Here is a 125,375-nt window from a genome sequence, read left to right as displayed (position 1 = left end):
TTTGATGTTTTTAGCACTTGCCAGCTTTGTTGCTCTGCCAAAGGAGCTAAAGAGTTAGCCTATGCTAAAGAGTTAGCCTGTCTGAACAAGGACGACTAAGTTTGCAGAGGTGTGCACTTGTTTGCTCAATCTAACTTTTACTTCAAGTGCGTTTATTCTATATAAAAATTCCACATCTAATTAAATCAATTATTAGTATTCCACTAACTGCGTGGCACTGTACAACAATTAGATGAGGAGTCAATATGTTGGAGTGTTCTCGTAATGCAGGGGTGTCAAACTCGTTTTTTTCGCGGGCCGCATTGTCGTCAGAGCTTCTTTCAGAGGGCCATTATGACTGTCAACCCAAATAAATATATGAGCACCTCATATTATATACAGTAAAAGCTACAAAACAAACTGACAAATAACTAATTTTCAAATCAGACGAGTAAAAACTGGTCAAATATTTAACAAAAGAGATATTATTAAAAGTGAACACAATTTGCAATTCTAGTAATGACACGAATTTGATGCACAATTTGTCTTCGCAGGCCACATAAAATGATGTGGCGGGACTAAGCACCACAATTATGTTCTTGTACCATGGCTGGACGTGCAAATAGCTCGTTGTTGGAAATATTGTGACACATCCCTGGCTGCGGCTATCGTGAAAAGGATTACATGGCAAACAGAATGAGGAATGCCACCATCAGACAGAAAAGACCCATGGCCTCGGAGAGAGCAAAGCCCAGGATGGCGTAGGAGAACAGCGCCCCAGTCCAAATGGCAAAGTCCTAACCGCGGCCGGCGGCAACTCTGGGGACACGAACTGCAATCGGCGGCAACTCTGTGGGACACGAACCGCAATCGGCGGCAACACTAGGGACACGAACCGCAATCGGCGGCAACTCTAGGGACGCGAACCGCAATCGGCGGCAACTCTAGGGACACAAACCGCAATCGGCGGCATACGAACGCTGGGGTGGGGCCTGATGGCGGCCGCGAGTCCTGATGGCACCGGAAGGAACTCCGATGGCGGCTGCGGGTCCGGCGTCGCGGGTGCGAAGTCCGATGACCGTCGCGGAGCCGATGGCGCCGGGAGGAACTCCGAAGGCGGCCGCAAGTCTGGCGTCGCTGGAGCGAAGTCCGATGGCAGCCGCGGAGCCCATGGCGCTGGAACATGCTATTTATTATTTATGCTATTTCAGAATCATGGCTTAGAAAAAGTACTGTCAATTCTGTAATTTCTGTACCAGGTTACACTTTTTTCCGTCAGGACAGAGCCACCAAAGGGGGTGGTGTTGCTTTATATATAAAAGACCATCTGCAATGTACTGTTTCCCTATCAAGGTCTGTTCTTAAGCAATTGGAATTGTTAGTGGTAAAGATAAAACTGTCTAAACTTCTCCCTTTCTGTTGCTGTCTGCTACAGACCACCTTCTGCCCCTGTCTCATCTTTAACTACCCTCAGTGAACTCTTGGCCCCACATATCTCCTCTGAGTTCATTCTTTTAGGTGATCTAAATTGGGATATGACTAACCCACCAGAACTGGTTGTGCAACAATTTGATGCCCTAAACCTCTTTCAAATTATATCTGAACCTACTAGACATAACCTGAAATCTCCTTCTTCTGCCACACTGCTAGATGTTATCCTTACAAACGCTCCCTCTAATTATAAGTCTGGTGTTTTTAGCCAAGATCTGAGTGACCATTGTGCTATTGCTTGCATACGCTCTGGTTCTTCAGTTAAACGCCCACCCATGATGGTCTATAAACGCTCCCTGAAAAAGTTTAACCTAGATGCCTTTCTCCAGGACATTGCTGCAGTGTGCTGGGAAAAAATTAACACTTTTTCTACTGTAGATGCTGCCTGGTCCTACTTCAAATCGACTTTTGGACCGATCATCAATAAACATGATCCGCTCATTAAACCGTGAATCAAAGACCGCTGCAGTCCCTGTTTTTCCCGAGATCTGGCTGCGTTAACCCGTCAAAAGAACACCTTATGGCGGAAAGCCCGTTCCTCCCAGTCTCCAAGTGATTGGCTTGCTTTTCGGCAATGTAGAAACAAATGTACACAGGCAATCAGAAAAACCAAAATCACCTATTTTCTGGAGAAATTTGCAGCTTTTTAATATGTCCCTGGAGTTGTCTGTCTTTCCTCCAGACTGGAAATTCGCATTGATTACTCCACTCTTTAAAGGAGGTTCTGGCTCTGACCCCAACTTTTATAGACCTATTTCCATCCTGCCCTGCTTGGCTAAGGTCTTAGAAAAACTGGTCCACAAACAGCTCAGTCTTTTTTTGGCCTCAAATAACATCCTGTCCGAACTGCAGTCTGGGTTCCGGCCTGGCTATGAATGCACGACAGCTACTTTGAAGGTCCTAGACCAGGGGTGGGCAAACTTTTTGACTTGCGGGCCGAATTGGGTTCTAAACTTTGACCGGGGGGCCGTACCAGGAGCAGATGGATGTAGTGTTTGTGTGAAGTAATATAAATAACATGTAAAGGTCATTGCATAAAAGGTTTTTACTTTTAGTAGATACTAAAGCATGGATATTAAAAAAAGCTTTTTGAAAACAAATGCATTTATTAACAGCATTAAAAAAATATTTCACCAAAAAACTACTATCAGTGTTTCTTATTAAATACGACACTGTTATGATGAATAACATTTTCCATCACTTCAGCGCCTGCAGGTCAGATTTATGAAATATGTTTATCTAATGAGGCGAAATCACCTCCAACGGCAAACATTCTGACCAAATACATCATCTTGAAGAATCAGTGAAAGAATGCATCTAAATAAAGTAATAAAGAAATCCATAGTATTGTTGGTTTCCCTTTTTTGCTAGTGCATCATAGTCTGGAGTAAAATTCGTTGTGGTAATTCTTAGGATAGAGCCGAGGTGTCGGTCCGTTAACCTAGATCTGTGACGGGCTTTGTTGACGTTCATGAACGTCTTCCCACACACGTAGGTCGAGCCAAATTGTCCACTCTTTTTTAACATTCGGCACTCAGTGTCCACCTTTCTTTTCTTCGGGCCACGCATTTTAATGGAATGATTCCAGGGGAAGGTTTGTGGGTGGCATTAGCGTAAAACTGTATCTGAAAACTCAGCGCGCGAATTACGAGAATATTGACGTCACAGCCTACACTCGAAATTCGGCACTGATAGATGAAATTACTACGTACTACTGAGTACGCACACGCACTTGTGAGTGTGCACCGAGCTTTCTGACACGGCTCCCGGGAGTAAATGCGCGGGCGGGCGCTTCCCCATCTACTGGGGAAACATAGTAATTGCAGGGAAAATGACCCAAAAAAAATTAATAATACAATTTATTCAGGGAGGCGGCTCGGTGGGGCACTGGGTAGCACGTCCGCCTCACAGTTAGGAGGGTGCGGGTTCGATTCCGCCTCCGGCCCTCCCTGTGTGGAGTTTGCATGTTCTCCCCGGGCCCGCGTGGGTTTTCTCCGGGCACTCCGGTTTCCTCCCACGTCCCAAAAACATGCTTGGTAGGCCGATTGAAGACCCCAAATTGTCCCTAGGTGTGAGTGCGAGTGCAAATGGTTGTTTGTCTCTGTGTGCCCTGCGATTGGCTGGCAACCGGTTCAGGGTGTCCCCTGCCTAGTGCCCGATGACGGCTGGGATAGGCTCCAGCTCACCCGCGACCCCCGTGGGGATTAAGCGGTTCGGAAAATGGATGGATTTATTCAGGTTTGGCTGGCCGGATTAAACGGCCCCGTGGGCCGGATGTGGCCCGTGGGCCGTAGTTTGCCCATGTCTGGTGATAGTCCAAACTGAAATTGATTGGCATTTCTCGCACCTCTTTCTTTCAGAAATGCTAGAAAAGCATAGAATTATTAACACACCATTTACTGAATCCATTATTTAATTAATACATGAAACATTTAAGTAATAATACATCTATTTAGTGGTGCATTTATTTTCGGAATGGTGCATTTATTTTTGTTTGATTTATTTAATTCCATATTTATTAATAAATGACATGTTTAATAAAATATTTCTTGGTGTATTTATTCATTTGTTTTGGCACTTTCAGTAGAAGAACGGACGTCGACGGCTCGTCCATTGTATGCCAGGCTCATCAAAAGCCTGTCTTTTATGAGAACTAACCACGGAGCTACACTAGTGTGACATTTTGACAAAATATCTGGATATACATTATTCAAATTTCAATTGCCGTAAATATCGAGAATAGAAGCGAGAGCTAAACAACAGGTACCAACAATTATAGTCTAATAATTGACTATATGTTAGTATCATAATGAAAAAGAAAAGAAAAGACAACGTTGGACAGCACTCGAGTTTGGATTTTGGGTTGGGAGTGAGAAGAGGGATATCTGACTACGGCAAATTTCTGGAAGTAACCACTGTAATATGACGGTGCGTTCAAAGGGAACACAAGTCGCCACTCAAAATTTAAAAAAAAAAAAAAAAAAAAAAGGGGGGGGGGGGTAGGGCGCTCACGACTTGACGACTGAATGGACTCGATACTTGCGTTCTGGTACTAATTGTAAACACAAGTCACCACAACACCTAGCTTTAACATGTAAGGCTCTCAAATTAGCTCACTATGACAAAAAAATTCAGTCAAAACTATTGTATTAAAGCATACATATACGTACACGTACGATTACCTCAATGAGGGGAAAACATGAAGTTAAAAGAACACACTGGACATCGCCCGTGGTTTGAACCCAGGGAGGGTTTGAGAAGAGACGAATTCTGCAGAAGAATTGTAACTTGACGAAGTAACTACTGAGCTACACCAGTGCGAATGCGTAGTGTGGAAATTGGGTTTTTATTCGTCAAATTCTTTGTTGCATGCCATTTCGCTCCCCCAAACTACTGTATTAAAGCATACATATACGTTTACCTCAATGAGGGGAAAACATGACGTTAAAAAAAAATCACACTGGACATCGCCCGTGGTTTGAAACCGCGGTGGGTTTGAGAAGAGACGAATTCTACAGAAGAATTGTGACTTGACGAAGTAACCACTGAGCTAAACCAGTGCGAATGCGAAGTGTGGAAAATGGGGTTTTATTCGTCTGATTCTTGGTTGCATGCCTTAGCTTCCCAAATAAAATAAAGAAACGTCAACAATGGGACAGCAGATTAATGTACTCGGCGACGACGAGATTTGACGACTCATACACACAACGGAGGGCCCGCTCTTATAGCCAACACTAGAGGTCGCCACCCATACATATGTTTACCTTAATGAGGGGAAAACATGAAGTTAAAAGAACACACTGGACATCGCCCGTGGTTTGAACCCAGGGAGATTTTGAGAAGAGACGGATTCTGCAGTGGAATTGTAATTTGACGAGGCAACCACTGAGCTGAGTGTATAGTGGGTTTTTATTCAAGTCTGATTCTTTGTTGCAAGCCATTTAGCTCACCACCCCCCCACCCCCCAAAAAAATTAATACACCAGTGCAAATGCATAAAGAGGAAATTGGGTATTATTAAAGTTTAATTCTTTGTTGCATGCTGAAAATTAAGTTAAAAAACACACTGGACATCACCCGTGGTTCGAGCCCTGGTAGGGTTTGAGAAGAGACGAATTCTGCAGTAGAATTGTAACTTGATGAAGTAACCACTGAGCTACACCAGTGCGAATGAGTCAAGTGGAAATGGGTTATTATTCAAGTTTAGTTCTTTGTTGCATGAAAAAATAAAGTTAAAAAACACACTAGACATCGCTCGTAGTTCGAGCCCAGATAGGGTTTGAGAAGAGACGAATCCTGCAGCAGAATTGTTTAGCATTTAGCTCCCCAAATAAAATGAATACACCAGTGCAAATGCATAAAGAGGACGTTGGGTATTATTAAAGTTGAATTCTTTGTTGCATGCTGAAAATAAAGTTAAGAAACACACTGGACATCACCCGCGGTTCGAGCCCAAGTAGGGTTTGAGAAGAGACGAATTCTGTTGTAGAATTGCAACTTGATGAAGTAACCACTGAGCTACACCAGTGCAAAAGAATCAAGTGGAAATGGGTTATTATTCAAGTTTAGTTTTTTGTTGCATGCTGAAAAAAGAAAGTTAAAAAACACACAAGACATCGCTCGTAGTTCGACCCCAGATGGGGTTTGCGAAGAGACGAATCCTGCAGCAGAATTGTAATTTGACGAAGTAACCACTGAGCTACACCAATGGAAATGCAGCAAATGAAAATGGGTTATTATTCAAATGTAGTTATTTGGAGCATCCCGCCCCCCAAAAAAAGTTAAAAAACACACTGGACATTGCCCATGGTTCGATCTCAGGTAGGGTTTGAGAAGAGACAAATTTTACAGTAAAAGTATAACTTGATGAAGTAACCACTGAGCTACACCAGTGCGAATGCATAAAGTGGAAATGGGTTATTGCTTTGGTGCATTCCCATAAAGTTAAAAATTTAAACGGCCGGATGTGGCCCGCGGGCCGTAGTTTGCCCATGTCTGTCCTAGACGATATCATTACTTCCCTGGATTCCAAGCAGGTTTGTGTTGGTGCTTTCATTGACCTGACTAAAGCCTTTGACTCCGTCATCCATTCCATCCTCCTGCAGAGGCTCTCTATTATTGGCCTGTCATCACACGCATGTGATTGGTTTGCCAGCTACCTAAATAATCGACTCCAGCAAATTAGATTGGAAAATATTCTTTCTGACCCTCTCACCATCTCCTAAGGAGTTCCTCAAGGCTCGATCCTAGGCCCATTGCTGCTCCCCATTTACATTAATAATGTAGTCAAGTATGTCGGCAGTTCAAAGATCTACCTTTATGCTGATGATACTATCCTATAATCTGAAGGTCCTTCTCTCCATTCTGCAGCATCCTCATTACAATTTAGCTCCACCTCTGTTGACCCCACCTTGCCCCACCCCTTCCCACACAATCCCCAAACCATCCCACTCCCAATAAATTAAGTACCATCTGAACTTTTGACACTTTAAGCATGCGCGTTACACCACGCTAACTTGTTCGTTCACCATGCTGCGTAGCTAGCCTCCAATTTATTTAAATTAAATAGAACAAAGGGTATAAAAGGTTCAGGGCTCATGGACAGTTTTGGAGCTTACTAACAGAGGGGAAATACCCAAATGTGCCACTGCCCTGACTGCATTATCCGGTTCCACCTATTTATTTGAATCAGCCTTTTCCCACATGAAGATTATTAAGTCTAAATCCCATTCTACCATGACTGAAAGCATGCTTGAAGCAGGCTATCCTACTGTCCGGACTACGCTGCCTTGGCTGATGCCATTCAATGCAAGCCATCAATGTACGTTGTGAGTTGTATTGTACAATGTGGGTTCATGCAGGTATACAAGACACATCAATATGTACTGTAGATGAATTTCAAATTCAATTAAAAAAATACTTTATTTATCCTAAAAGGGAAAAAAGGAAAAGGACAGAAAGAAAACACAATATATAATAATAATAATAATAATAATAATAATAATAATAATATAGAAGAAATACATTTATGTTTTGCATTTTGATTGGAGGTAGATCATTTTGACTTTAGTCTGTTTGCCACAGAAAAAGTGAACGTCTACAACATTGACACACTATTAGAACAACCAATAGGAGTCGCTGTTGAGTCCTTTAAGTGAATGGTCTTGGTCTTATGTTAGTCCCGTAAATTCGTCTTATAATGATTATTAATGTGTACTACATGCACTCTGACAACGGTACATTTTTAAATACAACTGAAAGCAGAACATTCTATCTACAGTATAACTATAGATAGTCCCAGCGGAAATTAATTTGCATGCTTTGCACTTCTTTCTGTCAGAAATGTTAGAAAAACATAGTATTATTAGCCAACAGTTATAGTCTAATAATTAATTGATAAGGCAATCATAATGGCATAGGAATCGTAATGAGAAAAAAAAAGACTGAAATATGATGGTGCGTTCAAAGGTTTGGCACTTATCGGCAACACAAGAAGTCGCCACCCAAAATGGAAAAAAAAAAAAGGGGTGGGGGGGGGGTGACTGCTCACTACTGGACAACCGAATGGACCCGATACATAAAGAACTTTTATAATTTATAGCCAACACTAGTCACCATATCACCTAGGGGCAGAGCACTAACATGCCTCTCAAATCAACAAACTTATGATTGAAAAAATAAAATAAAATCAAGAATAGTAATAATTAAAGCATACATAAATGTTTGCCTAAAGGAGGGGGGAAAAATAGCCTCCAAAATGCACTGGACATCGCCCGTGGTTCGAACCCGTGCTGGGCTGGAGAAGAGGATTCTGTCAGAGAATGGTTTCTTATCGAAGTAACCACTGAGCTAAACCAGTGCGAGGGATACAGCCGGAAAGTCGGTTATTATTCAAGTCTAGTTCTTCTTTACAACTACGCTGCCCCAAAAAAATTAAACGAATGAAATAAAAAATAAAGTTCAAATTATTTTATACATCACCCGTGGTTCGAACACGAGCAGGGGCTGAGAAGAGACGAATTTTATGGTCTTTATTTAATTTTATAGTAGAATTGTAACTTGTCGAAGTAACCACTGAGCTGCACCAGTTCAAATGCATGAGGTGGAAATTGAGATATTATTCAAGTTTAGTTTTTCGTCAAAAAAACAAACAATGGGACTGCCGATGACTGTACTAGAAGTTGCCGTCCATATTTAAATTAAAAAAAACTAGTTAAAGAAAAGCTACTACCCAAATGTATTTTTTGTCAGGTTTTAAAAGACATTCTCATGATATTTCATGATTGTATATTTTCTTGTTGCTATAAAATTCGGAACACGTTCAAAATTTCTTCGTGATGAGAAAAACTGAGACCACTAAAATTGTTGTAAAAAAATAAGTCAAAAAGCAGCCTTTGCTCATCAGCAAAGGCCAGATTTAAAGGCAGTCGTTCTAATGATGGCAGTAGGTGAGATTTTTAATTGTTTTAATTTGACGTAGGGCCAGTTGTGAAAGCTTTAGATGCTGCGTGTGCGATGGGAAACAAACAAAACACATGTAACACCGCTGTTGATAAACATAAGGGAGACCAAAATCAGTTCACTAAAACCAATGTCTTCACTTAAGGAAGGACAAGGCAAGTTTATTCTTATAACACAATTCATGTACAAGACATATTCAAAGTGCTTTACATAAAACATTTGAAGCATTACAGAATGAGAAACAAAATTCGAAGACAGAAAATTCATTTAAAATAACTGTGATTATAGAACCAAGCATCAAACTAGATAAAAGACAGGGAAACGAGACATGAAGACTAAAGGAATTATTCACAAGAATGTTGCAGTAAATAACACTTTTCAATGAACTGACGGTTTGAGCAATAACTAAATGTTGCTTCACTTTGCTTCGGATTCAGGGGACACAGACTGGACCTGCCCTAGACAACCTGAGGTCTGGATGCTTCATAGGGTAGGCTACTAGTAAATTCTGCATTTATTTTGGTCCAGGACCGTTTAGAGCAGTGGTTCTTAACCTTGTTGGAGGTACCGAACCCCACCAGTTTCATATGCGCATTCACCGAACCCCTCGCTAGTGAAAAATACAATTATTTTTTTCAAATTCATGACATCGATGTTTTTTCCTGGTGCACAAAATGAGCAGTGCAAGAACATCACCTTGTTCAAAGAATAAAACCAACACTATACATGAACTCAACAAATGACATACCAGCAAATCAGTATGACTTCTGCTGGTGCCTTTACGAGACCAGTTCAGATATGCGCTATCACGAATTTACACGACATTCAGGTGTTCGGCCCTCCGCAGTGGAGGCTCTGCCGAACCCCTGAGACCGACTGACCGAACCCCTAGGGTTTGATCAAACCCAGGTTAAGAACCACTGGTTTAGAGATTTATTGACCAGCAGCAAGATTTTTCAAATCTAATGTTTGATTTACTGGAAGCCAGTGTAATGATTTGAGGACACGTATGATGCGGTCCAATTTCCTGGTGTTTGAAGTAGGGAATAAGTCAATGATTCCAAGCCAGTCTATTTGTTTCTGTTTATGCTGAAGCTTCATTACCTACACACTTGTGGATCTTAATGTGGTGCTGAAATGTGAAGCTTTTACAGCAGACACTGCAACTGAATGGTTTCTCACCTGTGTGCGTTCTTGCGTGCCGTATTAAATTCTCCTTTAAATAGAATTTTGCACCACAAATTGAGCATGCAAAAGGTTTTTGACCATGTTTTCTAACGTGTCTGGATAATTGCTTCTTTTCACCGAATCTCAGCCCACAAAGTGAGCATTCAAATGGTGTCTCTCCAGTGTGTGTTCTTATGTGTACTGTCAAATTGCCTTTTGCGGCGAATCTTCTTCCACAAATTAAGCAGGCAAAAGGTTGCTCCCCAGTATGGGTTTTATGGTGTTCTTTTAAATGGGACTTCATCAAAAAATTTCGACCACACTCTGAGCAGCCAAACAATTTCTCTCCAGTGTGAATTATTTCGTGTCTCGTCACATGCGACTTTCGAGAAAATCTTTTACCACAAACTGAGCAGGCATGAAGCTTTTCGCCAGTGTGTAATAATGTATGTCTTATTAAACATGCCTTTGAAGATACTATTTTTCCACAAATAGAGCAGACAAAATCTTTGTCCATCGTGTGGTTTCTTTTGTGTGCTCTTAAATCGGCCTTTTGAGAGAATATTTCAACGCAGATTGAGCAGGCATCAGGTTCTTCTTCAGTGTGCCTTTTCAAACATATTTTTTGAGAGACTCCTTCACCACAAACTGAGTAGGCGACCCGTTTTACACAAGTATGTGTTCTTGTGTGAACTTTTAAATTCCTCTTTGAAGCAAACGTATTCCCACACTGAGAACATTTCCAGCATTTGCTCGGGTGACCTCCCTTATCATATTTGGAGGGTTCCTCCTCCAACTCTTCACCCTCTTCTTCCAGCTCCTCCTCTTCCTCTGGGAAATGTGACAAACTACTGTCACTATCAACTTGTGATTCTCCACAGTCATCTCCATCATCTTCAAAACGTTTCACCCCAGTGTGTGTAACTGAGCAGGCAAAAAGTTTCTCTCCAGCGTGTTTTCTTCTGTGCTTTGTTAAACTTGCCTTTTTAGAGAAACATTTACCACAAACCAAACAGGTAAAAGATTTCTCTTCAGTATGTATTCTGAAGTGAACTTTCAAATGCCCCTTTGAACTAAATTTCTTACCGCAATCAGAACAACCCCAGAATTTACTGTCATTGGGAAATGTCATAAGATCATTGTCAAAGTGTGACGTGATGTCACAATCTGCTGGTGACTTTCCACAGTAGTCTCGATCCCATTCTGATGTCACGTGTGGACTTGAGCCGCTGCTTGGACGCACTGTCCCTCTGCTCTGCTCACTTTGAACATTGTCTTCTTCACTCAAGAACATTTCTTCGTCTTTGATGCGGAGCGGCTCTTCATACTCCTTTTTAATGAGAGGGCACTTTGGCTCCTGTTGCTCAAGACTAAGATTTTTTTTACTGACATCTGCAGGACAGAAGACAAAACCATTTCGTAAGGTTAACATTTTTCATACTGTGACTTTGATGTGCATCAGTCGCATCGTGGTACTTCTGACTTTAATTTGCTGCATGACCAAGTTTGTCACTGAAATTATAAATGCGTTCATGCATCCATTATCTGATCAAATGCCCGTTTAAAAAAATGTCTTTCCACACTCAGAACATAGCAAGAATTTACTCTCATTGGGAAATGTCATAAGATCATCATAATCAGGACAGCGTGACATCATCGTGTCACTATCTGCTGGTGATCTTCCACAGTGGACTCGACTCCATCACCTTCTGTTGTCATGTGATGACTTGAGCCGCTGCTTGGAGGCTGCGCCTTTTGGCTCTCCTCAGTTTGAACTTTGTCTTCTTCACTCTTGAAAGACACAAAGTTCGAGGACAAATTGGCAATATCATTGTTTTCTTCCTCTTTGAGCGGCTCTTCGTTCTCCTTTTTAATGTGAGGGTACTCTGGCTCCCGTTGTTCATGACGAAGATATTTTTCACTTACGTCTGCAGGACATACGAAGACAAACAATTTGGTTAGGGGAAGGGACACTAAAGCAGGCTGAACATTGATAGGTATGATAGGTCTATATGTAAAAATGATGTCAGATCTAAAATTCATCACTGTTAAAGAATCTGTAATGATTTAATGACTTTATTGGGGATAAGATTTGTGTCAAACTGGTCCATCTATTTATGGAGCTTGCATCTTGTATTTTTCTTCTTTCAGTTTATCTAAGCACAGATCGATTTCAGCTTCTTATCCCAGCCATCAATTGGCATCGAAAGCCAGCCGCACAGCGAGGAGACTGACATACTTCAATTTTCGGATAACTTCGACAACTCCGGGTGGTCGTTTTGTTGGAAATATTGGGATCACCAGACTTCAAGCGAGGAGGCCAACCATTCAACTGAGTGTGGTTGTTTAAAGCACCTTCTTTTTGAATAGGTGGCGGAAGTGGTACCCCATAAGTGGACTGCTGGGAAAATGTAAGTCAAATGAACCCTTACCAATTCCAATTGAATATATAATCAGTTATAAACAACTGAACTTTCAAAAAGCCTCTCAGGACGCCTTGTTTTTGTAGCTTGGTCACTTACGAGCAAAAATAAGCAGAGGGGACAGAAACTGCACTTTAGCCGCTCATTAATCCCTTTTTATAAGTCAGCCAGGGAAAAGCGAATCTTTGAGGTTTTCAGAGGTTGAAGTTAGCCTAAGAAAGTCAACATACATTTTGACGCTGGTTAAGCCCTGTTATTTTGACATCACAAGCTATGTCTGTACAATGATTTCCTATGGCTAAACTGTGCTTGTTCCCTCAAGCGACTCCCACCAAGACGTGAAGAGAATGGAGGGGGCTTGGCCCTATTGCTCATTAAAAGTGGGCATTACTTATTGCATTATTTCTCCAGAATGAACAGATCATATAGAAAATGCCAAACAAACTCAAAAGAAGTGAATGGCTTGATGCAGTTGCTGCAAATATATGCCAGCAAACATTAAATGTTATTCATCGTAAGTTAATTTTAACAACAGGAGTTGCAATACGTTTGGTCTCTTGAAAGGTTCAAAGCTCAAACTAAAGGTGGAACACGCGCACACACGTATGAAGGAAGACACGTTCAACTGTCATGTCTAGTGTCACGTGCGAGAGAGACCTGTCACAGATGTATGCAAAACTCAGAGGACATATTTTAGGCACAAATGGAATGCCACATTAAAGGAAATGTATACGCACACGTCAAATCCAATTTATATGAAGCTTCATGTTTCAAACTGGCACGTGTCAGGACGCTCCTGTAATAGTACAAACCTGCTCTGCGTAACACAACTCGAAGCTGCTTCCAAACAATGTCGTGGAGTTGATAACTTTGTCGCTCGTTCTCCTCTTTTGGCCCTGGACGTTTCCCGATATATATTGCTGTCGTTCTTGCACACATTTCTAGGCGAAAATCCTAACACGCTCTCTTTCGATCGTTGTTTAGGGTCTCTTTGATGTCTCTTTTATAACTCTGCTAAAACAAACTGGGCTGAGGTTCCGAACGACAATATGAATAAATGATGTTTTAGTTGTTTATATACGTACAGAAGTGCAGCGTAGAGGATTCCGTCAGTTAAGAACTAGTATAAAAAATATTTAGCGGAGGGTACGTGATGAGATGGGTACGTGATGAGATGGGTACGGAAGTAAAACCGCGTCGGAAGTTCTCCTTCTTCTTTGCTAAACAGCAGTTTGCATAGTGATTTTGTACATTACCGCCATCCACAGACTTGTATTGAGCACTGCTTTGCCTTAAGCATTGACCATAACATAAAAAAAAGAACATTGTTGCATGTACAAATTACATTTTTTATTACATTGATATTTATTCCTTTTTATATTAATATTTCCATATTTTCTATAATAATATTGTTTAATTGTTTACATTTTAATTAATAATTACATAGTGTGACGAAGGAAAGGAGTCGCAGGAAGACCATCGCAAAAAATATATTATGTCTTTTTTTCTGGGGGAAATATTTTGTTTTAGTTAACAAAAGCATATAGTTATTGACATGGGAAGTGGGTTTTCTTCAAAGCCAATTACTGCAGGCTCTCCAATTTACATTCTTCCCCACGTACTACTGTGACAGAAGTGAGGAACAAGTCTTTATTCCATGACTGACTGCCAACAAGTGAGTTGCCCACAGTTAGAGGCGTCGAGCAGGCGTGGGCGTACTTATTGCCCCCCGGCTGGGCGCCTGCACATTGGGGTTCACCCCGGTGAACGAGAGGGTAGCCTCCCTCCGCCTTCGAATGGGGGGGACGGGTCCTGACTGTTGTTTGTGTCTATGCACCGAAAAGCAACTCAGAGTACCCACCCTTTTTGGGGTCCTTAGAAGAAGTGCTATGAGCGCTCCTTCTGGGGACTCCATCGTTCTACTGGGTGACTTCAATGCTCACGTGGGCAATGACAGTGAGACCTGGAAGGGCGTGATCGGGAGGAACGGCCCTCCCGATCTGAACCCGAGTGGTGTTCTATAATTGGACTTCTGTGCTCGACGCGGATTTTCTATAATGAACACCATGTTCAAACATAAGGGTGTCCATGTGTGCACTTGGCACCAGGACACCCTAGGCCGCAGTTTGATGATCGACTTTGTAGTCTTGTCATCGGATTTGCGGCCGCATGTTTTGGACACTCGGGCGAAGAGAGGGGCAGAGCTGTCAACTGATCACCACCTGGTGGTGGGTTGACTCCGATGGTGGGGGAAGATACCGGTACGACCTGGCAGACCCAAGTCGGATTCGTTCCCAGTGAGGGTTGGACTCCACCAAGGCTGCCCTTTGTCACCGATTCTGTTCATAACTTTTATGGACAGAATTTCTAAGCGCAGCTGAGGCGTTGAGGGTGTCCGGTTTGGGGACCTCGGCATTGCGTCTCTGCTTTTTGCAGACGACGTGGTGCTGTTGGCTTCTTCAAGTCGTGATCTCCAGCTCTCATTGGAGCGGTTCGCAGCCAAGTGTGAAGCAGGTTGGGATGAGGGTCAGCACCTCGAAATCCAAGTCCACGGTCCTCGGTCGGAAAAAGGTGGAATGCCCTCTCCGGATTGGGGATGAGATCCTGCCCCAAGTGGAGGAGTTCAAGTATCTTGGGGTCTTGTTCACGAGTGAGGGCAGGATGGAGCGCGAGATCTAAAGGCGGATCGGTGCAGCGTCGGCAGTAATGCGGACTCTGTACCGGTCTGTCGTGGTGAAGAGAGAGCTGAGCCAAAGGGCAAAGCTCTCAATTTATCTATGCTCCTACCCTCACCTATGGTCACGAGCTATGGGTCGTGACCGAAAGAATGAGATCCAGGATACAAGCGGCCGAAATGAGTTTCCTCCGCAGGGTGTCCGGGCTCTCCCTCAGCGATAAGGTGAGAAGCTCAGTCATCCGGGAGAGACTCGGAGTAGAGCCGCTGTTCCTCCACGTTGAGAGGAGCCAGATGAGGTGGCTCGGGCATCTCATCAGGATGCATCGCGGACGCGTCCCTGGGGAGGTGTTCCGGGCATGTCCCATCGGTAGGAGACCCCGTGGACGACCCAGGACGCGCTGGAGAGACTATGTCTCTCAGCTGGCCTGGGAACGTCTTGGGATCCCCCGGGATGAGCTGGATGAAGTGGCTGGGGAGAGGGAAGTCTGGAAGTCTCTTCTAAAGCTGCTGCCCTCGTGACCCAACCAGGGCCGGTTCTAGGAATGCACATAAGAGGTGGCAGTTAGAAATGTGAAGGGGGCATGTTCTTTTTTTTTTTTTACACATTTTTAACACTGTTAGTGTTTTCTTCACGGCAGTTGTTAGCTGTGTGTCCAGATCTCAACCTGGAGAAGTGGATTGCACTCTGTCAGGCCTCTACACTAAGACCTGTCCAGCTTGGGTGTCCCACCTGAAGATTAAAGCTTCTGCTGGTATTGCTCTTAGGGTCACTGAGGCACGCAAACCCCCTGACCACAATAAGGTGGCAATCTCTCAGGGGGGGGAACATATAATATGAATGTTATATTAACTATTATTTGAGTTGTCGATAATCATTAGTTATATCACGGGTCATTACGACGAGTTTGGTGGAGTTTTTACTGCTTCTTCCAACTCCTACCGCGCTGACTGTAACTTGACACTCTCTGGCTGCGTCTTGCCTCATTTGCATACTCACAGTGATTGGATGTTTACGGAGGGGCGAGGAGTCCTGACAGCAGGCTGTGTGAGGACACACACTGCACCGAGATGAGAGAAGAGAGGGGGCTGATTAACGTGTGTTTCTATCAGCGGATTTTTCACTTCTAAAAGTTTGATTCGAGGGGGCAGGACATCTGTTTGAGGGGGCGTTGCCCCCTCTTGCCCCTGCGTAGAGCCGGCCCCGGACCCAACCCCGTATAAGCGGAAGAAGATGTATGGATGTATGGATGGATGGATGGTATACTCGCATCTTATGTAAATGTTTCAGATGTCTATGATTTCCAGAGGAATGCGCTTAGTGCTGATGCCTGTGTTTTATGTCCTTGTCGGAGTTTACCCCTAGAGGGCGTATGCACGTGTTACAGGTCCAGCGAGGTTCACTACCCTAACAGAAGGTGTTTAGACACGGTGCTTGTCTTAGATCATGTCTGTTTGTTTTAGGAAAACCATATCTGAGCGAGCCATACAAATGAAACTCGTCCTAATGGGAACGCACACATGAGCCAGCACTCATGATCGGTTGCGAGCATGTCTCCTCCATCCCTTCCCAGTTCACACGCACACAATTAAGTGTCCGTTTGCAAGATAATCAGTGACACAGACTCTTCCTCATTCAAGTGTCCACACACCAAGGACTCGGGCGACGCTAAAAACAGAGACCTTGCAATTGAGGTTGCACAGGGAAAGACAGAAAAAACCAAAAAAACGGACAACTGGTGAGAGTGTCTACTTCTTACTAACCACACGCTTCTACGCGTCCGCGGCGCCGACTCACAATGATTGCAAACAACAAAAAGACTATGGATTAATATTTTGTGATTATGAAGTAATTTGTTGCGTATGAAGTTTAAATAAAAAAGATAAAATGGAGAATTATTTCATTTGGATTAAAAATCTGACATGATACAACCTGGCATATTTACTGCAGTCACAATCACCAATATCACCCTTCTTATTAATACAACATTAACAATAATAAAACAAACTTAATACATCTAATAAAAAACATTTAACTTTCATAAAATTGTTCATTTGTATTTAGTTTATTTTTATTTTAATCTTTAAATTTCCCCTCCCCCGGGATCAATAAAGTTTCAATCAATCAATCAATCAATCAATCAATCAATCAATCAATCAATCAATCAATCAATCAATCAATCAATCAATCAATCAATCAATCAATCAACCAATCAATCAATCAATCAATCATCAACTTTTCCGGTAGTGCAATTAACAACAGATTCTCATATGCAATATCAATCTATCTGCAGACAGCAAAGGCTATAGTTACATATTTAGAAGTTAATTTACTATGGTACAATGGTACAATGGTACAAGGAATGTCGGTGCGAATTGTCGGCCCCTATACATTTTCATCTCACCAAATCTGGCCCGCTTTGCAAAAAGTTTGGACACCCGTGTTCTAAGTAAAACATCTGTTCTATTATCTCCTGAATGTTCTGTGCCTATGTCCATCCATCCATCCATCCATCCATCCATCCATCCATCCATCCATCCATCCATCCATCCATCCATCCATCCATCCATCCATCCATCCATCCGTCCGTCCGTCCGTCAATCTGTCCGTCCGTCCGTCCGTCCGTCCAGCCATCTATCATCTGAACCGCTTGTCCCCACGGGGGTCGCGAGCGGGCTGGAGCCAATCCCAGCCGTCATTGGGCAGGAGGCGGGGGACACCCTGAACTGGTTGACAGCCAATCACAGGGTACACAAAGATGAATAACCATCTGCACTCGCACTCAGGGTACAATTTGGAGTGCTCAATCGGCCTATACGAAGTGATGGGAGGGAACCTGAGTGCCCGGGGAAGACCCACGCGGACACGGGGAGAACATGCAAACTCCATACAGGAAGGGCCGGAGGTGGAAGCAAACCCACACCCTGCCAACTGTGAGGCCGACGTGCTAACAAGTCCTCCACCAAGCTACCTGGTTAAAATCACAGACAGACAGAGACAGACTGGTTGGTTTCAGGATGGGTACAACCGGACCAGCCCATTAAAAATATTTCACAGGTGTGATGATTTCCTCATTTATTAATCTGTCAATTACCTCATCCACTTGGCTTGGAAGGAAAATGCCAAGCCATATTTCTTTCATTCTAGGTCAGTTCCTTATGCCATGAGAGATAAGATAATAAATTCCTCAACTTTATTGTATGACAATAAAGGCTTTCTATCTCTTATGGCATAAGGAACTGACCTTATGAAAGTGTCCTACTTAGAATATTTAATACCTCGAGTAGATGACCTATTTTCAGCACTTACCAGTGGAAAACAGTTCTCCATATTGGACATGAGTCACGCTTATCAACAAATACTCATGGATGAAGACTGAAAGAAAGAACCAAGCTTTACATTGTTTTCAGACAAGGCCCCTGATGTTGATGTTTCAGCACCAGAGCCCAACAACCCAGAAGAAGTTGCGGCGTTACCACCACCCTCTCTAAACAGTCCGAGTGACAAAGACTTACCTCATGAGCCAGATAAGAGACGTTCAAGCTGGGAGAGATGTCCACTGGTTCACCTTAAGGACTTTGTTTATTAACGTACAACGATTTCGAGTTGACAGTAATGTGTACTTACCATATTTTCGGGACTATGAGCCGCACCAGCTAAAATTAGGGAGAAATCTTGTTTTGTGCATTTACGTATAAGCCACAGGTGTTTTATATTTAATTGTAATTTGTAAGAGAATATACACAAAGAGGATTTTCAAGAAACAGATGGTTCTTTGGGGACACATATCTTTTATTGACATAGCGTTTATTGACAGAGATGGAGGAGTTCTACAAACACACAAACATGCATAAATCTCAGCGATGACCGTTATAAACTTAATGTGCAGAGAACACTAGCAACACACAATAATAAATAAAATGGGACCACTTACAGGGGTGAATTTGGCAATGTGATACGAGCTACACGTAAAGCTCCGGAGGAGACATGACCCGGAAAAAAAGTATTGAAAAGGGTGCCGTAACAAGATGTCATCAACAATAGCCCAGTGTCCTCTAGTGGCCGGAGGAAACCTCTACAGTAAATGCAGCAGCTCTATTTCCATTTTCATTTTGTCAAGAGCCAAAACGACTGCCTTTAACGTAAAGCGGCATCATATGCATTTCTTTTGTCTCTCATAATTAGCATTTGTGTACCTTCCTTTCTCCAGTAATGTCCGTTTTGATCTCGTTCTGTCTCTTCTTCGTGTCAATTGTGCGGCACTATTTGCCTAGCGGACAAACTTGGGATCAGCACATCAGTGTTCTCCCCAGTGACCCTGTGTCTAGTCCTTCCGCCAAGCAAAGCGATGTCGCACAACAGCGGTCCACAACCTTTTTACAAACAAGTGTATGAGTTTATTAGATATCATAAAAATCACAAAAAATCCATAGATATGCCGCACCGGACTACAGGCCAAAGGGTCCGAAGCTTGTGCACAAAGTAGAGGCTTATAATCCTGAAAATATGGTAATTTGAGACAGTGCATCTTAATTTGTTACGTTATCTGTAGTGTCAGGTTGTTCGCTTGAAGGTGGGGGAGATGAGGTATACTTGCATCTTATATTCATGTTTCAGATGCAGTATATAATTTCCAGAGGCGGCTTGGTGACGCACTGGTTCCCTCGTTCGGCTCACAGCTAGGAGGTGTGGGTTTGATTCCACCTCCGGCCCTCTCTGTGTGGGGCTTGCATGTTCTCCCCATGCCCGCGTGGGTTTTTTCCGGGCATTCCGGTTTCCTTCTACATCTCAAAAACATGCTTGCTAGGTCGATTGAGCACTCCAAATTGTCCCCAGGTGTGAGTGCCAATGGTTGTTCGTCTCTGTGTACCCTGCAATTGGCTGGCAAACAGTTCAGGGTTTCCCCCGCCTACTCCAAATTGTCCCTAGATGTGAGTGAGTGAGTGAGTGAGTGAGTGAGTGAGTGAGTGAGTGAGTGAGTGAGTGAGTGTGAGTGAGTGAGTGAGTGAGTGAGTGAGTGAGTGAGTGAGTGAGTGAGTGAGTGAGTGAGTGAGTGAGTGAGTGAGTGAGTGAGTGAGTGAGTGCGAGTGCGGATGGTTCTTTGTCTCTGTGTGCCCTGGGATTGGCTTGGCCTACTGACAAGCGGTATAGGAAATGGATGAATGGATGGATGGATGGATAATTTCCAGAGGAATGCGCTTAGTGCTGATGCCTGTGTTTTATGTTGTTTTCGGAGTTTACCTCTAGAGCAGGGGTGTCAAACTCATTTTATTCGCGGGCCGCATTGTAGTCATAGCTTCTTTCGGAGGGCCATTTTAACCCAAATAAATGTACGAGCACCTCATACTGTATAAAGTAAAAGCTACAAAACAAACTGACAAATAACTCGTTTTCAAATCAGACGAGTAAAAACTGGTCAAATATTTAAAAAAAAAGATATTATTAAAAGTGAAAACAATCGCAATTCTAATAATGACATTGATGCACAATTTGTCTTCGCGGGCCACATGAAATGATGTGGCGGGCCGTATCTGGCCCCCGGGCCTTGAGTTTGACACTTGTGCTCTAGAGCTGTGGTCCCCAACCACCGGGCCGCGGACCGGTACCGGTCCGTGGGTCACTTGGTACCGGGCCGCCAAGCCGCACAGAAATTTTATTTATTTTTTTTTATCGACGATCAATTAATTCAGGTCAAGACGCTCGTCCCGGTCACGTGACATATTTCCCCAGTCGAGCCCGCAAAGTTAGCAAAAATGAGTAAGAATTTATTTTGAAAAATATAAAAAAATCTGGCGATTATTTCCTAATTACATCCGTCGGTGCATGTGTGTCTCTTGACAGGTTAATTCGGTCAAGACGTTCGTCCCGGTCACGTGACATGTCACCGCAGTAGAGCCCGCGAAGCTAGCAAAAATGAGCAATGTTTGGAAAGCTTCTTCGGAAAGGGAAAAAAGCCCACTAAGGAGACGGAAGAAGAAGAGGCTACGACTTCTAAGAAAAGGAAAGCTGCATTTAAAAGAAAATTTCAGGAGTCCTACTTAAAATATGGATTTATCGCCACAAGTGTCTTTGACGCGCCACGCCCAGTACGCACAATATGTGGCGACAGGCTAGCTAACGAGGCAATGAAGCCTTCAAAACTGCTTCGGCACATGGAGACCAAGCATCCCGCATTAAAAGACAAACATTTGGAATTATTTTAAAGAACAGAAACGTGAACAAGAAGGACATTGTCTCCAATTACGCCTCGATGGGACCGGCTCGTTTCTGAGAAACAAGCTCAGTGCTCCCACTAATTCAACGTAATGGTGAGTTTTATTTTTATGTGGTTTATATTTGTTTTTATGCCAGTCGTATCATTTTATTTCATCGTATTTATATATTTATTATAAATGTATTTATTTATATAAAGGCCGGTCCGCGAAAATATTTCTGACACGTAACCGGTCCGTGGCGCAAAATAGGTTGGGGACCACTGCTCTAGAGGACGGATACACGCTTTGTGTAAAAGTAGAGAAAGCAACAAGCAATACCGAAAGTGTGCTGTGTGAACGTGTGCCTGGAAGTTCAGTAAAATGTTAATTATATTCTGGTTAGTGTGCAGTTATTTCAGCCACGATGCAAGAGAGACTTTTTTGTAAACAATAGCCATCCTTCCGTTCACATTTATACACGTTTTGGACATTATTTTCGGAATTTCGGCAATGAGTCTTTCTGCCATAGTTCCCACGCATCTGCAAATTTAGTCGCGAATAGAAAACTAAATTTTGGACTGGTGAAAGGAAGTGATATTTTGCAACGAAAATTGTCTAACGCAATTTCGGTGTATTTAATTGAGGCACATGTACACAGATTCGGTGCTCCGTGGACGTATGTGGTGGACGTCACCAGATTTCATTCATAACGAATCATTACAAAAATCAATTCATTGAGCAGATTATAATTATTACCATCTCGAAAATATTTTAATAGCACCCACGTCACCTTTCCCTATTGCGGGGTCTTGGACTTAGACCAGTGCTTCTCAATCATTTTCTGTGGTGCCCCCCTAGGGAGAAGAAAACATTTCACGCCCTCCCATGCTTGTACCCTTATTAACAATAAAGAAAACAAAAAATAAATAAAAAATAAAGAAAAATCAACTTACACTGAAGAATAACTTTATTAATAACATTGTTTATTAGTCTGTAGCAGAAGTGATTCAATGTTCAACTGTTACAACTCATCCCAGATCGTTCTACTACGTGTCCATGTTGTCATAATTTCTGTCCGCGTCTGTGTACTTGCCCCTCTCCTCCTGTGTCTGCCCACGATCAGTGTAATCACAGTCACCTGCCTCTCGTTACCTGTCTTGTATTTAAGTCCTGTCTGCGTGTCACTCCCTCTTGGATTGTTCTCGTCTGTAGTCTTGTCTGATGTCTTCTTGTCTCTTGTGCCACGTCTTTGTCAGTCTGTTCCCCTTCATCCTCCACTCCAACTCCCCTTTTCTTTCAATAAACCCTGGTCCAAGCTGCATTTGGTCGCCCTGGCTCCATTCCGATCCTGACAGCATCACTTTGCCTGAAATTAAAAAAACAAATTATAATTATTTAAACAATAAACATTCTTGACCAACTGCCATTTTATGCTGAAAAAAAATACAATAAAATAATAACATACATAATATTAAATTAAATAACAGCAATAAATAATCTTCAAATATTCAAAGTAATCAGAAACATTAACTCAGGAGCACAATATATAAAACATTTTAACCTACAAAACAAAAATGAATAAAACAATTTGTGCTCAAAATGAGGCAGCATAACGGAGACCATGTAGAGCTGGGGTGGCCAACCAGTCAGAGACTAAGAGCCACATTTTTTACTGTTACCGCAAAGAGCCACATCATACATAGGAGCACACATGAACATCCCCTCATCCCTTCCTCTTATACACGCACACGTACGCACGCACGCACACACACACACACACACACGCACACGCACACACACATAAGATGTAAGTAAGTAAGATGGCGGCGCGTGCACACGCAGCGGCCTTTCTCTGTCCCGAACGGTGTTTTGTTTTGTCGTTTGATGTGGGTTTGTCCGACAGTTTTGTGTGTTCGTCTCGTCGTACCGGGTTGTGCTACAAGTGCGGCGGGCTGGTTCTGCTCGACATCGGCGAGAGCGAGTTTTGTGGCGATCTGGACTTTGAAGCGGGGACATTAAAGGCGCTCGGTCTGCTCCATCCTGGAGCGTCGCCGGACTCGCCTGCTATTCCTCCCCCGGTTGGGCGTCCGGGCCAGGCTGGCGGCCAACCCAGCTCGCCCGGCCGTGCCTTCCATTCTTCTGGCGAACGTTCGATCGCTGGACATCAACATGCCTGCTGAGTTCTACGGACCGGACAGTGCATGACTGCTGTGCATCTGGAGTGGATGGCGTGCTATCGGGCGGACCGGGCCATTGTACGAGGGGGAACATCGCGAGGAGGTGGACTGTGCGTCTACATCCGTGACGAATGGTGCCGGGACTCTGTTGTGGGATGCCAGCACTGCACCACTGGCGAAGTTTGTGATCTCCAGGCTGTTGGGGTCCTGAACTCTCTCCCCCGTTGTTTTACTTGTGTGTTGATCGTGTGCTGTGTCTCGTCACCGTGGGATAGGGGGAACGAAATTTCGGTTTCTTTGTGTGTCTTAGCATGAAGGAATTGACAATAAAGCTGACTCTGACTCTGACATACACACAGAATGATTGTGTGCATATGTGTTCGCAAAAATGCGTTTTGCTTGTGCCCATGCATTTAAGTGTGGGTGTGAACATGCACGTGTGGGCAAGGCCAGGGTGGCCTGGTTACATAACTGACTCCTGGCCTGAAAAAATTTCCCAGTCCCCGGCCCTGCATAGCATGATCCCCTCCCTCCGTAAACTGGGCAGTATTCCAACACAATAACGACCCCAAACACACCTCCAAGACGACCACTGCCTTCTTAAAGAAGCTGAGGGTAAAGGTGATGGACTGGCCAATCATGTCCCCAGACCTAAACCCTATTGAACATCTGTGGGGCATCCTCAAACGGAAGGTGGAGCGCAAGGTCTCCAACATCCACCAGCTCCGTGATGTCATCATGGAAGAGTGGAAGAGGATTCCAGCGGTGACCTGTGAAGCTCTGGTGAACTCCATGCCTGAAAGTTTACGGCGGTGCTGGAAAATAATGGTGGCCACACAAAATATTAATAATAATAGTAATAATTCATTAAATTTGTATAGCGCTTTTCAAAAACCCAAAGACGCTTACAGGGAACAAGGCAAAGACATACATGAGGGGAGGGGGACGGGGAGGAAACAATCGGGTAAACTTAAGAAGAGGAAACCAGTTATGGGTAGGGGAGGTCATGAGCTTGGGAGAAGAGGTACGTTTTTAGACGGGACTTAAATATGGGGAGTGTGGGTGAGTCACAGACAGACTGGGGGAGAGAGTTCCAGAGTCGGGGTGATGTGCAGGAAAAGGCTCTGTCACCGAAGGATTTGAGTTTGGATTTTGGGACTGTCAGACGTGAAGTATTGGAGGATTGGAGGGGACGGTTGGGGCAGTAGGGGACAAGGAGGTCGGATAGGTAAGTGGGAGCCAGGTGGTGAAGGGCTTTGAAGGTGAGGAGGAGTATCTTGAAGATGATACGCTCCTTCATGGGGAGCCAGTGAAGAGAGTGGAGAACAGGAGTGATGTGTTCACGGGACCGGGTGTGGGTAAGGAGGCGGGCAGCAGAGTTTTGGATTAGTTGAAGTCTATGGAGTGAGTGAGCAGTGATTCCAGTGAGAAGGGAGTTGCAGTAATCAAGCCGGGATGAGATGAAGGTGTGGATGAGAGATTCAGCGGCAGGGAGAGAAAGGCAGTGCCGGATTTTAGCGATGCGTCGGAGGTGGAAGTAGGAGGTCTTGACAACTGAGCTAACATGAGGTTGAAAGGACAGTGTGGGGTCAAAAATAACGCCAAGATTGCGTGCCAGAGGGGAGGGAGTGATGTTTGAGGAGTCAATGGTGAGTGTGATGGATCCAGTTTTGTTAAGGGAGGATTTAGTGCCTATGAGGAGGAGCTCTGTTTTGTCACTGTTGAGTTTGAGAAAGTTGTGGGTCAGCCATGCTTTTATTGTAGAGATGCAGGTTTCAAAATGGGTGAGGGAAGGGTTACGGGTTGGTGTCGTACGTATATAGATCTGGGTGTCATCAGCGTAGCAGTGGAAGTCCAGATTGAGTTTGCGGATGACAGTACCAAGGGGAAAGAGGTAACAGATGAATAGGAGGGGGCCAAGAACTGAGCCTTGGGGGACCCCCTTGTGTAACTGGGGAGAGGATGGATGTGTGACCGGAGAGAGAGATGAACTGGTTTCTGTTGGTGAGGTAGGAGGTGAGCCAGTCGAGTGCAGTGCCCTCAACACCTAGTTGGCGCAGCCTTTGGAGGAGGATGGAATGGTTCACAGTGTCAAAGGCTGCGCTAAGGTCAAGTAGTAGTAGGATGTTGAGGGCACCAGAGTCTGCAGAAATGAGGAGATCGTTGGTGACTTTGACTAGAGCTGTTTCAGTGCTGTGAAGTGGGCGGAATCCGGACTGGAAGGGTTCATAGAGGTTGTTGGACTGGAGATGGGTGTGGAGTTGGGCGGAGACAATGCATTCAAGGGTTTTGGAAAGGAATGAAAGGTTGGAGATGGGACGGTAGTTGGAGAGGTTGAGTGGGTCCAAGGTGGGCTTTTTGAGGATGGGGGTGATGGCTGCAAGTTTATAGACAGTGGGAAAGTGGCCAAGGGATAAAGACTGATTAAAAAGGGTGGTGAGGTGGGGGAGGAGGACAGGGAGGCAGGCCTTAGTTAAGGTCGTTGGAAGAGGGTCGAGAGAGCAGGTGGTTGTCTTGGATGAGGTAATGATGTCTAGGATAGTGGAGGAGTCGACAAGGGAGAAGGCAGTGAGAGAGGGGAAGGGCGGGAGGTCAGGAAGGGGGGGCAGGAGGGCAGGGGAGGTGGGGGAGGAGGAGTTATTGATGGTGTCGGTCAGAGAACTGTTGATTTGGGCGATTTTGTTGTTAAAGTTGACAAGGAAGGAATTACAGAGGGCGGGTGAGGAGGGTGGCTTGGTGACCGGTGGCTGGAGCAATTTGTTGACGGTGGAGAACAATATGCGGGGGTTTCGGTTGGTGTTATTAATGAGAGATGAGAAGTAAGCAGATTTGGCAGCAAGAAGAGCATCACGATAGGAGGAGATGTGTTGTTTAAAGGTTTCGGCATGGACGGTGAGGCGGGTTCTTTTGTAGAGGCGTTCGAGTTGACGGCCAGTTTGTTTCATGGTGCGGAGTTCCGGTGTGTACCAAGGGGCAGAGTTAGTGAATGTAACAGAGGAAGTTTTCCAGGGGGCTAGGGAATCAAGGGAGTCAGAAAGGATGTTGTTGAGCGTGGTGGCAAGGTCATCAGGGGAGGAAGAAGTGGGGTCGGAAGGAAGAGCAGAGGATAAGAGCTGGCAAAGCGTGATTGGGTTTACAGTCTTGATGTTGCGGTAGGAGATGGTGCGTTTTGTGGATTTATGAGGCGAGGGTAGAGGGGCAGAGAAGAGGATGCAGAGATGATCTGACAGTGGAAAGGTGAGAGGACGGGGGTTGGATGTGAGTGGAAAGGAGGAGCATACTATATCCAGGGTGTGGCCTTTGGTGTGGGTGGGGAAGGTGATGTGCTGGGTGAGATGAAAGCAGTCCAGAAGGGAGATGAAGTCAGACGTCAGTGGAGCAGTTGGCTGGTCGATGTGGATGTTGAAGTCACCGATTAGTAGGAGGCGATAGGAGACTGAGGATACGATGATGAGAAGTTCAGAAAGTTCAGAGAGAAAAGACGGATGAGACTTGGGGGGGCGGTAGATAAGAACAGCAGTAGTAGAGTTGGGGAGGGAAAAAGCGAGATATTCAAAGGATGAAATAGATGGGAGGTTGAGGTCCAATTCAGTGATGGATAGGGACCGCTTATGGAGGACAGCAATACCACCTCCTCGCCCAGAGAGGCGGGGTTTGGCGATGTAGCTGTAATTAGACGGAGTGGCTTGGTGGAGAGAAAAATAGTCCAGGGGCTGTTGCCATGTTTCACAGAGAAGGAGCAGATCCAAATTATTGTCCAATATTAGTTCGAAAATAACTAGTGATTTGTTGGAGAGGGAGCGACAGTTCAGCAGTGCGACGGAGATGGATGAAGGAGCGGGGGTGGGGGAGTGGAGATTGTTGAAGTTGACAGTACGGAAGGTGGGGGTGACGGGGGGGCGAGAGTTAGTCCAGAAAGAGGGGATGGGTGAGCCATCAGGGAAATGTCGTTTAAAAGATAGTCCGGAGCTACGGTGGATGTAGCGGCGACGGCGGAGGATCCCAGCCTTGCTGGCAGCTGAGGCAGCAGCAGCAGGGAGACGGTGATTATTGTTGAAATGATGAAGATCAGCAGCAGTGTAGACAAATGGACGAGAAGTTTGTGGAATGGAAGCCCGGAGTAGCAGAAGTGATAGTTCATGCAGGAGATGCGACGTCACAGCAGCAGGGAATAATCCAGATAAAATGGTAGAAATGGCTAGTAGCTGGTTAACTAGAAGTTGGTAGGCAGTGAAATGCATGGAAGCAGCAGTGGACCGAGTCGTGATGTTGGTGGAGTGGGTGGTGGTGTTGGTCAATCCCGACTGTACCCGTGCAAACGGCACGCCCCAGTGTGTCATGGCGGCACACAGCCGAGCCACGACCGGCGAGCTCGCAGCGAGCGGGTGCTCCCCCCGAGGACGCCGGCCAAGTGGCCAGCGAGTTGGGTTGGAGCCGTTTGCCGAGCCAAGAGCAAGCAGCTACAGGCTCAGAGCCGGGAGGTAGGAGGGTCCGGTTGTGGGTTGGCTAGCTGGCTAGCGTAGCTCGTAGTCAGAGGGAGCGGGATCGGAGAGGTGCGAGCAGAGCTCCAGAGATACGCGGTGGGCAGGAGAAAAGGCGAGAAAAAACAAACAAAAAAAAACGGGCACACTTAAAACGGGAAACACAAAACAGACAGGGGACAAACAAATAGCGGACACGGTTCGCTTTATTGACATTTGGGTCCAATTTTGACATTTTCAGTTGGGGTGTACTCACTTTTGTTGCTAGCATTATACACATTCATTGTTGTATTTTGAGTTACTTTGAAGTAACAATAAATTTACTTTGCTATCCAAGCTATACAGTGACTACTTAACATTGGCTCAAAGTGTCATTTCTTCAGTGTTGTCCCAGGACAAGATGTCATTAAAACATTGCAGAAATGTCAGGGGTGTACTCACTTTTGTGAGATACTGTAGACTGAGCTTTGTGCTCGACATGCACTCAGAATGAAAATAAGGCCCCAGCAGGTTGCGATGTATGTTGCATGTCAGTGACTTTTTTAATTTCTCTCACGATTCTGTGATTGTTTTTCTTTCTGTCATATTGTAGTTTACAGGAATGAGGCGAGGCAAAATCATATTGTAGTTTACAGGACTGAGGAGCGGCTAAAATGAAGAGCTGATAAGGAAAAAAAGAGTGTGGACATAAAACCCATGCACAAACACTTGACAATAAACGTTCATGGGTTATTCTAGGTCAAAACATCAAGCAACATGTTCAGTACGGTATGTAACATTTATATAATTTTCAAAGTTACATGTTACAATAAACATATAACGAATAAACAATTTTAGTAAATCTTTGAACATATTGGTATAATGTAGGCTAAATACTTTTAAAAAATTTCTTTTTTCTTTTTTTTTTTTTTACTCATGGGTGAGCAAGCCAATACTTTTGCTTCCTCTGCAGCTGGTCAATCAGTTCAAAGGATCTTAGCACTTTGTTCGACTACTTTGTTAAGACAGGACAAGTTTGGTTAATTATTACAGGTTACATTCCAACATAAACATAGGATCAAACTAATCTATCAACCCTAACAATTTAAATGCAGTATAACGTTTAATTAATTTCAAGAGCGTCTGAGTCACTATCACAAAGGCATCGTCCCCCAGCGTCCCCTTGCTGTATGTGTCCCCAAACTTCAGTACCATAAAGCAAATGAGGTTCTATTTGTGCCGAATATACAATTTTCAAAGTTGACTTATTTACTTTGTTTTGTAGTCTGATTGCACAGATATTGTTTTTGATAATTTAATTTGGAGTTTTTTGAAGTGTGGTTTCCATCCCAAGAGGTTGTCAATAGTAATTCCCAACATGTTGTACTATGTACTCTTTTGATAGGAGAAACATCTATTGTTTGATGTACTTCCTTGTTTTTATTGAGGTTGTCAATATAATCTTATGTTGTACTTATTTCCTCTTTCGATAGGAGACCCATATACTGTTAGTTGTACTTCCTCGTTTACAAAGTGATTCACTCCACATTACGTAAGACTGTCATGTGGCATGGTCGAGGAGCCAAACGCTAAGAAATGAGGCAGGAGTCCAATAAAAAGTAATTTAATTCAAAAGTAAAAATTATGCAAAACAAGGTAGTTTGGTAACCAAAAATTCCCAAGTATCAAAACAAAAGTAACTTCAAAAAGACTAGGAAATAGAATAGAACATGAGGAGGTAAACAAACAGGATGACAGACGACGTGACAGGGACACAACAAACCGATGATGGACAACTGGACAAAACACAAGGTGGGTAAAAGACGCACAAAAGAACACAATAACCTACGGAGACAGACACAAAAGAAACACGAGAAAAACATAAAACTATATATTCTAAAGGAAAACCAAATCAATGAATCATTGTGATGGCGAAATGAAGCCTCATGAATTGCCGAGCTTCAGAAAACTGGTGAGTTGTGATTGGTTGTGACCAGAGACCTGGCAATTGTGATGTCATTTTTAGTCGACAGCAGGTGACTGTCCCCTACCCGTGATGGATAAAAATGGATGACTTTTGCTGCTTAACTCATATTTCTCACACACACACAAACACACACACACATGCACACACACACACACACACACACACACACACACACACACACACACACACACACACACACACACACACACACACACACACACACACACACACACACACACACACACACACACACACATTTTAATCAGTGTTCACCAGGTGGGGGCACATACAACATATTGTTAAGAAAGTTTTGGGGTTAACACAAAAAAGAATGAAAAAATAGAGCAACTTAAAATGAACTAGCATCATGGAATTGGTTTCATCTGAAAGGTTTCCACTGTGTTCTTACACAATATGTACTTTAGGATACATGTGCTTTTATTTATTGCCTGTAATTACTATAGGCGGCTCGGGGGTGCACTGGTTAGCACGTCCGCCTCACAGTTAGGAGGGTGCGGGTTTGATTCCACCGGCCCTCCCTGTGTTCTCCCCGGACTCGCGTGGGTTTTCTCCGGGCACCCCGGTTTCCTCCCACATCCCAATGCTTGGTAGGCTGATTGAGCACTCCAAATTCCCCCTAGTGAGTGTGAGTGCGGATGGTTGTTCATCTCTGTGTGCTCTGTGGCTGACAATCGGTCCAGGGTGCCCCCCGCCTACTGCCCGATGACTGCTGGAATAGGCTCCAGCACGCCTACGACCCCCGTGGGGTCAAGAGGTGTAGAAACACGGATGGATGGATGGATGTAAGTACTTTATACGACTTGAGGTGTACCCGCATATTTGAAGACCTTTGACACCATTATTCCACCATTTATTGATTTAAAGAAAGAGTTATTACTACAAGTATAGACCTCTGTCAGCAGGTAGTAGGGATAAGATCATCATTTCTTAAGAAAATGGCTAATTACATTTTTTGTCTTTGGCACCTTGACCAGTGAAAAGGTTGAACAAATTGAGCATGTTAGAAGCCCTGCTCCTGATGAATTGCTGCTGTTTATAAAGGCACTAGTGACTAGATTTAAGTGACTCAGGACTTGTTACTTGGAGAATGATTTCCCCTTTGGCAAGTTGATATTATTGAAAGCCACATGGACCAAAGAGAAGACAAAGACTTGTCCAAATATACATTGTATAGACATTTCCCATCTAAATGAGTATGGGTCACCTCTAGCTGCATGCTCAGTAGTGGAGATATGTGACTCTCGTGGACGAGTTGCTTGTCTTTTTGCCACATTCCCAACCACGAAGGAATTCGATTGTGACTCCAACTTCCACATAATGTGTCATTGCAGCTGTAACATGTAACATACTTCAAGGCATGTAAACTCACTGAAGGAACTGGAAGTTCCAAATGAAAAAAAATCTAATTGTAGTAACAATACAACCAAATTTTGTGTCAGAATATTGATCTCAAACATGTTACCATAGTAATGCTCAATAGCAGTTTTTTGTTTTTATACCTTGCTAATCAGACCAGAAGCACCTACCAAAGGTCAGAAATAGTCTCTGGGATTAAGTTCAAATGTAGTCTTGCTGGCTGCTACCCGACCATATGATAAAATCATGTAATCTCTGTGTATCCATTTTTAAAAATTCCAGTGATTTTAATTATCTTAACCTTTTTTGTTTTTCTCCTGGGATTCCAACACTCTCTTTATTCAGTTTTAAACGGGAGCTGCAGTTTAAAGAAATACTGTAATAGGAATACTCATTAGAGTGGACTATGCAATTTTTGAATGAGCAAATACTGCATTTATGTTTTACTTATGGGAACAAAGACATCAAAGTTAGCCTATCGTGTAAAGTTGTCATTGAAATAAAATGAAATAAAAAGGAATGAGAAATGATAAAGATAAGAAGGGCATAAAAAGACATTTCCAAGAGGTGTTCCTTAATCCCTCATGTGACTCAGGTATGTTAGAACAGCCCCTCCTCCAGCCATCTACAGTATCCACCTACCAAATCAACCCGAGTCGACCTCCCGCCCACATCCCTCCTATAGTAATGCACCCTGTAAGCTGGGGCTCGGCGAGAAGAGATGGTGTAGAACACTCTTGGCTGGATACTGAAGACTCAAGCCGGTACAACCTCATCAAACTTGGACGTCATACTTGACAACAAATAACGTAAGCGCAACACCCAATTTCCAAATTAACTTGAAGTACAGCCTTTTTCCCTCTGTTATTGTTTTAAATGTTGTTTTAGATAAAAGCAGATACTTAATGTCACACAAGTTACCCTTTATGGGTAATTATTGTTAATTCAAAATACCTTTTTACTTAAATCTCTTAAATTTATGTTACCTATTTAGTTTTTTTTTATTCTTGTATTGAATATTGATGTTAATTTCAGTAGCAACCTAAAAGTAAATCTGGTTAAAATAATAACCACACTTTACATGGATCAATGGTTGTTTAAAACGAAGCAATACAACATTTCTACATTATTTATACAACAATTTGGATCGAATTTGTAGCTTCAATGAAGAAATGGTTCTTTTTGTTTCCCCATTTAAACTTCCTCAGCAATTTAGCGTACTAAGTCATGGGAGACCTGCACTGTTAACCTATTTTGCTTGGTCTGATCTCAATATACAGCATTTCAGCATTCTCGTGTTAACATAGGGGCAAAATCACTTCATAGACCTACTGTTAATCGTTACGTACTGTTTATTACCATAGTAATATTAAAGTATTAAAAATTAAAAGTATCAAACCCCCCTCCGTGAGTCGTCACCTTATCGTGGTGGAGGGGTTTGCGTGCCCCTATGATCCTAGGAGCCATGTTGTCTGGGGCTTCATGCCCCTGGTAGGGTCACCCATGGCAAACGGGTCCTAGGTGAGGGGCCAGACAAAGCACGGCTCACACTAGCCCCTTATGATGAATAAAACAAATGGATTTTGTTTTCCCTCGCCCGGACGCGGGTCACCGGGGCCCCCCTCTGGAGCCAGGCCTGGAGGCGGGGCTCGAAGGCGAGCATCTGGTGGCCGGGCCTTCGCCCATGGGGCCCGGCCGGGCCCAGCCCGAAAAGGAAACGTGGGTCCCCCTTCCCATGGGCTCACCACCTGTGGGAGGGGCCAAAGGGGTCGGGTGCAGTGTAAGCTGGGCGGCGGCCAAAGGCAGGGACCTTGGCGGTCTGATCCCCGGCTGCAGAAGCTGGCTCTTGGGACATGGAATGTCACCTCTCTGGCTGGAAAGGAGCCCGAGCTGGTGTGCGAGGCGGAAAAGTTCTGACTAGACATAGTCGGACTTGCCTCCATGCACAGTTTGGGTTCCGGTACAAGCCCTCTCGAGAGGGGCTGGACTCTCTTCCACTCTGGAGTTGCCCACGGTGAGAGACGTCGAGCAGGTGTGGGTATACTTATTGCCCCCCGGCTGGGCGCCTGCACATTGGGGTTTACCCCGGTGAACGAGAGGGTAGCCTCCCTCCGCCTTCGGGTGGGGGGACGGGTCCTGACTGTTGTTTATGTCTATGCACCAAACGGCAGCTCAAAGTACCCACCCTTCTTGGAGTCCCTGGAGGAAGTGCTGGAGAGCGCTCCTTCTGGGGACTCCATCGTTCTACTGGGTGACTTCAATGCTCACGTGGGCAATGACAGTGAGACCTGGAAGGGCGTGATTGGGAGGAACGGCCCCCCCGATCTGAACCCGAGCGGTGTTCTATTATTGGACTTCTGTGCTCGACACGGATTTTCTATAATGAACACCATGTTCAAACATAAGGGTGTCCATGTGTGCACTTGGCACCAGGACACCCTAGGCCGCTGTTCGATGATCGACTTTGTAGTTGTGTCATCGGATTTGCGGCCGCATGTTTTGGACACTCGGGCGAAGAGAGGGGCGGAGCTGTCAACTGATCACCACCTGGTGGTGGGTTGGCTCCGATGGTGGGGGAAGATGCCAGTCCGACCCGGCAGACCCAAACGCTCTGTGAGGGTCTGCTGGGAACGTCTGGCAGAATCCCCTGTCAGGAAGAGCTTCAACTCCCACCTCCGGCAGAGCTTTTCCCACGTCCCGGGGGAGGCGGGGGACATTGAGTCTGAGTGGACCTTGTTCCGTGCCTCCATTGTTGAGGCGGCCGACCAGAGCTGTGGCTGTAAGGTCATTGGTGCCTGTCGTGGCGGCAATCCTCGAACCCGCTGGTGGACACCGGCGGTAAGGGATGCCGTCAAGCTGAAGAAGGAGTCCTATCGGGCCGTTTTGGCCTGCGGGACTCCGGAGGCAGCTGACAGGTACCGGATGGCCAAGCGGAACGTGGCTTCGGCGGTTGCTGAGGCAAAAACCCGGACGTGGGAGGAGTTTGGTGAGGCCATGGAGAATGACTTCCGGACGGCTTCGAGGAAATTCTGTTCCACCATCCGGCGTCTCAGGAGAGGGAAGCAGTGCAACGTCACTGTTTACAGTGGAGATGGTGTGCTGCTGACGTCGTGTGTCGGTGGGGAGAATACTTCGAAGACCTCCTCAATTCCACCTACACGCCTTCCATTGTGGAAGCAGGGGGGGGACTCTGAGGCGGACTCGCCAATCTCTGGGGTCGAAGTCACTGAGGTAGTTAAAAAACTCCTCGGTGGCAAGGCCCCGGGGGTGGATGAGATCCGCCCGGAGTTCTTAAGGGCTCTGGATGTTGTGGGGCTGTCATGGCTGACACGCCTCTACAACATTGCGTGGACATCGGGGACAGTGCCTCTGGATTGGTGGTGGTTCCCCTCTTTAAGAAGGGGGACCGGAAGGTGTGTTCCAATTACAGGGGAATCACACTCCTCAGCCTCCCTGGTAAGGTCTATTCAGGGGTGCTGGAGAGGAGGGTCCGTCGGGAGGTCAAACCTCGGATTCAGGAGGAGCAATGTGGCTTTCATCCTGGCCGTGGAACAGTGAACCAGCTCTATACCCTCGGCATGAGAGTTCGCTCAACCAGTCCACGTGTTTTGTGGATTTGGAGAAGGCGTTCGACCGTGTCCCTCGGGAAATTCTGTGGAGGGTACTTCGGGAGTATGGGGTACCGAGCCAACTGATAAGGGCGGTTCGGTCCCTGTACCACCGATGCCAGAGTTTGGTCCGCATTTCCGGCAGTAAGTCGGATTCTTTTCCAGTGAGGGTTGTACTCCGCCAAGGCTGCCCTTTGTCACCGATTCTGTTCATAATTTTTATGGACAGAATTTCTAGGCGCAGCCGAGGCGTTGAGGGGGTCCGGTCTGGGGACCTCAGCATCGCGTCTCTGCTTTTTGCAGACGACGTGGTGCTGTTGGCTTCTTCAGGCCGTGATCTCCAGCTCTCACTGGAGCGGTTCGCAGCCGAGTGTGAAGCGGTCGGGATGAGGGTCAGCACCTCCAAATCCGAGTCCATGGTCCTCGATCGGAAAAGGGTGGAATGCCCTCTCCGGATTGGGGATGAGATCCTGCCCCAAGTGGTGGAGTTTAAGTATCTTGGGGTCTTGTTCACGAGTGAGGGGAAGATGGAGCGCGAGATCGACAGGCGGATCGGTGCAGCGTCGGCAGTAATGCGGACTCTGTACCGGTCCGTCGTGGTAAAGAGAGAGCTGAGCCAAAAGGCAAAGCTCTCAATTTACCGGTCGATTTACACTCCTACCCTCACCTATGGTCACGAGCCATGGGTCGTGACCGAAAGAACGAGATCCCGGATACAAGCGGCCGAAATGAGATGTTCGGGCTCTCCCTTAGAGATAGGGTGAGAAGCTCGGTCATCCGGGAGAGACTCGGAGTAGAGTCGCTACTCCTCCACGTTGAGAGGAGCCAGATGAGGTGGCTCGGGCATCTCATCAGGATGCCTCCTGGACGCCTCCCTGGGGAGGTGTTCCGGGCATGTCCCACCGGTAAGAGACCCCGGGGACGACCCAGGACGCGCTGGAGAGACTATGTCTCTCAGCTGGCCTGGGAATGCCTTGGGATCCCCCGGGATGAGCTGGATGAAGTGGCTGGGGAGAGGGAAGTCTGGGAGTCCCTCCTGAAGCTGCTGCCCCCGCGACCCGACCCCGGATAAGCGGAAGAAGATGGATGGATGGATGGATGGATGGATGGAAGTATCAAACCTATAATTAACCATTTGGCTTCAGGATTTTGTGGTTGGCTGAAACATTTCTTGTTCCATTAATAAGTCATCCAGGCCTTGAAGTGGTAAAACAGCCGCAGTTGAAAATGTTCCGGAGATGACAAGATGCCATCCGCGGTAGATTATCTTACAGTTTGCCATTGTAGGGATAGCCAACCTTTTTTTTTTTAACCTTGTAGAATCCACACTGTTACGTGAATTAGCTTAGCAATTAGCACAGCTTATCAGTGTTTCCTTGTTGTCCCTTTCTGAGAACCACACTTGTAACAAATGTACCTTATTTGCCACCATACAGGAGATAGTTTCAAATTTAGGAGAAACTGTGCAACATGTGTAAATGAACTATTAGCCAGCAAACTAGCATCCCAGACAAGCTTTTTGGGCCGATTGGCAGTTAATTCTCAGTTGTGCTATTCAATGTTTTGTTGAGCACTAAATGTGAATTTTGCATTGCAAACTTTGATGCAAAACTGCATATTTTGAGCTTTGTAACCTATACTATGTATCGAAATATACATATTACCCAACCATTTGAGGCAATCACTGCAATGAAAAATGTTGTTAACTTTCAATGACCCTACGGGCAAGTGTTTTGACCTTTTCCTCATGAGAAAACTTCTTCAGTTTTCTCAACTTTGAAGGATGCTTTCTTTGACTGCATGTTTTAGTTATTTTTATCGCTTCAATAGGGTTTAGAATCAAGACTCATACAAAGCCACTTCAGAATAGTCCGACACTTTGCTATTCTTGGGTAGTTTTAGCTGTGTGTTTTGGGTCTTTTGCAAGACCCATGACCTGCAACTGAGAGCAAAATTTCGAACACTGGGTCGCACATTTCTCTCTAGAATACATCGATAGTCTTCATCATTTCATCACGACAGATTCGACACCCAAAACATGACAAAAAAAGTTCCAGTTTTGCAGTTTTGAATATGAAGCTATGAAGCATTCTCTCAGAAGCTTTGTGATTAGTCAACATCCAATTTGGCAAATTCCAGTCTCGCGTTTTTATAATTTTTTCTTTCAAGGACAAATGGTGTGATCTGACACTAATGTACTTGTACCTTGACCTTGGAGTTCACCTTTAATTTCTTTGGAAGTCGTTCTGAGCTCTTTTGCTACCTTGTGTGTTATCTGGCTCTTTAATTTGTCATCAGTTTTCTTCCTGCGGCCATGACCTGAGAGGTCTACATTCCTTTGGTTCTTAAATTTCTGAATAGTATGTGCAACCGTAGTCACAGGAACGTCAAGCTGATTGGAGTCTTTACTTTTATCATGTTCATAATTTATGATCCCCTGAGACGACGCTCTCACTTGCTTCCCTGGTTCATGTTTAGGCTGCGTGACTGATTATAATTTTGAGGACATCTGTGGACAAACCTTGGTGAAACAAGTTCCTATGGTTTAATTATTTGTATTATCTTCTGGGGGTAACATAATTTTTCTGTACAGGCCTATTTCATGAGTTTGGTTTTCAAAAATAATTCTCCTCAACCACAAGTATAAAATAATGAATGATTTTCATTTGTTAATTTATGCAGTTTTCTTTCATTATTTCATCAGGTTCAAGTTATGTTTGTGACCGCGGTGGGATTTTCTGCTATTAAGAGAAGGGTGCCAACAATTTCGTCCATTTGGTTGCGGTGAAACATTTCAAATGAGATTCAAGCGTAACATTGCACTCGAGGTGGTGTGATCCAGGGCCATTGAGTTCTTCTCCCCGTAGACTGTGGCTTTCGTCCAGAGTACTCCCCAGGTTGACTCGTGACATGTTGGCATGAAATGTGTCTCCCCTGTTCCCTGCTCTCTTTTTATCAGAACCTTTTGTCACCTAAAAACGAAGGTTGAGACCTCCCACTCTATGCTGTCAATAAAATGAATGTGTCTAAGTGTGAAGTCGGGGGCAAGTGAAGGAGTATTCATTTCCCATACATTAGCTTGGCATCGGACATGAGTCCGCAGATTTTTCCCAAGGAGGTGACTGCTGCCCCTCCTGCCCCCAACAGATCAAGGCTGGAAAAGAAAGTTTTTAATCCCAGAGAGGATTAAAAAACCCATGAAAGATTAGATGAGACCTCTGGCTCAAAGTGGACAAATTACTGTACCACCGCAGACTTAAGAACCGCTTACACAGTGTTAGATTATGGCTCCATATTGATGTGTGATCAAGAGTTTGACTACATATTTCTGCTACTTAGAGTCTTGTCAAGAGAATGGAATTGGATTGCAAAACTCATATTGCAAGCATAGTCGCCAAATTATAAAGATTAACTGCATCAATTTAATTTGGGACAATTTTGAATTGCAACTCGCCTGATAATTTGACTCATGTACTTCCAATGGAATAACGTTTCAAACTACTTATCGCTTTTACTATTATTTTATGCTCACAGGAGACCAGTATGGATAACAAGGCGTTGGAACCCGACTCTGTGAGTGTTTCCATAGAGGACAGCATCATTTGTAATGGAGGTACTCAGCAACAGGAGACTTCCATGCTGAAGCTAAAGAAAGTTGAGAACCAGATCACAGAAGCACAGCGCATCACCCATCTACCCAAACGTTCACCTGTAGACCTTGAGTTTATTAACATCTCTTACACCATTCAGGAGGGATCTTGCTGTAAGAGGAAAGGTAATGCACATTAAACTCATCTTTCATCCAAATAGTCTTGTCAGTCATCCATTTGGTTTGGTCCGTCTTCCATTTATCAGTTTTCACTGAACGGTGAAAGCTTGTGAAGGTGGTGTATGTTAATTCTCCAATATAACAGCCAAACATTAATTGGAAATGAAATGTTATGAGTAACTCATAAAATTGAACACAAAAATATTTTTTTTATACATAATGTTTTTATTTACCTCTTTATTTGACTTTTATATTTACAGTGATACCTCATATATTGCTGGAGATGTGTTCCAGAACCAGCCACAAAAATCAAAATTCCGCAAAGTAGAAATATACGTATGTCTTATCAAGGCATTTAAACAAACACGCGATATAAACACACCGCCTCCTGTGTTTAAACCCAGTCACGTCCGCAGTGACACACATTGCTCAGAGGCATGCCCCGCACTATCAGTGTGTGTTTAGATGCCGTTCACCTGTCGCTTATAAACCCACAAAGTAGCGCATTTGCTAAAGGTGAAGCGTAAAGTGGCGAGGGATCACTGTATTTTTATTCTTTATTACTTTTAGTCTTACAGTTACTTGTCTTACACTTTCTTGTTCACAAACGGATGTTGTACAACATAGGCTGTCCATTAACAATTTTCATTCATATCTTGACGACTTGGATGAAATTTTAATTTACTGTTTCTACATACGGCATCCATCCATCCATCCATTTTCAGAACCGCTTAGTCCCCACGGGGGTCGCGGGAGTGCTGGAGCCTATCCCAGCCGTCATCGGGCAGTAGGCGGGGGACACCCTGAACCGGTTGCCAGCCAATCGCAGGGCACACAGAGACAAACAACCATTCGCACTCGCACTCACACCTAGGGACAATTTGGAGTCTTCAATCGGCCTACCAAGCATGTTTTTGGGATGTGGGAGGAAACCGGAGTGCCCGGAGAAAACCCACGCGGGCCCGGGGAGAACATGCAAACTCCACACAGGGAGGGCCGGAGGTGGAATCGAACCCGCACCCTCCTAACTGTGAGGCGGACGCGCTACCCAGTGCGCCACCGAGCCGCTTACGTACGGCATATGAATCCCTAAATGATCAATACCATGTCTATCTCTATCAATATTTTTATTAGGATTCAAAGCCTTATTGAAAAGCATCTCGGGGAAATTCTGCAGTCGGGAGCTCATAGGAATCATGGGTCCCTCAGGTGCTGGAAAGTCTACCTTAATGAACATTTTGGCAGGGTACAGGTGAGCTAATCCACCTCTAATGCTAAAGTTTTTGTCCATAGTCTTTGCCATGACTTAAATCAGCGCTTTTTAAAGTACCAAGTACAAATCAGATTATTTATAAACTATTAAACAAATAAATAAATAAATGAATGTCCTCATAGCAACTTTATTACTGTACTGATTTTATCTCTTGCACGTGGGTATTTTCTGTCCCCGTTTGAATGTATCTTTTATTCTGATTAGGGGAAAAGGAATGAAGGGTCAAATCCTTGTAAATGGGAGACCCAGGGACCTGAGGTCTTTTCGGAAAATGTCATGCTATATCATGCAACAAGACATACTGCTGCCACATCTTACTGCACAAGAAGCCATGATGGTAAGCAGTTATACATTATATTTAAACATTTACATAATGCAAGTTCTTGCTGATATTCACTTTTTTGTTTGCATTGTGTTGTGATTATATTACAGGTATCAGCCAACTTGAAGCTCAATGAGTCTATGGATGTGAAGAAAAAACTGGTAAACTAAAAAGAAAACAGACAAAGTACACAGGGGCAATTTATCAAATTCTGGCAATTTATTACATGCTCAAAAGTAATGTTGCTGTGTTAATATTTGGGGTATCTGACACATAGCTACATGTGGTCACAGTGAGAACCAAAAGTAAAGTAACTGTGGTGTGTTCATTTTGAAAAAATGTAATGTTCTACATACAATGATGTGCCAATAAGCTAAAATTTGATCATTATCACACTCGTGGCGTCAACCAAGGACTTTTGCCAAGGACTGCCATGCGCTGACACCCCATGTTAGCATTCGTTTGCTTGAGGTCAGAGGCATTTTGAGCGTAGCCAAAGAAAGGGGATGTGAGCTTTAATGTCGACTAGGATTCCCCCAATTGATTTTTTGCTCTCTTAATGTTCATGTTTCTTTGATAGGTTAATGAGATTCTGATTGCCTTGGGGCTTCTTGAGTGTGCTCATACTCGTACCAGCTCACTATCAGGCGGTCAGTGTAAAAGGCTTGCCATTGCCCTTGAGCTGGTCAACAATCCACCAGTCATGTTTTTTGATGAACCCACCAGGTAAAAAAAATCCAGTGTAAATACAGACAGATGCATATATATATATATTTTATTGCGTAATAACAATTTGGTACGGAAATTACAAAATAAAAATAAAAAAATAAAAAAAAAAAATAAAAAAATAAAAAAAAAATATATATACGTATATATATATATATATATATATATATATATATATATATATATATATAATTTCGATTTCTTTGTGTGTCTTGGCATGTGAAGAAATTGACAATAAAGCAGACTTTGACTTTGATATATATATATCATGTGAGACAGACAAAATAGTTCCATATAGTTACAGAATCCAAAATTCTGATGTTGCATATATTGGAAGCTTCCAGATGTAAACATGCTCTTTGGAAAACTATTTAAGTCACAGTGATGACGTTAGATGACCATATCTCACAAATTAACATTTTACTTGTACAGTCATAAATTAAAACATTGTCACAAAAAATGGGGTATAATCTACAATAGGGGTTCAACAACCTCAAGATTTAATTTGTAGTCGATGCTGAGGTCATGTTAGTCAAGTCTACTTTTTTTCCATTGACAAATTCCTTAACCTATACAAAAATAGCATTCAGTCATATTAATTCATCATCATTTTAGGCAGATGTTGTGAATCGGGTTAGTTGCAGTGAGTTACTTGCAGAATATGTCAATTTAACAAGTGACACATGTTTTGGTTGTTATGGTCCCTTACTGCAAAGATAATGATGAATAAGCATGCCTGTTTCTCTTCACCACACTTTCCCTATGCTCATTGAGTTTGTTTTGTTTGCTTCTGCAGTGGCTTAGACAGCACATCGTGTTATCAGGTTGTGTCCCTCATGCGTTGTTTGGCGCTGGGAGGAAGGACTATCATCTGCACTATCCATCAACCAAGCGCTAAACTCTTTGAGATGTTTGACAAGGTATACATTTTTTCACAAAGAAGCACACACTCACTCAAACATGGATTCAAATTTTTGATCATACTTGTACCGTATACATGAATTCATTAAATGTTTTATAATTGTTCTTCCAAGTGATTTGGTTAACCCATTCAGGGTTTGACACACACTTTTGTTACCTGGTTTGTCCTTTTTTCCATCTCTTTGTTTGTTCTCACAACACTCATCAATCATCCTTCATTTGCCCTGCCCTGTTGCCTTTGTTACAATATGAGTCACTCATCCAACCGCAGGATGAGAACATGAGAAGTCATTCTGAGAACCTGTTTGTTTCTGGGATTACTTTTGTTTTTATTTTAGATCTTGTTTCATACCAGTCCTCAAGATAACCTTGTTGACCTTTTCATTGCATTTATGAGAAAAGTAAATATTGACTTAACTTCATTGTTTGTCGAAGTATTTGTGACCTTTGCTTCTCCATGAATCTTAAATAGCTTGGAACCCCCACACCCCACAAATTGTTTTGCAAAGATTTATCCTCCATCATATCTCCCTCCCCTAAAGAGCGATTAATTGAACAAATTTGTCCTTTCACAGCTATACATCCTCGGCCAGGGTCAGTGTATCTACAAAGGCACAGGCCCCAACCTTATTCCCTATTTGAAAAGGCTGGGACTTTCCTGTCCCACCTATCATAACCCTGCAGACTTCAGTAGGTCTATTATGACTTTTTTTATGATCAAACCTCTTAATATTTCCCTCCTTTTGATTTACATTACATCTCCCTGATTCTGATTCAGTCATTGAAGTGACATCAGGAGAGTATGGAGACCTGAACCCAGTTTTGTTTGAAGCAGTCCAAGGAGGAATGTGTGAAACAGAAGACAAAAAGAACCAGCGTGGTACCAATGGCTCATTGGTCTATACCACAGAACATTCCAAGGTGGGCAGTAAACAAAGTGTTGCCGTGCATCAAATTCTGAATTGCATGATTTTTCCCCCCTCAACTAAAAAAAGTAGCACACTGCTTAATTCAATCAAGGCTTTTTATGAAAATAGATTGTTTGACAGCATAGCGAAGAACACAACCAAAATCTTAAACGACTATACACACTATAGTCAAGAATGAGAAGCTCAATTAAGGATAAAACTACTTTTGTGGATATTACTTTTGTGTCGTATGTCAGAAAAGCGATATGAATTTCAAGTTTATTTATATTGATTCGATTTGAAGGAGTAAACTCTGCTGATTTAAAATATAATATATAATATTTAAAAAATAAAACTTGCTTGAAGAAACCATAGTCTTTGTGGGGACAAGTAAGCAGGCGCAAAATTAGGTCTAATTCTTAAGATTATGCACTGTAATAATAAAAAAAAAATGCCTGTCTCAATTTTGCTTAGGATACTGGACACATAGAGAGACATACTTTTGCTACAAGCACACTGACACAGTTCTGCATCCTCTTCAAGAGAACCTTCATAACCATTTGTCGAGACCAGGTAACTGATTATAATGCTCTACAAATACTTATTCAACATGTAGCATAAATATACCAATATAGTCATACTACAATGAAAGATACAAGTTTTTCTCTGATTTCAGGTTTTGACCCACCTCAGACTGATGTCCCACATTGTCATAGGTGTGGTGATAGGCTTGCTCTATCTGAACATTGGTAATGATGCCAGCAAGGTGCTTAACAACACTGGATTTCTCTTCTTCTCAATGCTTTTCCTCATGTTTGGAGCACTCATGCCAACTGTGTTAACCTGTGAGTATTAAAAAAGAAAAGAACAGAGAGCAGCCACCTCGGCATTCTCATGATTCTGTCAATCAGTGTAGGTACATGTCTCTTCTATTTCAGTTCCTCTGGAGATGTCAGTGTTTCTGAGGGAGCACCTGAACTACTGGTACAGCCTGAAAGCCTATTATCTGGCCAAGACCGTGGCTGATATTCCATTCCAAGTGGGTTGGCAGTAATTGAGCCTTAGATTAAAACAATCAGATGTCCACATTACTCTACAGCAGGGGTCATCAACCTGAATCCAATACATAGCGCCACATGTCAGTGAGCAGCATGTAAAATCTCGGTGGCTATTCTCTGTAAATCACACTTGCAGGAATGTAAATTTGGAAATTCTTGAGATGTAGTCAAGCATCCAACAGGTTTTCTGCAGCTTTTGATCTCTATCATCCCTTTGATACAAGAAGTGTCATACTTCCACCACTCCCTCAAAGCTGAAGGCCCCCAGTGAGTGTGGGTCACCACAAAATGGTCAAATTAAAAAAAAAAAACTAGCAATGTTCAATGGTCACTATTGTAGCATGTGATCAAACCATAACATTTGTGGGGACAAGTGAACAGGCACAATGACAATGAGAAGATTAATTACTTCCAACTACCTTTCCATACCAAGGGGGGTGCTAGAGCCTATCCCAGCAGTCATCGGGCAGTAGGCGGAAAACACCCTGAACTGGTTGCCAGGCAATCACAGGGCACATAGAGATGAACAACCATCCGCTCTCGCACGTAGGGGCAATTTGGAGTGCTCAATCACCTACCATGCATGTTTTTGAGAGGTGGGAGGAAACCAGAGTATCCGTATCCATGCAGACACGGAGAGAACATGCAAACTCCACACAGGGAGGGCTGGAGGTTATTGACAGGTGCACATAAATTTTAGTTACAATGCCAACTTAGAAACACAATTATCGTTAACAGGTACCTGATCCCAGCAGGATTGGTCAGCAGAATGGTACAAAAGAAAAAGCTATGGTCTGTGGGCACCAGGTAGCTCCCAAGGGCCACGTGAGTACCCCGCGGGCTTGCTCTAAAAATAGCTCAACATAAATGGGACGTTGTAATTTTCTAATAATGTTGTAGAAGTAATCATTTGAAAATGTCAATGTACTATATCAAATGGGTTAAGCTCGCATAAAGTACTTATCAATTTATAAAAGAGCCTGGTGCCCCCCATGTCAATATATAAGATACATGCTATCTACGATAGTCAATGTGAGTATAAATAAAAGCTATGACTGTCCAATGAATAAAAGCAGAAACTACAGGCAGCAGCATTGCAAGTGGTGATAGATCAATAATACTATACTATAGGCATTATAGTCAAGTAGGAATGAAACTAGCAACTAATGATAACAATATGTCGTTTCAGGTGATCTGCCCCATCATGTATTGCAGCATTGTGTACTGGATGACTGAGCAACCTCCTGAGGTCAGCCGCTACCTCCTCTTCATAGCGCTGTCCATTAGCACTTCTCTGGTTGCACAATCCCTCGGCTTGCTAGTTGGTGCTGCTTCCACTTCATTGCAGGTACTCTCTCTGTCTCTCTCTCTCTCTCTCTCTCTCTCTCTCTCTCTCTCTCTCTCTCTCTCTCTCTCTCTCTCTCTGTCTGTCATATATATATATATATATATATACGTATATATATATATATATACACGTATATATATATATATATATATATATATATATATATATATATATATATATATATATAATATATATATATATAGTATATATACACACATACGTATATATGTGAGTCGTCACCTTATCGTGGTCCAAGGGTTTGCATGTCCCTATGATCCTAGGAGCCATGTTGTCTGGGGCTTCATGCCTCTGGTAGGGTCACCCATGGCAAAAGGGTCCTAGGTGAGGGGCCAGACAAAGCACGGCTCAAAAGACCCCTTTTGAAGAATACAGTATATAGACTTAATTTTCCCTCGCCCGGACGCGGGTCACTGGGGCCCCCCTCTGGAGCCAGGCCTGGAGGTGGAGCTCGAAGGCGAGTGTCTGGTGGCCGGCCTTCGCCCATGGGGCCCGGCCGGGCACAGCCCGAAAAGGGAACGTGGGTCCCCCTTCCCATGGGCTCACCCCCTGTGGGAGGGGGCCAAAGGGGTCGGGTGCATAGTGAGCTGGGCGGCGGCCGAGGGCGGGAACCTTGGCGGTCTGATCCCCGGCTGCAGAAGCTGGCTCTTGGGACATGGAATGTCACCTCTCTGGCTGTAAAGGAGCCCGAGCTGGTGTGTGAGGCAGAAAAGTTCCGACTAAACATATTCGGACTCGCCTCCATACATAGTTTGGGTTCTGATACAAGCCCTCTCGAGAGGGGCTGGACTCTCTTCCACTTTGGAGTTGCTCACGGTGAGAGGCGTCGAGCAGGTGTGGGCCTACTTATGGCCCCCGGCTGGTGGCCTGCACATTGGGGTTCACCCAGGTGAACGAGAGGGTAGCGTCCCTCCGCCTTCGGGTGGGGAGACGGGTCCTGACTGTTATTTGTGCCTATGCACCGAACAGCAGCTCAGAGTACCCACCCTTTTTGGGGTCCTTGGAGGAAGTGCTGGAAAGCACTCCCTTTGGGGACTCCATCGTTCTACTGGGTGACTTCAATGCTCACGTGGGCAATGACAGTGAGACCTGGAAGGGCGTGATTGGGAGGACCGGCCCTCCCGATCTGAACCTGAGCGGTGTTCTATTGTTGGACTTCTATGCTCGACACGGGTTGTCAATAATAAAGACCATGTTCAAACATAAGGGTGTCCATGTGTGCACTTGGCACCAGGACACCCTAGGCCGCAGTTCGATGATCAACTTTGTAGTCGTGTCATCGGATTTGCGGCCGAATGTTTTGGACACTTGAGTGAAGAGAGGGGCGGAGCTCTCAACTGATCACCACCTGGTGGTGAGTGGGCTCCGATGGTGGGGGAAGATGCCGGTCCGACCTGGCAGACCCAAACGGACTGTGAGGGTCTGCTGGGAACGTCTGTCAGAATCCCCTGTCAGAAAGAGCTTCAACTCTCACCTCCGGCAGAGCTTTTCCCATGTCCCGGAGGAGGCAGGGGACATTGAGTCTGACCATGTTCCATCCCTCCATTGTTGAGGCAGCTGTGGCCGTAAGGTGGTCGGTGCCTGTCCTGGCGGCAATCCCCGAACCCGCTGGTGGACACCGGTGGTAAGGGATGCCGTCAAGGTGAAGAAGGAGTCCTATCGGGCCGTTTTGGCCTGTGGGACTCCGGAAGCAGCCGACAGGTACCGGACGGCCAAGCGGAACGCGGGTTCGGTGGTTGCTGAGGCAAAAACCCGGGCGTCGGAGGAGTTTGGCGAGGCCATGGAGAATGACTTCCGGACGGCTTCGAGGAAATTCTGTTCCACCATCCGGCGTCTCAGGAGGGGGAAGCAGTGCACCGTCAACACTGTTTACAGTTAAGATGGTGTGCTGCTGACCTCGACTTGAGTCGGTGGGGAGAATACTTCGAAGACCTCCTCAATTCCACCAACAACCCTTCCATTGTGGAAGCAGAGCCTGGAGACTCTGAGGTGGACTCTCCAATCTCTGGGGTCGAAGTCACTGCGAAAGTTAAAAAACTCCTCGCGGGCAAGGCCTAAGTGGTGGATGAGATCCGCCCGGCATTCTTAAAGGCTCTGAATGTTGTGGGGCTGTCCTGGCTGACACGCCTTTGCAACATTGCGTGGACATCGGGGACGGTGCCTCTGGATTGGCAGACTGGGGTGGTGGTTCCCCTCTTTAAGAAGGGGGACCGGAGGGTGTGTTCCAACTACAGGGGAATCACACTCCTCAGCCTCCCTGGTAAGGTCTATTCAGGGGTGCTGGAGAGGAGGGTCCATCAAGAGGTCGAACCTCGGATTCAGGAGGAGCAATGTGGCTTTCATCCTGGCCGTGGAACAGTGGACCAGCTCTATACCCTCGGCATGGGAGTTCGCTCAACCAGTCCACATGTGTTTTGTGGATTTGGAGAAGGCGTTCGACCGTGTCCCTCGGGAAGTTCTGTGGAAGGTACTTCGGGAGTACGGGGTGCCGAGCCAACTGATAAGGGCGGTGTGGTCCCTGTATCATCGATGCCAGAGTTTGGTCAGCATTTCCGGCAGTAAGTCGGATTCTTTTCCACTGAGGGTTGTACTCCGCCAAGGCTGCCCTTTGTCACCGGTTCTGTTCATAACTTTTATGGACAGAATTTCTAGGCGCAGCCGAGGCGTTGAGGGTGTCCGGTTTGGGGACCTCAGCATTGCGTCTCTGCTTTATGCAGACAGCGTGGTGCTGTTGGCTTCTTCAAGCCGTGATCTCCACCTCTCACTGGAGCGTTTCACAGCCGAGTGTGAAGCGGTTGGGATAAGGGTGGGCACCTCCAAATCTGAGTCCATGGTTCCCGGTCGGAAAAGGGTGGAATGCCCTCTCCGGATCAGGGATGAGATCCTGCCCCAAGTGGAGGAGTTCACGTATCTTGGGGTCTTGTTCACGAGCGAGGGTAGGATGGAGCGTGAGATCGACAGGTGGATCAGCTGTAATGCGGACTCTGTACCGGTCTGTCGTGGTGAAGAGAGAGCTGGGCCAAAAGGCAAAGCTCTTAATTTACCGGCTGATCTACGCTCCTACCCTCACCTATGGTCACGAGCTATGGGTCGTGACCGAAAGAACGAGATCCCGGATACAAGCGGTCGAAATGAGTTTTCTCCGTAGGGTGTCCGGGCTCTCCCTTAGAGATAGGGTGAGAAGCTCGGTCATTTGGGAGAGACTCGGAGTAGAGCCGCTGTTCCTCCACGTTGAGAGGAGCCAGATGAGGTGGCTCGGGCATCTCATCAGGATGCCTCCTGGACACGTCCTACCGGCCCCGTGGACGACCCAGGACGCGCTGGAGAGACTGTCTCTCAGCTGGCCTGGGAACGTCTTGGGATCCCCGGGATAAGCTGGGCGATGTGGCTGGGGAGAGGAAAGTCTGGGAGTCCCTCCTAAAGCTGCTGCCCCCGTGACCCGACCCCGGATAAGTGGAAGAAGATGGATGTATGGATGGATGGATTTTCCCTTGGGTCACTTTGTGTGTAACTACTGCATGTCTTTGTACCGGTTCACAGGTGGCCACATTCGTTGGACCCGTCACAGCTGTCCCGGTGCTACTTTTCTCTGGATTCTTTGTGAACTTTGACACAATTCCAAAGTACCTGCAGTGGACCTGTTATGTGTCATATGTCAGGTTTGTGCAGTATATGTATCAGAACATATCAAAGAGGGCATTACTATCTGCTGCTCAGTAGATGTTTGATAAGTTTTCTCTCAACAATATACAAATTCATCTCTTGTACCAAAACATTAGTTCACGTTGTTTTTTTTTCTTGCATTGTTTGACAGAAGAAAAAGTTTCATGTTTTCAAACGTCCCTCCCAGGTATGGTTTTGAAGGAGTGATTCTGTCTATCTATGGGATGAATCGTTCTGAGCTGGAGTGTCCAGGCAAAGCGTGTCGCTTACAACAGCCTGAGGAGGTTCTTCAGCTGTTGGACGTAGAAGATGCCAAGCTCTACATTGATTTCATTGCCTTGGGCGTTTTCTTTATCATCCTGCGACTGGCCACTTACCTTGTTCTCCGCTATAAGATAAAAGCTCAGCGGTAGCTTGTTTTACAGAAGATTTGCACTATTGCCATGCCAGACAAGGCCAACATTTACGCAACCTGAAATACGCTCTTTTACCACATTGATGTATTTTTTATTTTTACTGCACACATCGCTGCTAACATATTTGCTGAACGTGTCAATAATGTTTGATTATGAACTTGTACATTACCTCAATACACCAGGCTTACTCTTCTGTTTTTAAACGGTTGTAGTTCAATCAGAGCAAACTCAACAGAGCATAAAGATATTTTTAACATCAAGCATGGGTGTGCACAGCGATTGTCTTCACTCACAAGGAGAAACAAGTCAAGCCTCCCCTCGAAAAACACAGTTTATATCATATTATGCAAGTCTGACACATATATAAGCTCAAATGACTTTAGAAATCAATTCATTCTTTTGCTAGATGGACTGTTTTTTATTATTTGTAGATTAATTAATATAACCATATGTTCTCAAATGTTATATTCTACTTAAAATATGTGAAATTCTTTCAATGTGAATCAAAATGTAATGTTTTTTTGTATAATTAGCTCCTTGTGTATATGCACTAACATACAGCATGAGTATTTAAGATAGAAATAAATGAGTATACTTTTATTTTTTTTGTACCGACACAACCAGGACATCATGCAATCATGTTTGGTGCTAAATTTCATGATCAATATGAAAAACACAATGCATCTGGACTGCACATTAAAAGGAGCACTTGGAACATGGCCAAAAACTGGAAGCAGCTTTATATTGCATTTAACATGAATTTTTTTTTTCTCAAACTAGTTTTTTGTTTATGGATTTTATGTTTTTTAGCTGGACTGCACAATCATTTCCAATAATTGAGAATATAATAAACAATGATTTGATTAATTTGACGGAATGTTTCAAATAATCCTTCACTCACGTATGACTTGTGTTGAATAATGTGACATTTTTATTGTCTTAAAGCTCTTGATGAGGATTTTCCATATATTATTTTGTCTTCATCATGTCAGATATCATCAACCTATATTAAGCCTGCCACCGTTACTTTGCAGATCTATGTCATACATTAAGCAGGCACAACACTAGGCCCACTTGCACTTGCAGAATCATATTCTATAATACGGTGACACTGTCACAGAGGCAGGTTTTTAGCCTGGTTTGAATTTGCTGTGATGGAGAACTGCACTGCAGGGAAGAAGAGATGCAAATGCTCACCAAAAACTGTCTAGGAAGTGCAGATGTTTAAGATCAGGGGATGTCTGAGAATATTTGTCATTTTTCACACGTCCTGAGTGTTGTTAGTCACCTAAATGTTGAACAGAGGCTGTGATGTACCGAAGTCAAATTCCTTGTTTGGGACGCCCAAACATGGCAAATAAAAATTCTTGAATCTTGAAAAAAAAAATCTCTATCGATCGAAGTAATTCCCACTTCAGCAGTATTTCAATTATTCTGTGTCTTTGATGTGGAATAGGCCTATTGACAATTTAAAAAAAAACTTTAATGATGTTGTGACTTGTTGGTGTAAGGTGTTTTGTTAGATCTTAAAAGGTTCCCACTCCTGGCTCCGAACGGGAGGAGAGCCAAGTACACCGACTACTTATTGTGGTCAAGCATGGGCATGTCTTTGATGCAGTAAAAATTCCCTGCCGCTAATAAACAGGTGTCAGGGTCCTATTTAGAGCATAACAGAATGTTTGGCATATCGTACGTGACAAGCAGTAATTTAAATTATGAAGAGGAATAATACTGCTCGTAAACGAATACTTTTATTTAGAGCAGTGGTTCTTAACCTGGGTTTGATCGAACCCTAGGGGTTCGGTGAGTCGGTCTTATGGGTTCGGCAGAGCCGCCACTGTGGAGGTCCGAACATACCTGATTTATCATGTAAATTTGTGATGACGCATATCTGAACTGGTCTTGCAAAGGCAACAGCAGAAGTCACACTGCAGGTGTGTAATTTGTTGTGAGTTCATGCATTATGTTGGTTTTGTTCTTTGAAAAAGGTGATATTCATGCATGGCTCATTTTGTGCACCAGTAAAAAACCTCGATGTCTTGAATTTGAAAATAAAAAAATTCACCAAAGAGGGGTTCGGTGAATGCGCATATGATACTGGTGGGGTTCGGTACCTCCAACAAGGTTAAGAACCACTGATTTAGAGTCTTCCATCCGTCCATCCGTCCAACCGTCCATCCGTCCATCCATCCATCCATCCATCCATCCATCCATCCATCCATCCATCCATCCATCCATCCATCCATCCATCCATCCATCCATCCATCCATCCATCCATCCATCCACCTTCTGTACTGCTTGTCCCCACGGGGGTAGCGGGCATGCTGGAGCCTATCCCAGCAGTCATCAGGCAGTAGGCAGGGGACACCCTGAACTGGATGTCAATCGCAGGGCACACACAGACGAACAACCATCCGCATTCACACTCACACCTACGGGCTGGTGGGAGGAAACCGGAATTCCCGGAGGAAACCAATGCAGGCACGGGGAGAACATGCAAACTCCACACAGGGAGGGCCGGAGGTGGAATCGAACCCCCACCCTCCAAAATATGGGGCGGACGTGCTAACCGGTGCACCGCCGAGCCGCCTATTTAGAGCCTTTTATTAATCAATTTAAATTACAAAGTAAATATATCTAGATGAAATCTGTGATGCAAGTACCTAAAAGTAAAACAAATATCTGATGAGTTCTGATACAGGCGGCTCGGTGGCACACTGGGTAGCACGTCCGCCTCACAGTTAGGAGGGTGCGGGTTCGATTCCACCTCCGGCCCTCCCTGTGTGGAGTTTGCATGTTCTCCCCGGGCCCTTGTGAGTTTTCTCCGGGCACTCCGGTTTCCTCCCACATCCCAAAAACATGCTTGGTAGGCCGATTGAAAACTCCAAATTGTCCCTAGGTGTGAGTGCGAGTGCAAATGGTTGTTTGTCTCTGTGTGCCCTGCGATCGGCTGGCAACCGGTTCAGGGTGTCCCCCGCCTACTGCCCGATGACGACTGGGATAGGCTCCAGCACTCCCGCGACCCCCGTGGGGACTAAGCGGTTCAGAAAATGGATGGATGGATGGATGGAGTTCTGATACAATCTTCAGGGTTGTTTTGAATAATAACCCAGAGCGTCAAATTGACCCAAGTATACATTTTTGACGGAATTTGTTTTGTTTTGAGAAGGGGGTGCCATGGGACACCAATAGTCATGTCCGTGCCAGAGCACACTCGCCCGGCAACTTCCCTCAGCCACACCCCTTTGTCACCGTAATGTCTGACTCCTGCTCCCTCTTGTTATCCCATGTATTTAAACTCTGCCCGTGTGTTTCTCCCTGTCGGTGTCTACTGTTGTCTCCCGTCTGTGTCCGCGCCTAGTGTTCCTGTCCCACTCGTTCATTCCCCCCCGGTCTTGTGTGGAGGCTCACGGGCAGAGTCTGTTCCGTGTCCAAGTGGACTTCTGATTGCCTGTGTGCTGTCCGTGAGTCTCTGTCCCGCATGTGTTTGTGTTCACCCACTTCCCTTCCCTTCAATAAACCCTGGTCCAAGCTGTATTTGGTCGCCCTTGCCCTACTCATTCATGACATAGAGGACTTTGTACAGTCCACCTACAACTAAAAAACTACCTATTGATTCAAAAAACAAAATAAATAATCTGAACTGCAAGTATGCAGTGGTTTGTTGAATAGTCTGTCTCGAGTCTCACACAAAACTGGAATGACTATTACCGTAATCCATCCATTTTCTTCATTGCTAATCTTCACTAAAGTTGCTGCCTTGCTGGAGCCCATAATAAATTAAGAAATAGAATCACCTGACTTCCATGCATGCAATGTGGTTTTAATTCCCACTTAATCAACTTAGTCTACAGTACTTACCCTGTTATTGAATGGAAACCAGTCAAGGGAGAACATCCATCCATCCATTTTCTGTACCGCTTAGTCCCGGTTGCCCGACAATCGCAGGGCACACAGAGACAAACAACCATTCGCACTCGCACTCACACCTAGGGACAATTTGGAGTGCTCAATCGGCCTACCAAGCATGTCTTTGGGACGTGGGGGGAAACCGGAGTGCCCGGAGAAAACCCACGCGGGCCCGGGGAGAACATGCAAACTCCACACAGGGAGGGCCGGAGGAATCGAACCCGCACCCTCCTAACTGTGAGGCGGACGTGCTACCCAGTGCGCCACCGAGCCGCTCAAGGGAGAACAGTACGACTAAATATGTTTGGCCCACTCACTCTAGTCACAAAGCGACACTGACCTATTTGGTGGGTTGAGTTGTGTCACATGCGATGAGTTAAAATTCACAACTGGTCTGTGTATGTATTGTGTGTGTAATACACATTTACTACCCTAATGAATATCTGAAAAAGCTGTGCACATTAATCGAAAGACAACAGTAGAATTTCTAAAAACTGTTGATTTACAATCGTAATAGGTCTGGATCGATATCAAAAGTAAGTAACATACACAAAATACACATCATACACGTAACAATCATGAGCACATTTTTACCTCATTTTAAGTTTTCTTCTTTATCCATACCAGTTTATGTTTAAAGCAAAACATGACTTTAAAGACGAAAACGCTATTAACGCGTCACTTTTTTTTTCTTTTTTTACTTCTTTTTCTAACAATGATATACATATATTTTAAAAAAAAGGAATTGTTCTCGTTTTCATTTGAATGTCTTCATTTATGTACACATACAGAAACATACAGGTTTTACAATCATGCTGTTCCACACTTCATATAAATTTGTACACATTTACAACCTAAATGTAATAAAACCAGAATTTACCATCTGTGTATTTGCGTGCATCGGAATGTTTTAGGTCTAAGATTTTGGTAAATTTTCATCCCAGAGAGACATTTTGGGAAGACTAACCAAGCTGTGGTCAGTGAGTCGTAAATCCAAAATACATTTTGCTGACTTACTCTTTTCAGTAGTCATGCAGACAGACATTTGGGTAATCATTGATGCTTTTCATAACATTTGCTATGCATTTTTATGATGAAATGAAGGAACACAATCAAATGGTTAAACCCTGCCCACGCATCTGAGGGACATTTACAGTAACTTCACAATAAATTAACTACAACAAAATGTTCACCCTCAAACAAGTTCTTTATCAAATATAGATCCTTCATTTATTACACACCACATTAAGGGCAACAACACCCTTCATTGCACATTTATAAGCCATGCATCACTTGAGTCATTTTGATGAGTTTGTGATCACTTAGACCCTTTTAAATTGCCTGTAGAAGAACGCATCGAGATAGAATGAGGGTGGACAAAGTCATCTTGGCAATTTTCTACATTTGGAGGTAGTATCAGAGCCATAACAGAAGTCCACCACACAATAAGTGATGCAGCCAACCCAAATGAACACAGTGTTCGGCATCTAGAGAGGCAGCCTAATAATACTGACACTCTCTCCTTTACTCTCACAAACGTCCTCTCTTGGAAACAACCAGGGGCGCCACCAGGGGGTGGCTTCAGCCCTCTACAAGCCACTCACCAGAATAGAATGCATAAGCATCAGTTATGCTTTTTATACCAAATGTCAATTTCACACACTTAAACTTTATTCACCATTTATTCGCTACATAATAAAACTTAAATTGTTGTGGAACTCAAAATGTTAACTATGTTGTTATGAGTCTGTGCATGTGAGAGCATTAGTAATATTAAATACAATACAATATACCAAAGCATATCGTTAGGCATTTCCTAATGTTTTTCTGCTAGTTTTCTACTGGCCAGTTTACTAAAAAAGTAATGACAGGGGCAAGGTTGCCATTGGGAAGTTTTTGAAAACGTATGGATTTTCCTACACAGCCAGTAGCGCGAGCGCGCATGTATTGGTTTCTACATGAAAAAAAAGCAATGGTGGATCGTGCTAGCTCTTCTGTTATAGCTCTGATGCATCATTTGTGCGCAATCTGTCAAAAAGGGGCTACTGACAGCAAGAAAGTGAAGCTTGAAAGTCATCTGCCCATAATTCAAGATCTCAAGGACTCAATGCTTCTGCACATGCATCTTCTTCAAGTCCTCTGCTTTACTTCCTTCCCATGGGATCATTCCACAAACTGAAGAGGTTGGAGACTTTCGGCATGGGTCTTCCTGCTCTTAAGCCAATCCTTGTTCCACTTTGCAAGGCTCCACCAGCCTCTTGGGCATGATGAACCTTGAATGCCTCTCTCAAATTCTGAGCTCGAACTTCCGGACTCTGGATCTCCTCCACAAGTCGACTTGGGAACCATCCTCTTTCGCCATCGTGGAGCCTTTCCCCCATCATCCAGCCTGGAAGCCACCCATAAAGATGCACAATGACTATTTGTAGCTTTTGAAGGCGATGCAAAGCCACATACCATCATCTGTCCTCTCCAAGAGATTCAAAACGTCGGCCATCTCAATAGAGAGTTCATCTGGCTCCTGAGAGGAGTAGGACTGAATACACTGCACCTGCAAAGAGTCTAAAATCCCAACAAATGGGATGCATTAATAGCATCATATTTGCATGTTACTGTAAGCCAGTGGTTCCCAAAGTGGGCGGTACCGCCCCCCTGGGGGCGGTGGAAAGATCTGGGGGGGCGGTGAGGAAGAAAGGGGCGGTAGGGGGGCGGTAGGGGGGCGGCAGTCGATTTGTACACAACACGCCGCTCTGGCCCAGTCAGATCCGACAGCATAGACTACAAAAGCAAAAGCTCAGGTTTGTAATTTCAAGCTTGTAATGTTCAGAATTTTATCTTATAATAAAAACCGCATTCTGGCGGTCAACATCATCTTGAGTTCAAGTCAACATGAAATTGGGGACTCGCCAGAACGCGCCGTGTTGTGTTGTGTTGAGCTGGTTAGGGCAGTGGTCCCCAACCACCGGGCCGCAGACCGGTACCGGTCCGTGGGTCACTTGGTACCGGGCCGCCAAGCCGCACAGAATTTCTTTTTTTATCGACGATCAATTAATTCAGGTCAAGACACTCGTCCCGGTCACGTGACATGTTTCCCCAGTCGAGCCCGCAAAGCTAATATGTGGCGACAGGCTAACTAACCAGGCAGTGAAGCATTCAAAACTGCTTCAACACATGGAGACCAAGCATCCTGCAATAAAAGACAAACCTTAAATCACTTCGGGTGTCATTGTCTCCGATTACGTCTAGATGGGACCGGCTCGTTTCTGATAAACAAACTCAGTGCTCCCACTAATTCAATGTAATGGTAATGATATTATAAATGTATTATTTATTTATTTATATAAATGTATTATTTATTTATATAAATGCCGGTCCTTGGGGGGGGGGGGGGGGGGGGGGCGCTAGGAATTCACTGGGGAGCCAAAGGGGGCGCCAGCCTGCAAAAGTTTGGGAACCACTGCTGTAAGCGATTAAGTCATTTGATATCTCACCTGATTGGTGCGCGCTGGTCGACATAAAACGAGTGCGTGGGTTTGGAGTCAGCGCACTCATCCATCGAAGCTTATCACTCCTGTTCACAGGATTCCATTGATTAGCAACGACTCCAGACTTTACTTGATACTTAGTTGCAAATAGTTAACAGCTAGCGTAGTGGTAAGAAGGTCAAACCATGGGCTTGAATGTTATATTGATTTGGGGCATTTCATGATACATTGGAAGTGTTCTTGTCCTGGATGTGGTTGCGGGGGATCCGTGACCTATCTTAGCTGATTTTGGATGACAGGTGGTACACTCTTGATTTTAATTTCAACATAAGGTGGACATTGTGTTGAATGTCCCACCAGACCCAGAAGCTGCATTTTCATGCAGTAAAACCACTTAAATTGAGACTAAGCCAGAAGTGTGATTAGTGAGAAACCTGAACATTAAGAAACACAGAAGGTGTCGCCTAGAGTGCCACGCCTCTTGTACATAGAGTTCAAGAGGGAAAACTACTCGAGACGCTGCACCCCAGAAGAATAAGAAAAAATGTCGACAAACTCGTCAGTAATTAAGTTTGGTTTCCAAAAGGATTTCATTTGTAAGTATGCAGTCTGCAACATGCAAATTGGCACAACGTCCAACGTCTGGAAATTAAAAGGAATCATAAAGACATGTAAGATAACTGTTAAATGAACCACACTGGCAAAGTTAAAACCAGAGCACCCCATTCCAAGACAATGAGCAAAAATAAGCAATTTCCTACCTGCAATATCTTTTTGTTGCAAATCTTAAGAACTAACAGCGATTTAATATTACAGCAAACGAAGCTTGCATAGCATGTTAAAAAGCAAGCTAACACAAAAACAAATAGTAATCAACACGCCAGGTATTAGTCATGCCCCAAGGTGTTAATCGTTACTTTACACCAGAAAATGGGGCGAGCTTTAGATGGGACCAATTTCTATGTTGGTGCTTTAGCTGCAGACAGTTGATCATTTGGCTCAACAACTGAAAGTTAACACTGTGCTAACTGGTACAAAGTCAACAACACTAAATTAATTTAGTTCATCAAATTTCTTTAAGAACAAATATTGCTTAAAAAAACAAAACATTTTCTAAGACAATAGAAACTCAATAAAGGTATTGTTAAAGAGTCCTTGAGAGCAGGTAATAGAAAGTTGACTTCTTTATTCCAAGCAAAGTGAATACATATGGACTACTGCATGATGTGTTTCTCGACAATTTGACGCTTGTGTGCACTATGCGCAAACTTGTTTGTTGGTGTACTTGTTTTTGTTGCAAATGTAATGTAAAATGTAATGGATACTGGTGATTTTGATTTTTTTATGTATACACTTTGGTCTTAACCCCCAAAAGTCTTGGTCTCGGTTGGTGAGAAAATATCGATACATGACTTGCACAGTATATCTAAATACAATACAAATTTGTCATGGTATCAATACTATAGCGCAAGCTGTTCCGCCAACCAGGCAGACAGTCTTCACTGCGATTCTTCTGGTTTATTTTGGTTATTTATTTTGCATTTATTTGCATGAAGTGAAAAAGTTACTATCTTGTTTTTTTTTTGTGATTAATTCATTATCTGCTGTTCTGTTTTCAATATTATTAAAAATCTGTTTTCATGTTGACACAAGACTTGATGCATTTGTTTGGAAATTTGGTTCCTCTCTCTTCATCATGCTGTGCATTATAGTGTACTGAAGCTCATTCCTATTCCATGCATCTGGCACACCAGAGAATTTGGTGTCTATAAGAAGACTAAAATGTAGTGCCTGCTGGAAGCAGTTCTAAGTATTGGTGTAGGGAGTCTAAGGAACCTTTGGTGAATCTGATAGCAGTGCAGGCGGACAGATTCTGACCTCTGCTGACATGTTCAATTAGGATGGAAAGCAGTCTCCAATTTATTATTATTGTGCATTGTTAAAATAATCCCACTACCAGCAGTAAAGCTATGGAGAAGAGCATTAGGTGAATATTTAAGGCCATGTATGATCCAAGTGCAATGTGGTCTCTAAGTACCCACTTCACAGATCTGTGACTTCCCTATAGTCTACTTGATATCACTCGCGTGGAAAGGTCGACTGGAAGTTCCCTATAGACATACTTAGATACTTTGCAAGATGTCGCAAGACTCAAGTAAAACAAAGTCTACTTCCTTCATGTCAATTCAAGCACGACTAGCAGCTCACACAATGCATAGAAAAGGAATGAGAGAAGTCACTTCAATTGTCGGCAAGACAAGTTGGCTGTGTTCATGGCCACAATGGCGCAAACCGTCCTTAAAATGCGGCATGCTGGTCTGGCTTGTGAAAATACCAAAACTCAGTCTAGCCCACTCTTGTGCTGCTCTAATTGTACACCAACTGCTTCGCACCAAACCTGCACTGTAAAAAATTGGTTTATAAAAGTAAGAATCAATGGTTATTTACTATAGATGGAGTGTTTTAGAGTTTGCATTCAAAACAATTGTAAATTTGGTATTAAATATGCAGTTAATGTCAACGAATTGTGGCAGAATATCAAAAGATGTAGGAATACTGCATCCATGAGAAAATAGCAGGGATTTTTACAACATGGGAAACAAAACCTTACATGCTTGCGGTCTTGAGCATGTAGTTGACGGCACGGTCCTCTTGGTTCTCCATCAATTTAAGATTAAAGACGTAGGCCAGCATCTGGCCTTGGTCATCCTGATCTTCAGTCCTCAGCATAGCCCGTGTGCAGGAGTCAAGAACCTGAAACTTGTCCCCACTGGAAAGAAATTGCCATTTTGTTCAGGAGTGACTGACTGACTGTCTTTCATGTAACAATGATTTAACGGATGCTTACCTCGAGCTGCGCTTGGTGACCAGCAGCAGGTTGTTGAACAGGAACAAGAAGACGGGCTGGTAAAGCTTACGGCTTCGCAATGTCCTGGTGCTCTTGGGTCCCGCCATGAGCTGCACCTCACCCTTCTTGAGCAGCCAGCGGGAGTGGGAGATGATGGGCACAGACTACAGATGAAGAAAGCAAGGTTTATGATATACAGTATATGACTCTGCAAAGCAGGCCTACATCACAGCATCACGGATGAGTTTGCACCCACTGGAGAGTGATCATACAGTGTGACTCAATTTGCATTGAAGAGAGTTTATTTGCATGTGTACATGCAGACACAGTGTGTTTACATGCAGCGGTATTCCAAAGATTCTCTGGGAATTCAGAGCATTATTCTTTGAAAGCTACATGATGGAGATTGGAGAATGAATGATATCTTTATCGATATTAGCTGTTTTCATAAGCAGCCAAAGTTTTGCTAATTAAACACGGCTACATTCTTACTTTCTCATGAAACACTAAATGCTGTTCAGTGTTGGAGTTAAGGCGTATTAACCTGGGGTCCTTGGTGTCTTACCAAAAGCCATCAGTCTTGAACTTAGGTTTTAAATTGTACAGTGATAAATGTAAATGTGTAAATGATTTGTACTCTTTGGCAATTATTTCGATGATCTAAACATTTACATTACGAGCAAAGCTCTAAGTAAAGAGAAACTACTTCTTTCTTAGACTTTGGAAAGGGGGGATTTCGGACAAAATGCAGACAAACCCAAGGCCTGGATATTATGATACAGAAAGAATATACGGAGCTGACGTTTTGAATCTCTGATGATTCCCTTGACAAGCAGAATGACATTAACGGTCTTTATTCTCATAAAAAGACAGTCGTATGCCTCACTCACTGTATCACAATCCATAAAACATCTTATGGACGTACAAGTCCTTGCAATCCTCTCCTTGTTTTGCATGCTGGATATGTTTCAACAGCCACACTTTTTATTGCTTTACAACAGTCACTCCCTCTGCTACAGTTTCCATCGCTTCACAAACGTCACTGTTATTCCAGCTCCTTTTTTCATAACAAAAAAAGAGTGACACACGACACTTTACAGATAATTTATCTAGGTTTTGCACTTCCCCCATACGTGCTTGTTTTTACATTCCCATAACACTCGTGTAAGGTTAACCAAAGACTGTAAATTGCCCCTAAGTGTGAATAAGAGAGTGTGAACAGTTGTCCGTCTCTACATGCAAACAAACAAACGTGCCTGTCGCCCAAAGTCAGCTAGGATTGGCTCCAGCTTACTCGTAAACTGGGCAAGCGGTAGAAAATGCATGAAAGGCTAAGGAGTGAAATTAGTGCAATAAACAACAGAAAAATGCCAAACGATAGGTACAGTACAGTTTACCTTGGATTTAAACTCCAATGTCTTTTCAATGCTGATAAGCTCCTCTGTGCGACTCATTTTGCGGACACCCTCGTTACACTCTTTCACAATCTGAAACACACACACAAAAAGTAAATATTCTGGATCAATTAAAAAAAGTCATTATTTTCGTATTGTTTATAGCTAATGATGCCTTATTGCGATTAAATTGCACTTTGTAAATGCTCAGAGACAATCATTATTGTTTGTCACAAGTTTTACGTATGATGTTTGGTACTGATGTCACATAGTCGCAATAAAAAAATAAAACGTTAATTACTCTATAATGTATTGTATTATTAGGGATACAATAATATGTTATTTATAAAATGAAAGGAAAAATTGTAGACAGAAAAGCAATTTAAGCTAGGATGTCATGGCATTTCTCTCAGGCTATTCTTCTCATAGCCAGAAGGGCATATTAGCAGAGTAAATGGGAACTGCAATGATGTAAATCAAATAAAAATAAATAAACTTGATGTGATTTCCTGTCATAATTTAACAACACAATATTGTGAATCAGAATGTAACATTATTCCTTATAACTTGAGTTCAATAATTGCAGGTAAAGAGTCATTAAAATTCATTACATTTTGGAAGTACCTTGCTTAAAAATATTGTTTCTTCATTAAAACATAAAAATGAATGGTGCTTCGTATGTCTTATTGCGTGTTATGGATTTTTCTTTTCTTGCAATTCTAATGAGGAAAATTTGACAGGTTAAAACTGTCAGAATACAGATTGTGTTGGATGTGTGTAGGTCAACTGTATTTAAAAATGATTCACTCTACTTTATTAGTGCGATACAGATACAGAGAGCCAATCACAAAATCAATTCCATCGAGATGCCAGCATGGAGAGTTATAATATGCTGTGAAGTAATATCAATATTACTGCAGAATGTCGAGTATATAAAATATATAATGCATTACAATCACAATCTTGACCTTTTTTTTTTTTTTTTTACACAGGATGCTATCCAGTCCACGTAAACCTTACATCACATCACTTTATGTTTAGAAGTTGTTTAGGTGAGAACATTTGACAGGCTTGGGCCACACATTTATAAATAAATCAATAAGCCCCTGATAATGTGACACTAATGTGGTCATTCATTCAATGACTTTGTAAACAGATACTGGTGTCATTGCAAATATTAATGTTTACCTTCTCCAGTTGCTGGTGAGCTTTAATGGCACTTGCTTCCCTCTCAGAGTTTTCTTCAGAATTTTTCAAGATATTCTGTGTGAGAAACGACAGTTAGCAAAAAAAAAAAAAGAACAGTGATATTTTTAAAACTATGCCTGCGACTCTAAGTCAAATCAGTAAAGCCTACTCACTTGAACGAGTAATTTGAGTCTAGTGATCCTCTGGAACGGAAGAATGAGGAACGATGTAAAGGACAGCCCTCTGACACATGGATGTTTCTCCAATGCTGCCATCGTCTCTCGGAATGCCTGGTTACCCTCTCTGGAGAGACACAAATGTTCATGGTACCACATGCTTGAGAAAAAGGTCTCTGAGTAATTCACAACATTGCTACATTTCCTCCAGTAGGAAAAAGGCAGTTTGTGTACTCAGCTGCAGCAAATACCATTTGCTAATTTGAATGATGCATACATTTGAGAGGAATTCTCATGAGACGCGGCAAGATTTATCAATCAAACTAGCAAAAAACCAATGAGGTACATGAGTACAAATTTACAAAACAACAACAACAATAATAATAATGATAAAAATGATCATAAAAATAACAATTCCCTCTGCTGTCAGACTTTACAACATGCGTGGCACCTGATAAAATGAATGTGTTTCATCTCCACTAGCAACACTTGTGTTTGTCCTTGCCTGTTATTTACCCTTTTTTGAAATGTTGGCACTTGTTTTATTCTTGCACTCGTATTATTCTTGCACTCATATGCGCTGCTGTGACAAGTGAATTTCCCCGCTGTGGGATGAATAAAGTTCTATCAATCAATCAATCAATCAATCAATCAATCAATCAATCAATCGATCAATCAATCAATCAATCAATCAATACAGCAATAATAATAATAATAATAATTAATAATAATACAAGTTCAAAATAACTTGAAAGTCTTGCAACAAAATAATGAACCAAAACAAACAGTTATAAACACCTAAGAATGGCTCAGAGCAAAACATTGAATTTTTTTGAAGTGGCCCTTTTTGAGCTTTGATGTAAATTCTATTGAACATATGTGGAAGCAGCAGAAATATGGAGTCTGGAGGAAGAATTTGTCAAACCCGGGACATTTGGGGCGATTTTTTTTTTTGGGGAATATAGTAAGTGGAAAACACCTGCTGAGAAGTGCACAACTCTGAAAGAAATTTATAGAATTCATTTGATTCCAGAATTTGCCTCAGATGTTTGTGGGGAGAAAAACATTAGGTAAAGGATACAATGATTTTGGTCAGGCCTTTTTCATGAGTTTGTTTTTAAAAATAATTCTGTTGAGTAACATTTTAAAAACAATGTGGATTTCCTTTTTTATTTCTTTCATTAACGTTGGTCCACCAACAATTTTGTCCACTTACTATGCAAGAGTATGAGCTTTGTGCTGATTAAGAAACGAGCTGATATGTCTATTCAGATTTATCACTCTTTACACAGCAAGACCAAATTCAAGTTTGTTTTGTTTTTCATATGTAGTACCGTAATTTTCGGACTAAAAGTCGCTCCGGAATATAGGTCGCATTAGCCATAAAATGCACAATAACGTGAAAAAAAACATATATAAGTCGCTCCGGAGTATAAGTCGCATTTTGGGGGGAAATTTATTCGACAAAATCCAACACCAAGAACAGACATGAACGAGCAACAACAGGCTAAACGATAGGTATGCTAACGTGATATAAACACAAACGAAGAGCTGAGACGTAACATTCAGAGTTATTAAAAAAAACTATTACATAAATAACACGTTTATAAAACCATCTGTGTCACTCCAATTCATTAAATCCATCGATCGTCCTTTGTCAACAATGGGTGCGCTGCTGACGTCACTTGAAATTCAAATTACAGTAATCCCTTGCTACATCGCGGTTCGTTTATCGCGGTTTAAATTTTTCTTTTGGAACATTTTTGAAAAAATTCACATATAAATCGCTCCTCATTATAAGTCGCCCCCCCACCCAAACTATGAAAAAAAACGCGATTTATAGTCCGAAAATTACGGTATCTCCTTTTAGCTAAGACTGCCCTCGCTCTGAGTCACTGTAGCAAAGAGAAGTTTTCTTTGTTGATTTCACTGCTGAGTTACACGTCACACAGCTGCAACGTCACACTCCTTATCCAGCTTGTGCAGCAATCTCATAGATTGATCTACAGTGGTGTCACACCCATTACGGAAAATCGATGCATATCAAGGTGCAGCATTATGGGTGTATCACTCGGTGGTAATGTGACTACTGTAATTAGTATTAGTAATTACAGCTAGCTAGTGGCACCACCTGTGACTGTTTTCTTCTTTTTTGGCGTCTATACAAGGAAAGACAGTTCAATGGATGATGCACATGGCAACACTCTGCTACCATACGTCATCATTCATCCCCACATACAACTACACTAAACTGTTAATTCGGTTTCTTTGTGTGTCTTGACATATGAAGGGATTGACAATAAAGCTGACTTTGACTTGACTTTGACTTAATCTCTCTCTCTCTCTCTCTCTCTCTCTCTCTCTCTCTCTCTCGCTCTCTCTCTCGCTCTCTCTCTCTCTCTCTCTCTCTCTCTCTCGCTCTCTCCCACCTTCACAGGTTCCACATCAAATTCAAACAACAAACTGCAGTTTTTTTTTTTTATCATTGATAAACACCCACATAGTTATTAATTCTCCCGCATTTATGGTATCAAGGGAGCAAGGTTCAATGTGTTTCCGTACAATCTGTTGTGTACAATCTTTCCCCAAGCTCCAGTTTCACTGCGTGAGGTCAGACACACCTGTCAGGTAGGTGCGCCTTTGACTTTAAAAGCCGGCTCTTCCAGACCACTCCCTTTCTCTATTTCCCCTTTGCTGTTTAGCCTTATGACTAAATCATCTGTGCAATGTGTCTTTAGTTTGCTTTGTTTTGCCTCTGTTCCCTGTGAATGAATGTATAAAAGTACTCAACTGATTGGCAAATACTGATACAGTCTATTTTAAACTGCACATACAATACAAGAGTAATTTCCTCATTGTGGTGACGCCATAGTGACACCAAAACAAACTACACACTATTCAGATCCACTGAATATTTAGTAAACGTCACTCGCTGTCAAACCTAGTTTTTCCAGTTAAGAAAAAAGGACACAGACATTGCTCATGGCTCTTTGGCTCTCATACCTTCAGCCAGGTTTTATGTTATAGTACGAGATTTGTATCTTTCCACTCACATACAAACATTACGTAAACAGCTGTCTCTACAAACACAATGATAGGTTATTTTTGACTGACAGATATAGACAGCTATTAAGTTGACTACATTTTATTATTATTGTAGTTCTATGTTGAACTACAGTACTAAATATATTGTAAAGGGAATAATTATTTTACAATGTCGGTCAAATTTTTGAAACGTCTGAATTAAAACAGCGGTTTTCAACCACCGGACCAGACCAAAAGAAGCCATGCAAACCTAGGCCATAACATTAGCTTGTATATTGAGTGTTTCATAAGAACATTCCTGCACCACAGACAGACAAACAGACAGACAGACAGACATACAGACTTGATTGATTGATCTACAAAACTTCAAAGTGAGGACTAATGAAGCTGTGCTCATTATGGCGACTATATACTATAAAATCTTTGTGAGAAACACCGGCAAACTAATTTCAACACCCTGCCAAGTACTGTACATCAAAGAGAGGGGACGAGGCAATTAAGAAGAGTTAAAGACATTGGAGAAGACGGTATGTCAACAAGCAATACTGGTTTGATTTCTTAACACTATTGTCGCAAAATGTATCATAAACTACCAGTACAAACAAGACAGAAAGCACAAAGTTTGCTTTTAATGACGATCCTGAGTACACTGTGCTGGTATCGGTTTCAGTGAAAACTGTCAGTCAGCCTGAATACTTTAGTACAAGACAGTGGTTCACCTCTTTCGCAGGCTGATAAAGCTGACACACTTGACTATGTGCTATGTATCAAGATGGAACTCCTGACACTTTAAAAAGTGGAATCCCACTTTTCCAACTCAATGATATACTGTAAATGCATCTATCTACGTATCTACCCATGTTGTATTCCACAGATCCTGTTTAGGATTGCAAGGAAGTTGCCTATCCTGGGATGGGTAGTTGGGTACAGCATAAATTAGTTATTGATTAGGACAAGACTTAAGCCAGATGCATTAAGTCACCCATGTGAATTATTGCTCAACCAATGACTGATTTTGACTGATGCCATTTACATCAATCTACTATGGTATATAATAGAACTCGGGTTTTGCACGTCAGAGCTAAGTGTTGTATGGTGCGTGGGAACATCTCACTAGCTCTTTTGTGTACTGGATAAGAAGCAATGTACAGTGCACCACACCCTTCACAGTTGTCATTATGAAAAACAAAGCTGCTCTTATTAAGACAAATGTGACTCCTGTTTCACTCACACACTCAATGATTTTTATCTATTTATTTTTTGCAAGTCACATTTGAATTATGCAACCCCAATGTAATTTTATCAAGAACTTGGTGTTTTTCTCTGTGATTATATCCCTGGAGCTGTTTTAATTGGTCAATCAAAAATAAAGTAAAAACTCCTCACTGGCATAAAGAGGGATGGTTTACTTAGATGAATGTACATTTCCTAAATAAAAAGATGCAGGCATATTCACAATCTAAATCAAAAATAAAATAAAAACTGGCATAAAGAGGGATGGTTTACTGAGATGAATGTACATTTCAGAACCAAAATGATGCATGTATATTCACAATCTAATTGTCGGGGGGGATAAACCCCTTGAGCCTCTGGCTGACCTGAAGTTACAATGGTGTGCCTTTATGTGAAAAGGTAATTATACAGTGAACCGCAGACCCCATGAAATGTAGACCTCTATTTTTTTAAGCTGATACTTTCTGAATCAGGGCGGCACGGTAGTTAGCACGTCCGCCTCACAGTTCAGAGGTGCAGTGTTCAATTCTGGCTCCGGCCTTTCCGAGTGGAGTTTGCATGTTCGACTCCGGTTTCTTCCCACATTCCAAAGACATGCATGGTAGGCCGATTGACCAGTTCAAATTGTCCGTAGGTGCGGTTGTGAGTCTGAATGATTGTCTATCTATATGTGCCCTTGCGATTGTCTGGTGACCAGTTCGGCGTGTACCCCACCTACTGCGACAAGACTGGGATAGGCTCCAGCACACCCGCCAATCATTCCCACGGCGCGAACGCTCATTTCTACCAACAAAAAGAAAACTCCACCCATGTGCACAGCAAGACCGCCCTTTGCAGTAGAGTTGGGCTGGGCACGGAAATACGTAGATTGACTTGTGAACTCCAAGTTAATTAGTTCACTGATGCTGATAGGCAGCTACGGTATACGTAAATACTTTATACTAATTGTGTCAAACTGGGAGGGCTGGCAGTTAATGATTTACTGTAATTTACTTTATATGCTGTTCCATCCTCTCTCAAACATTTTCATATTCACTGGAACAGCAACTGCTCTAAAAAAAAATAAATAAAACTGACCAAACTGGAACAGTTGGCATCTCAGGTACTTAAATTGGAGTAGAGTGACAGGAGTAAAAGACTCAAAGAGGACAAAAAATCATTATCGTGACTACTGGATGTGCATTAAATTGTTCAAAAACACCAATTTTGGGAGGATTAGTATCATGGCAACAAGAGAAGAAAATGCAGGGAATTAGATAAATCAGACCTCCTCCAACTGTGGATAAATTCCACATATCTGCCAAAGCGACTGAAGTATAAAAGGGACAGATCAGCTATGTCCAGTCAATGCAATTAAACAGATCAGATACACTCCCACCTCAACATAATAACACAAATAATCACATTAAAATACACCATCTTTAAATCTAAAATGCAGTGAAAGTATTTATCATTAAATATGGTACATTACTGGCATATAGAGCAATACATAAAACAAAAATAATTGAAAACGAGGGTCAGTGAAGTAACACTTAGGCCAACTATACTACATGTAATGTTTAATATTTCTATTACTGCTCATCATCGTTTTTCTCTGTGTTTTTGCCACCCAGCGTTAACACCTGTTTAGAAAAATTATTTATAGGTACTAAATTGGAATTGGTGAATGGCCTACACTTCTACAGCACTTTGCTACCTTTGAGGTACTCAAAGCCCTTTAAAACTGTCTCCTCATTCTTCTACTGATGACGCAGCATCAGGAGCAACTGGGGGTTCAGCATGTTATTCAAGGACACATTGACATGGTCATAAACGCCGAGAATCCATCGCACAACATTCAGACGGCCAGTCTACCACTTGAGCCATGCCGTCAACAACCAATTGGCCAATTGAAATTGTATTTTAAAAAACAATACCCCATATACACATCTACTGGATCAATACAGTGTATATAATAAAATGTCAATTAATGCCCAGCCCCAGGGAGAGCATGTATCCAAAATAGCATCCACAACTACAAGTTGTTTTTCAATCAATATGATTATTGTGGTTTGAGGGACAAAATAAAACAAACTATTTTCACAGGTGCAATTTAGAACACCGACTGTCACTGAAAGTGTTGCAGTGATAAGGGTCAATTTTCATTCTTATCAAAACGAATGGCCTATTGATACTGAAAGGACAATAATAGAGAATGCAACAGATAACTAAGAATAATGAAATAAATACTCACAAAATTCGCCTGTAGTTCTTCTCCTGGTACACCTGGTTAATGACATACTTGATGAAGACACTGAAATGCTGAACAGCATGGCTATAAACAATGTCACACACATCCGAAATCAAAATGGACTTCTCGATTCGGTGTTCGAGATCCATTAGGAACCTGAGAACATAAGAAGATTTGAATGAGTCATTATGATTACTGAGGAAAAGTCTGTTTGTTGGAATGGATTACATAGGAGGGAAACAAATAGAAATTTGTGTTAAGCAAAGCGTCATCCTACCGTTCACTGGCTTTCATGACTTCTTCGATGTTGGAGAAAAGAAAGTGCATATCAGATTGGCTGAGGTTGTTTATTAAAGAAGGTTTACGTAGGAAGTGAGTTTCTAGAATCTCCAAACTTTTGTAGTACGATGCCTCCGAAGTAATGAGCTCAAACATGGCCTAGACAGAAAAGAAATGCCATACCGTCATATTGTGACCTAGCAATAACACAAAAACAAGAGTTGCTCTTTCAAAATTGTACATTGGTAAATAAAGACAGGTTCATCAAAATTAAGTACCGGTATTGTGTTAAGTCCATACTAAACAAACAAACAAACAAACAAGCAAAAAATACATCCATCCATCCATCCATCTTCCGCTTATCCGGGGTCAGGTCACGGGGGCAGCAGCTTTAGGAGGGACTCCGAGACTTCCCTCTCCCCAGCACCTTCGTCCAGCTCATCCTGGGGGATCCCAAGGCGTTCCCAGGCCAGCTGAGAGACATAGTCTCTCCAGCGCATCCTGGATCGTCCACGGGGTCTCCTGCCGGTGGGACATGCCCGGAACACCTCCACAGGGAGGCGTCCAGGAGGCATCCTGGTGAGATGCCCGAGCCACCTCATCTGGCCCCTCTCAACGTGGAGGAGCAGCGGCTCTACTCCTAGTCTCTCCCGGATGACCGAGCTTCTCACCGTATCTCTAAGGGAGAGCCCGGACACTCTGCGGAGGAAACTCATTTCGGCCGCTTGTATCCGGGATCTTGTTCTTTCGGTCACGACTCATAGCTCGTGACCAAAGGTGAGGGTAGGAGCGTAGATCGACCGATAAATTGATTGATTGGGCGGATCTCATCCACCCCTGGGGCCTTGCCCCCGAGGAGAACAATGGAGGTACGGAACATGGTCCACTCGGACTCAATGTCCCCCGCTTCCTCCGGGACGTGGGAAAAGCTCTGCCGGAGGTGGGAGTTGAAGCTCCGCCTGACAGGGGATTCTGCCAGACGTTCCCAGCAGACCCTCACAGTACGTTTGGGTTTGCCAGGTCGGACCGACATCTTCCCCCACCATCGGAGCCAACCCACCACCAGGTGGTGATCAGATGACACGACTACAAAGTCGATCATCAAACTGCGGCCTAGGGTGTCCTGGTGCCAAGTGCACACATGGACACCCTTATGTTTGAACACGGTGTTCATTATTGATAATCCGTGTCGAGCACAGAAGTCCAATAATAGAACACCACTCGGGTTCAGATCGGGAGGGCCGTTCCTCCCAATCACGCCCTCCCAGGTCTCACTGTCATTGCCCATGTGAGCATTGAAGTCACCCAGTAGAACGATGGAGTCCCCAGAAGAAGCGCTCTCCAGCACTTCTTCCAAGGACTCCAAAAAGGGTGGGTACTCTGAGCTGCCGTTTGGTGCATAGACACAAACAACAGTCAGGACCCGTCCCCCCACCCGAAGGCTGAGGGAGGCTACCCTCCCGTTCACCGGGGTGAACCCCAATGTGCAGGCGCTTTGCCGGGGGGCAATAAGTATACCCACACCTGCTCAACGCCTCTCAACGTGGGCAACTCCAGAGTGGAAGAGAGTCCAGCCCCTCTCGAGAGGGCTTGCACCAGAACCAAAACTTTGTGTGGAGGCAAGTCCGAATATGTCTAGTCGGAACTTTTCCGCCTCGCACACCAGCTCGGGCTCCTTTCCAGCCAGATAGGTGACATTCCATGTCCCAAGAGCCAACTTCTGCAGCCGGGGATCAGACCGCCAAGGTCCCCGCCTTTGGCCGCCGCCCAGCTCACTCTGCACCCGACCCCTTAGGCCCCTCCCACAGGTGGTGAGCCCATGGGAAGGAGGACCCACGTTTTCTTTTCGGGCTGTGCCCGGCCGGGCCCCATGGGCGAAGGCCCGGCCACCAGATACTCGCCTTTGACCCCCACCTCCAGGCCTGGCTCCAGAGGAGGGCCCCGGTGACCCACGTCCGGGCGAGGGAAAACGAGGTCCATTTATTGCACTCGTCACAAGGGGTTTAAAAAAACAAAACAAAAATCATACAAACCAAAAAATACATACGTATGTACGTATCAAAAATTATATTTTGTGCATTAACCAAAAAACAAGAATCACAAAAGAAACGCCTATGTAAAACAACATAAAATGGGGGAAAATAGCTGTGCCTTTCCTCACAGTCATCCCAATTGAAAAATAATTTTTGATCACCTCTTGCATTATAACTTCTTTTTGTGGCAACTGGTTGAGTAGTCCACTGGCCTGCACCACTTCCAGGTTCTGCCACAAGCTTAGCGCACGGGCATTGTTCCTCAGCTGCAGCTGTAACACTGGTGCAGGAGAGACATTGGACTTTGCCAACATGGTGGAAGGAGTTCGATGCTCACGCTGGCGCCTTTGCTCAATCTCCTGCTTTTTGGATGTATCTCGGTATTCCTGATACAAGAAGGCTGGAAGACAAAATAATATATGACATTAACTTAACCTTTTTCAGTGATGGGACATTGACCATCAATTTTAAACATAGCATTACGAAAGTCAATTATGAGTGAAGCACATATCTAGTCCAACTCCACTGTATATAACATAACCATAATATAATATAACCCATAATATCATAATAATGCAACTCTATCTGCTTTGGTCTAGACCAGGGGTGTCAAACTAATTTTTTTCGCGGGCCGCATTGTAGTCATAGCTTCTTTCGGAGGGCCATTATGACTGTCAACTCAAATAAATGTATGAGCACCTCATATTATATACAGTAAAAGCTACAAAACAGACTGACCAATAACTTGTTTTCAAATCAGATGAGTAAAAACTGGTCAAATATTTAAAAAAAAAAAGAAATAATTAAAAGTGAAGACAATTAGCTATTTTAGTAATGACACGAATTTGATGCACAATTTGTCTTCGCGGGCCACATAAAATGATGTGGCGGGCCGTATCTGGCCCCCGGGCCTTGAGTTTGACACCTGTGGTCTAGACCCTAGTGCCCAGTGTGAAACAGCCAAGGAGACAGTATAAAAACAGAAGGGTTAATGAATGGAACTGAAATGTTCTATGATAATAATAATAATAATAATAATATTTATTATTATTAATAATAATAATAATAATAACTACTATTATTTTTTTTTATTGAGTAATCCAAACATAAAGGGGTGTCAGACAATGGCTTTGTACTAATGGGTAGATGCACTACTTTTGTGCGTTCAATGTAGGAGTTGAAGAAGCTTTTAGAAGCTTTAGAAGTTTTTAGGTGGGTTTGATGTTCACTGATAAGAACAGACATTTTTTCCCAGAGTATATTGACTGTGTGTATATCAAAACGTGATGTGGCTAGAAACAACAGGAGTGCGTTGCATAATCTACCCTATACTGCAGATTGGCTTGGTGGGCGTCAAACTGGATTGCAAGTTACATAAGAGTGACAAAATATGCAGCTGAAAAATGCATAGGGTGGTTATGCATGCATGTGTAAACAACAATAAGGCACTGTCATTATACAGTCATTAAAATAAAATGCATGCATTATTTAACCTGAAACATGCAATTAAGATAAATGGTTAAATGGACCCTTAACCCAGGGGCAGTAGTTCTACATCTGAGACCAGCTCTACTATTATTAACAAGTATAACAAGTCAATTAAGAGTCTAGTTTGTGGCATTCCTAGAGGGGATGACAGTTGGAGAACGCGGCTGTAAAGTGATTAGTGATCTCACCGATGTTTTTGACAATGTTGAGGCTCATTGGCTTAGAGTAAGCTCCATTGTTCAGCAGCCTGGAAAGAAAGAAAAGCAGACAGATGATTGTTAAGACAAGCATGCAAACAGGTGAAAGATTATATTCCTGTGTCAGTGAATGTATGAATTTAAATAAGGTGACAGGACAAGTTGTTATGTCATAGCGCAGACACCATAATTTGTGTTTTCCTTTTCATGGACATTCACTCTCAAGCAGCACAATATAACATTGTTTAATAAACTGAATTTTCAGATACGATGGACAAAGGGGGAAAGCTATATGTTTGCTCATTATTTTCTTTGTGTGCTGTTTTTTAGATTATTTAGTTGTAGCAGAAAACCCACAAGCTTGAATTATTCGCCCATATCCGGTGCTGTTAGTGTAATTTGGTCAAACCTGTGGTTATAGTTGTCCCGGTCTGCTCCCTCAGGGCTCGGCATTCCCGAACTCATGGTACTTCCAATGTCGCGTACGGTGCAGGCTGCAGACGTTTGCTCAGACAGTTTTTTAATGTCCCCACTAAGAATGGTGTGAGTCCGGTATGAGATTGCGTCGGATGTTAAAGCACTGTTGTGGTGGTAGGAGGTAGCAGATATGTCCACACTCCCTCCTCCCACACTTCCCCTTTCCTTATTCACAGCATCCTTATACAAAGAATAATATCTGCTGCTGGCCTCTCCATTGCTTGGCAACACAGATCTGGAATGAGGAAGATGTGGTGAAAATCAGAGACAAACATTTCATAACACAAAAGCTGCTTTAGAGTAATAACTATCCAAGTCATCCTTGGAGCAGAAATTCCAAAGCAAAGTGTGATCACTATCTGTATATTTGTTGGTTTGTTTTCATGGACGTGCTAGAAGTCTAGCCATATATACACAACTGATTGTTGGAATTTCACCTCTTTACACTATAACCATAATGTGTCACTGATTGTAGGGTGTGAACACATCAACATTTTTCTTGATTCATTATTTTGCTTATTGATCAGCCAAAAACCACAGCCTGAGCTGATATTACTGTACAGATAAAAACAATCGAAGCGAACCATTACATGAGAAAACATCTTATTTTTTTAGCATGACGTTTTGAAAACTGTACGTTTCAACCAATAGTGTAGTGAAGGGTTACGAAGAGAAGCTGCAAAATTCATATGGAACAATATATGTAGATCTGTCTATTCAACAATTTATATACTGCTGTGCAAAGAAAATGAAGACTGAAAAGGTTGCCGGTGAGCTGGACCCCCAATCACACTTGAGTATGGGTGACAGTTGAAGTACCGTATTTTCCGCACTATTAGGCGCACTTAAAAACTTTTACTCAATTTAACACAGTGCGCCTTATAATGCAGAGCGCCTTATATATGGATCAATTGATGAATTTGTTGATCCATACTGGTTGTACACAGTGCTCTGCCAAAATGTTTCAGTACGTTTTAGTACGACTAGTAAATTACAAGGTCGCATCGCTTCCCAACATTACGGCAACTGTGGTCAGGGGGCGTCACCAAATAGCTGTTGTACCCGCGAGGCTATTTCATTTCAAAATAGGCTGCTCCGTTAATGTTTCGAGTAAATTTACGGATTGATATGGAAGGGAAACATAGGTAAGCAGTACCAATGTGTTAGATCGAACTTTAGTCAGTTCCGATCATTTTATAGGAGATCGCTTGAGAAACGCGATTGTTTACACTTTGCTGAGGCTCATGGGGGTCTGCGAGCTGAGGCTCATGGGTGTTTGCGGGTGGCTAATGCTATAATAATAGCTGCTATACGCACAAGGCTATTTCATGTCAAAATACGCTGCTCTGTTAATGTTTCGAGTAAATTTACGGATCGATATGGAAGGGAAACATAGGTAAGCAGTACCAGTGTTAGATCAAACTTTAGTCAGTTCCGATCATTTTATAGGAGATCGCCTGAGAAACGCGATTGTTTACACTTTGCTGAGGCTCATGGGGGTCTGCGAGCTGAGGCTCATGGGTGTTTGCGGGTGGCTAATGCTATAATAATAGCTGCTATACGCACAAGGCTATTTCATGTCAAAATACGCTGCTCTGTTAATGTTTCGAGTAAATTTACGGATCGATATGGAAGGGAAACATAGGTAAGCAGTACCAGTGTTAGATCGAACTTTAGTCAGTTCTGATCATTTTATAGGAGATTGTTTGAGAAACGCGATTGTTTACAGAGGGCTTATTGGTTATTGGCTAGTGGATGCATACCGCAACCCTAGTCAACCTCAGTTTGTTGCAGTATAGCTTCTATTTTATGCGCCTTGTAATCCGGTGCGCCCTATATATGAAATAATTTCTAAAATAAAAAATTCAATGAGGGTGCGCCTTATAATCCAGTGCGCCTTTTGGTGCAAAAAATACGGTACTCTAAACCTTGGACTGGATGGTTGGTAAACACCAGCTTTTAAACGTACATTTACACTAGAATGATTTGAGAGTTTAGCATAAGCATGTACTAATCTATGGATATATACTGTATTTTTTAAATTATGTGCTTACTCAGTGACCTAAAACAAAACTGAAGCCAGATAGCATCACAAACAGGTTCAATTTAAAGTAGCAGCAGGAGCAAAGCCGCAAGCAGGTCTGCTTACGACAAGACAATTTGTTTGTACATAATACAGTTAGAATAACTGACCATCCTGTTGAGCTAATTCCCAATATCCACAATTCCAAGTGACACTTTTTAGTTAGTATCTATCTATCTATCTATCTATCTATCTATCTATCTATCTATCTATCTATCTATCTATCTATCTATCTATCTATCTATCTATCTATCTATCTATCTATCTATCTATCTATCTATCTATCTATCTATCTGTCTGTCTGTCTGTCTGTCTGTCTGTCTGTCTGTCTGTCTATCTATCTATCTATCTATCTATCTATCTATCTATATTTCTTTTTAGTTATTCTATATCTAGATAGTTTCCACTCCTTTGGAATCTTAATGATATTTTAAAGGAATGTGTGCTCACATACTACATGCCTAGAAGGCACTTGTCAACAAATATATCTCAAAGAACATGGGGTATGTGATTGGTAATTAAATACGAGTCATAACAAGAAGGTGATTTTACATTATTGTTACCACACTATTTTTTTACAAATATACTAGTACAGCTATGTAGTATACAACATTTAACATTTACTGTTTAAATAAAAAGTTACACATGTCAATGGAAAATGAACTACTTACAGTGATTTTTGGCTCATCTGATAAAGAAAAATGTACTCACAATTTGCGCACCTCTCACATCGTGTCCGATATACTGTAAAACTGAAAATGCCAAACTAAGTTTGTTTTAGTGACAATCTAATGGCCCTCACTGCGTGTCTACCAGCATTGTTTCAACATGCAACATGCACATTTGTTTTGGTATTGGTTTTGATAGTCAAGGTGATAAGTCAACTCACCGACCAGCCGCAGACAGTTCCGGTGATTTATGGGGTGATGGAGTATTAGAATAAGAGTTTGGTGATGTGGTGTTGTCCACTCCAGATCTGGAAGAACCTTTTGTAAAGGGTCAAAGTTCCACATGGTTTGGAAAGAGAGAGACAGGGAGAAAAAGTTTATTACTGAAATGAAGCACAATAACAGAATGTAACTTTTTTTTATATTGGCACTGAACACTGTTAACAGTGTTAATAATAATAATAATAATAATACATTTTATTTATAAGGCGCCTTTCAAGGCACTCAAGGTCGCTGTACAGACATAAAATACTGTTAAGAGGATCCATGAAGACACTGGGTAGCTTTCTAGATGGCTAGCTAGATGTGAGTTATGAGGATGTATGATGGATTGATTATTCAAGCAATAAAGAATGATGAATCAGTTAGAATCTTGGATTTTATGGACAGCTGACTCAAAGATTACCCAGGTGATGGAAAGGCAAAAGCTTTCAGGAGGAATAGATTTGTTCACACTCCAAAACATGCAGTTTCATACAGGGTTGGGGAAGGTGGGCCAAAAAAACAAAACACCAGCATTCTCTAACTCGCTGTCAGACAGGGCAGTTTGCCACCACTATGGCATAGAATCCAGCAGCCCGTCTCAGACACGCATCAGCAAATTACATCCTTCGGCACCAGAAGTGAGGCCCATTTTAATCTGTTTTAAACTCAAACAGAAAAACACCGTCTATGTATTAAATGTTCATAACTAGAAATATCTACACAATTTAAGATTTCTAACAATTGTTAAAAGTTGACATGCAAAAAAAAATATGGGGGTAAAATCATGCAAGTCCTAATCGGATCGATAATAATTTTAGTGTCTAAAAACTGAGCATCCGATTATGAATTTAATTCAAACTCTGATCGGATTAAAGATATTTTGTCTATGTCAAAGTCACCATATTTACCTTTAATTTACAGGTTACAGCAAAAATAAAGAAATTGGCCTCATTGTTCAAATACTTTTGGAGGGGAGTGTATGTGGGAGGGCAGTCAGCATGAACTTGCATGCATGTCACCTAGTACAGTAAGTGAACACTGCATGCTTCAAACTCAATATTATTCCACCATATCATCTGGACAGATGTTTTCTCCAGGAATGGAAGTAAATGAACTATTTTACAAAGAGAAAACAATTATGCCTCCATTTTGTGCAGCCATTTGTTCAGTCTTGTTGCAACATTTAGTAAATGAAACAATGCTTAATTTGTTTATTAAGAAAATTCCAGTTTGTCCATAAAAAAACAACAACAGAAAAGGCCCTCACAGTAGAATAAAAATTGTTTAGGATAAAAGAAAAAAGAGATACAATTCAATGTTAATCTTTTATCACAGTGATCGAGAGGACACTTGAGTAGCAGTTCACTGTATTCCAAACATAGAGGTAGAGATACAACACAGTAAATAGTGTGTTGAAATATACAATAGTGTCACATCTCCATATCAGATCGTAATCACTGGAAACATGATTTCTATTTCAACACCCCTAACGGCTAATGATGTCTTCTTGTTCTGTTTTACATATTTGATGATTAATTTGTGTGAAAAATAAACAAAAAGCTTACATCTCAAAAATCAATTCTATGTGTTGTTTTTTTATTGGCTGTAATGAAGAAAATGCAATTCAACTTGAAATAAACGTAATGTCTATTTTGTATGTGTAGCACATTTCATATGGCAAGCAAAAAAAAAACCCTATGTGCTCCAAGATAAAAAGCAAGATATAAGTGAATAAACAACGAAATTATTATAAAATTGTGAGAATAGCTGTAGATTTAAGATTACGTTTAAAGGAAGATTTTGTTGGAGATGAGCAGAATTCCAAAGGCAAAGAGTTCCACAGTGTTAGACTATAATAACTAAAATTACTCTAATCTGATTTTGAATGTACGTGGTATATTGAGGAGGGATTTACATAAGGTGTCTGTTTGAATGTCGGAAACATACAGTGAGCATTAAAAAACAAGTAAAATCTTGTAATCGATTCTTAACTGGAAGTCAATGAAACTGGAGCAATGTGCTCATATCTGTGTTTGCTAGCATTCTTGCTAGACCAATTTGTACAAATGATTTTGAGTGCTTGATTTGTTAAAGCAAAAAAAAAGAGCATTAAAGAAATTTTAAAAACTACATATGAATAAATGAACCATATTTTCAGTCTCTGACGGCTTCCTTGATCACCCTTATTCACTGATTCACCTCCTTTAAATGCTTGCTTTGTTTCTTACATGATAAAATGCCGTAGAGGAAATATTAGTTAAAAATTACGTCTAAGTTTCTGTCAAAAAAATTACCATCATGAGAATAAAATTGGGGGGAGAAGCATTACAAGAATATAGTATTTGCAGCTGTATGAGAACATTCATTCATCTGTTCATCCATTCATGCATGCATTCATCCATTCATCCATTCATGCATGCATTCATTCATGCATTTATTTATTTACACTGTATTATATGACTGAGCCTCACATTTGCCAGGATTTGGCAACAACCGGAAGGAAAATCTCCCTCTAAAGATGATACCTTGAACAGAACCCAGAACCCAGGCTTTGTTGGGCAACTGTCTGCTTTGGCCAGTTGGACTGAGCGAGTGAGACAGAGTAGAGGGACAGAGGGAAGCTAAAGAAAACAGGATAGAGGGGTTGAGCCACCGGGGGAAGGACGAGAAAACTATGGGTATAACAACAGTCCTAACAACAACAGTAAGTCAGAATATTATTAGAGCTGAATCACAATATTAACAAGCGAATGACAACATTGTCTCACTAATGTAAAGACCATATCTAAAAACAGCAGTCTGTCACTACATGTATTATTATAAAAGTTTGTATTTATTATTTTCAGTGTGGCCCTCATATTCCTTTGTACTAAAACATTAGGGCGTTAAATAGCAGCAGAATGGAGACACTCCCTGGAAATGAGCATCAAAAATATGCATGAACCTGTTCGTGATTCGTCATCAGTGCATAACATGTAGAGTGAAAAACATACAATCAATAGCTTCTTTGCTGTCCAAGAAAACATTTTCTCATTGCATCAAAAAGTCAAATTTAAGTGTGGGAAAACGTTCTTGTCGCCACTCAAGCAGCAAAATGCACCAAATACAATTTGGTATTTTTGGTTTATTTTCGAGTGAAAGTTGACTTCACTGAAAAATGATTTGATCAACAGCGCTTCCACTTTTCTGTACTTGTGTGCAAAATCAACAAGCTTATCAAGAGATCTGACAATGCATTTTGACAGGCCTCGTTGCTTTTTATGACTTGTACTGCCTTTTTAATACATGCCTGTCTTGTTATGTATTTAATACCCTATAACCCCTTGGAGGTTTGTTCTATGCTGGGCAAAGTCCAAGCCCAAACACTTTGGTGCGGCTCAGTGAAAATGTTTAAGACCTGTTCAAAATAATAATTTCTTTACACAGTAAAATAGTAAAAAAAATAAGCATTTGCATCATTTAAATTGATAGTTGTTTAGTGTCGGTTCAATTCAATTTAAACATTTACTCCTAATTATTTTTACTTTGTATGACGAGATCATATGTTGACACGTAACAATTAGGTATTAGTCAGACAACTGTGTTATTTTAACCCAACAGGTTACTCAGGTTGCACTCACAGATTTACACTACAGGAGAATACGTGGCAAACCCTGTTCCTCATTTAGTAGTTGTCAATTTCACAGTGATACAGCGCGACACAACATGGCGTCTTAGTTGAAACCTTAAGTAGCGTATGGAGAGTGTAATGTCTCTAACAGAAGGATGTTAGTTTCTACAATAGGAAATAGGACATTCACTTTAAAGAGACTAAATTTGACTTGTTTTTCAAACAGTTGCTGATGAAGGAACAGCTGGTCAATATAAACAAGTGTAACTATATCTATGTCCGCAGGTGTATGTATGTGTATCTATGTCCGCAGTATGTGTGTGTTTTGCATGTGGATGAAAAGCTGTGTTTCGGAAAATATCCTTATTTGTGGGGATATGGACTTAGTCTAATTTCAAGGATGTGCAAAAAACGTTAACGATAGAACTAAAGAAGAAATTGTAACTTAACGCTTGTTTTGCTACACATTTGAATGTTCTTCTGTTTTAATACAACCATTTGCACTTACCAAACAGTAAACTATGCTAAAATCTTATGAAACCTTGTACTTGTATGTTGCATTAAATTAAAGAAAAAATTATATTCAATTGCTCATGGACTACTTGTGGCGTCTCGGGAACCATTGGTGGTCCCATGGACCACACTTTGAGAAACACTGGCTGACATGTTTGACATAATGTATTGTGTCCATTAGGTACAAGTTCAACATTTAGTATAAACATCCTAGATAACTAGATGATTTGATGTTTTCTTACTGTCTGAGTTTTCAGAGGCAGCCATTCTCTTCCTCCTCATTGAACGGTAAAAGCGAGAGTTTCTGCGAATAGGTTCTCTGCTCAGGCCCACCCTGGATTCATCATCGTCGTCATCATAGTCCTCCTCGTGGTTGGCGAGCACCACAGTGGTGGGATGCTTGTCAGGGCTTTCCTGGGATTTTGTCCCCCACTTGCCACGAAACAGAGCAGCCACAGACATGCTGAATGGTTCACAGATCTCGATTTCAAGTGTGCTAAGAAAATTCAGTAAGACTTGGAGCAAACTGTCTGAAAGTAATCCATCCTAATCAGCCAGAATCCAGAAGAAAATCCATCCTGAGAAATGATTGGCGTCAGTGATTATGTTCATTTAAAAAATACAAATAAATCCCAAACAGGAGCGATGAATGGTAGTGTAACCAACAAAACAAAAAGGTCAATGTTGCTTAGGTCCTCTTCATTCTGTCCTGTTGTTAGCTACGCTGGCAGCCAGTGGGAGCAGAGTGCTTTGCTTATTTCTACCTAAGCTGTAATTATTGCATTTATGACTCGCTCTCCCTCTCCTGCTCTTTGTCCCTCCTCTGTTTGGCTCCGTCCCTCTCTCTACACCACCCTGTAACGCGCTGACATTCCTAAACTCAACCTGGCCTGCCTGCCTGCCTGCTTCTGTGCCTTAAAATGCACTCTGTTGCCGAACCAGAAAAAAGAACCACTGGCAGATTACAGTGTAATGTGGCTCTCCATTTTAGATTCTCCCCTCCGCCTTAAGCAAAGTTAAATTATATATCAAAAGCAGAGAAAGAAATGACTAAAATAACTATGCTAGCCAGTACTGAAAGTGATTTACCATGTGTGTGGAAGTGTGTGCTAAGAACTGCGAGTAATGTTCTTGATCCAGTTGAGCCAGGGCCCCATACACATTTTTTTTTTTCTGGTCAGCTGACATTAAGAGTTTAAAGTTCACTTTTGCCTTTTTACATGGCGGGATTAAGCCTGCATGTGTCGCTATTTAACCATGCCGTGTCCTGTCCCACTCTAGCCTTACTGCAAATTGAGGTTTTTTTATCTTGTTGTTTTTAATTAGGTTTAGATCAAATTTAGAACCATATAAAAATGTGTTATCAAGTCATTTGAACGTGTGAAACAGGCAATTTAAAATCTGGGTTTAAAATGTGTGTACGCTTTCATTATAAGCAATTAATTAGCTTGTTAACACCAGTTATAGGGTGAAAACAAATGACTACCTCAGAAATGTAATTTCTTAAGCAGAATGATGCACTAATTTGCTAGATGTTAGTCATTGAAGCTCATGGTGACTACATATTATACCTTTACAGGTTAACTAAAGAGTCTGGTTTGAACTAGAGATTGCAGGGAGGAAATTCTACTGTCAGACTTTTATGACTCTAAGTTACAACTCTTTATGACTGATTAACAAAGACTTTAAAATATCTGTACTAGCACAATTAGAAATGATTAAGGATGCTCATATTGTATAAACATAAATTGGTATCATAGTTTGAATGTGATTGGTTAATTCTGAAAAAGCCACAATGACACTTTCAAGAGGGTGTGCACACTTCCGCAACAATTATCTCGGTTATTTTTAATATCTTTCTTAAAAAGATAAATCATTCTAATTGAGGTGTACAGTTTACATACAGCTCGCATTAATGGTGGAAAATGTTTTGAAATTATCTTCATCCCATCTTTGAATTTACAAAAAGTATTTGAAAAGAAATGTGTAGACTTTTTATATACAGAGATGGGTTGAGGTCGATAGTGAGATTAGAGTGATTGACACAACGTTTTCTAATGAAGAAATCGGACGTGATACAAATTAAAATATACCATGTATTAGGGCTAGGGTTATGGTTAGGGTTAGATCAAAAAGAGTAACTGAGAGGTCACGTCAGGGAAGATACAGGTAAGATACCTGGATCTTGATTGTTCTCTAGTGGTGATTCTTGGTATATATTTTGATTTTTTTTTTTTTTTTTGGTCTGGTCGTACCGACTAGCGTTTCCACATGATATGGCGCGAAAAGGGATATCCGAGGTCCTAGGTTAGTCAAGTAAGTCCCAAGAATATCGAAAGTAAAAAGACAACAGCAAAAAAAAAAAAAAAAAAAAAGTTTAGAACAGAAAAATATACGATCTCGTTTTTATCATATTAATACCCCCAAAGGCAGGCGAATAAATAAATATGCACTGTATAATATATATTCCTATTATCAAGTCATTGTTGTTAGAGCAGTGATACTTTATTCTGAAAGAGATTAAAGTACTACCGGAAGTGCTGTTTGGATTGCCCGTCGAGAAACTGCTTGTGGTTCAGCTGTACCCGAAATAACCAAATGGCTGGGAGCAGACTAGAGAGAATTGGAACTGTGTTTACGCGGTAAGAATGCGTTTTAATGACCTATTTGTTGTATTTCTTTTATTATAGCACCAGTTTTCAGCATTTCTTAATAACTATTATGCTATTTTTGAGCCGCTTGAGCTATACTGCATTGTCTTTGTAATTTGTTATACTGATAACCAAATTGTAAGACTAAAGTTAATATTATAGACCATGTGTGATAAACATGATAGTTCTAAATATATTTGCACGTGAATTTGTATTTTTCAAGAGCGCCGACGTGCCTCTTGATGACGAAATAGTTGTGCGACAAAAGCTAAAATATTTACTCGGAGAGAACTTGGAATAACCATACAATTGAACGCGTGTTCAATGCATAACATTTTAATAATAAAAATTCAATTACACGAATGAAGCAATTGCGTCTCACCTCTATGACTCAATGCTCATCGTCTTTTGAAAGACGCTGTCAAGGCACGATGGCGGTTTCGGTCCCTTAAGGCTAAACAACTTGGGCAGTCAATGTCACTACCTGATTTGCATTGAATCACAAAATTATTATTATTATTATGAATAATAATAATAATAATAATAATTTTGTGATTCAATGCAAATTATGAATAATAATAATAATAATAATAATTAGATTCATAACTAAAAGGTGGACTCCTGCAAAAGGTTGAGGAGGAATCTAGTTATATTAGGTCAGAGGTCACCATTGTGGTGACACCAACGTGGTGCCAGCGGGCACCAGTAGCCTGAGTTCTAACGAGTGATGGGACAATTGTGATTATCGAGCAATATGGAAGTAGTGATCATTTGATATTAAAATGTGAACATTGGCTGATATTTACAGTAATAAATTGTGTTATTTATAGTAATGAATTGTCTTGTAAAATTAAATAAGTTAATATAAAGCAGGCACAATGGTTACCACGTTCGCCTCACAGTTCGGAGGGTGCGGGTTCAATTACACCTCCGGCCCCCTCTGCGTGGAGTTTGCATGTTCTCCACGTGCCTGCGTAGGTTTTCTCCAGGTCCTCCGGTTTCCTCCCACATCCCAAAAACACGCTTGGCCGATTGAGCATTCCAAATTGCCCCTAGGTGTCAATGCGAGTGCGGATGGTTGTTCGTTTCTGTGTGCCCTGCGATTGGCTGGCAACCGGTTCAGGGTGTCCCCCGCCGACTGCCCGATGACTGCTGGGATAAACACCAGAACGCCCGCAACCCCCGTGGGGACAAGCGGTATAGAAAATGGATGAATGTCTATTTTGGGAATCTCAGCTACATTTGACATAATCTGGATGGGTAAATGATTCACAAAATTAGCTGGAAAATAAATCAAGTCTATTTAATAAATCCATTGTATTTTTCAAAATGTTACAATTATTTTCCACTTCCAATTTTGCGGACCACCTGCAATACCACCACGGACGACCAGAGGGCTGCGGACCACCTGTTGACAATCCCTACCATAAATGAATACCATTAATTGACAAAATAACATAATTACAGATATGGAATTTTTTGGAATGATGCTGATCCAGCATATAATAAAATAATATATATATTTCTATGTAGAACATCATTTTATGTATCAGAACAATGCACACCAGCACAGAAAAAAGTCCTCTGGTGTTTAGTGGATTAAAGTTCCGATAACTGATTGATCCACCGATTTGAAAAAACAAAAAACAAAACAAAACTAGAGTGTACTGGCTTAAGCAGGGGGACACGTCTGGCACTCCAGGATTTGAGTCCCTGGCGTAGTAGTGTGTTACTGATGGTAGTCTTTGTTACTTTGGTCCCAGCTCTCTTCAGGTCGTTTACTAGGTCCCTCCGTGTTTTTCTGGGATTTTTGTTGACTGTTCTTGTGATCATTGAAGCCATTATTGACCAAATACGTATTTCCCACCATAATTTGCAAATAAATTCGTTAAAAATCAGACAATGTAATTTCCTGGATTTTTTTTTATTTTGTCTCGCATAGTTGAAGTGTACCTATGATGAAAATTACAGGCATCTCTCATCTTTTAAGTGGGAGAACTTGCACAATCGGTGGCTGACTAAATACTTTTTGCCCCACTGTATTGTTGAGGGGCAGGTAAATGTCATTATCTTTGCCTTATTCTGTTGTGTTGTGTTGAGAAATAAATTGGCCCTTTTTTGCAGACTTTTTTAGGACTATTTTAGAAGACCAAATGTCAGACTTTTAGATAGGTCAGGGCCTAAAAATATTTTTTGGGGAAAACAAACAAAGAAAATAATTAAAATTAATTCATGTTAATTGAGGGTCAATGAGGTTGGTGTGATGTGGGTTTTGGGATTCATCCTTAATGTTTGTCTGGCTTTGAATTGTGGATCAGAGCTGGGGGTTTCAACATCACTAACTGATTATGTAAAAATATGATTAACAGGGTTCGGGATCTAATGCGCTCTGGAGTGATAAAGCAAACCGAGAAACCAATCTGGTATGATGTATATGAAGCTTTTCCACCAAAACGGCAGCCACTTTATGTAAAACCTCATACGAGATCCCGGGTCAGGAAACCAGACCCGGTGCCTGAAATCTTCTACACAGAAGATCAAGTTAGAGCGTAAGTAAATACCAATATTTACTATTTCTTGTTCTAAGATGGTGTATGTCTAATAAAAATAATAAAGTAAAAATGCTGTACTGCATTATATAAAAATGTTTGTCCATCTCTGCTTTCAGGAAATTTTATGAACAATATGGGATGGGTCCTCGCCCTTTTGATCTTTCCAAATCAAACTTTGTCTCTACCTGTCAAAGGTATGTACTGGATTGTATTTCCCCCATCTAAGGGTTTAAACTAATGTTATTTGGCTTGTGATTTTTGTAAGGGCGTGGCTCACATGGTGAGGATTAACAACATTTCTGCAATATTTTTATGCTCCATTGTAGGTTTGTAGACAAGTATGCTGAGTTAAAGAGCCAATCCGAGATGGATGACACTGTTCTGTTTGAGGAGACTGCAAAGGCTTTACTCGCAGAGGGCATCATACTGAGAAGGAGAGGAGCCTCAACAGTAAGTGTTCATCTGGAAAGGTCCATTTCCACAGAAGATATCTGCTGGAAAACATCTAGGGGTTCCTTGGTTTTCGATGGTCCCGACATATGCTGTTTTGAGGGAACAAATAGCATGCAATGAAGTAGTGAAGAGGGAGAACACATCTTTGTTTTCATTGCTCAACGACGGACATCTTGAACAAAACGCAAAATAAGATGTCGTCAAGCAGCACATAAACTCTCACGCACTGTACTGCTTTGCTTACAGTGGAACCTTGGTCCAACTTAACAAGTTGAAAGACAAACTAAAATATTTGACCTCAAACATCACAGTCAAGTATTGATTTATTGAAACATTCTAATAACAATAAGATGTTATTAATATTCTAATAATAATAAGTGGAAGGTTGAAACTGCAAATTTGAACATATAATCATAGTTTTGCTTTTTATTTCACAGGTGGCAGCAGAGTCAAGGGATCCAGTTTTGGGGCTGAAGCTGACAGCCATGTTGGCAGAGCAACAGTCAGTTGGTGATGACAGCATGCAGGAGCCAGAACAACTTACATCAAACACAACACAAACGTCGTAGAACTTTCTCCTTATTTGGAGGCTCTGGTCACCTGTAGAAATAATAGCATGATCATCGAGCAGGGGTTTGTTTTCCACCAATGGCCTCATACAGAAAAGTTGAATGAAGTTGGGGACACTGATATTCTACAGTTTCCTGTAATAAACATGGTAAAAAATCAATCCTAAATTAAGAAATGCTAAGTATTTGATTCTACCGCTTATCCTGTTCAGGGTCTTTAAGAAAAACAGTCTATGTACCCCACCGATAAAAAAAAGAGCTGTTGCTGTTCAGGATCCTATTTTATCTGGGAACTTCAAGTAGCCATCTTTGTGAAATGTCACTTCAGAAAAATCAACAATGTCAGCAAGCTACTTACAATAATTTATTGCATACAGTCTACTTTGTCTGAATATCAAAATTATGGATGTTTCACGGAATGTTGTGTGGCAATACACTGAGAATAAATTGTATTTCCAGCAGGCAAATGTTTGGATTGAGCATTACTTAAAAATTTCTCATTAACTTTTTGAATGAGTGTGAGGAAAGGACTCAGCAATCCAATGCTTTTGAACTCATAAAATGTTGATATTCTGCTACAAAGATTCAAGATTCAAGAGTTTTTATTCGCCATGTTTGAGCGTGCCAAACAAGGAATTTGACTTCGGTAAAACACACCCTCTGTTCAACATACAGGTGACTAACAACACTCAGGACATGTGAATAATGGCAAAAACAGTGTAGACAAATTCAAAAGGTGTGAAGAGCAGGATGTTATTGCACAATAATGCCTCTGAGACTCTATGAGTGGTGTGAGTTCATCAGAGCAACAGCCTGGGGGAAGAAGCTGTCTCGGTGTCTGCTGGTTTTGGCGTACCGAGCTCTATAACGCCGTCCGGAGGGGAGTAGTTCAAACAGACTGCAACCTGGGTGAGAAGGGTCTGTAGAGATGTTCCTTGCACGTTTCCTGGTCCTGGACAGGTACAAGTCTTGGATAGATGGGAGGTTGATTCCAATGATCTTTTCTGCAGTCCTGATTGTCCGTTGCAGTCTGTGCTTGTCTTGTTTGGAGGCTGATCCAAACCAGACAGTGATGGAGGTGCAGAGGACAGACTGGATGATGGCAGTGTAGAAGGTCTTCAGAAGCTCTCGCGGCAGGTTGAACTTCTTGAGCTGTCTCAGGAAGTACAGCCTCTGCTGGGCCTTCTTCCGGACAGAGTCTATGTGGCCGGTCCATTTCAGGTCCCGAGAGATTGTGGTTCCCAGGAACTTGAAGGTGTCTGTGGAGAGAATAGTATTACTGCGGATAGTGAGGGGTAAAAGTGGTGAAGGGTCTCGCCTGAAATCCACTGTCATCTCCACGGTCTTGAGCGGGTTCAGCTCCAGATGGTTTTGGTTGCACCAGTGGACCAGCCGCTCCACCTCCTGTCTGTACGCAGTCTCATCACCGTCCTGGATCAGTCCGATGAGAGTGGTGTCGTCTGCATACTTCAGGAGCTTTACAGGAGAGTCATCTGAGGAGAAATCATTGGTGTAGAGAGAGAAGAGCAGTGGGGAGAGGACGCACCCCTGAGGGGCTCCAGTATTGGTGGTCCGGGTGTCAGATGTGATGCCCCCCAGCCTCACACGCGGTCTCCTGTTGGTCAGGAAGCTGGTGATCCACTGACAGGTGGGGGCAGGCACCGCAAGCTGGATGAGCTTCTGTTGGAGGATGTCAGGAGCGATGGTGTTGAACGCCGAGCTGAAGTCCACGAACAGGATCCTGGCGTACGTTCCTGGGGTGTCCAGGTGGTGCAGGATGTAGTGCCGTCCCATGTTGACCGCATCATCCACTGACCTGTTTGCCCGGTAGGCAAACTGGAGGGGGTCAAGCAGGGGGACCGTGACCTCCTTCAGGTGGTTCAGCACAAACCTCTCGAAAGATTTCATGACCACAGATGTCAGTGCGACGGGTCTATAGTCATTCAAACCTGTGATGGCGGGCTTCTTGGCCACTGGAACGATGGTGGAGCTCTTGAAGCACGAGGGCACCTCACACAGCTCCAGAGAACGGTTGAAGATCCGTGCAAAGGTGGCACTTTCCCAAATGGTAAATCCCAAATCTTTGTAAAACTCATATTAAAGCATCAGTAACAACCGGCAAGCATCACTCGAACTGGGAAGCGTCAAGGAAAGGTATGAGGAGTCAGAAGACGGAACTAAATCAAATGTTTCATGTACTGTACAATATAGCAAGAGTAAAAGCAATTATGGCTTCTAGAAAATACTCTTGTTGCCTTATCGTCAAGTTTTGTACTCACCAAATAATCTATAATTGTAGTTATTATCCATATTATTCGGGTTGACCACGTTTTAGTGGGATAATCAAATTTCCCAGCAGCATTGAAATCATCAGATCAAAATGTATGGTCCAGCGGATGTATCAAAACAAAAGTATCCAGTAATCTAGCTCACAATAAAGTGGGACTGTCACGCTTTAATGTGTATTGATTTGACATCGTGGAGCCGATCGCAAGTTATTTAATTTAATAATGCATAATGTACAAACTTTGGTCACTAAAAAAAAATAAGGGCAACAGAAGATTGGTCTTGTTGATTTTGTAGCGGTTCGTAATATAATGAATGAATTATTTTTGTCCCCCAACCAAATGTAAGATTTCATGCTGTTAAATGTTGTGTCCATATTTAATAAATGAGACATAAAAAAAGACGTGGTTCTTTTTTTAGTTTTTAACGTGCTGTACGTAATGACGTATTACCTGTATCTACCCTCAAAATAGAATTAAACCCAAAACACAATACATTGAGGTGAATGTCGGAAACATCCCCGTTGTTGTTCTATTGTTTTTTTTAAATAGCATAAACAGACGACTTAAAAATGTAACCGAGCAGGCAAAATATTTACGGTGTTTCGTGAATGTCTCACGCGGCCAGCCAATAACAGTCTATTTCAGGCTGTCAACAGGAAACCAGGGAAGCGTCTTTGGTGATGTTCCTATTTGTATAAGCTTCTCTTTTTGCATCTTTAGCAGAAACAATGCCCGCGTCACTGAGCTGACAGAATCTGGAAAGGCAAAGGGCAGTAGGACAGTTTGAAGGTGAGCTGATATACAATACACAACTTTTATTTTTTTGACCTGCTTAGCTTTACGTAGCTAAATGGCGCCTAGCTTACTTAGTTCAGTGTATGTATTTGAGCCGCTTTTCATTCTACGGATTAAGGCGCCGAAATCCTTGTACATAAATTCATCAAAATATTACCCTTAAATTTTATTTACAAGTTGAGCTCGGGGACATGTTTTTACGCTAATGTATTTGAAATTTACCGCGTCTTAGAAGGAATTTCTACCGGAGTCAAATTCCTTGTTAGGCATGCTCAAACTTGGCAAATAAAAGCTTGATTGATTGATTGATTGATTGATTGATTGATTGATTGATTGATTGACGTCTTACCTGCAGTAATCATGAGTGCGCCTACCGGAAAACAGCTTATCCTTGAGGAGGACTTTGATGAAAACTATATTCCATCTGACCAAGGTAAACAGAATGTTTTTGTTGTTTTATCATGGTTACTACACTGATTGATGCCATAATACTCAAACATTGGAAATAAATACAAAAAACATGTATTTATTGGTCTTTTTTGGCCATGTCCTACTGTGTCAAAAGCCCACAGTTTCACATATCATTAAGAGCTTCTTTGGTTTTAACATCTACTCATTCTTAATGTGTTGTTTTCCCCATATTATCAGAGATCAGAGAGTATGCAAAGGAGATAGGCATTGATCTTGAGAATGAGAAGGAACTCATGTGGCTGGCCAGGGAGGGAATTGTTGCCCCTCTTCCACCGGAGTGGAATCCTTGGTAAGTCAGGGGATGTACTACAGTCAACTTTCGATGAGATTTTACATTGGTGAAGTTCTATCTCAAAGGGTAAATGTATATTTTATACAAGCATAACTTGGTGCAACTAAAGCTGATATTAATATCATTTTTATCTTTAATTTTTAGTTAACACAATTTCAAGTCACTTTATATAAACTATATGTACTGCCATCTTAATTTAGCTTTGAGTTCAAGTCACTTCATTTCCTATTTTTGTCTTAACACTAACCGGCTACAACATTTTGAGAAACATGATCAGGTTAGGTAAATGGGATCCCCAAGTTTTCAGAACTGTAGTCATTAGTGTAATATAGTGCAGTTCTACACTAATGCAATACATGATGTGTTTAATCTGACAGATTGCGATTAGCCGATGACCAGTCCAAGGTGTAACTCACCTCTGTTTTATTTTCGTATATGACCAGTGGCACTGAAAATGTGGTTCCCTCACCTGACCTCAGTACAAGCAGTGTGGCTTGAGTTCCCATTTAATGACTGTATAAATATGTGCCCTGTGATTGACTGGCAACCAACCCAAAGAGTAGTCTGCCTTTCACCGCAGCTCCAGCTTGTTGCGACTCTGATAAGGGATGTTGAGAATTGATGGATGGATTAAAGTTGTGTTCAATCAGTATAATTTTAATGACCTGCTTAGACTGAAATCAAATTTAATTGATGCAAGACAAAGATAATTCTTCAAAATTTGCATCATCCCTCCACCGTAAACTTGGTGTTATTATCTACAGACACAATTTTGTCTTCGCACCCCTTGAATTGATTTGAAATAAAATTAACTTGACAACCAGTATTATAAATTTGATTCCATCCAAATTAAATAACTTTTTTTTTTTTTTTTTTTTACTATGGTTATCTTCTGAGTTTTGCCTGCCACAGTGGCCTGCACGCTCTTTTTGGTTCAGGTTTTAACACTGATTGCAAAGCATTATAAAGACAATCCGATAAGATCCAAGATGTTTGCCTCACATTATAAGTGTGCGACTGAATTTAAGCAGAAATAAATTCACATTTTGAACAGGCATCTCATTTGCTTTGACTCATTAAGTCATTAATTTCATTCTTCATAGTCCCTTTTTTCCATAATTCGATTAAGTAAATCTTCATAATCATTACGCAGAGCAAACCTTTCCTTTATTTATTTACATTTCTTTAGAGCTATTTGTGCACTTAAAAAGTAACCACATCAAGACTTCCACTCATCACTGCAAATTATCCATCCATCCATTTTCTGTACCACTTGTGCCCACGGGGGTCACAGGCGTGCTGGAGCCAATCCCAGCAGTCATCAGTGGACACCTTGAACCATCCGCACTCGTACTCGCACCTCGGGGCAATTTGGAGTGCTCAGTCAGCCTACCATGTATGTTTTTTGGAATGTGGGAGGAAACCGGAGTGCCCGGAGAAAACCCACGCAGGCACGGGGAGAATATGCAAACTTCACACAGGGAGGGCCGGAGATGGTATCGAACCCACACCCTCTGAACTGTGAGGCGGATGTGCTAACCAGTGCTAACCAGTAACACCATGCCGCCACTCCAAATTAATTGGATGGATAATGTGGCATTTGGTGAAGGACTGGCTGTTCTTGACATCCGAGAGTGGTGGTGCTCGTGCAGGTTGATGTTTCTTTACCATCTGCAGGGAGATGTCAACAGCAGGCCTTCAACAAGCTACTTATGACAGTATTCTTAGTTCTACTTATTGTTGTAGAAAGAATTTTGAGAGTAAATTCATATTTCTATCTATATATTTATATTTCAATTGATATTATTTCAGATATTCCCTATATTTTTGACTGGCGTAGAGTTAACTGAAACAGCTGATTTCATTCCCTGCTGACTTCTGCCCTGTCTTCTGCCCTGTTTAATTTATGTTCACAACAAAAGTAGGGATGGGTGAGTACCGATATCAGGTATCGGTATTGGTGACCATACCAGCCTTATTTCACAGTATCGGTACTCGTGATGTTGGCCGATACGAGTATCGGCCGCCCTATTGTGGTTGTTTTGCGATCAGGAACTAGGAGTTAGAATTTAGAAGAATAAAAAATTGCAATTTGCGAAAGAGAAATGCTATACTTTTATCCATCACATTTTTGGAAGGAAATTTCATAAATCAAAAGTACCAATGGTATTGGTGCTTAGTATCGATACCTGTGACTAATCAAGAGCTCAGTTCTCGTACTTGTATTTGTCAGAAAAACCCCCCATCTCTAAACAAAAGGCATACACACAAGAATCAATGTGTTTGGACCGTTTTTTAAACATACTGAAAATAATACTTGTCAGAGTAGTAATTGTGCTGTGCATTATTGTTTTCTAATATTGTCTTGAAATCTTTAGAAGGATACAAGCATGTGAGGAGTGCACCTGTAAATAAAATCAATTTGTTTAATTTCCTGGTCATTATTAGATGTATAATGTAATATAATAATATATGTATGTGTCCCAACCAGGAATATATTGGTACATTTAAAAGACAAAAGTTCAAATTTGGCGACGCATGCCACTGTCAAAGTTTACGTTATTACCACAGCTGCCAATGGATTTGAATAACCAAAAAGTTGATTAGTGGAGATAAGATAACTCACTGTTACGTATGTCATTTTTGTGCCAACTCGTGATCCCCCTTGCAGCCAAGATGTCACAGGAGACATCTACTATTTCAACTTCTCCTCTGGTGAGTCTACTTGGGATCACCCCTGTGACGAGCACTACCGCCGCCTCGTCATCCAAGAACGTGAACGCCTGCAGAGCGCTGCTGCTTCTGGGGCTACAGGGTCCAAAAAGAAGAAGAAGGAAAAAAAGGATAAAAAGGATAAAAAGAAGAAGGATTCAGACAAAAGTGGAGTGAGTGGTTCTCCAATTTTCAGAAGAACAGAATAGCATACATTGAATATTGTTAGGTAATAGGTTTTACCTTTGATCTTCAAGATACAAAGAGAGAAAATAAATCAAACCAATCAAAAGTTTTGGGAGGAAAACTATCATTTCCAAAAACAAAGTGATTACATTTGCTGTATACATGTAGAAACGTCTGACTTTGTTGTTGCTTTCTATCTTGAAGGGCCTGAGTTCAACATTGGGGTCTTTGCCACCTCCACGAGGAAGCCTGGTTTCTCTCGGTGGTCTTGATCCTCCTGTCCTCGGCCCAATCTCTGGATCTGCTTTCCCACGGCCTCTCGGGTCCGGGGGGTTGGAACCCCTCAAAACATCTCCTCGGCCTCTTGGGGTAATCTGTGATTAATTAATTATACGATGGAGGTGTATTCAAAACTACAGTGGAACCTCCAAATGTAATTGGCTCAAAGGTTTTACAATTTTGAGTTCAGCCAAATGTTTACAGATGAGTGAAAGAGGAAAATACGTAAGATGATAATCATAGATATAAATGGAATTCACTAGAATGTAGGAAAGAAACTGAGCAAATGAGCAATACAAATATTATCTACGGCAATGTAGCAATGACAAACACAAATATATTACATGTATCAGGTGTATTCCAATCGGAGTGGTTTCGCTTTATTTTAATCAGAATAAGTGGTACAGAAAATGTATGAAGATACTTGTGTTTTACATTTAGTGTCCTTTTACCTTTTGTGTATATAGTTAAATATATATTGGTGGTTGATTTATGATATGACCCTACAAGAAATGTAAGTTGCCATGGGAACATTGTTTTGAATTAGAACAGAACTTGGAATACAACCTGCATATTTATGGAAGTGATTATTTCCAACTTTGGAGGTTTATGTTGTTGTTACACAGTCTCTTGTTGTGGAAAACTTACCTGACATAGGCAGAGGCATCCTGGATTTTAGTTCCCAGTCAGTGATGATGTGAATGAATGTGAGTATGAATGATCATCTGTCTCTTTGCGTGCACTGGGTTTTATCCGCCTGGCGAAACGTGAGGAGAACAAAACATTAGCTGCCTTCGAAAACACTTGCAATTGTTCGGAGCTTACTGAGAGAGTTAAGTTAAAAATTAAAGTCCCAATGATCGTCACACACACATCTGGGTGTGGTGAAATTTGTCCTCTGCATTTAACCCATCCCCGTGTGATTTTGATCCATCAACCGGGGGGAGAGGGGAGCAGTGAGCAGCAGCGGTGCCGCACTCGGGAATCAATTGGTGATCTAACCCCCCAATTCCAACCCTTGATGCTGAGTGACAAGCAGGGAGGCAATGGGTCCCATTTTTATAGTCTTTGGTATGACCCGGCCGGGGTTTGAACCCACAACCTTCCAGTCTCAGGGCGGGCAATCTACCACTAGGCCACTGAGGGGCGTTAACTTTGCGTCAGTTGGCATAGGCTCCAGCTCCTTGCCACACCAAATGGGTAGTGCAACAGAAAACGGACGGATCAATGAATGCTAAACATAGGATCGTGGAGATTGCATTGATGTTACAACTGGAGCCCTTGACAATTATTATTATAATCAGTAGTAGTAGTAGTTGTAGTAGTAAAGAAAATGAAAAGTACTGTATACTTTGTATTTTGAATTGTAGTTTCTGTCATGCACATGCGTGTTTATCTAAAGACAGTGAAGTCAGCACAGTGCTAATTTTGATTTCCTCCCTTGTCAGGCACTCCGTAACAGTGGTGCTGCAAGTGTTTTAAGCTCCAAAAAGGAAGAAAAAGTTTATCTTACCATGCCTGGGTTTGATGATGATGATGATGATGAAATCTTGGAAAATGAGGTGCAGTACATCTATTAAGAAATTAGCTAAAAGGCAGTTGGGGCAAAAAAATCGACAATTGCAGTTGGTTCTTTGATGTGATGTTTTTTTTTTTTTTTTCCTCAAAGTCAAGTCAGCGGTCTTCAGACCGGCAACTGATGAACCTCCACCTGAATCTGGATGACCTGAGAGGGGGCATAATATATGAGGTACACAGAACACTAAAAAAATATTTTTAATGCCTCATTGGAATTTCTTTTTAATGGTGTAGTTGATTTGTTTGATTTAGTTCCCTTTTTATACCTTACTTTAGGACCATGTTTCTTATGATGCGCGTGTGTGTGTGTGTGTGTGTGTGTGTGTGTGCGTGCGTGCATGTGCGCGTATATGTTTGCGTGTGTGTTGTGTGTGTTTGTGTTTACATGCACGCGGGTGTTGGTCAGGACAGTGACGGTAGTGCAGCAGCACGAGTAGAGGAAAGGACTGAACCAGAAATGCAGGACATATCTGGAGGCCAGAGTTCTGAACCACCATCTCGACAGGTATGCTCATAACGCATACATCAATACAAAGGTGTTGGTCTCTTTTTTTTTTTTGCGACTGTTCTTCATTTTTCATTTAAAACGAAACATTTTTGTATGTGTTCATTTTAGTGATGGCTTCATATTTTTAGACGTTATATACGCTTTAGTCATAGCTAATATTTCCTCAATCAAGCAAAGCAATGACAAACTACTCATACAGCGTTAAGAATATTGAGATAGCAAAATTTCTATATGGATATAAAATCTACCCTAACATCTCCATGGGAATTTAATTTAACAAACTACTCATACAGAGTTAAGAATATTGAGATCGCAACATTTCTATATGGATATAAAATCTACCGTAACATCTGTCAATTTAATTTGACATTCTCTGAACCTTTCAATGCACATGTCTGCTTGTTCAATATTTCAGTACTTCTTACAGTACTTGCTGTTCTCTCACAAGGAGCTTAATGTCAAGATATAGAACAGGTGCTTGATCTATGAATCAGTATTAGAAGTGGTATTCAGGTGTATTCAGCAGGTGGCAACAGAGAAGCGTCACAGAAAGGCATAGAAGTGGATGTCATGGGGTAGGAGGGGTTCGAGGGGGCCTATTTAAAGAAAAAAAGAAGCTCCCTTTTAGAGGACAGAAATCTGTGCAAGAAGTACTGAAACACTGAACAGAGTTTTAAAGTTTGTAGTGCATTTTAGGTTTATCCTAAAATTTCTACCAAAATATTTGGGAAAAGTGGAGGTTTGATAAGTTTTCTTCCCCCCCATGACTGCACCACACACTATTCAAAGACCCTCATCCATGCACAGTGCTTATTAAATTTATTAGACGATCTCCCAATATAAGGTTTATGCCATGGGCTGTTCTAAATTAGCAGCATTGGAAATTAAATTAATGTTCTTCCCTGTAAATGCTAATGCATGTATGTAGAAACTTTTAAAAGAAAACATATGTACTATAATGCAAAAAGTAATTACCGTATTTTCCGGACTATAAGGCGCACCTAAAATCTCAAATTTTCTCAAAAGCCAACAGTGCGCCATATAGTCCGGTGCGCCATATATATATGGACCAAATTCCAGCCCGTGGGCCAAAAGAGGCCCGCGTCTAAATTTAAACTGGCCCGAAGCAATGTGTCATAAAATCAATCATAAGTGGCCCGCTGAAGACTATGAATCATGACTCAAAAAGACTATGGATCATTATTTTGTGATTATAAAGTAATTTGTTGCGTCTGAAGTTGAAATAAAAAAGATAAAATGGAGAATGATTTGATTTGGATTAAAAAATCTGACATGATGCAACCTGGCCTGTTTACTGCAGTCACAAACACCAATATCAACCTTCTTATTCATACAACAATAAAACAAACTTAATACATCTAATAAAAAATTCATTCAACTTTCATAAAATTGTTAATTTATTATTTTAATCAAAATTTTCTGGTAGTGACAGTGGTAATTGACAACAGATTCTCATTTGCAATATCAACCTACGTATCTGCAAAGGATATAGTAAAGGATATAGTTACATATTTACAAGTTCATTCACAATGGTAATGGTTCGTGGAATGTCGGTGCGAATGGTTGGTCGGCCCCTATACAGGACTCTCTCAGAAAATTAATGCATTAATGGTGCGCCTTATAGTCCAGTGCACCTTATATATGGACAAAGTTTTAAAATGGGCCATTTATTGAAGGTGCGCCTTATAGTCCGGTGCGCTTTATAGTCCGGAAAATACGGTAGTTATTATCCAGGAATGTTCGAAGTTAGTATTTTACAAAACACGGGAACATATTAAAGTGATTTATTAATGCATTAAATAATAGTTATTCACATTTCTGAATAGAAAAAAAATATTTTTTGTATTTGAGTTCTGTGCTTGCTTAATATCTGACTACTTGTATAAGAATTACATTCGGGTATAAAAAGGTGAATCTGTCTTTGTAAATCAAGAGCTCACTGAAACTGAGGCGCTTCATGATATTAGTTGGTGTCTTCAATGAGATGTGCACTTTATTGAGTTCTCGATGCTTAAACTAGGATGCATATTTTGAGATTACATCAGGAATAGTTTAATTGTCAGAAAGCTCCACTGCTTGCTGTTCCAGCTGACTTTGGTCAACACTCAAAGCATCAGTTGTCTCTGTTTCTAGTTTTGATAAAATTGTTATTGTCTTTGTGACAAGTGTTTACAAGTTCACTACCTCTTCACCATTCTCTAATTTAATCATATTTCCATCTTATCCTCCTTTGTATCTTTCTTTCATCTTTCTCTCTTTGTATCTTTTGTGAAATTTGCACCATGACCCAGGATGTGTTTGAGTAGCTTCTGTGCTGCTGGGATCTATCCTATGGGCATGGCTGCCACTGTACCTTCCTCTTTGTCCTACTCTCTACCTACTGTCACTGCTACTGTTTTGCCATCTGAATTCCGACAGCATGGTCATCCTCGTGTTTTTGTTATTTATAGTTCATATTAAATTAGACCCATTACAAATTAGAGAATCACACTATGCGGACGGACCTGTGCTCACTGCAGGATCCTCATGGTTTATAAACATTAGTACCTATAAGCCCCAAGCTTTTTCACCCAGTTTAGCCACCTAATGGCTTTAACCAGAACACTGCTTGTTTGAGGATTTTCCCTATCCTGGGTGCATCAGGTTCTTGTCAATTCTCTGCTTCTACTCACTAAAATCATTAATTGCATTGTGGAACAAAATTTATGATGACTTAAGTTCAATGGTTTTTTTTTTTTTAATTTGGGGTGTGGAATCCATTTTCTTTTCTTAAATTTTTCTTTCACGTCGAGTTTTAGAGCTGTAGGCTCATCATTTTCTTAAAAACTATTAGATAAATGTCTATGTACGTATGTAAATAAAACACTAAGATGGGATAGTTACAAGGTTTCAATCCCCCCAACAAAGAAGGATAAAATAAAATAGAACTTAGAATGATATGCCCATGGCTGCGAGGTTAAGATAAAAGACAGTCCTCTTAATTCCTACTACACTAGCTTTCTGTTTGCAGATCTTGATAGTACAGAGCAGACCTATTGGGCGCTGTGCATGTCTCAACTGTGACTGTACAAACAAGCTGCTACGTATTTGGAGATAATTCCATTTGAAATAAACTGACAAGTCTTACTTTAGTTTATCAATAGAATTTCGCTTATCTGGTAAGATGTGGAGAAAAAAACTTGATGTGCTTAAAAAAATGACAGCTATTTTGGAATCGTCATAGCAATTTTGAAATCGTCATGCCAATTTTGAGAGTGATGATTTCCCCCTATATCATTTTCTTAATGACAGATTTATATTGAGAGTTTGAAAAACTATGACAAAGTGCTTTTTTTTAATTGCTAATTTCCACATAAATTTAGGATTAATTTTGTTTTTAATAGGCGCGGCACATATACACCAATGTGCTCAACAGACCAAGCTTTCCCTTACACAATATGTAACATGTTTTTAATCACATGCATGTGTCTTTATTTGCCATGTTCTGTATTTTCCATGCTGGTGACTGTTTGTCATCTAATGTTTCTTTCAAAACACCATCAGCCAGTCCTGCATGTTATTTGTCAAAATTATCACTGCCACTATCTTTGCATGCATGTTAAAATGATCTGACTTGTGTTTGTCTGCCTGCTTCCCCTCACTACCCCTTCCTACTTTTCTCTTCCTTGTGTCTGTTTGGAATGGATGGACTCAAGGACTCTTTGAGGGGCCGCCGCTTATCCCCTCTGGCAGCTCGAAACCATCTCAATGAGACTGTGATCGAAGGAGAGCCTTTTGAGGAGACTGAGGACAAAAAAAAGACCCAAAATAAACATGAGGAAGCAGATGAGAAAAGTAGAGACAATGAGGGGGGAGGTCATGGCACTCCAGAAACTGAGCATAAGCCATCCAGTGATTATGAAAGTGAAAAGAAAGACAAAAGTGATGGTGGAGGAATAGATTTTTTACTAGATGAGGAAAATTTGGACAAGGTCGGAGACAAAGATGACAGACCCGAGACAGTCCAGCATGATGACAAGGAGACAATAGAATGTGCAGAACTAATGGACAAAGATGTGCAGGAGAAAGAGAAAGGCAATAATATTGTTGAAGACTCCCAAAGAAATGACACAGATGTGAAGGAAACTGATTATGAGGGAGTCGTGCATAAGAGTACCACCGATAATGATGGTGGACATGATGGAATAGAGGAAGAGGATGGTGAAAGTCATGGTGATTTGGAGCGATGCTCCCTGAGTCAGAGAAAATTGACAGATGATGATGAGGAGGTTTTGGAGAGTTGTGTAGCCAGTGATCATGGAGAAACGCAGGGGGAGAGAAAAGAGTTGAAAGATGAATTAGACGCCCAAAAAACTCAATCAGCATATCTGAATGAAGAAGAGGAGGCCATTGAGATGTTTGAGATGGCAACAATTCAATCTGCGCAGCGCGGCAAGGAAACAAGACTTGACGTCCTTACAGTGTCTCACCAAAAGAGGAAACCTGGCAAGATGGAGAGCGTGAATAATATATCCCTCCTTCCTGCAGAGGTAGGGTTTGCTTTTAAATCTCTGCGTGCTGTGTGCTCACATGACATGTTGCTAGCTTACCTTTCCATGCGGGGCCAGTCCCCAAAATCCAACCTCAGTCTTAAGGAGCACATGCAGATAATAACGATGCAGGCTATTCATGTTTTGCGTCTTCTTATTTTAATGTGTGATATATTGGTCAGAGACACCTTTCCAACCAAATCCTTGGTCATTTAAGTTGTCTTATTTTTCTGCACGCATGCTCACTTTGTTTTGGCAACACTGGTTCGTTTGCACAACAGAAGCATAGCATTTGCAGCTTTAATACGTGGCAGCGATATGGCTTCTCTAAACACTGCTTTTGTGATTTTGTGCGTGTGTCTGCGCGCGTGTGCGTGCGCGCGCTTTTATCAAATGTGCGCACATGCGCATTTGATAAAAGCAGCAAATCCATGTGTCCATATCCACAGTGGTTAAGTGCTTTTATCGTCAGTTAGGTGATTGCATGTGTGTGCGTGTGATAGCAGCATTCTGATTCCAGCGATGTCATTAAGCAGGGTTCATCCTCCATAAATGTGAAGGTATTGTGATTATGCAGTGTGACTTTATCTATCCTTCACTTGAATGATTTTTTGTGTGTCTGTGTCTGTCTCTGAACAAGATATATCACTCCCCTAAACGTTTAACAGTTCACTCTCTACAGAAATTTGTGCTGCAATTGAGGGACACTCTTGGTCAATAAAACTTTGTTAAAGCAATAAATCTCTGTGGTCATGCTACAGTATATCAGATGTGGCCTAAACCGTGACTCCCGAGTAATTTTTATAGGTCATGTCTGCTCAGTGTGAATGTGCGCTAACATTTGGAAAGCAGCACAAGACAAAGCTAGATTTTCTGTATATCTGTAGAAAAGGTACAATGAATGTGGGCTGGGAAATATTTTCTTAGTCATGGTTTGCTTACATTTGAATTTTGTTTTGCACATATTACTATAGCAAAGATAAGGCCAGTGGTTCTGGACAACTTGTTTGATAAGGTATTCTTTTGTCTCACCTAGATGTCTGAAAAGGTTTTGGACTTTTCTGATCTGTCTGGCTCTGTGAGTCCATTGGAGGATAATGATGATGAAGAAGTAAAAAATGATGAGATGGATAAGTACATAAAGGGTGAGACTGCCAAGAGGTTAGTTGCTTCCATGCTGTTTATATAGAGTAAACGAATGTTTATGGTGAAATTGTTTCTACAGAATAGACTCCAGACACCAACTACCTTGTGTTTCTAATGCACTGCCACTCATTTTTCCTGTACATTTGAACCAGGCGTAGGAAACGCATAGATGGACTACACTAATTTTTAAAACTGATAAATGAATGAAAATCACATTTTCTGTTCTCAGAGTAGTGACTATTAAAATGAATGAATATTGTCATGAAGGACTCCAGAGGCAAGTCATTTTAATGAATTGACATTCAAAATGTGCTTTCTCCAAAGGCGTTTGCAGCTTGCAGTCAAAGACAAAGCTGCATCTCCAAAAGTAGAAAGACTCGTGCTCCACCAATCAAGTGTTGGGAGCCAACAAACAGCAACTGGTCTCAGCTCAGGTGTGAATCTACCCAGGCCTGAAACATCTAGAGGTCGACTCTCCAGAACTTCCAATGCCCAAATCAATGAAGGAGAAACTGCCTCACAGAATTATGTGAGCCCATTGGAGAAAGAAAACTTTGGAATCTGGAAAAATGAGAAGAAAGAAGACCGGGAGGAAGGAAATGAGTGGAGGAATACTGAAAAGGAAAAGAGTCTAAACGAGAGGAGCAGCGAGCTTGACAGGAAGCGTGGCAATGTCATTTCGGGAGTGGAGAACCGCAATGGGCAAATAATGGGGGAGAAGAAAAGTAGATCGTTTAATCTTCAGGAGACAATGAGCAGAGAGGAAGAAGAGGAGAAGGAACGTTTGAAAAGAGAGAAGGAGATGAGAATCTCTCTCTTCATGGAGGAAATAGAGAGAGAGGAGGAGGCAGAGAAGGTCCAATTAATGCAGAAGAAGGAACAAAGAAATTATCTCCTCCAAGAGGAGCTGAGAAGTAAAGAACAGGAGGAGATAAAGCTAACAGAAGAGAGTGAAGAAAAACTCAGGTACTATCGTAATCACGCTCAATTTGTCGATGTTTTTTATCAGCACTTTGTACTTTGAAACCTTGTGTTTTGTTTAGAATCATCTCCTTGTCAATCAAATGATATATGTGAGAAATCCAATACAAAAAGGATAAAGAAGCTAACAAATTCAACAGATCATCACCCTGAACTTTTTTATCTCTGAGGAGCCAACAAATTATGGTCCTATAGCCAGGATACTACGATTTGTTATTTTCCAGTCTCACAATTCTATTAATTATCAATGATACTGAAACAATGGGAAGCACAGTGGGGCACTGGTTAGCACGTCCGCCTCACAGTTCAGAGGGTACGGGTTCGATTCCACCTCCGGCCCTCCCTGTGTGGAGTTTGCATGTTCTCCCAGTGCCTGCGTGGGTTTTCTCCAGGTCCACCCATTTCCTCCCACATCCCAAAAACATGCATGATAGGCCATGCCGATTGAGTGCGATGGTTGTTCGGTTCTGTGTGCCCCGTGATTGGCTGGCAACCAATTCAGGGTGTCCCCTGCCTACTGCCCGATGACGGCTGGGATAGGCTCCAGCACGCCCACGACCCCCTGGGGACAAGCGGTACAGATAATGGATGGATGGACTAAAAACCAGTCATCTACATGTCACTTTTCACCGTTTTAAAATATTTCTTGTTTTAGCAAGAACCGCATTCATTTTGAGTGGTATCTAATCCAAGAGGTGTAAGGTCATCATAATGTGTCATTTGCATGTTAATACCAAATAACATTTACTGTTGAAAAAAACCTGTGATAAGTTTTGTTTATTTTGTTTTTTCTGCCTTGTCAGGACTCTAAAACAGCATCTTCTGTCCAAGAGACAAGAAGAGGAGGTAAGGTTGAACATGGAGTCTGACCGGATCCTGGAGGCACTAAAAGAATCTGCTTTGAAGGAGAGAGAGAGGCAGCTTCACGAGCTCAGGTCAGAGTCACGAAGGTGCACGGGAGCACTTGTTGCATGAAATTATTTTTATAATGCAAAAACACAAATCGTTGCTTGCTTGAATTGCTTGAATGTTCATGTGGCTTTAATAATACTTATATTAATACTGACACAAACATTGAATGATTTATTTGTCCAAATTGTAAACATAATAGATGAGTACGATGAATGGTCACATGAAAGGAATGTACTAAGCTTTAATTGATACAATGTTGATGTGTAGCTATATTTTTGTCAGGGAGGAGAGTGAAGCTATGCTGAAAGACTTGCGTATCACACTTGAAGAAGAAAAGGCAGCAGAACGTGACAAGTTGGAGGCTCAGAATAACTTGGAGATTGAGCGTCTGAAGGCGGAGTCAGACGGGAAGCTGCGAGCAGAAAAAAAGAAACTCCAAGAAGAGAAACTAAGCTCTTTTAAACGGGAGGTAGTTGATAATTTTTTTTTTAATTATTAAAAAACCCCAGCAATGAGCATGTTAACGAGACACAACATCTTAATGGTAATTTTTTTACTGTCTGTTTTTTGTGTGCTTAAAGGTTATTGGTACAGAGAGCAGGAGGGAGCTGATTGGTCCACGTCCTGAAGAGCAGCTTGCAAAGTACCACAGAGAGGTACTCTATTTGAAGTACTTTGCAAATTCACTATGATAAAGCTTTCATTCGACCCTACTTTTCCTTGTGCAGCTGTCTGATTTGCTAGTGGAAGTGCGGGAAGAAGTGCAGCGTGACCATGAAAAGAAACTGGAAGCGCTGAGGGAGGAGCACAAGAAAGAGCTGAACAACATCAGAGAGAAACAACTGGAGGAGGTCAGTTGTTTTTTCTGCTATTTCTGCTCTCATTGTGCTGAGAAAGATGTCTATCTAAAGCCATCTATAATTTCAGCAAGCCGTCATTCACATAATTAGATGGAGAAACAACACTTCTACCAAAATCACAAGCAATAAGTATTGTGGACTGAATTTTTGATTGTCAAGCAGGCAAACAATTTCATTTCGAAGGGCTTTTTGATTCATGTTTGTTTTCATAACTTCATGTCTGTTGTGTTTTTAACATGCCTACTTATGACTTAGCCCTACCTCCTATTGCAAAACAAATGCGAGAATATGACCCCCCTCTTACTCCCTAAAAGTGTTTATAATTGCCTACCTCATAATTTAAACAGGAAATGAAACAATGATGATAAAACAGTTTGATGTTTCAGACTCATCAACATTACCCTAAAAAATAAATGAGTCACAAATGACTGGAATTTGAAAAAAAAAAAAAACGTGTTTAAAATAACATGCAGCAAAGTCGTTCCATAATGTCAATTAACAGCCAATGCCAAATTAGGGCTGCTCAATTACCGTTTTTTCCATGTATAATCCGCAAAATTTAACTGATTGATTGTCCTAAAATCTGGGGTGCGCATTATACACGGGTACAATTTTTTTACATTTTTCTTTTTTTTTGTGAAGAAAATCATGGTACAACAATTTTTGAAGAAAATCTTGTCACGGATGGTTCTTTACAACGTCACTTTCCTCTCTTTTCATTTTAACCTAACTGATCGCGGTGGTGCCTTTCTGGGCAGTCGGAGAAATCAACGCCAACAAAAAAAATACATCCAGCTTAGTTGAGAAATCACCAGAAAGATCACCATGACAATTGTGAATAATAAATGAATAATTATTATATATATTACATATATATATTATTATTATAATAATAAATAATTGTGATAAATAACTGGAACATCACTCAAATATTGGTGATCCCGTTGAGAGTCTCACATATTTCTTCGCTATCGAGTTTGCTACTGCATGCGCAGTGATACTGACCGGCAGAATAACATCCGGTTGTTCCCAAAGATGATCTTTTTTCTGAAATAATTTTATGTTTACGGACTTAAGTAACCCGGCCGGGTCATACCAAAGACTATAAAAATGGGACCCATTGCCTCCCTGCTTGGCACTCAGCATTAAGGGTTGGAATTGGGGCGTTAGATCACCAAATGATTCCCGAGCGCGGCGCCGCTGCTGCTCACTGCTCCCCTCTCCCCCAGGGGATGGATCAAAATCACACGGGGATGGGTCAAATGCAGAGGACAAATTTCACCACACCCAGACGCGTGTGTGACGATCATTGGGACTTTAAAAAAAAATAAAAAATAAATAAATAAAAATTTAAAAGAAAAAAAAAAGTCAAAATTTGGGTGCGTATTATACATGGGTACAGTTTTTTTTCCAGCATCGACATGCCATTTTTAGGGTGCGTATTATACATGGGGGCGCATTATACATGGAAAAAGACGGTAATTGAATTTTAAACATTATTACGATTTTGGCTCTACACAATTGCAAGATTCATATAATCGAGGAAAAATTATTATTTGCCGTTTCTGTTTTGAGAGTGTAGAGAATGGAGACCCAGGACATATTTAACAGGAACGTTTCTCTTTTAAAACATGTTCAATAAATGCTGTTCCAAACATGTCCAATAAATGCTGTTTCAATTTCAAAAACATAATCATATAAATAATTGTGATTTTAACATTGAACAAAATAATTCTGATGATGATTTTATCCACAATCAAGCAGCCCTATGCTTAATTTAGCTTTCTCCCGAGATACAAAGATTTTTCTCTCAATCTAGTATCACTTCAGTTTACAGTACTTTGTTGTACCCGGACCCGGCTTTTGGGCCCATCTTGTGACATTTCAGGGCGTTTCAGAATGCCGAGAGTTGAGTTTGTCAAAAATGATGTGAGGATAGGTTCCACAGAAAAAATGCAAACATTGCATGGATCATCTTTTCCAGCTCAAAATGAGATAACCGACTTATAGGATTAATCCTTTTTTTTTTTTTAAAGGATTTTGTATTGTATTTGATTTTTTGTGTTTATTTGTTACAGGAAAGTGCCCAGAGGGATCGCTTGCTTTCTACTCTGCAGATTGACAGAGAGCATCTTCAGGCCTCACATGCTCATGAGCTGGAAAGACTCCACAAGCAACTTGACAGTGAAATAGAAAAGGCACAGCTGACACATTCACACAGGGTAAGATCAGTCAGACTCGTACATCGATATCCTGTACATGCAACCTGTCATATGGCTAAAGGAAATATTGGCCTTTTAACAAGAAGGCTGATAAAGAGTCAGGATATCAGAGTAAGCGAGATGGTTGCACTGATGTTTCATGCAAAATGTTTGTATTATAGGGGGCCATTGGTTGACAAGAGTTGCATTCCTGCTGCAACAAAGCACTGTAAATTTGTCTGCAAGTCGAGATGCTCCAGAGTTTATCACTAAACTATGATCAAGCAGTAATAAAGGGGTTATTACAGAAAATATGTTAACATAAAACACTTGTATGCTGAAAATATGAAGCAATAAAATTATGGGAGTGAGAGTGCTTTCTTTTGCCACAAACGTAATCTTACTCCACTGGGCAAAATAGTTCACGGCCTGCTGTTTATAACCTTGAAATGTTTTATCTCGGTACCAAGCACCTCCTGAAATGAATCCAATTGCCTGGGAGAATTCAAGTGGACAATACATTTTCACACGATGAGTGAATGGTGCATAAACAACCCCCCCCCCCCCTCCCCCTGTAAATTTATCTTACTTTTGGTACATTGTAAGATGATTAAAAACTGCGGGAATACACATTTCAACATGGTACTTCAAATCTTTTGATTCTTTCTGCAGGAGTCAGAACTACAGGATCTGATCAGTCAGTTGGACCTGAGAGCAAAAAAGCTGAAGAGAGAGGAAGAAATTCTTCACAGCAAGGTACAATTTGAACTCACCAGAACACAGCTACTACTATTTGGACTAATAATGTATCTTCCTAGACTGAAGATGTTAACAGGAAGAGGAAGGTGCTTGGTGAAGAGGAGGAGGATCTTGACAAACGGATAGGGGTGGGGTGTTTTGTGATAAAGAAGGTTACCTACGTATTAATAAAAATTTAATTTGTATGTTCAGGTCTTACACCAAGTGACCATGGAGAGAGATCAGCTGAAGCTGGCGCTAGGGAGAATGAAGGAGGAGCAAGCTCAAGCTCGAGAACTCCTCCGCGTGGTGCGGGAGGAGAAGAATGAGGCCCGGCGGGAGGAGGAGAGGTCAAAGGAGGAGAGAGACAAAGTCAGGGAGGAAAGCAGGAGGGTGAAGGAGGACAAAGAGCAACTGGAGTGTAAAGTGGCTCTGCTGGAAGAACGATGCGACCGGCTCAGTCGCAGAGTCAGGTATGCTGAAATGTTCACAGATGTAGTTATGACATTGAAAATGAAGTTGGTACTACATTGCAACTTGGATTTTAAAAACATAATCAATTTCCTCTGCGTTGGACTTGTAGTGAGTTGGAATTAGGTGAAGGAGGAAATTCCTCCAGACAAAAGGACAAAAATAAGGTGACGTCGCCCTCCTGTGGCCAACGAGACTCATCACTAAATGTGGATGATCTGGACGAACAGCTTCCTTCCTCAGTACATGACAGTAAAAACACCATCCTGGAGTAAGTACAGTTCAGCCTTTGTGTTATTGTAACATACTGATTTACTCATCCAGTCTAAAAATTTATTCCAGCATTTACATTTACACTGACTGAAAGTGATGGCACAATGAGGTTTCGATTTGCAAACAAGTATTATGTGCCATCTTGATACTCCCCTGACAATTTTGTTGGTTATTTTAAACATGTTTTTGATTTATATACAGTAATCCCTCGCTACATCGCGGTTCGTTTATCGCGGTTTCACTACATCGCGTATTTTTTTTTCCAAATTAAAAAAAAAAATTAAAAGTCATAATAAAACTTCGAAATTGAGGAATTATGGTACAAAACCTGCCCACACGCCAGCAGAAGGCAAGCAGTGCCCACACAATTGCAGTGCGTACACTTGTACCTTTTTATAAAAAAAATTATAATAATAATAAGAGTTCTAAAAACATATTTACAGTGTTGTACCTTGTTATAGAAAAATTGTTATAATAATAAGAGTTCTAAAAACATATTTACAGTATGTACACTTGTACCTTGTTATAAAAAATTATAATAATAAAAGTTGTTCTAAAAACATATTTACAGTATGTGTTAAGAATTCCCCATGTTATTTATGTTATTCAGCCGTGCTTTGATTTGAGGTAGGGTGATTCATTTTGAAGGCCGTTTTCAGGCCGTTTTTCAAAACTTCCTGTTTTACGTTCATGTACATATGTCGGTTACAGTGGTACAGGAGTCATTGACGATGTAAGTGGGTCTCCTAACAAGAGAAATGACCGATCACATTTGTCTAACCTTTAGGACAATGTTGTATTGCTCCAAATGTTCGTTAAAATTCCTTTAGAGCACAGGTGTCAAACTCGAGGCCCAGGGGCCAGATAAGGCCCGCCACATCATTTTATATGGCCCGCAAAGACAAATTGTGCATCAAATTCGTGTGTCATGACTAGAATTGCAAATTGTCTTCACTTTTAATGATATCTTTTTTTTAGATATTGGACCAGTTTTTACTCGTCTGATTTGAAAACGAGTTATTTGTCAGTTCGTTTTGTAGCTTTTACTGTATATAATATGAGGTGCTCATACATTTATTTGGGTTGACGGTCATAATGGCCCTCCGAAAGAAGCTATGACTACAATGTGGCCCGCGAAAAAAATGAGTTTGACACCCCTGCTTTAGAGGTCCGTTTTCATGTTAGCACGATCGCAAATTAGCATCTTTCCGCTAACTCGTTAGCCTGCCCAGTATTTCTTGTGAACATGTTACACGCACACGTATAATATTTATATTTTCAATATTTATACAAAATGTTCAGTTATTTATGCTATTAATGTATTATATACATGTTTGAAACAATTATTTAATGTTCTAATAAAATATCCACTTAAATGATTTCATATACATTTATTGACACACAAAAAATGTACAGATAGAAAAAAAAAAAAAGTACAGATCAGAGGGTGACCGTACTTCGCGGATTTCACTTATCGCGGGTGGTTTTTGGAACCAATTATCCGCGAGAAATGAGGGATTACTGTACCTTTAAATGAATGCTGAAATTTCTCATTTTCAATCTTTTCATCAAATATTTTTAGTGCACAGCAAAAACAAAAAAGAAATGGGCCTCATTGTTCCAACATTTTAGAAGGGCATTTTGTGTATTGCTGGTGATTTTTAAAATCATAATCCTTGCATCCCTATTTTTTTTATATGACTGAAATCCAATATATTAAAATATGTGATTCCATGCAACACAAAAGGCATTCTAATTAATGGTCGATTGATATCACAATTTGCTCATTTATGACATTCAGTTCAATAAATATACTTTTATGCATATATATTAGATCGAGGGGCAATTTAAGATCCAAGTAATATAATCCACACCAATGATGCAGTTTCACACTGTTCAGATTTGGCGGATTCAACTCCTCACATTGTGCATCCATTGACAAGACCAAAATCTTCCTGGAGAAGGAGAGCAGCCGACTATTGCAGAGACAGAATCTGCATGTCGCTCACAGCAACTCCACTCAGCAATCTAACATGGAAGGAAAGGTGCAGTAACTCTGCAGATGTAATCTATATTTCTTGTTGCATGTTTAATGAACTGTCTTATTGCATTTTCTGTCTCTTGTCAGGAGGCTGGAAGTTTCTCTGAGCTCCAGCAGACGGTTAAGAATGGAAATGCTCTCAATCGTAGGAAAGAACAACTGAAGCAGCTTGATACTTCCATTGCTGACGAGGTTAGCATTGAGCATACGATCACATCCAGTCTGTCAAGGGAGCTCCCCTGACAGTCCAGGCCTATATATATGGCAACATAACGAAAACTAAATCATCTTTTTACCCATAGTCAACCTGTATCTCCGGGTTAAAAAAAAAGAAAAAAAAAAAAGGATATGCAAATGGTACTCAGCATAATTTTCAAGTTATGAACAAAAAATGAATGTTTTTAAGCAAACCCCCCAATGAAAACGGTATTTAAAAAAAAAAAAAAAAAAGTATTTTGAGTATTTTATGTTTTATTTTATGCAGCATTTTTTCAGCACATATTATAGGAAATCAAAAGCCATCAGTTTGTCAAAAACAAATAAAAGATGGAACTTGACCTGTCAAGATGTTTTTGATTGAAATGGCTTTTGGTTTCAGTAAATACGATGTCCTACTGCTGCAAATTCAACAAATAAAAATGTTAGTTCTTTTCTACCTATTAAATGTCTATGATAATTTGGAAGAGAGTATTTTGACAACAAATATGTTATCATTGGATGGTTTGTTTAAAAAACACATTCAAATTATTCTCTAACAGTTGATGACTTAAATTATACTGAGTGCCATTTGTTGTATTGCATGATAGTTGAATGATAAATAATCCTGATAAAAGATAATGCGGATGTTCCTTACTGTGTGCAGTACTGTGTTCTTGCTAAATATGTTCTCCTTCTTGATTCCCTTTACAGTCATTCCTTCAAGATGCATTCCTCTTGGCTGGAGAGAGGAAGGTCACATTTGATGTGACAGATTCGGACCTCAGCAGCACTGTTGACCCACCCGATGAGACAGGTGACAAACATTGCCCTTATGCCCAAGAGGAAACAATTTTGTATTTTGACTACATTTTTCCTTCCTCATCTCATCTGTTGTCCTGGCTGTCACTTATCAGGATGTGGCTTGACATTCTTGGCCAAAGTGCAAGAGTCCCAACATCAGATCTCAGGCCAGCTCAACACTGTTTTAGGTGCTCTGGGCTCATTAGCCCAGAAGCAGAGCAATGCATCTCTCCCAGCCTTCCCTGCAGCCCTGTCTCATTCCACTCCCACCACAAGATCTTCAACCACTCCAGGCCCAACCCCTTTTGGCCAACCTAACCCACTTTGGCTGTCGTCAACCCAAAGCGGCCCCGGACCGACAGTCTACCCGGATAGCTGCATCAAAAGTGGACTGAGAACTGCTGAGGATCTCACACTCCGCAGATGGAGAGAGATATTTCCCGGTATGCTCAGTTGAACAATTTATAACTTGATCCGGGTAGTGATCATTCTTGTTCAGCTGTTGTCATTGTTTTTTTTTGTTCCTCAGAAGCAGCAGCACTCAACACCAGCACCCTGAAGACATCCACATCACCCGTATCCTATACTCCTGCTAGGTAGTCTTTGCCTTTAATTGCAGTATTTTCTAGAATTCCTTTCATTCATGACAAATGTATTTCCACTCGTACTCAACACCCGATGTTTTGTGTTTCCCCATAGCCTGCACGTTCAAAAGTCAGTGAAAGTGGATGGCCGTAAACTGCAGAACCTGATTGAAAGCAACAAGAGATGGCTGGAAATGCGAAAGAAAGACAACAGCATGTATCCTTTCATCACACATTATTCCACAATGACTCGCTATTTTTGCTTATGGCCTTTTTTTTCTTGTAATGTTGGACACTATGTAAGAAATAGAGGTACAGCAGGAGTCCATTTCTGTACCTAAGTTACACTAAAGGAACTCTTGTCAGTTTTTCAATAACAAAAATATTTTTGCTTAAGAAAATAAAATTGTCATTCTTTTTTCATATTGTCAATCCCTATTTAATTAGTCGGTAATAATTGTACTAGGAACGCTTTTTTCCCCAAACGTATGTGTATATGCCCCTCCCCGTTGTTTTTTGCGTGACATCAGGAGCTGGAGAAAATCTAAAACGCATTACTTACATTGCTCATAATTTCATAAATCTGATAAATCATCACCAAAATGGATGTGGATGATTGAAAATGGATTGGTAAATGATAGCCTTCTGCATGCCAATTTAACCTATAATTGCAACAGATATCTCCCAAAATAAGCTCAAAAATGAAAATTGGAAATGGGTAAATAAACACAGCTATGACTAAACTTTTTGTAAATTTAAATTCTGTGTTTAAATCTTTTTGACCAAATTCACACCAGATATTGAAACATACATAATTCTAAACCTTGATGGTCATTAGTTGTTAATGCTCTGTTTGCTCTTTTTCCATTGTCTGTTCACTCCCAAACTTTTGATCTTACATTCCTTTATGAAGATGTACAACTTACAAAGCATTGAAATGCACCCATAAAAACCATAGACAGTACTCCAACATTAAAAAAAAATGAGGACGGGGGGATACAATAAACACGTTTATCTACAAAATATAAACACTCATGATACTCACTTGATCAGTTTCCCCTTTCCAAAGGCTAAAGGTGTAGCTGCTGCCACCAAGCATGGTCTTTAGCCATTTATCTTGAATAATAATCCTTTCCAATAAATTTCAATAAATCATAACACAAATAGCCACAAGATGCTTATAGAAAACTCACCTGTGTGGAGGCAAACTGTTCCAACATGATCAAGGATACCGGTAGATCCACCAAACTGCATTACCAAGGAGCTGAACAGGACAGGTTTTCAAAAAAGAAGGAACAGATTGTTGTGTAAACTGTTTGTGTCCTTAACTGAGCGCCTCAGACCTCTCTTCACCCGCTATCAGGCTTCATCCTCCCAGAGCAATCTCGTCCAGCTTGGCCTGGATGACAAGGATCGGATCAGAGTCTACCACTACTGATGACACAACACACTGTGGAGTCCTGCTGGGCTCTGTTCCCTGAAGAATTTGGAGAACAAATGTCCGCACGGCTCTAATGACTCTGACTTTTCACACTAGTGATTCAGTTCTTTAAAGGATTTGTTTACTCTGTGAAGTTTAGCTATTGGTGCTATAGGGAGGAGACGGCCCACATTGAGGTCTCACGAGCCGATGTCCCATTCTCAACTACAGTAGACTGGATTTTGCTCAGGTGATGTCCATGACAAGGCGCACATTTATTTATTGTTATTCAAGTAGGGATGACCTTGTACAGTAGCTACTGTTGTGTCTGTCCCATTATTCAGTTCGGTTTACATTGGAGGCCAAAACCCCTGTGCTGGACACAGGATTTAGTATTTGCAGAGATGTCCTTTAATTTTTCTAGTAAAAATCACACATAATGTGATAGAAAAGTGATCTAAGAGGGACCCGAAGGTCCTGTTTTATCAACTCCACTGTCAAAATGAGTAAGCCCTAATTTCTATCATCTGTAACGCACTACACTCTGTTTTCCGTGTTTTTTAATTGTTCTTGATGTTTGATCGTATTTCTGTCTTTGCTAATGGTTTTGTGAGACTTTTATACGTCAGTTTTATCTACTTGTCTCTAAATCCCAAGTGAGTGTTAAGATGCAGACAATTCAGCTTATCAGTAGTTATGAGCTTTGTGCATTTATATTTTTGTATTAAATGTTTCAATAAGTTGTTTTTCTACAACTAGTATATTTTCTGTCAATATTTTAAATTTGTAATTGCTGCAGGTACACAGCAAGTTTAAGGTGAGTAAAATATTGTACACTAAATAATTATGCTGTGAGGCAGTCATTATACAGGTGCAAAGCATATTGTATTAAAAGGTCACATTGAACAACAGTTTTATTCCAAAATTCATTTCAAAATCGGCTTTCATTTTGGTGCATCTCGTAGTGACATTAGAGATCAGTTTGTGTTTTTTTTTTTTTTTTTTTACTATTGCCATTAGTGCTGAGAGAAAGCAATAGAGCAAGGATATCCAAACATTTGTGTGGTGGGCAAACCACTGAGCTTCAAGTTGCTTTAATTTTTCATGGTATTCATGTCACCTTGTCAGATTGCATGTCTGGTAGTGCCTCTTGATATTGAATTCCTTGAACACAGTTTTGTATTTCAGTCCTCTCCATAGATGGGAAATGTACAATTACTTAAAAAAATGACTGGTGAAAATAAATAATCAAATAATTATATAAACAAATATTATAATAATTATAATAAATATAATCTGATAACTATTCGAGTAAAGGTAAAAAAGTACAGGCTTTGAAATGTACTTTGTGAGTTCAAGTAAAAAGTAATTTTACCAGATGTTCCCTCATGTTATATAATTTGAAGTCTATTAAAGTTGAAAGATTGTCACTCAGCACGCCCTTTTAACTGATTGGATTGGTTTTAACTGTAAACTGATGAATCATGCAGGTAGACCCACAAATACTGAAGGGCAAAGTATTGTAAATCTGTCAAATATATCTTTAATTTGTATATTTGTTGGAAGTGACAGCAAAAATAGATTAATATATTCTGTATTTCTTTTTCGAATGAATCTGCCGATTAATCGGCAATCTTTATTTTTCTCTTTCAAATATTGGCATTGGAATCAGTCTAAGAAATTCAGTGAGCATGGACCTTCTGTTGCACAATAACTGTTTGGAGTTTGAATTCCCCACCTTGCGTCCGCGACGCCTCGTCATCACGCTTTCTGATTGGCTGCACGTCACTGTCAACCGGCTGCGTGCTCGTTTGTCCGAGAGGGACACCACACAAAAAGTCGGGCCAGAAAAATCTAACGTGTTGAATATCCTCAATTTGACGTCCTACCAAGCCGCCGGGACCAGTTTGAGGACACCACACACGGCATGATTATATGCTAAGATTATCCTTGGAGCCATTGCTAGATTCAGGGCCGAATTACAATTGTTGGAAGGAAGATTCAAGGCTAATTCAGGCCTATAATCCTGCTGTGTGAACCGAGCTTTCCTTACAGGCTATACTTCTCTCTGTATGGGAGTTGTATAGTATTTTGACAATACTGCTAGAGGCAGCCTTGAGAAGGAATTGATAAGAGTTAAACAGCACACAATTTCCACCCATGATGCCTCCCTCACGCACATATTAAAATGTAAAAATGATTACTGAATAAAATACAAGAGGACACCTGATTTTAACACTGTAGTACTCACCAAAGTCAAATTATAGAACATGTGAGAGAGAAACTTTGGTGTTATTGAACATAATGAAATGCATGGTGGGGACTATTCAAACTCACATTACCGTCTGAGGGAGTTACATCAATTTTTAAAGTATTGAGATAATTATCACTCATTGCAATACATCTATATTTTATTTAAGACGAGAATTCCTAAATACGCGTCATAAATGACACTGTGTGGATATACTGTTACAGTGCTACTACCAGCATGGATTAGGACAGTTTTGCGACCTGCTCTAATACTATAAATCTCTCTAAATGTGTGTCTGACTCGGGCTTCCACTGCCTTAAAATCACATTTGTCAAATTGTGATCTGTGAAATGATAATCTTCTTATCACTGGTCTAACAATTAGACCCTAGAATGGATTTAATTTCATCATATCATACAATAACTTATGCCAATCTTCTTATCACCAGTCTAACAATTACATAGTAGAATTGATTTCATCTCATCATACATCACAATAGCATATCAGTTGTCCTGTAATATGATGACAAGACATTCTTAGTTGAGTGTAATTCTGTGGTGTGTGTGTTCATGTGTGTGTGTGTGCGTGTGTGTGTGTGACACGCAAGATAAGAATTCGCACAAGATAAGAATTCATATTTGCCCCTCTATTTATTTTGCTTCGTGCATGTGGGTGTGTGTGTTTATATATTGTGTGTGTGCACATACTGTACATACATGCATATGAAATATATACCCTATGTTGTTTTGACTGTTGATTTTGTGCGAATATACCGTATTTTTCGGACTAAAAGTCGCTCCGGAGTACAAGTCGCATCAGCCATAAAATGCACAATGAAGGGAAAAAAACTTATATAAGTCACACCAGAGTATAAATCGCATTTTGGGGGAAATTTATTTGACATAATCCAACACCAAGAACAGATATGAACCAGCAACAACAGCTAAACGATACGGTATGCTAACGTGACAAACACAAACGAGGAGCTGAGAATGGGCCTGACGTAACATTAACAGTTATTCAAATAACTATAACTTAAATAACACGTTTATCAAACCATCTGTCACTCCAAATCAATAAATCCATCGATTGAATCCTTCGTCCTTTCTGTAAACGCCGCGTGTGCGGCGCGCCACTGACGTCGGACTCGTTGTCGTCAGTTGCAGTTCAAGTTATTCCACAGGCCCATATAACAATCTATAAACTATATGTCAAATAACAATAATATAAACAAGACATTTATCGAACCATCCGTGTCACTCCAAATCAATAAATCCATCGGAATCTTCGTCTTCCGTGTCACTTAAAAAAAAAAAAAACACACAGCTGTTCACTCCGGAACTACGTGCGCCGCTGACGTCAGACTAGATATATCAAATAAATGTAATATAAACAACAATTTTATCGAACCATTCGTGTCACTCCAAATCATTAAATCCATCAGAATCTTCGTCTTCCGCGTCATTTAAAAAAAAAACAACCACACAGCTGTTGACCAGAACTTCGTGCGCCGCTAACGTCAGCCTCGTCGTCAGCCTCGTCGCCAGTTGCGGCTCCAATTATTCCACAGATCTACATATATGTTATAGTCACTCCCCGTATGCCGCCGATTGCGGCTGGGACTCCCCGAATGCCGCCGATTGCAATGGGGACTCCCCGAATGCTGGCGATTGCGGCGTGGACTCCCGGAATTCTGCCGATTGCGGTGCGGACTCCCAGAATGTCGTCGATTGCAGCGCGGACTCCCCGAATGCCGCCGATTGCGGTGCAAACTCCCCGAATGCCGCCAATTGCGGCGCGGACTCCCCGAATGCCGCCGATTGCGGCGCGGACTCCCCGTATGCTGCCGATTGCGGCTGGGACTCCCGGGGAGATAACTATATTGTAGCGTTACCAAAGTACCAGGCAAGACATGGGTTTGGTAACCGGCTCTTTATTTCACAAAACAAGAGCTCAACATATGAGTGTGTACTCGAAGCAAGCGCCCTGGATGGCTCTTCCCATCACCCCCCGCTGCCTTCACGGCCTCGCTAGATAATCGGAAACTACTGAAGTCTAACAACATACACGTTGCTACTCTAAATAAACTATATATCAAATAACTATAACATAAATAAGTAGTTTATCGAACCATCTGTCACTCCAAATCATTAAATCTCCTGACTCCGGAAGTCAGTGAATGGAACTCATTGTCAGTGAGACTCCAATTATTCCATAGCCATAGTGCGCCCTCATGCGGTTTAAAGTGAAAATAACGTGAAGTGATCAACTATACTAGTAAGTAATGTGTTAATGATCAAGTACAAATTTGTGAATGATTTCACATGTAAGTCGCTCCTGCGTATAAGTTCTCCCCCACCCAAACTATGAAAAAAAATGCAAAATTATAGTTCGAAAAATACGGTAGTTTTCCTTTTTCTCTTGTTTTTTCTGTAGTGTATATCATTTTCATGTTTGAAATAAGCCAAACCAAAGCAAACCAAATCAGCTTAGAAAAGACTTGCCAAACAACATAATCAGATGCAAGGTTGCCTCAGTATTGCATTTGCAAAGTGAATACTTGTGAAGCATTTTATATATCAATAAAGACAATTTTGTGTGGATAATACAAAAAGATGGAAGTATAACACTAGGTCGCGCCATAACAGATTAAGTTTTTAATGGCCATCTTACATATCAGCCATACTAATGGGCATCACGGCTCTGAGGTCCAAGTATAGGTTGTCTCGCATTTTTTTAAAAAAAGAATACAAATCACATATTAGCAAGTATAGGTTGTCTCGCATTTTTTTAAAAAAGAATACACATCACATATTAGCAAGGAGGCGCAGGAGCAGGCAATTCAAGATTTTAATATTTTTGCAAGGAGCACACGCAGCTAAAGACTTTGTGGGTGTGAACACAGTCGGCTTGATTTGCCACCAATCAAAGCAGCTCCTCTCATTCCCTTTAAAAAGGTGCACTTCTGGCAGAAGAATAAACTGATTAGCTGGAGTTCATGCAGCGGGTCGACGCGTGCCAAGTATGTTTATAAGGAATTGCAAGCAGAATGCGACGGGTGGATGATTTGGCCCGGGAGATCAAAGATCTGTGAAGTGGGGCACTTGGACACAGCCTTCCTCCCCAATCATACATGTCCTTGTGTGAGCTGCTGTGTCACACCATGATGCTAGAGTGAGGACGCTCTCCACCACTCATCTGGAGTAGATCCCAAGACACAGGTCCCTTTCCGGCATGATGCTGCTTCTAGATGAAGTGGAGATTTTGGTCATTCTTTAGCAGACAGTGTTTCTGGTACAGGTGACCCATGGGTCATCTTCAAATGTCACAGCTGTGGACTTTCGTGGAGCTTTCATACGTCAGTAGTGTGCAGAGGCGTAGCCAAGCCGGGGCGAGCCGGGGCCGGCGCCCGGTTAGGACTCCCTGCGCCCCAGTTGGAAAAAAATAAATAAATAAATAAAAAAATAAAAAAAATAAAAAAGGCCGTTTTTTTCTTTTGGTCTTGCGCGAATGTGCTTGCGCTATTCTATGTGCGCGATGTTATCCATTCACCGTTTGCCTCCCGGACCCGGATGTTGTTTTAGCGATCAGCGAATGGCGTGGGTGATGTTCGATTTTTTTTTCCTGTGGGCGTGCGCCCCTACTGGAAAAATTCCTGGCTACGCCTCTGGTAGTGTGAACAGGGGGGGACTCAGCTCTAGGAGGAGCCAGGTCAAGGAGGAAGGACGAATGACAGACCGGCAAAATTTAGACCTCTGATGATTCATTCATAGATATGACAACAGTGGGCATCAACCCCCATGAATCATTGTAGAAATCAATTCATTAAACACATTATTAGACTTATAATAAAATATTTTTGGGGGTATTGATGATTGACTGACTGCCCTGGTCACAAAAGGACGAATGACGGACAGGATAAATAAGATCCTGTCAAGATCTGTCACAGTTCGTTTCCTTGTTTTAATGTCATAGTTTCAGTTCGCGTGTCTGTGTGCTCGCCCCTCCCCTCCTGTGCGCTGATCAGTGTAATTGCCGTCACCTGCCTCTCGTTAACGGTCTTGTATTTAAGTCCTGTCTGCGTGTCACTCCCTGTGGGATTGTTCTCGTCTCTCGGCTTCTTGTTTCTAGTCTACAGTCTGTTCCGGTCTACTCTTTCTGTTCAGTTATTCACGTCACTAGTCGAGCATCTATAGTTTGTCTTTTGCGGTCCTTCCATAAATCCTGGTCCAAGCTGCATTTGGTCGCCCAGCTCCATTCCTTCTATGACACCACCTCTATCTATTTAAAAGACAAAGAGTCTGGCATGTTGTAGCCACGTCTCCATAAAAAAAGGCCGAGAACAATTTCTAAACTTGTTTGACTAGAAAGCCTTGGTAGAGTAGTACCGTAATTTTTCGGACTATAAATCACTATTTTTTTTTCTCATAGTTTGGGTGGGGGGGCGACTTATAATGAGGAGCAACTTATATGTGAATTTTTTCAAAAACTTTCAAAAAAAAAAAAAAAAAAATGAAACCGCGATGTAGCAAGGGATTACTGTATTGAACTTTCAAGGTGACGGTCAGCAGCGCAGCGCGGCAAGTTGTGTACATAAAGGACAAAGATTGATCACGGGATGACCGAAGACGACGAAAGGGCCCACGTACTACCAGGCATCATTAGCGGCTTTTGTTTTAAGTGACACGGAGGACGAGAGTTTGAAGGATTTAAGGATTTGGAGTGACACAGAAGGTTTGAAAAACTATTATGGCTTTTACGCACGCGCCGGGCCTACTCTACGGAACTCTCGTTCACCTCCGTGGATAGAAGTCGGGGCCGGCGCTCGGCCGGGTGGCTGTCCAGGGCCGGTGGATGGGGCTCGGACATGGCTTTTACGCACGCCCGGTCCTACTCCTACGACTTACCGAGCTCTCTTTCACCTCGGGATGGAAGTCGAGGGCCGGCGCTTTGTTGGTCCCCCCAAAATGCGGATTTATACTCCGGAGCGACTTATATGTTTTTTTTCACGTTATTGTGCATTTTATGGCTAATGCGGACCTATATTCCGGAGCGACTTTTAGCCCGTAAATTACGGTAAGTGAATTTTATTGACCAGTAGGCCAAATGTTGGCTATGAAGAGTGATGGCATTGGTGGCTTGCAAGACGACTGAAGCAAGCCACCGGCTTGTTTACCACAATTTTGGATTATGTGTGGATAGCTCCCTGTGCAGAGTTCTTCACTTAGAGATGAAATTGGTCACTTGAACTCTTGCTAAATTGGTATAGTTCGTAACAAGGTAAACCTTCACATGCGTCATTAGTGTTGTAAATGGACCTAAAATCATCTTTGTAAAGAGGCTTAATCCTCTGAAGCTCGAGAAGTCTGCTGTAGCCATGGAGGCAGAGGCGGTCAGTAATAAGGTGAGTTTTTTTAAACAGGCATGAGTAAAGACATGGCTACACAAAAAAACTCCCACTTGTATTCAAAGAGCTTATCATTTCAATACAAAACTGGTGAACTTGTCCTTAAAGTATGGCACTTAAGAATGTATCAATGTTACTTAAACTATAACTTGTTGGATTTTGTCCAAGATTTAGGAGCGCGCTATCTGCGCCTCACGGCAAAAGCATTGCCAATCACCTGTTATCCAATTTACTCACTGCGTGCTCGTTTAATTTCTTCAGATGTAGGAAAATGCTAAGACACTGAAGCACAGAAATTAGACTTACACAGGTTGGTTGAGTTCGAATCACAATTCTTGTTAAGAAAGCTCTGTTTGCAGGAAAGTACAATACAGCGCTGGGCCTTTCAAGAGCAGAAGTTCTCCCCATTCAGAAAAGGCAACGTTCAAAGTTCTTTGGTCAGCTTATATTCAGTTGCACAGGCCGGTGTGGGGCGAGTTTGATGGGTGATGAGACATTGGGGTGGGGCGAGTTCGCAGTAGAGTTTGATTCCATGGGAGTGGGTGCTGGTTATGGACGATTCGGTGTGTGTGTGGGGGCTGCCGTCTTCCATCCTGTCTTTCGGCCTTGGTGATCATCTTTGGCCGAGTCCTTGGCTGTCTCCCTCTGGCACCAGCTGGTTTTATCTCCAAGTTACCTTCCTGTAAACATTCTGCTCCATTCTTACACTTCGCACCTCTCCTTCGTCATTCTTTCAATTTGTCATTTGTACGGAATTATGTGAGCTTTGGCTGTGACAATCATCAATTTATTAATGTTGCCTGACGATGCAAAGTTTGTTCTTTTGATACTCCATGTCTTTGTTTAACATCATTACATTCTTATTTAATCATGATTCCAACCGTATCTCTTCTTTGTTAAGCAAAATATTCCCCTCTGTGCAGAGCGTTCAGTCGTAATCGAAAAGCTGGCGTCTCGCATTTAGGCGACATATGACGTTTAGTCAAAACACAAGATATAATCAAGTACTGAACGGACTCCGGTCGGATTTTTGCACCGAGTCCGAGTCCGCCTCTTGACCCACGAGTCCGAGTCCGGCTGTCCATTTTTCTGTTAATGCATGTGACTGCTTAGTCTTTTTTCAAGGCTAATTTAGATCAAATTAGATCAAAAATCTAATAATTACAACAGTTTTGTGATGGCTTTGTCTTTTATTAAACATATAAACGAATACAATAAACAGATACTTCAAGTTTTAATCAATTAATTACACCATTATAGCTCTTTAACAGACATTTATCTAAACACAAAATAATTAGTGACGACCCACAACTATCGAAACACTTCAATGATATAAGCTGGGTGACATAATCGTCCTTGACATTGGTACATAATGTAAACATTAGCCTAAGTGCAACTCAACGGGCCGCATTGATCGTAACTTACTTGCTCCGTTTCCCCCCCAAATCTAGAGGCAAAACATTGTTCTCTCGCCTGCTCCCGGGTTCTTCCATCTTGGCTGCGCATTGTGGGTCTTGTACGTGCACGCACGCAGGCAGGCAGGCGCGGGCGCGCACGCAACAACTAAATTTGTCTTCATAACAAGCAAGCAGGGCTGTGGACAGTATTCCTACGCGCATTCTCAGCAGCATGATGAAAATAAAATTCAATAACGTCACTGAGGCATATTTTAACGAACTCCACTTCATTGTATGACTTTTTAGCCCGTGCAATGTTCCAAGTCAGTTGAAACAATGCAAGTGTGACAGTCTGAGTGCTTTGTAATTTTTTTGAAAAACTGTACCTATTTTTCTGCCTGACTTTTCAAAGTCTCCAAACTTGTGCTTGCGAAATTCAGTCCCTTTTGCAAAGTCCTTATCGATATTGGCATGAAGTGAGCTGAAGTGGCGCTGACCATTTGAAGCTTTTAAATGCGCCAATGACGTCCGACATATCAGGCAGAATGGCTTGCCATAGCGTTCAACAAAAAACAACTTTAACTCTGTTAAAAACGTCCTGTGTTCATCGTCATATATTCGTTTAGCTGTGCATTTTTTCCTTGCCATTTTGGCAAGCGTCTTGTCAGCTTTTCTGGACCTAATGGGCCCCCGTAGTCACAGTCGCCATTCATTAAAAAGCCAGCAAAACCAATCGCTCTGTTTGTCCCTCCTCCTTTGCGGGATTTCCCCTCACGCGCATGCGCGTTTGACCGGTTGGCGAGGTGGCGGCCGACAAACGCCGGCGGCGCTCAATGCTGTCAAGTTCTTTTTCAAACTTGATCGTAAGCAGGGCTGTGGACAGTATTCCTACGCGCATTCTCAGCAGCATGATGAAAATAAAATTGAACGTATTTTTTTTATTGTCGTACTCGGTGGACTCGGTCAAAATCAGCACCGAGTCCGAGTCCGGCAAAAATGACCGAGTCCCCGAGTCCGAGTCCACAGCCCTGGTCAAGACAACTCTGGCCGTGTCCATGATTTAGAGAAAAAACATCAGGCATGCATTACACAGTTCCTTAAGGGTCATTAAGCTATTCAGGCAATATATCAAAAAACATTTGTTATTTCACAGTGCTCAGAAATATATATCAGATCATAAAGTTATAAAAACCTTTGTCATTACCACCTATTAAAAATGTCTAGTTGTGTCTTCTTTATTGATTTGGTGTGTAGGTATAATTATATGCTTAAAATATTTCATTTATTGATTTAATATGTGAATATACTTTTCTGCTTATGTACTTTATTCAATGAAGTTCGAGCATATCTGTTTTTGTAGCTAGGCAGGACTTTTTGTATTTCGACCCCATTCCTTCAAACTATCTGCGATTGGTTGGCAACTAGTTCAGGATGTGCCCGCCTACTGCCGGAAGACAGATAGATGAATGCATTAAACTAATATATTTACTTTCCAACAAGAGAAACACAATGAATACACACCTGGACTATTCCTTCCTCAGTCACGGCCAAATGCGTTGATACAAAATGCATATGTAATAATAGACATGAACTGGGCAGTATGTAAACAAGTGTAATTTTACTCTGATTTCATGACATTCATAAATCAACTTTCTGTTAACATAGTGTGGCATGGGAAATTGCACACATCACACACTGATGTATTCACTCACGTCAAAGAGTGTGTGTTGACATGCACATACACATGTAGGCATAGTGATGAATTTGAATCCTGGGGAGCGAGCGGCCATCATTCAAATACCCTTGTATTGTCCTTCATCTTCATTGTGAATGTGAGTCAGGGCTTGGCATTGCACCAGACTGGCTCATTACACGCAATGACAAGCAGGCTCTTGCATGCGCACACATACTACCTGCAGGCACAAAGCACACAAAGCAAGGCCAAATATACAGTACAAACAATAAGTGTCACCATGGACATTTGTGTTATTCGCATTATCTTTTACACATGTAGGTAGGATAGGTTAGATAAGAAAACCTGGTATTAGTAAAAAAGGTGAAGGGTCATTGTCACCTTTGCCTTCATGTATGCAGTGATGTTTGTCTGAGGACAAGTTATGAATTCCAAACAGCCAGTGTGTGTGAGCTGAAAGACGAGTAGAAGACTACAAATAGAATAAGAAATGATGACTGCTGTGTGAGAAGGAAAGTCAGTCAGCGTGCTTACTACAGAGAACCGGAACTAACCAGATGGATGTAAATGGGCATCAGAAATTGTAGACATCTTTGACTGCGGCACATTCATTACTGGCACATTAATTGTGTAAATAAATAGCAAATTAGACCAAACACTGTAGATCATTTTAAGATGTACTATTCAAGCAGGTGGCCATTAGTCACCAGCATAGACCTCAATACATAGAGCCTTAACTACTATGGTCTCTTTGTTAAAGCCCCGATTTTAAAATGACACGTGGCTTGTATCATAGGTGCATATCTGATGTTTGTAACAACGCGATCCTTGTCCAAATCGAGTTATGAGTTAGAATGCCTCATATGTATTTTTTTGTAATGAATTGAATTTTTTTTTTTTAATGTAATTCGGTAACTCCAAGCATTTGATTGCTGTAGTTATGTAGTTAGCCAGCTAAGCTAACTCCAATGTAGTTAGCTTAACTGGCTAACTACATTGGAGTGAAGCTACATATATTACAGATAAGCTTGCATATGAACCAAACAGATTGCCTCACACTGCCGAGCAGAGAGGTTGTTGAAGGACAGTTTTCCCCATTTTCTACACAATGTGCTCCAAAGGGAGTCTTTTGTCGGATACGCTCTCTTGTTTGCGCCTTTAGGGGCTTCAAAACAAGTGAGCTAGGAATACCTTGGTATTAAGTTTTCTATCTATCCTTTATAGACATGTTTATTGGACACTAGTGAAAGAGCAAAAGGATAGTATAACGGACAAGGACACAATAAGGATATAGCATGTGAAATCTGGTCTTCTAGTGTATTGTTCACTTTCAGTTTTGTTCACATGGATAACAGATGAAACAGAAAATATATAGAAAAGAGATGTATAATGAATGGAAAGGAGTGAAGGGAGACCGGTGGATCATTCCTTTTAAATTAAACCTGATCGAGCAGTCAAGATATAGATTAAAAAGATTTAAAAACAAGTTGCCATTAAAGACCAGTTACCTTTGATACAACCCCTAGGCTGATTGCAAAGGTTCAGAGACAAATAATTGATTAAAAAAAAAAACAATT

The 125,375-nt window shown here is 41.6% G+C and overlaps 5 protein-coding genes across 14 annotated transcripts; 3 read left to right on the top strand and 2 right to left on the bottom strand.

Annotated features, from left to right (window-relative positions):
• Positions 1 to 9,578: 9,578 nt before the first annotated feature.
• LOC119132716 (zinc finger protein OZF-like) lies at positions 9,579 to 13,746 on the bottom strand. Of its 3 annotated transcripts, none has more exons than XM_037268186.1 (3): positions 13,606 to 13,746; positions 11,804 to 12,025; positions 9,579 to 11,489 (listed from the first exon to the last, which is right to left on the bottom strand). In XM_037268186.1, the coding sequence occupies exons 2-3, from the start codon at positions 11,814 to 11,816 to the stop codon at positions 10,015 to 10,017; spliced, it is 1,488 nt and encodes a 495-aa protein (XP_037124081.1). In that variant the 5' UTR covers positions 11,817 to 12,025; positions 13,606 to 13,746; the 3' UTR covers positions 9,579 to 10,014. The 3 variants fall into 3 exon arrangements, with proteins under 3 accessions (XP_037124081.1, XP_037124078.1, XP_037124079.1); XM_037268183.1 differs by having other exon boundaries at positions 13,333 to 13,726; XM_037268184.1 differs by having other exon boundaries at positions 9,579 to 11,423; positions 11,960 to 12,025; positions 13,333 to 13,726.
• An 18,319-nt stretch (positions 13,747 to 32,065) lies between these two features.
• Positions 32,066 to 50,292, top strand: LOC119132678 (ATP-binding cassette sub-family G member 4-like). 3 transcript variants are annotated; one of them, XM_037268131.1, is made up of 15 exons: positions 32,066 to 32,199; positions 38,533 to 38,571; positions 39,902 to 40,019; positions 40,245 to 40,377; positions 40,473 to 40,523; positions 40,943 to 41,088; positions 41,885 to 42,008; positions 42,585 to 42,699; positions 42,788 to 42,930; positions 43,392 to 43,490; positions 43,594 to 43,762; positions 43,856 to 43,956; positions 45,165 to 45,323; positions 48,882 to 49,000; positions 49,192 to 50,292. In XM_037268131.1, the coding sequence occupies exons 3-15, from the start codon at positions 39,964 to 39,966 to the stop codon at positions 49,415 to 49,417; spliced, it is 1,641 nt and encodes a 546-aa protein (XP_037124026.1). In that variant the 5' UTR covers positions 32,066 to 32,199; positions 38,533 to 38,571; positions 39,902 to 39,963; the 3' UTR covers positions 49,418 to 50,292. The 3 variants fall into 3 exon arrangements, with proteins under 3 accessions (XP_037124026.1, XP_037124025.1, XP_037124024.1); XM_037268130.1 differs by having other exon boundaries at positions 38,533 to 38,773; positions 45,165 to 45,224; XM_037268129.1 differs by having other exon boundaries at positions 38,533 to 38,773.
• A 3,791-nt stretch (positions 50,293 to 54,083) lies between these two features.
• On the bottom strand, positions 54,084 to 81,600 carry ngef (neuronal guanine nucleotide exchange factor). 2 transcript variants are annotated; one of them, XM_037268574.1, is made up of 15 exons: positions 80,783 to 81,589; positions 76,375 to 76,471; positions 73,335 to 73,637; positions 72,917 to 72,975; positions 71,402 to 71,640; positions 69,206 to 69,366; positions 68,932 to 69,084; positions 62,418 to 62,547; positions 62,245 to 62,319; positions 61,060 to 61,149; positions 59,663 to 59,826; positions 59,426 to 59,584; positions 56,821 to 56,900; positions 55,787 to 55,891; positions 54,084 to 55,718 (listed from the first exon to the last, which is right to left on the bottom strand). In XM_037268574.1, exons 1-15 carry the CDS (start codon positions 81,000 to 81,002, stop codon positions 55,474 to 55,476), a joined length of 2,280 nt encoding a protein of 759 aa, XP_037124469.1. In that variant the 5' UTR covers positions 81,003 to 81,589; the 3' UTR covers positions 54,084 to 55,473. The 2 variants fall into 2 exon arrangements, with proteins under 2 accessions (XP_037124469.1, XP_037124470.1); XM_037268575.1 differs by lacking the exon at positions 54,084 to 55,718 and having other exon boundaries at positions 55,828 to 55,949; positions 56,798 to 56,900; positions 80,783 to 81,600.
• Positions 81,601 to 83,030: 1,430 nt separating this feature from the next.
• Positions 83,031 to 87,226, top strand: mrps23 (mitochondrial ribosomal protein S23). Its single transcript, XM_037268576.1, has 5 exons — positions 83,031 to 83,182; positions 85,561 to 85,740; positions 85,860 to 85,937; positions 86,070 to 86,193; positions 86,634 to 87,226. The coding sequence occupies exons 1-5, from the start codon at positions 83,139 to 83,141 to the stop codon at positions 86,763 to 86,765; spliced, it is 558 nt and encodes a 185-aa protein (XP_037124471.1). The 5' UTR covers positions 83,031 to 83,138; the 3' UTR covers positions 86,766 to 87,226.
• A 2,448-nt stretch (positions 87,227 to 89,674) lies between these two features.
• Positions 89,675 to 113,802, top strand: LOC119132979 (centrosomal protein of 164 kDa-like). 5 transcript variants are annotated; one of them, XM_037268570.1, is made up of 29 exons: positions 89,675 to 89,842; positions 90,204 to 90,281; positions 90,497 to 90,608; positions 93,283 to 93,496; positions 93,714 to 93,878; positions 95,237 to 95,350; positions 95,458 to 95,538; positions 95,773 to 95,871; positions 99,591 to 100,424; positions 100,931 to 100,984; positions 101,461 to 101,585; positions 101,895 to 102,536; positions 103,355 to 103,486; positions 103,746 to 103,932; positions 104,045 to 104,119; positions 104,192 to 104,314; positions 106,402 to 106,545; positions 107,197 to 107,280; positions 107,343 to 107,411; positions 107,476 to 107,735; positions 107,846 to 108,004; positions 109,907 to 110,051; positions 110,135 to 110,239; positions 110,957 to 111,059; positions 111,160 to 111,489; positions 111,579 to 111,642; positions 111,746 to 111,847; positions 112,972 to 113,133; positions 113,185 to 113,802. In XM_037268570.1, exons 2-28 carry the CDS (start codon positions 90,209 to 90,211, stop codon positions 113,066 to 113,068), a joined length of 4,692 nt encoding a protein of 1,563 aa, XP_037124465.1. In that variant the 5' UTR covers positions 89,675 to 89,842; positions 90,204 to 90,208; the 3' UTR covers positions 113,069 to 113,133; positions 113,185 to 113,802. The 5 variants fall into 5 exon arrangements, with proteins under 5 accessions (XP_037124465.1, XP_037124464.1, XP_037124466.1 ...); XM_037268569.1 differs by having other exon boundaries at positions 89,676 to 89,842; positions 111,576 to 111,642; XM_037268571.1 differs by lacking the exon at positions 100,931 to 100,984 and having other exon boundaries at positions 89,676 to 89,842; positions 111,576 to 111,642.
• Positions 113,803 to 125,375: the final 11,573 nt, after the last annotated feature.

The sequence above is a fragment of the Syngnathus acus genome, chromosome 13 (assembly GCF_901709675.1).
Source record: "Syngnathus acus chromosome 13, fSynAcu1.2, whole genome shotgun sequence".
Taxonomy (NCBI): Eukaryota; Metazoa; Chordata; class Actinopteri; order Syngnathiformes; family Syngnathidae; genus Syngnathus; species Syngnathus acus.
The sequence above is the reverse complement of the archived record's forward strand: the minus strand, read 5'-3'. Positions and strand labels throughout refer to the sequence as shown.

What these genes read in the sequence shown, in the direction of transcription:
- LOC119132716 (XM_037268183.1), bottom strand. Translation starts at nt 13,459, where the DNA reads ATGTGTGCAAGAACGACAGCAATATATATCGGGAAACGTCCAGGGCCA. An exon ending in AGTTGTGTTACGCAGAGCAG is followed by an intron (nt 12,026 to 13,332) that starts GTTTGTACTATT and finishes TATGTCCTGCAG; the next exon opens with ACGTAAGTGAAAAATATCTT. An exon ending in TCATCACATGACAACAGAAG is followed by an intron (nt 11,490 to 11,803) that starts GTGATGGAGTCG and finishes TCTGTCCTGCAG; the next exon opens with ATGTCAGTAAAAAAAATCTT.
- LOC119132678 (XM_037268129.1), top strand. Translation starts at nt 38,542, where the DNA reads ATGGATAACAAGGCGTTGGAACCCGACTCTGTGAGTGTTTCCATAGAG. An exon ending in AACATTTTGGCAGGGTACAG is followed by an intron (nt 40,020 to 40,244) that starts GTGAGCTAATCC and finishes TATTCTGATTAG; the next exon opens with GGGAAAAGGAATGAAGGGTC. An exon ending in CTGCTTCCACTTCATTGCAG is followed by an intron (nt 45,324 to 48,881) that starts GTACTCTCTCTG and finishes ACCGGTTCACAG; the next exon opens with GTGGCCACATTCGTTGGACC.
- ngef (XM_037268574.1), bottom strand. Translation starts at nt 81,002, where the DNA reads ATGTCTGTGGCTGCTCTGTTTCGTGGCAAGTGGGGGACAAAATCCCAG. An exon ending in CATTGGAGTTTAAATCCAAG is followed by an intron (nt 59,827 to 61,059) that starts GTAAACTGTACT and finishes CTTCATCTGTAG; the next exon opens with TCTGTGCCCATCATCTCCCA. An exon ending in CTTGGAGAGGACAGATGATG is followed by an intron (nt 55,719 to 55,786) that starts GTATGTGGCTTT and finishes GGTGGCTTCCAG; the next exon opens with GCTGGATGATGGGGGAAAGG.
- mrps23 (XM_037268576.1), top strand. Translation starts at nt 83,139, where the DNA reads ATGGCTGGGAGCAGACTAGAGAGAATTGGAACTGTGTTTACGCG. An exon ending in ACAGAAGATCAAGTTAGAGC is followed by an intron (nt 85,741 to 85,859) that starts GTAAGTAAATAC and finishes CTCTGCTTTCAG; the next exon opens with GAAATTTTATGAACAATATG. An exon ending in GAAGGAGAGGAGCCTCAACA is followed by an intron (nt 86,194 to 86,633) that starts GTAAGTGTTCAT and finishes TTTATTTCACAG; the next exon opens with GTGGCAGCAGAGTCAAGGGA.
- LOC119132979 (XM_037268569.1), top strand. Translation starts at nt 90,209, where the DNA reads ATGAGTGCGCCTACCGGAAAACAGCTTATCCTTGAGGAGGACTTTGAT. An exon ending in AAGGGTGAGACTGCCAAGAG is followed by an intron (nt 101,586 to 101,894) that starts GTTAGTTGCTTC and finishes CTTTCTCCAAAG; the next exon opens with GCGTTTGCAGCTTGCAGTCA. An exon ending in CGGCTCAGTCGCAGAGTCAG is followed by an intron (nt 107,736 to 107,845) that starts GTATGCTGAAAT and finishes TTGGACTTGTAG; the next exon opens with TGAGTTGGAATTAGGTGAAG.